The sequence below is a fragment of the Meriones unguiculatus genome, chromosome 2 (genome assembly GCF_030254825.1).
Source record: "Meriones unguiculatus strain TT.TT164.6M chromosome 2, Bangor_MerUng_6.1, whole genome shotgun sequence".
In the NCBI taxonomy this organism is placed as follows: domain Eukaryota; kingdom Metazoa; phylum Chordata; class Mammalia; order Rodentia; family Muridae; genus Meriones; species Meriones unguiculatus.
This window is the reverse complement of record NC_083350.1, coordinates 138,582,183-138,726,361: the sequence shown is the minus strand read 5'-3', so window position 1 is coordinate 138,726,361 and position 144,179 is coordinate 138,582,183. Positions and strand designations below refer to the sequence as shown.

The window sequence follows — 144,179 nt, the reverse complement described above, 5'->3', positions numbered from 1 at the left end:
ATCCTGTTTGGTGTCATAGAGTGGCTTCTTTGCTCTATTTTCGAGAGTTTGGAGAATTGAAATATATGCACCATGCCATAGGTTGATATTCAGAATTCCATTGAGCTTTTGCCTTAAATTCTGTAGAGTATGATTTTAAGTTTACACATTTGTTAGAGATGGTGAGTGTCCTGGAGGTACCTTTGCAAATTGGGAATGATGGTGCTTCAGCATGTGTATCCATTGGAATACAACAATTTTTTAGAGATTATGACATAAAACCTGTTACAGATATAATTTATAATCCTATAGGTCAAACGACTATGAAAAGATCTAACAATAATTTTTAAAAGGTAGTCATAAAACAGAAGGGGAATATAATATCTCCCCAAAATAGACAAAATAATGATTTGTTGATTTTAAATTTTCTAAATGAGACAAGTAGCACACCTGATGACATACACTGGATTTCAGAAAGGACTGCTGAATTAGATCAGCATATAAAGGTCCTAACTCCAAAATGGAAGACAGGAGATGTGTTGTATTTGGGAGGAGAATATGCTCTTGTCTCAACAGGAAACAAAAAACTTATGTATTCCATCCAAACTGTTGGAAATAAGATTTGATAGGGGTATACCTCCTGAGCATCTTGGCTGCAGACATATGGACAGAAATCAAGCAGACCAAACAGGACAGGCAATATAATTTGCTGATCCCTCTACATGGGAACAGCTTTGAGGCTGACTGAGACACGAAAATATCTTCAGCCAGGACTTCAACTGTGCATGGCCAATACATCTTTGGCTACAAAATCCTCAGGACTTATGCCATTCTTTTACTTTTTTATTGTTTTAATTAATTAATCATTTTAATTAGTTACAGTTTATTCACTTTGTATCCCAACTGAAGCCCTCTCCCTCATCCCCTCCCAAACTTATCCCTTCCCTCTTCTCCACCCATGCCCCTCCCCCAGTCCACTGATAGGGGAGGTCCTCCTCCCCTTCCATCTGATCCTAATCTAGCAGGTCTTATCAGGACTGGCTGCATCTTCTGTGGCCTGGTAAGGCTGAACCCTGCTCAGGGAAACGTGATCAAAGAGCCAGCCCCTGAGTTCATGTCAGAGACATCCCCTGTTCCCATTACTAGGGAACCCACTTGAACACTGAGCTGCCATGGGCTACATCTGTGCAGGGGTTCTAGGTTATCTCCATGAATGGTCCTTGGTTGGAATATCAGTCTCAGAAAAGAGCCCTGTGCCCAGATTTTTTTCTCTCCTGATGGAGCAGATGTCCCCTCTCGGTCTATCTCCCCCTTCTTTCATAAGATTCCCTGCACTCTGCCCAAAGTTTGGTGATGAGTCTCAGAAATTACATAGATAAAATTTATTTTTAAAGCTTGGTTATACAGTCCAAACTAACTGATAGAAAAACATATGGTTTACCTGCTTGAACAGAGAGCTGAGAATCATCTTTAACTGAACTGTGCTCAAGGCACAGTCCATAATATATTAATTCGAAAAATACATGATAGCTTTGAAAATTAATATGTTGCAGAGTAAGAGGACCAGACACCAAAATCACAAAAGAAGTAGCCCAGATGATTCTAACTCACACATGGCCTTAATAACTGTGTCCTCAAAAATCTGCACCCAGGACAATTTCAAAGCAGTATCCCACATCATTCACAGCATCGCAGAGTGTTCCAGTCAAGACTTCAGTTTAGCTCTGAACTTCCTCAGCATTCAGAGACTGGACAGCAAAAGTTATAGCTAGCTTTCTAAAAGACTGGACAATATTCCAATTTTCTTGGGTCCCCCATAAAGAAAACCTATGTCCCAAATAAGCAGCAAGCATTGTAAAAAAAAAAAAAAAAAAAAAAAAAAAAAAAAAAAAAAAAAAACTACACCCCATTTCCTTGGGGAGGTGGATAGATTTTGGTCATTCTGTGGGTGATAGATGTTTGTTATTGTTTTAAAGGGAGTGGTATGGGAATGATAAGTAAAATAATACATAATTGAATCTACTTTGAGACCAAAAAGCACTAATAAGCCAAAAATCTTATATTGGTATAGATCTTTGTATTATATTTTGCTACAACATGCTAAGGTATTGTATCTATGTGATTCTTTAAACTGCAATATTAAGTTCTAGTCTTTTTGAAAGCTGCTATTACCAACTGCTTAGGATAATTAAGAAATGCAATTAGCAATCAGACAATCAAACTCATGGTCATGTTGGATACTAGATTAGATAATTACAAAAATAGGTTTCTAGACTGACAGATTAAAAATAACTTGAAACAAACAATTCAGATAAGATAGATAGATAGGCAGACAAATGGTCTTCAAAAACCTCAGAGGTCTACAAAATACAGCATTTGAAGATATTTTATTAATTAAGCCTTTTGACCATGAGACAGGTCTGTTACAATTATTTTTTTTAAAGCTGGTTGTTTCTCGGTTTCTCTCTTAATCCAGCTTTCACACAAATAATTGAATCTTTTTTATTTGTTTAATAATAAGCTTCGCAACATAATAACTGAGCAGTTATTACTCCATTCTTAACCCTCTAAGCTAATCTGATCTCCGCCCATGTACATGCAAGAGTTACTTGTACTTTGCTCCAGCCCCTCACCTGGACCTCTCCTGAGACGGAATCTCCTACTTCCTCCTCTCAGTCCTCTTCCCCTGGAGCCCAGGCCTGTTCTCTCCCCTGCTCAGAGACTGGCTATAAGCTGTTTTATTGGCATATCAGGGACACTGGGGGCAGTCCTTACACAGCTTGCAGCTTACCGTGAGACTGGAGTTTCACAAGACAAGGATTGCAACCAGATATTGGGGGGAGGTGCAGAAATCAGCATTTAAATTAGGCAATAACCTTATGTCTACACAGGTCTGCTCCTGGCAGCACCCCCATTCTACTTCAAAAAGCATCAAAGGTTTCATAGGTGGCAAGCTAGCCACTGGGTGAAAAAGTGCCCTTACGGCAATTACAGAATAATATTGTCTGTAACTGAAGGTTAACTGAAAGTTAAATTTTGAAGACTCAAAGAACACCGAGGATATTAACAAAGAATTGGAAAGAGCCAGGGGAGATTAAGGTTTAAAAGTTTTGTAACCTTTGCTGACAAGAAGGAATTTTCTCAAGAATTAGAATCTAGAAGGCTGCCAGGGTGCTTCCCTAGCAAGCTCAAAGCCCCAGCTTCACTCTTCGGCACTGAAACACAAGCCAACAACCCAGGAGCAGACAGTTTCAAACTCTGGGGTCAGCAACTCATCTTCCTGCTTTCACTGCTTGCCTTTTGAGTTCTTCACGTTCAGCCTATCTAAGTGTCTGGCTGTTGGTCTGGTACTGCCAGGCCCCGCATCCCACGGCCTCCTCTATCACACTTCGAGCAATTCGGCAGAGCAGCACCCAGGAAGAGGCTCTTCCCTACACTTGCAGATTTTCAAAAAATGCACCAAGTTGTGTGATCCTTATGGCAATCCTGCTACAGAACAGGCCTACAACTCCTGAAACGTTCTCTGAGTGCTGTTACTACTTCCCAAAGCGGAAAACCCCATCTGCTCTTCCCCGCCCCCCACCCCCCCCACCCCGCAGCTTTGCCTGCTCCAGAATTATGTCATGCACACGGAATCCTGCTGCTACGGTCTGTGTTTCTGTCCTCCCCGATTCATGCACTGAAACCTGATCCCCAGTGTGTTAAGAGGTGGGAACATGGGGAGGCAATTAAGTCGCAAGTGCAGAGAATTTACAGGTAGGATTAGTGTTCTGATAAAAGAGGCCCAAGGGCCTGCAAGGTGGCTCTGCAGGTGAAGGTGCCATCATCAGGCCGGGCGACTTCAGTCCTTGCTTCCCACCTGGTGAGAGGATGAAAGGGACCCTTCCAAGTTCTCCACTGACTCTAAGAGGCAGGCCATGGCGTGCACATGCGTGAGCATGCGTGAACACACATGCGTACACACACACACACACACACTCACAAGGGGTGGGAGGCTCTGTATGTTGCAGAACTGCAGATAAGAATGTAATAATTTTAGGTACTAAAAACTGGAAACTTCTTAAATAACCATCAACTTGTACAAATAGTGACCCATCCACCTAACAGCACAGTAAACAGTAAAAGGAAAAGACATGACATCTCCAGTGTAGTATGTAGAGTGGAAGAAGCCAGGTTGGAAGGCTGCATGGAAGGTAGCTGAGGACTAGTGCAGCACAATGGTGTAAGTTTAGGAGGCTGGGACGTCTGAGTTCCAGGCGTGAGCACAGCAGTGTCCGTGGAAGGCCACGTCCTCATAAGGATGACTGCTGTGTGTTCTCACAAGGTGAAAGGAGGAAACCTCTGCCATCAGGCCTCTTTTACTACATTTTAGTTAGTTAGACATGTGTCAGTATATGTCTTTTTAAAAGGCAAGGTTCCACGGTAGAGCCCAGTCTGGCCTGAAACTCACCATAGCCCTGCCTCCATCTTCCAAGTGCTACGATTATAGGGGTGAGAAGTCACATCCGGGTTTCTAGTTTTCTCTCCTTTCTCCCTTTCCTTTCTCTATTTTCTCTTCCTTTTCCTGCTCTTCTTTTTCCTTTTTTTAAACAACTAGTACAATTTTTCACCGCTAGTAAAACACAGAATTGATTTTTTTCAAGATGTGTTCCACGTGCTATATGCTTATTAAACTTAATCAGTTCTAGGAGCTTTTATAGATGCCTTCTTTTTTCCCCCCCCAAAGATTTTAAAGATTATTTTTAACTGTGTGAATGCTTGTCTGTTTTTGTGTGAGATTGCACAAATACATGTGGTGCCTGAGGAGGCCAGGAGAGGGCGTCAGACATCCTGGAGTCCAAGAGGAGGGCATGGGCTGCCCTATACCAGCCCTGGGAGCCAAACCCTGGTCCTCTGCAAAAGCAGCACTCTCTTACCTACCGAGCCACCTCTCCAGACTTTCTATATGAACAATCATCTATTAGTAGAAACAGCTTCATTTCTTCCTCAGTTGCTATGCCTTATATATCTTTTTTTTTCTTTTTTTTTCTTTTTTTTTTTTTTGCCTCACCTTTTATACTTATTTCCAAAAGTGTTTAATACAATGGTTCTTCAACCTTCCTAATGCTGCCATCCTTTAATACAGTTCCTCATGTTGTAGAGACTGTCAACCATAAAGTTATTCCATGCTACCTCATAATGTAGTTTTGCTACCGTTATGAATCCTAAGGTAAACATCTCATGTACGGGATATCTGATAGGCTAACACAGGCCAAAACCCAAATACTGAGAACACTGTAATAAGTTTGATGAAAGCGAAAGGTCTGTTGTTGTAATGGACGATTAATATTTACTATTGATATATCTTTTAGTAATGCTGCTGTTAGTCCTAAACAGCTGTATAACCAAAACACCACACAGACACTGGGATTTATTTAATTAACCTAGAACAATAGTTGTTCCATCCTAAATCTCCAAGCCCTCAGAGTTTCCTAACATTTAGATTTTACCCACATTTTACGTGCTTTTAGTGAAATATTAGGTCCAGTCCATCTCTCCACATTCCAAGATCTCTCCTCTTGCCTCCGTTCTCCCAGCCCTCGTCTGCCCTTCTCTTCTTCTCCTCTGCCTTCCATCTTCCTGTCCTCTGGCTCCTCCCTCTCTTCCTGCTTCCTTTCCCTTGCTCAGCATTGTGGCTAGTTGCTTTATTTTGGCATGTTTACACAAAGTTGAGACAGGTGATGCTTAGAATAAATATCACAATGCAACGTCTGGATTGAAACCAGAGAGTGGGGGAAAGAAATCAGCATTTGAATGAACAAGGGTAAAGTGTATACATTTCAAAAGAACATTATACCAACAGTCTGTCCTCTTGCTAATCTCAGGAAAATACTGTTTGATCATGAAGTAGAATACCAACTGCAGGATTTTTGTAGTTCCATTTAATGATATTGGGTGGACTGCTTCTGTCGCCTGATATAGTGGATACAGCCTGGAACTGTGAGCCAAATAAAAACCCTTTCCCTTAGGCTGCTTTTAGAAGGTTATTTTATCACAGCAAAAACAAAGAAACAAACGAACAACCTAAGACACTTACAAAATGAAAGTTTTGGTGTATGTGTTTTTTGTTGTTGTTGTTTTGTTTTGGTCCCAAATGTGGGATGTGGAAACACTCTTAGTTTGTCCTTCATGATCTTGGTCAACTGAAAACAAACCTTAGAGGGCAAGTGATGTTTTCCTGGATGCTGTCTCATGCAAAGGGGCATGGGTTTTTGTTGTTGTTTTTGCTTGGTTAGTTGGCTGGTTGGTTTTGGTTTTGGTTTGTTTGGTTGGTTGGTTTGGGTTTTTTGTTTGTCGGTTGGTTTTTTGTTGGTTTTTTTTTTTTTTTTTTTTGTCAGCTGGAAAAACACCCCTGTGGGTATTGTACTGGAGACTATAAATAGAAGCCCACAGACAGAGACAACACTTTCACAGTACTCCACTGTGCGACGGTCCACATCGCTTCGCTGGTCTAAACTTCACTTCTTGGAGGGAAACTCTCCAGAAAACTTGTCACGGCACTCCGTTTGATCTTGGCACTCCGCTGACTCACGGCAATTTAGTGTAGTCTTGCTGTCTCTGCTGAATCCTGCCTCTGTTGTTCATTCATGTGGTGTTTAGTGTTTGTTATTTGGCTGGACTGCTGGTATCCAGACAACGAAGAGTAGAACTCCCCAAGGAACTATGTCTAAAAAGGTTCACAACACCCTTTTCCTACTAACCTTTCTTCTCCCCTGCTTTTGGTCAGTGGGCTAAGAACACTATTTAGGTTCTTGAAATAGGTTTTTGAAAAAAATCTAAGCCTGCACACTTACTCAGTAAAAAAGATTTTGGCATATACCAGAATTTTCATCATGAATAGATGCTGAGTATGACAATTTAGGTAAGTTCCAGTGCAATTATAAGGAAGTTCAGGTTTTATCGATTTGCTGTACTATTTTCCATAGCATTTATACTGGCTTATATTTCTACCAAATCTTTTGGCAGTTCTCTTTTCTTATATCCTCATCAGCATTGTGACTTTTTGTCGTTTATAATATCTGTCTGTCTTAGTCAGCATTCTACTGCTGTGAAGAGACACCATGATCCTGGCAACTCTTACAAAAGAAAACATTTCATTGAGGCAGGCTTACAGTTTCAGAGGTTTAGTCCATTATTATGGTTGGAAGCATGGCGGCAGGCAGGCAGACATGGGGCTGGAGAGTGGCTAAGAGTTCTCCACCTGGATCTGCAGGTAGCAGGAGAGACTGGGTTTGGCCTTCTGAAACCCTGAAGCCCATCCCTAGTGGCACACTTCCTCCAACAAGGACACACCTCCTAACCCCACTCAAGTGGTGCCACTCCCTGATAACCAAACATTCAAATATTCGAGCCTATGGGGCCATTGCTATTCAAACCACCACACCATCCAAGGTGGGGTGAGGCATATCTCCCTGTGAGTTCCATTTTGCTGATAAAATGTGATATTAAACTTCTTTTCAAATGTTTGTGCCTATATACTTGTATATATATATATATAATATATATATATTATATATATATATATATTTGCATGTCTTCTGAGAATTAAGTATCCAAATCATCTTTTACACTTTTTATTTATTTACTTACTTACCGTGTGTGTGTACGATAAGGGGCCATGTGCATGGCACCACATGCATGCAGGGGTCAAAGGGAACTTAAGGGAACTGGTTCTCCCCCTCAACCATGTCGGTCCCTGGAATCTCATTCAGGTCGTGAGGCTTGCTGAGCCATCTCATTGGCTCTGAATTGTTTGACTCCCTTTTATATCCTAGATATTAATCCTTGTCACATGGACAGATTACAAACATTTTTCTCCTATTCTCAAGCTGTTCTCATCTCTCTCTTCACACTGACTGTTTCCTTTGTGACACAGAAGCATTTTAGGTTGATATGATCCTATTTGACTGTTTTCACCTTTGGGGGAGGCTTAGGGAAGTTGGTTTTTCAAGACAGGATTTCTTTGTGTATCCTTGGCTGTCTTGGAACTTCCTCTGTAGACCAGACTGGCTTAAAACTCAGAGATCCACCTGCCTCTGCCTCCCAAGTGCTGGGATTAAAGGGGTGTGCCTACACTGCCTGGCCTGTTTCACCTTTAATGTCTGTGCTTTTAGGGCCTCATCCAAAATAACTTTGTCTACACTAATGTCTTGAAGTGTTTCTTCTACTGGTCTAGTAGTTACAGGTATTCGATATAGGTTTTTGATCCAGAAGTCAACTGATTTCTCAAGGATAAAATAACAAGGCAGGATCCTCGAATATATCCAAATTATTTATAAGCAGTGGTTTCAAATAATTGCAACTATAAAGCTCCTACTTCTTATACATCTTTTTAAGGCAGATAAAAATCCACAATCAATAAGAACGACAAGCTAATAGCCATGATTCAAGTAGCCAGTCTTGCTGTCTTTGGGGGCAATGCAATATTCCAACACTTCTCATCTTTTGCCCTGCTTAAAAAGTCAATAAGAAAAAAATTTATGAACTGAAATAAGCAATAAAATTGTATCATTCTATCAAGAATTTTAAAATAAATGTGATTAGTATAAATATTTTCACATCAATTTAATGGCAATAATACAAATCTGACCTAATTCCAACTGTTTAAAAACATAAACTAAAGGATAAGAATGGGATATTATTAGCTTGCATGACTCAAGCTGGAACTGTTCCCACTTATTGGCTGTGTGATCTGGTTCAATTACTTATATTTCTAAATCTCCCTTTCTAAAATTGGAAGAGCAATGCCTATGTTGCAATTTTTTTGGTGTTAGGTGACTATGAAGCCAAAATAGAATTTCAATTACATCATTTTCCCTTTTTCTTTCTTCCCACCAACCCCCTATGCTCCCCACTCTGTCTGTCTGTCTATCTGTCTGTCTATCTATCTATCTATCTATCTATCTATCTATCTATCTAATTTTCTGCTCTGTCCCTACCCCTCATGGACTCCTTTTTAAAATTTTGTTATACAGAAACACACATGTGCATATATATATATATATATATATATATATACATATATATATTACTAAATATAATATAATTTACACTGCCTGTATTATGTTACTTGAATATATATGACTCAGGGTTGACCACTTCATATTGAATAATCAAGTGGGACTCTTCCTTAGGGGAGACTATTTTCTACTACTCTCAGCATTCCTTAGTTGCCTCTACTTCTTTGCCTAGAGATGGAAGGAACTGTGTGTCATTTCCCCCTTCCATGTTACTATGTCTGTTGGTGTTGTTCTTGTTCAGGGTTTAAGAAGCCATATTGTTGAGACTTCATGAGTGTAGCTTCCCTGACATTTCTGGGAGCTGCAATCTCACATAAGACATCCTGGTCCTCTGGCTCTTACACCCTCAACTTCTACTGTGTTCCCTGAGCCTTAGAAGTAAATCTAGCGCAGGCATCATAGCTGGGTAGGACTATTGGTTGCTTCTCTCCCTTGAAATCTTGCCTGGTCCCTGCAGAAGGATTTCATAAAACATTGTCACTTAAGACAAAAAAATAAAAAATAAAAATAAATAAATAAATAAAAATCTTCCTTTTTAATAAAGATTTTCCCCCATTTCCATATCCCTGTCCATTAAATCAGGCTGGGTGTGTCTGACAATACCTGAGCATAATAACGCAGAAAATTCTGTCTGTAGTTGTTCATGAGTTCTCAGTGGCGTTCCCCACAATCTGTTTAATTACTCCAGCCATGCTGTGTCGGCTGCTGTCCTGGGGTCACTGGATTAAACTCAACCCCATGGTACTCTGGATACAGAACATCTTCTGCTGATTGAAGTCTGTGCCCTGTGGAAATGTTTTAATGGGGTCCTTGAAGCGTGTCCTGCGAAATGCTGTCAACATGTATTCTTCCTTGTCAGGCCCCTGTTTTGCTAGGAATGCTCTGGAGTTCTTTCTCTCTGCCTGTGGTTTACCGCTGTGTCTCCTGTCTGCTCTCAGATCTGTTGTAGTTATGCTCAGCAAAGCAGAGGCAGCTGACTTGGGGAGGAACATCATCTACACTACCTCTCGAGAGATATTTCCCCATCAGGTAAATTGCTAACACAGCCACCATGTGCTGACACACAGACAGCACATCCTTGCTGCCTAATCATTTATTTAGAAAAAAAAAAAAAAAGCAAAAGGTATAGCCACATGATGATGCTGCGGAGTCAACTGTAAGCTCCCAGAAGGTTGAACTGCAAAAGAAGAAAAGACTATAATAAAAAGGACAACTTACTCAGAACTCATACTACAGTATAATTTATTTTAAATAAATTTTAAATACAGTATAATTTATTTTAAATAAATTTAAAATGATTTATTTTAAAGAAATCTTTGACTCTAGTAAAAGTAAAAGATGTCATAATTGTGTAAGAATCCACCGCTGAGCCAGGCACACTGGCAGTTTCATTTTGTAGCACCATGCAAGCCCAGGACTGAGGCTAAGGAGAACACTGTGCATTAGTTCCATATTATTGTTTATTTGTATGTTAAATGTTGATATAGAGGGCAACAATAGAAAGCCCAAGAAGTTACAAATGTACATATTCTTGACCTATCAATTATATGCACTTCCTGAAGATACACTCAAATATGGACAAATGACTCAAGGTAGATTGTTGAAACATTCTTTAAAATAGATGATTGGATAGAGCCAGGAATAGTCGGTGCACCCTTAGGAGGTTGAGGCAAGGGGATTGTAAACTTGAGGTCAGTCTGGAATACACTGCTCCGTCATAGGGAAAAATCAGTTCTGGGTTCCAGCAGCCCGAGGTGAGGTCAAGGCCTGCAGAAGGGTGGATGCAAAACTGGCAAAGGAGAAATGAGTCAAGCACAGGATCAGGAGAAGTTTTCCATCCTGACTGACTGGCAGTCTTGGTGCTTCTTTATTTATACAGAATTTAGTAGGCAGTAATAGATGCATGTTGTTCCAAAAGATAGATCATATCATTTTTGTTCCCAGACATGTGTTTTAACTTCTGCCTGGTCATAAGTTTAGACGTCATTGAGAAACCATGACAGAACAGAATTATCTTTTACAGTCAATTTCCCTCATCAATACCACAGCTCAACTCTTAACAATATTGTAGTTTCAAGGGCATATTTTGCCAAAGCATAACAACCTGTTCTCAGGCTAGTAGCTCTTGTGGTTTCAAGGGCACTAGACAAAAAGAAAACATTCAAGCCAGCTTGGGCAAACTGTCATGTCCCATGCAATGCATTATCAGCTTTTATTAATCAGAGTGCTAACTATTATTAGGCCCAAGAAAAGTCTTCAAGCCAAAGCTGCTACAGTTATTGTTTAATTTCTGCCATGATACAGCATTTATATTTTATATATTTATAGAATTTATTTCTATATCTAATTTTGCTATTTTTTTGTTTCTTGGTCATGTGACACCACAGTGGCCCTGTATGAATTAACTTTTTCTAAGGATGGGAGGTAGTAATTTTTATTCTTTTTTGTGGAATTTAATGTAATTTTATCATGTTTTCAAGTCTGGCTAACTTGGACTTAGCCCAAAGACTGAGAAGCAATTGTTTGTCTCTACACAGCAAAACTTCTATGTTAACTTCGAGTACTTCACAATACACACTGATTCAGCAGAATTTATATCAGACAACACAACTGGTTAGTACTTGAATTTTTAAAAATAATGCATATTTTGTGATTTGTAATTTTTTTAACTTTTAATTTTATTTTTTCACAATTTATTCATTATAAATAAATCCTGATTGAAGACTCCTCCCTCAACTCCCCCAATATTTTATTCCTTTATCATTTATCCACACCATTCTTTGTCCATCAGTATAGGGAAGAGGCTTTCAATTTGATCTGCTGCCACCTTCTCTAGCCTACCAATATTGTTTAAACTTTTTAAGTTCACTTTGTTCTGATTATTTTGTTCCTGAGTAAGTGCAGGGGCAGATGTGCCAAGAGCATCTTTGAATCAGACCCCCATAAGGAGGTCTCTGGCCTAATTATTTGAGTCACAACCTCCAGAGTGTAAGGAAGACCTTCAAGTAGGTCCAGATAAGGTTATCTCCCTAAAAGCGGGAGGGGTAGTGTACGGTCAGGACATTCCTGGGAAAGCTTAGAACCTGGAAGGAGGTATAAATGATTCATAAGAAAGTTTTCATCACTACAATATCCCCAGGTTGTACAATTAATAAAAGACCCCCAAGCATGTGACACGTAGAGATCAAGGCCAAAGGAATGGGAGACTGCACCACAGCCATTGCATCACCAGGCTCAGCTTTGCTGGAGCTTTGTCAAGCAGTGGTGCTGGCTTTAGGATTTTGGCTGTTCCCATTAGACATGACTGTGCCATTTGGGGGCAGCTGGGTGGTTAGATGGTTTAAATGGCTGCCACCAAGTGAGACAACCAGCGTGAGAGCCCCAGAATCCACATTGTAGAAGAATCAACTTCTGACATTTGTTCTCCATTCTCATGTGCACGCACACGCACGCACACCAACACACACACACATAAATGTTTAAAAAATCAAGTCAAATGTCACGTATTGATTACTAAATAAATTAGAGTATATCACACAACAGAAAACATCATCTGGAAAAGGAGAAAATATTCTCTTGGAGGATTTTTGAAATAAAGTCTTTATGACTTCCTGGCTGAGCGTGCTGAGTGCTGGCACTAGAAGTGTGTATCACCAAACCTGCTCAAGATAAACAATTCTTTATGGATCTGGGGACATAGCTCTGTGGTATAGTACCTACATGAGAAACATGAAGCCCTGGATTTGATACCCAACACCAATACACACCAAAAATTATTTACATATTAATATGGTGAAGAAAGCTAAGCACAGGAAGAGTGCATATGCTCTAAATATATTATATATATAACATATTAAATATATAATATATAATAATATATAACATATAATAACATATTATATAACAGATATATATATACACACACACACATATGTATATGCATATATGTTTATTCAGTGCAACGTGGTGAGGAAAGGGTTTGCTTGATTTGCTCTTCCAAGAAACAATTTGTTATCTAAGGAAGTCAGTGCAGGAACCTGGAGGCAGAACCATGGAAGAACTCTGTTTGCTGGCTCCCTCTTTGGCCTCCTCTCTGGCTCATGCCTAGCTAGCTTTCTTACACAGCCCAAGACTACCTGCCTGGAAAATAGGGCCACTCACAGTAGCCTGAATCCATATACATCAATTAAAACAGTCAAGACAATCCCTCCCAGACAAACCTGAACTCGGCAGGGTTACTCACTTGAGACCTTTTTTTTTTTTAAGGTGTTTCAGGGCTGTGTCAAGTTGATGGTTAATACAAACTAAGACAATCTGCTATATGGCATTATTTATGTGTTTATGTATAAACACATGACTGTTTACATTGAATTTTTATGCTTCCTTTACAAAGGAAGAGCAGAAGTGAGAGGAAAAACTTCTACCATGTGTGTTTTTTATAACTTTGGATTTTCAGTCACTGTTAATTTAGTACTTATGGAACAATTTAATTCAAATTTGATTGGATGTTTTTCTCTATGAAAGTGAGCCTCGTTGTGCTATGAACTGATTTTGTAGGTTTCCCTCGTTTTTATTTATTTTTATCCTTTTGTTTTGTTTTTTCAAGACAGCCTTTTTCTTTGTAACCCTGGCTGACCCAGAACTTGCTTTGTAGACCAGGCTAGCTTCAGACTTACAGAAATCCACCTGCCGCTGCCTCCTGAGTGCTGGGATTAAAGGTATGCTCCACCACTCCAAGCTATGAAACAATTTTATGAATGTATGTGTAACAACGTCTGCTTTTCAGAGGGGTCATGGTAAAGGCCATCATGTCTCAGCAGTATTAACTGCTCTTTCATATTTAACTTCAACATAAGCTTTAACACGCTACTGTAATTTAACAAGCAAAACCTTTCCAAATCACCTGATTATACACAGTTCTCTCGACATTAACGTAAGTGAAGGGAAACAGAATCTGCATTATACTGTGCGTCCAGTGCAGCGTGTATTTGCAAATGAGCTGAGGTGGATTCTCAGACACACTGTGCCACATGAATACCTTGTTGTTGGTTCAAATTTGTCACAAACCAACATGTACCACAAACAAGTCATTCGTGTTTCCATATAAAGAAATACCGTACAATGAAACAAAATAACATTTGCTCACCAATGGACTTCTGCCATTGAAGAAATGCCATGAATTGTTCCATGGAGAAAAGTTACACGCTGAATGTCACCTTAGTCTAGTGATGAAGGATTCTGGAGTAAACCTAGCATAAATTAGAACCTCTGCACGCATGGCCTTGGGGGATTTTACCATCACATAATAGATTCCTCCTTATGAGATTTGTTTATATATAAATGTGTTAAAACAGACATCTACTTAAACTTGATGAAAGAATTCTACTTCCATTTTAAATCATCTTTTTAGTAAATGTTTCTTTCTACATTCAAACAGATCTGCATGCTAAGAAAAATGCAAAAATAAGAAGAATCCAAGATCTATAGTAAAATAAAAAAGCCTCTGAGAAACAATTTGTGGGGGATAAAAATCATTTTGCTGGTCAAATACATTGCAGTAAAGTAACTCAGAAATGGTCCAGAACTCTGAGAATTTGGTGATTTCCCCGGGCTAATGCTTTATGAATCTACAAATATTTCAGAAGGAGAATAAACTATTTGCATCATACATTGAACAAATGCTAGCTTCATAGAGAAAGGCAGAGTTCATCATAGATAACTGTCTCCAAAGAAATACAGGAAGACAAATAATGAAACTGCTCTGCACAAGAAAACAGGCAGGGCTTGTGGGTCTAGGGCAATAGATAATCAGGGAAGAAATGTGGACTTGGAGAGGACAGGTGCTCTTCTGCAGTTGGAGGATACTGCAACTCTTTAGCACTAAGATCAGCTAAGGGTTTTGAGGTATAAACATAGTTAAAATTCAATTATATGTGGTTTGGACATACACATATCCCTGAGCAGCCATGGCTTTGGGCTCTGAAGGAAACAGGGTTATGTCCAGGAAGAAATGCGTGTAAAGGCAGGCAGAAGGAAAAGCTGGGTGCCTGTTCAGTGGCTGAGGAGACTTCCAGAAGCAGCAAGGTACAAACAAGAGCCAAGGTTTATGTTCGAAGCTCTCCCAAGTGACTCCAGAGAGAACATGGAAATAATAGAAGGTGTTGCTTCTCTTCATACCCCATATGGAATAAAGCACTGAGTTTGTTCGTTAAATCTCAAAGGACGGGGTGACAGGAGCATTTGTTGCTTGCACCCACTCTCATTGTCTGTGGCTTTCTACTCGTAGAGGAAATACTAAAAGCAGCAGCAAGATCATCTAGCACCCAAGACTGACAGGACAAAGACAGCACCAAAGTTTAGAGTGTTGGAATATAAGAGCTATTACAGGAAGACACCTTTTCAGAAAGATGTATATAAAAAAGGTCACTCTTGGCTTGAAGTGACCCTACACAGGATTACTAGCTAACGTTTTAAATATTACTCATCTACATTTAAAACTGAGCATGTTGCTGTGAGTAATCAAATATCAGGTTATATATGATACGCTGCTGAGGGGAAAATATTCAATCTACAACATGACAAATACAACAGAGAATAAAAACTAATTTTTTTTTCAAATGAAAATGACTCCCACCCAGCAGTCTACATAGAAGAATTAAAATTAGGTGGTGAAATGATCATATCAGCCTTAATTCTTCTCCGCTGTTAATTGAATGCTTTTGTGAATCAACAGATAATAGTCGAACCTTAGAGAACGTGAGATAAGAATGAATGCAGGAGAAATCAGCCAGGGCATACCCACAATGTCACTCTCCGTTCACAGCAGCCTGCAGATGCACGCTATGAAACTGAACTTTTAATGCCTCCTGCTGTGGAGGGAAGCTTGCAGTCTTTAGGTCTGTGCTTAGATATACAGTTACCTTTGTGCAGAGTTGAGGCTGTAAAACTAGGTGTAGCGCATAGGCCGCTGTGCAACAGGATGGGCGTGTTATAATGAAGCTCAAGCCGTTCCCCACAATGAGACACACATAGACATACATAAGCACCAGCACTGCCCCTCGCTGATCACAGGTGCACCTTAATATGATAAGAGAAATTAAATTTAGGATGTTGCTTAGAGCAAAATATGTTATAAATAGTAAAGGCAGGATGACCAGTGATCCTAAAAGTAAGCAGCCTTCAGCTGTGAAGCTCATCACCTCACAGAAAGCTGTGAGAGAAACGAAGCTTTCCTCTACAGAAAGCATCCACAAAGAAAGACCCAAAATAATTCTGTTCATGTAACCGTAACCCGTCAAAACTTCACGGGCTACGGTGACTTTATTTAGGTAGCATCTACGTTCAGCAGACCACACATTCTGTTCCCTTCTCAGAATGTCGTGAGTTCCTAGCCAGAAATTTAAAGTCAATGTAAATCTTCAGAATCGAAAGAGTTTAATGCTGAAATCAACAGTTGCCAACACCAGCAGATCTAGAAATAGGTTAAATCTTACTCCACTTTGAAATTCCAAGAGGTAAGGGAAAGGGTGTGACTCAGGGGTAGACAGCTCACCTTACATGCACAAGGCCATGGGTTCCGTCTCCAGTACTGCATAAACGAAAAACAAACAAACAAGCAAATTCCAAAACATTTATTCTTGAGGATGGAGAGATGGCTCAGCAGTTAAGAATGCTTGTTGTGGTTTTTACTCCCAGCCCAAAGCTACTGGAATAAAGATGCATGAGGCTCACAATATAATTTATAAATACCTGTGCCTTATAACTAGGCTTTTCTCTGACTTAAAACCCGTTTATTCTAATCTAAGTTCTACCACATGGATGCTTACCTGTTCTCAGGTACCAGTCATCTGTCCTCCTCACATCTTGCTGAACGAAGCTCCTCATGCCTGACTCTATCCCAGAATCCTGCCTGCTGGATGTCCCATCTCCTATTTCTTGCCTGAGCTACAGGTTATCAGATTTATTATTGACAAGGGAAGCTTCCATACAGACACAAGATATTCTCTCAACAAATGCTTACTGCTGTTGATAGATCCAAGTTTGGTTCCCAGCCAGTGGGGGCAGCTCACAACTACCCATAACTACAGCCCCAATGGATCCAAAGCACTTCTCTGGCTAACTCCAGCACGGAGCTCACACACACACATTCATGTAAGCATGCACACATTCTAGAGGACCCAGATTTGAGTCTCATCACTCACGAAGTGGCACACATCACCTGTAACTCCAGTTCCAGAAAATCCAACTACCTCTTCTGGCTTCTTGGCTCAGTAAGTATAGACATACGTGAAGGCAAAACACTCATACACATAAAATTAAGTTTAAAAAAATAAAAAAATTTAAAATGTTTACCCTTAAAATCTAGCTACTTAACATAAATAATTTTATCCATTCTTAAAATGGATCCAAAGGGATTACAGTTAGATTTATCATTTCTGAGAGTCTGATCAGCAATTACAAAAATAGAAAAATAAAATGTGGCCCACGTCAATGTGTGCTATAAACACCTTTAAAGTCTTGATCACCATAAAGTCTTGGTAAGGGTATGACACACCTTCTCTTTTTCCTTGTATTTGGTATATAGTTTGAAGTTCGTTGGTGAGAGGAGACCTTTGCTATGCTTACTGGCAGTTCTGTTTGAAAATGGATGTTATAAATTCCACAGTGTCCCCCCCCACCATGCAAACTAACAGTGGCATGCTAACCACAAGGAGACACGTGCCTAAAGCTAGTTCTAAAGCATAGAGGCAAGTAAAGGGCAAGCACCAATAACCCTAGCTCTTGGAAGACTAAGGCATGTGATAATATGTTCAAGAATAGCTTGGACTACATAGTAGCTCAGAAAAAACAAAAGCAAAAAACAGCTGAAAGCTATTGCCAATAAACAACCTGCTTAGTACCAAACAGTACTTGTTAAGAAAAGATGTTAATGAAAATACTACTCATATTCCTAAAATATAAAACTATTGAGTTTTTACACCTTAGGGTCTCCTCATCCTACTGTATAAAATCACACAGCAGAACTTTCACAGGCATAAAAGATTCTGGAGGTTAAGATAAGAAGACAGCATTTACTCCCTTGACACACACAACAGTCATTGGGTAGTGAGTAACAGTAAAGCCCTTTGACTTGACTAACAAGCTATATTTAAACTCTCAGCTATGCATGTTTCTGAGGTTCATAACAGTATGGAGACACTCCTTCAATCTAGCCCTGGAAATCCACTCTCTAAGGTGTAACAAGCATGGATGATGGCCTCAGGAGAACCTCTCACAGATATGTTTTGGAGAAGGAAAAAGTAAATGTAGCCTTGACATATTTAGCATGCTTTATTTTTTTAATACATTGGTTGAAAATACAAGTGTGTATTGTTTTAAAGGGTAGGGACAAGATCACATTTTGTTATTTGAAAACAGTAAACAAAGAAACAAACCTTATGTGACCAGAAACATGATTTGACAATTTCAAGAGAACAAAGTTGTTTGCTTACCCTCTTCTTCCCGTGTCTGCTATCCCTGGTTCCCCTTGTCCACCCACACTCCAAACAACCCCCTCTCCCTTGCCAGGAAGCCACCATCTGGCCACGGTGCAGTGGGGGGAAGTTTTCTGTTTTCATGGACTCACAAACATTGGTATCTCTTCAATCAAAATTTTAAGCATAAGATCACTGGTACACAAACCATTTTCATCTTTAGTTTGTAATGTTAACTAGACCAGTTTCACTCTCCTGGGTGACAAGGGGAAAAGAAAACTCGAATACTACAGCTATTGAAGTAAATGGAATTTTTGCTACAGGTGAACATATATTGCCATCTACTGTTGAGAAAAAATAAAGTGGTCAAGCCAAAAGTTTTTAGCCTTATTGAGGTTTTAAACATATTATACAATTAAAATGAGAAAACATAGCTCAACATAGTTTCTTCTCACTCCTGCAGATAATTAGTATTCATAAAGTAATTTAAGAACAAAACAAAATAGAAAATGTAACACATGGGGAGAGTTTGCCCCTAAAATCAGAGAAATTCTATGAATAACTATTCCTACTTTTGATTAAAAATTGAAAGCAAACCAGGTGGATTTTCCTTCTTGCTCACAATATTTGTTACTAGAAGATCTGCACAAGACTGAATTTGGTGGCACACACCTTTAGTCCCAGCACTCTAGAGAATGGGCAGGTGTGAGTTCAAGGCCACTCTTTTCTCCAGGAAGTTCCCAGTTAGGCAGAACTACACAGTGAATCCATCTCCCTCTCCCCCAAAAATGTGAGTGATATTTCCCTCTTTAAAATGGCTTAAGTTCATTTCAAAAGTTAGCTTCCGCTTGGCAGTTTCTTTTCCTTGCCTTCTCATAAACCCACTGGAAGGGCATGTGGTAAAGTGTTTTCTTTTACACTCACTTATGAATATATTTTCTTCAGAAAATTAAGGTAGCTACCACAAAGCCATTGTTAGGCCTCTCATAATACATGCTTAGGTTCAAATATAGAGGAAACCACTGTAAATTAAAACAAAACAAACAAACAAACAAACAAAAAGCTGGGGGAAAAAAAGCCAGACATGATGCTGCATACCTTTGATCCCATCACCTGGGAGGCAGAGGCCAGCCTGATCTACAGAGTTAGTTCCAGGACAGCCAGGGCCTACACAGGGAAACCCTGTCTCAGAAAACAAACAAACAAACAAACAAAGCTGCCACAAAAGCAACACATCCAAGTGAGAGAATCCAGAAGCCATATTCTACATCCCTGCTAGTCTAGGGAGGAGTTTTGAACCCTCCACAGATCAGCAGGTGTGAAGCCTGTGCTCTGAAGGCTGATATTGAGATGCAGGAAACGATTTGGTGGCCGAAATTCAGTTGGTTTTGATCATCAAAAAGCATTTTCCCCCTTAAAGAATATTTATTAACCTCTGTCAACAGGCAAACATCACTTCACTTTAAAATTCTTATTAATTATTTTTATTACTATTGTCAGTATGTATATGAGTGTATGGTGCATGAACATGTGTGTATGATGTGTGTATGAGTGTGTGTATGTATGTATGATGTGTGTGTGAGTGTGCACACACACGTGCACACACCTATCATTTCCTGGGTATCAAGGGGCAGCCATGGCTGCTGGTGGAGAGAGATACATTTTCTTCAGTAGTGTAGCCACTGGTGAGATGCCCTGGCTCCTGTAAACAGCCATAATGGAACTCCAGGGTCACACACACATAAAATAATTAGCTTCTTTTTAAAACACATGCATGTACCACCCCCAGTACTCAGTATGTAACTGGCTTTCACAGTTGGCCCCACACACCACAAAGCTTAAAGGTCTCTTTCCTTTGTCCTCACACATATTCGTACGGGGGCTTGCTTTGAACAATCCGTACATCACATGACACATTTATGTCTGTCTTCTAGGAGAGAGCTGACATCAGAAACGGAGTGATGTGTGAGCTCTGATAGGTCAAACACTCCAGTGGATGACCTCATACCGACCGACGGGTATGCAGACAAAACGAAATGGACTGAAGTGAGTTTTACCAGGCCACAGAGGAAGACAATGCAGCCACTCCTGATGAGCCCTGCTAGACTAGGATTAGATGGAAGGGGAGGAAGACCTCCCCTATCAGTGGACTGGGGGAGGGGCATGGAGGGAGAAGGGGGAGGGAGAGTAGGATTGGGAGGAGATGGGGGAGGGGCTACAGCTGGGATACAAAATGAATAAACTGTAATTAATAAAAATGAATTTTAAAAAATTACAAAAAAGAGAAGATGAAATTATGGGGGTTGGGTGTGGATCTGGAAGGTACTGTAAGGAACGGTGGGGGGATATGCTCAAACTACATTGTATACATGCAAGAAATCCTCAAAGAGTGAATTTTAAAATATTAGTACATTAAATTTTATCATCCTAACTGTTTTGAGCCCACAGCTCAGTAGTATTAAGTACATTCACCTTGTTATGATCTAATTTCTTGTAATAAGGGAAGAACTTCTTGATGAAAATAAAAATCTCAATTAATCAATTAAAATATGATATGTAGTACACATAGTTGATGTGTCCTAAACATCAACTATGTACCAGGTTTTCACACGCATCAGTAATACAGTTAAAAAGAAAGCATCTTCAGGATACAGTGCAGAGCAGAGCGCTTGTGTAGCATGTGCAAGGCCTGAGTCCAATCCCCAGTGCTGTGAAGGAGAAAAGCATCTCATCCCTCAAGGAGCATCACGGCCTAGCGGAGGCAAGAGGGCGGCAAAACCAGTTAGACGTTCTGTGGTAGAAGGAAAGTTGCTGTGTAAAATAAAAGGTGGCAAATTGGTTTCTGCTTCGAGGGACACAGCAAGACCCTAGGAAGGCGTGGTGGCAGGAAACTGAACAGCTCATGATCAGCCAAGAAAGGATGATTTCTGAGACCCTCAGGTCAGTGACTGATGTTGCATGCTCAGTGGGCACCAGCAAGGGAGTCTGCTAAGAAGTACCATGCAGAGCTGTCTCCCACCCCGCCCCCGCCACACGTATGTCTGCTGTCACATGGGGAAGATAGCAAACAAAATAGAAGGGAGCTAGTGCAGGCCATCCTAGAAGAGCTGGCACAGAAAGGAGGCAGAGAGGATGTGGAACGCAGTAAAATGGGAGGACACCACGAAAGCGTGACATGGACAGGATGGACCACAAGCCTGCTCGGATTACAGGCAGAAGGCAAAAACAGAGTTTAAACTCTACCTGGTCTCTAGAAGAGCAAGTTGGGCCAAGGAAGAGAGGATACAAAGGGGCATGAGAAAATAAAGTTGTTTGATTTTGTATTGGTTCTTCAAGTTTCATACGATGTGGTTTTGATCATATTCACCACTTCCTCTAACTTTTCCTAGACACCCCCCCCCATCTTTCCCAACCCACCCAACTCTGTGTCCTCCTCTACCCTTTTCCAGTCCAATTTGTGGTGTCCAAATAGTCTCAGACTTGTGGTCTTCCACAAGAGAGTGATCAAGGGGCTCCATGCTTGAAGAAAACTGTCTCCTTCTCCTCAACGCTAATAAGGACTTCCCAGCTAAGGGTGAAATTAAGTGCCAGACTCGCTTCTCCATGCTGAGATTTAGTCTGGCTTGCGCCTGCACAGGCTGGCTCAAACATGATGAACTCATATCTGCATCTGCCCTGGATGAAACTACCTTTAAAAAGCTCATTCATCAGGATGTTTCTGATCCTTCTACAATTTGACTGTTTAAGGTTGTGTGTCATCTTCACTTTTCTAATAAACCTATCCTTTACCATTAAAAAAAAAAAAAGCTTTATTTTGGAACACTTAACAGAGTCATAGGAAGTTGCAATGATAACACAGATCAATTCCATGTATTCTTCACCTAGTTTTCTTATGTAACTATAGCCCAATGTCAAAACCAGGGATTAATGTAGATATATTGTGTGTGTGCCAGCATGCATGCATGTATGTGTGTGTGTTTCCTTGTAGTGTTATCATGTGTAGACTTGTATAGCCAACAGTGAAATCAAGACACAAGACTATTTCATCTACCTCTTCACAGTTAATTCTTACCTTCTTTCCCTCCACCAAATTCACCCCTGGCAACCATTGATCTGCCCTACTCATCTCAACAACGTTCTCACTTCAAAGACATCACATCAATAGAATCACATGGAAATTCAGCCTTGGGTAACTCACTTTTTTCATATTTGATCACGTAGATCAACTAGAATCAAGATGCCAAAGATGTATCTAGGTTATTATATGTACTGTGTCAACTTCAGTCCTCTTTATTCCATATTTCAAGGTATGAATATGACATAGCTTGATTTACCAATGACCAACTAAGGGATATCTTGGTTGTCTCCAGTTTGGAGCTGTTAAAAAAAATAAAGCTGCCTCGGACAGTTGTGTATAAGTTCTATATGAATGTACACTTTCACTATTCTGAAACAATGTTCAGAAGGGACAGCTGGGCCATCAAGGAAGTAAATGTTTACACCCCCCATACACACAATATTGAAAGGATAATATTTCCAGTTAACAATCATTTATCCCATATCTTAAAGGTAAGACACAGAAGCTGGGTGTGGTGGCACATACCTATAATCCCAGAATTTAGAAAACTGAGCTATGAGGATTGTAAATTTGAGACCAGTTTAGCCCACATAATAAGTTCCGGGCCAGCCTTAGTTGCCTAGTGAAATTATCTCAGAAAAAAAAACTAAGCAAAGGAGAAAGTTATGGAGGAAATGCTATTAGAGAGGGAAAGAGAGAGGAAAAAGGAGGGAAGAAGAGGAGGAAAAAGTGGAAAAGGAAAAGAAAGAAAAGAAGAGAGAATGATGGCCATTATGGGCTTTGGAGATAACTAGACTTGGAGTTGAATTTGGAATTATCATAATCAGCTGTTAGATTTCAATTAGCCCTGCTATAGCTTTGTCACTTTTTCCCCCCTAAAGTAAAAAACTATTGTAAATTCTGAATGGCTACAAAATAGTACCTAGTATCAGCATGGTCATTTCCTAATTTAGTGTATGTGAAACCAGTAAAATGTCTATGTATTAGATGTACAGTTCTGCTAATTATTTCATGAATAGGAAATGAAGCTAAATAGAACTGAGAGTGTAGGAGAAGATGACACACTTAATACTTAATTAAGAAAAGCAGGGGGAGCCAGGTGTGGTAGCGCCCGCCTGTAATCCCAGTGCTCGGGAGACATGCCTCTGTGGATATCTGTGAGTTTGAGGTCAGTCTGGTCTACAAAGCAAGTCCAGGACAGCCAAGGCTACACAGAAAAAAAACCCTATATTCAAAAAGAAGAGGGGGAGAGAGAGAGAGAGAGAGAGAGAGAGAGAGAGAGAGAGAGAGAGAGAGAAGTGAGAAAAGAAATGAAAAAGAAAGGCAGGGGCTGAGCAAGTAATCCCACCTTAGGTCAATAGGCCTACAGGAATTTAAAACTAGCTTGTGTAACAGCAAGAATACATAGGCAAGTACTCCTACTAGAAAGTTGGAAAGTGAATTAGGAAACTGAAGGGTTAGCTAACATTTAGAACTGGACAACTGAACAAAGGACTAAAAATAAAAGTTTCAGGACTCACATAGGAAAAACAACAACCAAAACTCAAGGTGTGGTATGTAATTTCTATTTTCAGCCCAACAAGCTTCTGGTGACTGGTGTTTTCCTAAGCTACAGATATTGTGGAACATTCAGACATAGAAACGAGAGAAAGGCTAAACAGTTTCTGTATTCAGCTCAGCAAACACTGACTCATCCTCTGCATGAGGTCTAGGACTAAGCTTTACAAAGGTGTGCCATGCTGGAGTGCTGATGGCAATGGGATGAGGTCATTGAAAAGAGGGCAGCTCTAGGTGGGAGCCTAGACAGGAAGAAAAGATCAAATAGAAGCAAAGATTTTGACCCTCTGTGTCAAGTTCAAAGTTCAAGGAGATCAACAAACGATAAAGGGCAGAAATAGTCCTAAATCTGTTGGGAAGAAGCAAAAGAAACTTACTCTAAGTGCTACCATTTCATTTTCAGACCCCATTTAATCACAGGGAGAAACTAAGTTCAAGGTCCCAGGCCCTGGGGGAATTGGGAAAGTCCCAATAGCTGAACAACTTCTACAGTGAGAAAATGGTTGTCTAGACATCTCAGGGACAACTTATAAGAGATAGTTGTCTGAGTTCGGCCATCTCAGGGGCTTCTCCATCTTGCTGGCAGGGTTAACCAAGTTCATGTTCCCAGGCCCAGAAATCTACTCCTACCCAGATTGATGGAAACTCCCTTGCTCAACTCCTTATGTCAAAATATGATTGGACAATGTTAAATCCCAACCTTCTCCCCTTCATTTTATGGTTTCCTCCTTTAAAATTGCTGTGCAATGTCCATTCAGGGTCACAGTTCAGCTCCCGAGTCTGTTCTGTAGCCCTGATCCAACAGTAGCAGCTTGATAACAATGAATTTTTGTCACCAGTATTGACCTGGTGTTTGAGTTATGTTGGATTTAAATGGATCCCACAAAAATATCCTGTAAGCACAGTGATGGAGCAAGTAAAATTTGCAAAGATAAATTTCTGATTCCAAATCAGCTGGAGAGATGGGTCAACAGGTAAAGGTGCTTGCTACAGAGCCTGATGATCTGATTTCAATTCCCAAGACCCATAAATGAAAGGAGTCAACTGACCTCCATGTTTGCCCTTCCACACAAACATCATGGCACTCACTTTACCCCTAAGTAAATAAATAGATGAGTACATAAACAAATAAATGTAATAGGACAGACTTTTTGCTTGTTGTCTATGCTCTGCCACTGCTGCTTCTATGAAGCCCCAGGACTATTGAGTATTCATAAAGAAATCAAACACCTGCTATAATGATTTGAAGAATAAAAAAAAAAAAGTGAGATTATCTCTAGTAAAATTGGGATAAGGGAGGATATTGATTAATATGCTTTGGGATAAAAATAACAGGAGACTCCAACTGAAGGCATTCCCACAATAAAACAGAGTTACAGTCTTGTGAAAGAAGTTCTGAGTCTCAGAGGCAGTTAAAGAAGCAGCACATCATGGCTATAGAGAAAGTCCAGGACAACGTGCTTCCTGCCGCCCTCTTCATGCCAGCTGCTTTGGCCCAGAAAGAAGGTGTGTGTGCAGGGTTTTAATCAAGGTAAACTCAAGGCATTTATTTGGGATTCTAGAATCAGAAAATAAATAACTAATCCTGACTTTCATCCTGCACTCTTTGGTTAGTTGAATTCTGGATAACTGAGATTATTCTTCAGGTCATTCTTCATATTTCCTGCTTTGTCAAACACCTCCTCTAAGGTCATAATCAGACTCCTTCGATGGGTTTAAATGATTTTTCTTTACATTCTGTCTCTGAGGATTCAAAATGGTTCTTATAAGGAAAAGGGTTAAATGTGCGTTAAATTGCAAAACAGGGAGCACTCACATGGTCACCTAACCCAATCTTTTAAAATATTTGTGGGTCAGATAAAGTGGCTTATGAGCTTCTCTCTAGAAAGGTGTTTGAGTCTGTGAATACCCCCGGGTGTCTGCAGGACTAGACACTGAGGTCTCAGCCCAGATATTCTCTGTTTAGTGCTCTGTCTTCATGTAGGGACATTAAGTCAGCTTTCTCTGGCCCGTTCCAGGTTTGACATATCAAGTCATCCATTTTACTACTCCACTAATTTTTGATGAAATAAGAGTCGGTGTTTCAGTTGAGAATGCCTACTGAGTGTAGTAGTATACTCCTATAATCTCAGCACATGAGTCTGAGGCAAAAGAATTATGAGATCAAGGCTAGCCTGGGCAACACAGAGTTCCCAAACAGCCAGGTTCGACCATAACCCCTACCGACTAAATGTCAGTTAGAGTTACCTCTTTCGTGGAGGGTAGGGACATTGATGAGGACAGGAGAGCATAGATATAAGATAAGCATTTAGGGACAAGAATCTCCCTTCATGGTCTTGGCCATAAGAAGATACAGAAGAATTGAATTTGAGCGATTACTTTGAGCAACATGGAATGGAAGACAGTCAGAGTGAGAAAAAGAAAGGATTGCTTTTGTAACTTTAAAAAAAGATTTATTTTATGTTTTGCTTGCACCATATATCTGTGCCTGGTGTCTGAGAATGTCAGAAAAAGACACTAGATTCCATGGAACTGAGGTTATGAATGGTTGTGAGTCCTCATGTAGATGCTGGGAGTTGATCCTGGGTCCTTGTCAAAAGCAACAAATGCTCGTATCCACTGAGCCATCTCTCAAGCCCCTGAATTTTTAACTCTTGCTGATCATGACACAGTTGATAAAATTGTTGTTCAGAAATACATTATTAACAGGCACAGCTGTGATGTGAGAAGGGCCCTTTCTAAACATGAGATGCAGTCTGCTGGATCACAGAGAGATTATGGAGGTGGGTCTGGTGATGTTATAGTTCATGGAGGAAACTTTGGAGGTACTGGAGGAGATTCTGGTGGTAGTGTAACCTTGGTAGAAGAGGAGGTGGTGGACATGGTGGCAGCAGAGGTTGTTGTGGAGGTGGTGATGGGGGTCTAATAGATATGGAGGTGATGGTGGCAGCTATGGTGCTGGTCCTGGTGACAGTGTTAGAGGAGGCTATGATGGTGGTAGACCAAGATATAAAAACCAACATGGTGGAGAAGGAAAACACAATTGCTACAATGAAGAAATATATTTTGGTTGAAGTAACTATGGTGGTAGTGGGGACTATAATGACTTTGGAAATTACAGTGGACAATGGCAATCAAATAAGGACCCACGAAGCAAGCCAGTATTGATGGAGGACTCTGGCATTGATGGTGGCTATTGATCTGGTGGGGAAAGTGGTGGATACAGTCGCAGAAAGTTTTTAAAACTGAGAGACTAAAGAATTAAAAATTAGTTTTTTTGGAGGTATTGATTTAACGTTTAAAGCACTAGCCTGAACAAAGACCAGACAGGTGGAGACATGTCCAGCCACCTGTGGGGAAGAACCAGCCATACTGAATTCTTTCCTGCCCACTAAAGATACAGTTGCTATGAAACTGGCCCCTCTCCCCTAAGACAGCCAAAAAAGAGAAGCCAGACCATTAATGGTTTGGGGGCCTTCCTATAGCCAATCAATTCAAAATGCAACATCCCCTTTTGTGCTACAACCAATAGACACTTGCCAGGCAGGTCCCCTACTTTGACCACTCTGGAAAGGACCAGACTTTTTAAATTAACCACCTAACCTGAATACAACTCAACCACTATGGCGGTGAGGTTGTGTGAGCCCAAGCTATACCTTGTAATAAAAAGATCCTCATGTGTTTTGCAACAGACTCAACTCCTGGTGGTCTTTTGGGGTCTCGCAAATCTGGCACAACAAAACATCAGAAAACAGCTACGGTTCCTAGCAGGAAAGCAAGGGTTGTCAGAAAAGGTGCAGGATGCTTGGAGACAGTCAGCCCAAATGCATTAGTGGAACTGTAAAAATCAACCACAGAAGGAATGATAAAACACAGTCAGAAAAGTTACTGCAGCTTAAACAGAAAACCTTGTTCGGGTTCCATCATCGCCACAGTGTGCAAAAAGCACAGCTATTCCTGCAATTCAGTGTCAACTAGATGTGCATTGCTGAGGTCTTTCATCTTTGTCTTTTTCTTTTCATTGTGTTGGGTATATTGCCCTATGAATTGTGGTAGTGATACCGGGAATTAAGATAGATAGATAGATAGATAGATAGATAGAATTTTTTATCTTTTTTTAATTTTATTTTTCTTTGTTAAGTACACTTTACTCATTTTGTATACCCCCGTGGTTCCCTCCCTTCTCCCGTCCCAATCCCTCCCTTCCTCCACCCTCTGCATGCATGCCCCTCCCCAAGTCCACTGATAGGGGAGGACCCCTTTTCCTTCCTTCTGATCCTAGTCAATTAGGTAGCCCATGGCAGTTCAGTATCCAAGTGGGTTCCATTGTGATAGGAACAGGGACTGTCTCTGACATGAACTGATTGGCCTGCTCTTTAATTACCTCCCCCTGAGGGGGAAGCAGCATTACCAGACCACAGAAGAGGACAAGGTAGGTAGAATTTTTAACTATTCAAAAAATTAACTTAAAAATCAAAATTGTCTTAGAGAATATTCTTACCTTGGTTATAAGAGTTTTCATAGGAATCTTTCTGTAATAAACAGCCAATCAAATAAGGTGAGAGATAGTGATAGAAAAAGAGAGAAGGGGTCAGGAGAGAAGGAAAAAAATATGAAGGTGAATTCTCACTGTCATTTATTCCAAATATGGAAGAAAACGTGATGTTCCAGTCATTTCCTGGAAATGGCATTATTTTTTCCTCATGGCAGAATAAAATTCCATTCTTATACATGTATACAATGTCTGTGAGCTGCACCTGCTTTAGGACATTCATCTGTTGATGGACTTCTAGGGTATTTAAATGGAGAATTTAGTGCTTTAAACAACACAGATATGTGCCGTGTAATCTGTTTGTATAATCTTTTTCTCCAGAAATATCTTTAGAGATGGGTTTTCACCCTCCACACCTCAACATTCTGAACAATACAATAGGTTGCAGACTCAGAATGCAGCAGAACTTATTAAATAAATATCACCACTTTGCAAAACTTCATTTATTTCAGTCTGCAATAAAATTGCAATTATTGGTCTGGGATGTGGCTAAGGGGTTAAAATGCTTGCCTCAAGGGTGCAGGACTCTGCTTCATCCCCAGCACCACAAACACTGATGGGGTTCTAGCTATTGTGCAAAGCTTTTAAAGCAGTTCTCTTCATTGGAACAGAATGAAAACAATGAAATATAGCTCAATTAATTGTTCTCTAAAATGACAATGAAAAAGCATGAAAATTTTATCTTTTAGTTTTCTATAGTTACATTAAAAAGTGATGTTGAATGGGTTGGTGTTTAAGCTATCGGGTCTGCTCTTGACTTTCCTCAAGCAATTTTACCTTTCTGGGTTTCAGTTTCTCCACTTGAAAAGGGAGATTGTGGTAGTTGTCTTACCTTACAAGGATGTCATAAAACTAAGACAAGTTTTGTTGTTGTTGTTTTGTTTCTTTGTTTTGCTTTTTCAAAAAAGACAGACCTGGAAAAATAATTATTATTAAATGAAATGGAAAACCCCAATTTCAAATTATGTTTTAAAACTTTTGAGAACTTATTTTTGTTTAATGTATATGGGTGTTTTGTTTGCATGTATGACTTTGTATCATACATATGCAGTGCCTGCAGAGGCCAGAAGATTGTGTCAGTACCCATGGGATTGGATTTAAGTTGTTGTGGGCTGCCATGTGGGTGCTGGGAATTGAACCCAGGTTCCCTGGAAGAGCAGCCAGTTCTCTTGGCTTCTGAGCCATCTCTCCAGCCCATTCAACACTATTTTAGTTGCCCACCCCCAGTGTCTTTGAATATGAGAAGTTTTCCAACAGCACTGACTTAGGTGTCCAGATGTTTCTGCCAAGCTTTTTCACCCTCTTAAAGCTGTAAATCATCTGTGAACAAATGTGTTTTCCTTCTCTGATCAATATGCATCCTTGCTTGTAGGCTGGAAAGATGGTTATTATCTGGCACATGAGGTTACATGTAACTCCTTGGTGCCCTTGTATTCAACTAGTTTTGCATTTCTCTTCCAAGTTGAAAAGGAGTCCCTTGCTTCAGTTTAACAAGCTACTTGCATTAAAAGAAGATTATGTGTATGCAACTATTTTCAACAAATGATATGTGTAAGTAGTGTTTTTCATTTTAGCCACAATACACTCATGAAAAAATTATTCATATGAAAATACATTTTTCTGTCCAGCGAGATGACTCAGTGAGTAACGGCAGCTGCTACCAATCCTGAAAACCCAAGTCTGACCCCTGGAATCCCCATGGTGGAAAGGGAGAACAAGTTGTCCTCTGAATGCCAAGACAGGCAAAATAAATAAAAATTTTTAAGTACTACTTGAACCCGGTGACAGATGCCTTTAGTCCCAGCACTCAGGAGGCAGAGGCAGGCAGATCTCTGCGAGTTCGAGACCAACCCGGTCAATAGAGCATGTTCCAGGGCAGCCAGGGCTACACAGAGAAACCCTGTCTTAAAACAAACAAACAAAAAAAAAAAAAACTTGAATAAATCAGTATCTTTCTTAAGTACTAATCTTATTTTTTAAAACTGCTTTTATAGCTGTAATTATGCCTTCATGACGTAGGTGTGGTACATGTGTGTACTTGCTCATGTGTATGTGCCTGTGTGCATGTATTCATATAGAGGCCAGAGATCGACACCAGAAGCCTTCCTCCACCTTATTTTTTGTGACGTCTCTTGCTAAACACTTTTTGAGACATCTTTCACTAAAATTAACAGGTTTCACTAGACTGGCTGAGAGTGAAACACACGCAGACAGTAAATAACAAGACGTTTTATTCAGAGCAAGTCAAAAGAGATGAGCCGATATGCTGCAAGGCTGTGCTGCCCTCAGGACTTCCTTTTTGTGGGTCCAGGAGGAAGAGGAGGAGGACTTGGTTGGTAGAGGTAGGGTCTAGATGGGGTTTTGTTTTGATTGAGCCCCTGTATACTGCACATGTCCTTTCCATGTACATAAATGTACATATGTGTACTTAGCAATATGTATGCTTAATCATGCACAGGCATAGGATGATAATTACGGGATTCTCCCCCCCTAAACTTTCATCTTAAGGGCACAGTTAGTCTTACTATATGTGCATGTAAAACCAGGCCAGGCTGAGTCACACTGTTCCAGGACAGTGTGTTTGGTCACAAAAACAGAGTTAGGAGAGGGTTTCTACAGAACTGTTAAGGTTGTTAGGGCCAAGTAATTGGTTACTTTGTTTGGAGAGGGATATGTGTAGCTCCATGCAGTTGGAGGGCCCTGGGTTGCTAAATTCTCTTTGAAAACTTTCTGCCTCACCCTTAGGCTTGACAGTTCACTATAACTCACAGAATTCAGAAAAGTGTTATACTTAGAGCATCTACTTTAATTCTCTCTCTCTCTCTCTCTCTCTCTCTCTCTGTGTGTGTGTGTGTGTGTGTGTGTGTAGCATGTGTATACATGTGTCATGGCACACAAATGAAAATAAAAAACAACTTTCAGGAGTTGCTTCCTGCTACCAAACGCAGCTCATCAGGCTCAGGAATGGGTACTCACCGAGTTGTCTCGGCAGAGCAGTAATCACAGCTTCATTAGAACAGAAGGATTTATGTCAGAACCAGACACACAGGGTGAGGTAGGAAAAGATCTCACGGCGAAGTTTCTGCTGCTCAGTTCATATCCTCCCAGCACAGCACAGAGTTCACCAAACAGCTAAGTTCATCCAGGCTTCAGTGTGTCCAGTTTTTCTTAGTGGTTCCTTATGGCTGCGATTGGTCAAATCACTAACCATGTGACTCCATCTCTAACCTCCCTCCTCTCTAGAAAGGCTGAGTTGAATCATAGGGTAGAAATCATGGCCAGGTTTTCTGACAGTCTGCATTCTGAGGCGTTTCATTAGCATAAGATATTAGGTATATTTCAAAGGCCCAGCATGAAGAAGGCATTCCTGACACTCCAGAAGTTCAAAGGATACAGGCTATTCTCTGAAACTGAGAAACAAAGAGCAACCAATTCATTATTTATTGAGTACATTTTATTTCAAAGTGTGTACTAATACTTTCAAATCATTGGTGCTAACACAAAAGTCTAAGTTGCTGGGCCTGGCATTACAGCTCAGTGCCAGAGCAGGTCAGTCCTCAGCACCACCGAAAAACACAGGAAAACCAAACCCTTAAATTGTGGTCTTCCTTTGCGACTCTGTTAATTTTAAGTCACTATTTACAGGGAGCCCATTTTTCCCTTAAAATACTCTGCCCTGCTGAGGAAAGTTGTCCCTGCATTTAATCCCAACTCAGAGGATCTCTATTAGTTTAAAGCTAGCCTGAGATGCCTGTCAAACCAGGGAAAAGTAATGCAATCCTATATCAGTTAAAACTTTAAAACCTTCTGAATGAGGATTGAGCATATTCCCTAGGGTCTTCCTTGTTTAGCTTCTTAGGAGTATAAATTTTAGTATGTTTATCCTATATTATATGGCTAATATCTACTTCTTAGTGAGTATATACCTTGTGTGTCTTTCTGCTTCTGGGTTACCTCACTCAAGATGATCTTTTCTAGTTCCATCCATTTGCCTGCAAATTTCATGATTTCCTTGTTTTTAATTGCTGAGTAGTATTCCAATGTGCAAATGTACCACAATTTCTGCATCCATTCCTCAGTTGAGGGACATCTGGGTTGTTTCCAGATTCTGGCTACTACAAATAAAGCTGCTACAAACATGGCTGAACAAATGTCCTTGTTGTATACTTGAGCATATTTTGGATATATGCCTAGGAGTGGTATAGCTAGATCTTGAGGTAGCACTATTCCTAATTTTCTGAGAAAGGGCCAGATTGATTTCCAAAGTGGTTGTACAAGTTTACATTCTCACCAGCAATGGAGAAGGGTTCCCCTTTCTCCACATCATCTCTAGCATGTGTTGTCACTTGAGGTTTTTCTTTTATCTTAGCCATTCTGATGGGTATAAGATGCTCAATCCTCATTCAGAAGGACAAACACAATAGACATAGGAAGCAGGAGAAGACAGGAAAACAGGACAGGAGCCTACCACAGATGGTCTCAATAAGACTTTACTAATCAAGCTATCAAATCAGAGGCTGAGACTCATAGCCAAACTTTGGGCAGAGTGCAGGGAATCTTATGATAGAAGGGGGAGATAGAAAGACGTGGAGGAGACAGGAACTCCAAAAGGAGACCAACAGAGCCAAAAAAAAAAAAAACCTGAGCTCTGGGGGCCCTGAAGAGAATGATACCCCAACCAAGGACAATGCATGGAGAGGAACTAAAACCCCGGCTCAGATGTAGCCCATAGACTCAGTCTCCAAGTGGGGTCCCTAGCAAGAGGAGATGGGGCTTTCTTGGGCCTGAACTCAGTGGCAGGCTCTCTGATCACCTCGCCCTGGGGGAGGGGGTGCAGCCTTACCAGGCCACAGAGGAAGACAATGCAACCAGTCCTGATGAGACCTGATAGGCTAGGATCAGATAGAAGGGGAGGAGGACTTCCTCTATCAGTGGACTAGGGGAGGGGCATAGGGGAGAAGAGGGAGGGAGGGTAGGATTGGGAGGAGACGAGGGAGAGGGTCACAGCTGGGATACAAATTGAATAAATTATAATAAATGATAATAATTAAAAAAAAACTTAAAAACCTTCCTCACCATTTTTACTATCTCTGTTTCTCCATCCACTCCTCTGTCTCCTATGGAGACTACTGCAGATGGTAATGCTTGAAAACTTTGGCCTAAGCCTTGTGTATTTTTGCTATTTTTGTTTCTGTTAGACAGCACTACCTCAAGAGAATTAAAGAGAAAAAATGATCTTCACCTTTTGTCCTTACCTCAATTCAGAAAATTTCTGGGGATGGGAAGATATGGCAAAGCCAAATAATCCAATTAAAAGATGGGGTCAAGAGAATTCTCAGTAGAGGATTCTCAAATAGCTGAGGAACATTTAAAGAAATGTTCAATAGTCTCAGCCATCAGAGACATTCAAACCAAAACTACATTTAGATTCTCCCTGACAGCTGTCAGAATGGCTAAGACAATCATGACAACTCATGATGGTGAGGAAGTGGAGCAAGGGGAACACTCCTCCGTTGCTGGGGAGACTTGTACAACCTTGTGCAAAATTGTACAACCACTACAGAAATCAGAATGGTGGTTCCTCGGGAACTTGGGGAATCAACCTACTTCAAGGCCTAGCTATACTGTAAGACCTAGAGTCTCACTGTTCAGGATCGCACCCTTCCCAGGAACTCTCAGACCACAACTCGATGCAAAAAGCAAGAGGTTTTATTGCTATCACGATAGAGTCACCCCTCCAAAGATAGGAGACGATCCCGAACATGCAAAGCACGGGGTTTTTATACCTGAAAATCGGATCACTTTGCTCTATAGTTTACAGCTGGTTGTAGAGTTTACAGCTGGTTGTTTCTCAGAACAGTTCACCCCACCCTTCAAGAGCTCTCTGCACCTGGCTTCAATTCAAAGAATCACAGTTGTTTTTTCTCATTTCCAGGTGGTCTCTCAATACCACCCTTGGCCATATACCCGAAGGATGCTCCATCCTACCACACAGAAACTTGCTTAACTATGGTTATAGCTGCTTTATTCATAATAGCCAGAAACTGGGGGAAGGGGGACCTAAATGTCCCTCAATGAAAGAATAAATAAAGAAAATGTGGTGACTTACACAGTGGATTAATACTCAGCTGTTTTAAAAAGCGATTATCATGAAATTTGTAGGCAAATGGATGCGACTGGAAGGAAATCATCCTGTGTGAGGTAACCCAGACCCAGAAAGAAAAATGTGGTATGTATTCATTTACAAGTGGGCATTAGTTAAGTATATGACAACTAAGCTGCAGTGCACAGACGCTGAGTGGCTAAGTAACAAGGAGGGCTCTAGGGAGAATACACGGGCTCACAGAGACTGAAGTGGCCTGTCGGGCGGCCTGCACGGGTCTGCGCCAGGTCCTCTGCATACGTGTTGTGACTGATAGCTTGGCTTCTTGTGGGACTCCTATCTGCGGGAGCAGGTGTGTCTCGCTCTTGCCTGTTCTTGGGACTGTTTTCCTCTCGTTGGCCAGCTTGGATATGAGGGCTTTCGCCTTGTCCTATTAGATTGTGTTCTGTCTTGTCACATTGTTGTCTCTTGGAGGTCTGCTCTTTTCTGAAGGGAAATGGAGGGGAAGTGGGTTGAGGGGACAGGGGAGCTTGCGGGGAGCTAAGAGGAGTGGAGGGAGGGCAGACTTTGGTGGGGATGTATTGTATGAGAGAAGAACCTTTTCAATCATATATATATATATATATATATATATATATAAAGAGATATTACAGTTTTAGAGTTCATGGTTTACTCTGATGGAGCTTGGTTGTTGTTTTTGTTTTATTCGTACTGTGCGATAATTATCATCATCAGTAGTTTGACTGTATTTGAAATTACCTAGGAGACCAGACACACCCGGGTAGCCATGTGAGCACCTTTCAAGAGAAGTTTAAGTGAGGTGGCAAGCCTCACTATGAACACGTGCGGCACTATGCCATGGGCTGCTAGCTTGGACTTAATAAAAAGGAAAAGGGGCTGGGAGTGTTCCGGTTGGTAGGGTACCTGCCTAGGATATACAAAGCTCTGGTTTCAATCCCCGGGACTCATAAAGCTAATTCTTAATATTTGTAGAGTAACTGAACTGCCCACCAAAGCTGTTTCAGACAGGTCTTATTATAACAGTAGCTCAGGCTGGCTTTGAACTCTTAAATTCTTTTGCCTCGGCCTCCTGAGTACTGAGATTTTAGGTATGTATCACATCTAACCACTGAAACTTTGTGTAACCTCAAAATTCAGTAACCCAGGTGCTCTCATAGTCATTTAGACATATGCAGGGTGGCAAAAAATTTGATTAGCCCAGATACACTGCCAACTAAGGATAAACAAAGCAATCCTGCCTTTCTGTGCCCTGTTAAGCAGTGTTTTCACATTATCATACTTCCCCCACACATACACACACACATTTTTCTTAGTGGTTTTGCTGTTTAAGATGACGCCCACGCAGAGCTCATGTCATCTAACGTTTATTCCTGTGCACAAGGAAGGAGTATTCTTCAGACACAAGTTGGTGTTGCGGGACGTGATGCTTGGTGCTAACGAATTATCAATGTGCATTAAAGAAGGTGTCTTAAAACAAAAATGCTTGCGTGTAATGTATTGATCCATTGACAAAAATGTGGACGGAGGCTCCCAGGAGCCTGAGGCTGTATTACTTCTAGGAACAATGGTTCATTACATGCTATTCATTGTTGACAGAATATATTGCACAAGAACTACAAACAACAAGAGTCAACTGTTTATAAAATAGTGAAAGATATTGGGCTTCCCATCATAAAACACACACACACACACACACACACACACACACGGAAAGTTGGGGAAGGAGGCAGATACAGGAAATAAGCCAAGGATGCAGCCAGGTATACACGAAGGTTGTTGCTCTGAATCAGAAAATCATGGTAAAATTAATGCTAAATAAGATAGCCTGGAATTCAGCATAATGAACAGAGAGCTGGTGTAGAATTTGAAAGGCAAGATTACTGAAAGGAGGAGAAGACGAAAACAAAGATGACAACAAGTCATTTAGAACCCTCCAAGCAGCCGTTTACATTCTAGCGTTTACATTCTAGAACAACAGTAACATTTGAGCATTATTTTCATCTATAATAGAGCAATAGGTAATGGGATGGCTAGTCTCAGTTGCCAAACTGACTATTATGTATCAAATTAACTCAAGCACCTGAGAGGGATTCTTTCTTAATTAAATCATTTGAAGTTGGAAGACCCTCTTTTAATCTAGACCTTTTGAGGTGGGATGGCCAACCTTTATTCTGGGCCACACTTGCTGGCAGCCTATATGAAGCCATGGAAGAGAGTAAGCTTACTCTTACTGTCCCTGGCAAGTCCGTTCCTTCAATGGCACTGGAGCCAACTTCTTCAGGATGCCAGTGCATACTGAAGACCAGCTGAGATGTCCAGCCTCGTGGACTCAGCAACTACTGGTAATTGCACCTTCCCTTGGTAGATAAGCATTGTTGGACCACAGCCTGTAAGCCATTCTAATAAACCCCTTTTCATAGAGATAGATGATAGATAGACAGACAGACAGATAGGTTCATTCTATCAGTTCTATTCTTTTAGAGAACCCTGACTGACACAGGTAACATGTGCCATAATTATCTAGTATCTACAGTTTTCATATAAACTGTTGAATGAATTCAATAGTCCTTTCTTATTCCAATATTATGTAGTAATCTTGCCAAAATGTTTGTAATTTTTCTTTGGAATTCTTGCTATTTTGTCTTTTTTTTTTTTTTTTCCAGAGCTGAGGACAGAACCCAGGGCTTTGCGCTTGCTAGGCAAGCGCTCTACCACTGAGCTAAATCCCCAACCCCTGGAATTCTTGTAATTAAAGTGAAGTTTTCAAACCTAGATACAGGACAACAAAATTTAAATTATTGCCCATGGTGGTCCATTCCTACACCCCAGTACTCTAAAGACTGAAGCAAGATCACAAGGCAAAATAAGTCTAGGCACATACTAAAACTATCTCAAACAACAACAACTTAAAATGTTTTAATTAAACCACTATCATCTTTCTTTCTTCTCTCTCTCTCTCTTTCCTTTTTCCATTGAAAGCCTTTCTTAGTCTATGGCTATCCTCTGAAGGCTCAACAACAGCACGAATTTTCTAAATGTGGAAACTCAGAAGTACCACTAGATGGAGCAAGAACAAAAGACATCTTTAACTGCAGTCCAGGAACTCTGCCCCGTTGGTGACTGACGTTAAAAGGACTTAGCAGACAAAGAGGATGAGGAGCTCAAGCCCAGCCTCAGGATTGGGAACATAGTTCAGTTGGGAGTGTTTGCTGAGCAAGTAGAAAGTCCAGCACAACAGGCCATGACATCCACAGCCTTGAATTCCTCCAGGGACAGATGAACTCTCTTGCTGGGTCCTGCTCCAAAACAGGAGAGCTAGACTTGAAGACAGCTACACTTATATAGTGTTGAGAAAAATGCTTTGTCTTATATAGTATTGAGAAAATGCTTACATTTGTGTAAATGTAAACCGTTGCTAATACCCTAAAAACCTCTGTACTTACCTGCCCTTGAGATGTCAACCCACTAAGGAGTTAAGTTTGTTCAGTAATCCCCTATGTCCCTGACCCCTGACCTTGGTTCGCTATCTGATGCTGTTTTATTTTGATGCTTGCGCCCTGCCGCAATCCAATTTCTAAAACAGCAGATGGGAAACCTTGCTAAGGTCACTGCCAGTCAGGTTCCCGTTCCATACCAAGCAGACAGTGACTGCCACGACACCCTCTCCTCTACAAAATGAAAAGAAGTTGTGGGGCTCGTGGCCTGGCTAGCACCTCACAAGGGTACAGAGGAGTGAAGGCACCGCCCTGGCATGAAATGTTCGGAAAGGAAGCTACTTTGGGGGAATTGCTTGAGCAATTCTGGCCCCAGCCCTGGGGGTCGCAGGTTCTGGAGGACCCCTGGGCAGCAGGGCCTCTCCCCAGCGGGGGTGGGCTGTGGGAACCGGGTTCCGGGTGCTCTTCCCACAGCTCAGGGAAGCACCGAAGGCGGGAACCAGCTCCGTTCCTGTCCCTGCGGCGCTCGCCCGGCCTCGCCCTAGCCCCGGGCGCCCCGCGGCTGACAGAGCCCAGCTCTTCGCGGCGGCAGCGGGGTCCGGAGACCCCAGGCCGGCCGCGGCCTCCAGGCGGGTGTGGGGCTGGACGGCCTGGCGCCGCAGGGCTCCGGGCCACGGCGCCGGCGCTGACGTTTTTTGTGTGGCAGTTCGGGAGCGCGCGGTGAGCCTCCGTGGGCCTGGACTTTCCCGCCCGCTGGAAGTCAGCGAGGAAAACAGCGAGCGCGGGAGCCGGAAAGGACGTGACCCACGGGAGTCACATCTCAGGGTTAGACGCCGGGCCACGCCGGGCGCGCCCTTAAATACCCGAGTCGGCGCGCGCTGATTGGCTGGCGCCCGCGGCTAGTGCGCTTGCGCACTCCTTCAGGCTCCCTTTATCCCTCTTCCGCCTCACACGGTCTCCCGCCAAAAACAAAACAGTGTATTTTCCTGCTGTGTGCACGGCCATTCACGCGCGAACATCTCTGAGACTTAGCTTCTAAAAGGGAAGTTCCAAAAAACTTGATGTTTTTTTTTTTATGTTTTGTTCCTCCTCCCAATTATTTATTTAAGCGATTAATTAAGTTTTAAGGGCCTGATCCCAGGCCTCTTCCTCCTCCCCTCCCAATCCCACCCTCATTTCTCCATCTGCCTGATGCCCTCACTCCTCAGAGAAGGGGCCTCCCCTCCCCAAGGGGTACCAACCCACCCTGGCACAAGTCACAGCAGAACTAAGCTGATCCCTTCCCGCTGAGGCCAGACAAGGAAGCCCAACTAGGGGAAAGGGATCCAAAGGCAGGTAGGAGAGATGGCCCCTACTTCCATTGTTTAGAGGACCCATATGATGACCTAGCTGCACATCTGCTACATATGTGTAGGGGGTCTAGGTCCAGCCCAGGCATTCTCTTTGGTTGGTGGTTCAGTGTCTGTGAGCCTGGTTTACTTAGTGAGAAAAAAAAAAAAAAAAAAAAAAACCAAGGGTAGACGGCACAAGTCTGTAATCTCAGTATTTCGGAGGCTGTGGCAGGAGCCATCCTCTTTTTTTTTTGTTGTTTTGTTTTGTTTTGCTTTGTTTTATCAGGCCAAATTACTCTCTTCTTGTACATTCTTTTCATACCTCTGTTCTTTTTCCCTACAGTTCTTTACAGGTCGGGGAGGGCTTCTGATCAATTGGGGGCCTATTTTTCTACTGGGAGAGGACCACAGAAGGCATGGAAGGGGAAAGAGATGGAAAGCAAAAACTCACAGCCCCTTCTAAGATCACCACTGGTGATGGAGAAAGACAGCCCAAAAGACACAACTGCGTAAATCGGTGCAGAGGCTCACAGCTGTAGGATTCAAAGCCATCGTGGGGTCTGGACGGCATTTGTGAAACCCGTCTCAGAAGACAAAAACAGGGAACCGGTGAGGGTTCAGTGGTAAAGGTGCTTCATACCAAGCCCAGCAAGCTGAGTTCCATCTCTGAAACCCACGCGGCAGAAGGAAAGACTAGAGTCCTACTAATAAGTAAATAAATAAGTTAAAGAAAAAGAAACGAGCCGGGTGTTGGTGGCTTATGCTTTTTATCCCAGCACTCGGGAGGCAATCAGGCAAGTTGGTGGGAGTTCGAGGCCAGCCTGATCTACAACGCGAGTCCAGGACAGCCAACGCAGCACAGAGAAACCCTGTCTCGAAAAACAAACAAAACCAAACAAAAGATGAACAAACGAGGAAAACCCTGCATAAACCAGGGATCAGCCAAAATCCAATACAATGTTCTGGATAGTGCAAAGGCGTCATTTTGACTCTATAGAGTAGGTGTCACTTCAACTAGACAACATACTACTGACTCCCTCAAGGCTTGGGTCCTGGAACCCAAGGGGAATGGAGAAAGGACAGAGACACATCCAGGCATACAGAAGAGCTGGGTGGGTAGAGGTGTGCTCACTCTGAGGGAAAGGCAGCCACCAGCAGGCCAGTCAGGACCTCAGCATGCTCTCTGTAACTGCCTGCCTCTGCAAATTTGTTCTATAAACAAATTTTTTGTCTTTTTATGTGCCTTTAAGTATGTTGGTCACAATGACCTTGAGCAGTCTCTCCTTATCAGTGAGGAACTGTAGTTTTAAAACATTTTGCTTAGGTCAGACAGCTGGTACATAGTCTAACCTAAACGGGGGTCCAGGTGATCTGCAGTTCCTCTCTCAAGCACAAACCTTGACCCAAATGTAGCCCAAGGACTACAGAAAATTGCCCACACAGACAAAACCTAGAAGGAATGTCCTCTTGGCCACCACAAACAAGGTCAGGAAGTGCAGAAGGGAGAACTCACATCAGAAGACACTGTCTCCTCAAGGGCTGCTTGCAGTGCTCTCGCTATCGGCTAAAACCAATATATAAAGAGTAACAGGAAAAGTGTTCATTCTTGAAATAAACCCTCTCCTTTCCAGATCCCTGGGACACCCATGGATGTGCTTGCTACAGCACTTAAATACATTGGAAAGGCACTCCTACAGTCAACCTATGTAGCACTGGCTGGCTTGGAACTCACTAAACAGACCAGACTAGACTGACTTTGAATTTGCTGCAATCCTCCTGCCTCTGCTTCCCTTGAAATTACACAGGCTGGGTGAGTAAGCCACTACACCCAGCTTCTAATAAATCTAAATTCTAGCCATTCTTTAAGCCTAGCCCCAGAGCCAAACCTCCTCGGGTCTTCCCTAAGCATGGACTTGTATTGAACCCTCTGATCATTTTATGTTTAAGTACACTGAAGCTACTAACACTCAAAATTTAGTGTTGAATGCTGTTTCTTACTAGACTGGTAGGATTTGTTTCGTTTTTTACTTCTTCTATGTGTTGTATGGAGAAGGAAAAGCAAAGTTGAAGGAATGTGTATTATTGACAGGGACACAGCAATAGAAAGATGGCAAAGCCATTTCCCCATATGGGCCAGGCTCATTCTGTGAGGGCAAAACAGGAACAACATACCTTGCAAATTAATGGGAGACCTAATATATTTTGGAACTATATGCCTTGCAGGTTAAGGGCTCTGTTTGCAGTTAAGACAGATAAAAGTAAGTTCCTATTTGTCTTATGTTAAGTCCTTGAAAATTAAGGTTTCTATTTGTAAGTAAGAATAAGTTCTTGTGTTTAGATCGTAAGTAAACTGCTTGCAACCCCATTCACATGTTGTATTATCTTTACCCTAGTTCCTTCCCTTTCATTTTATCTCTCTAACAATGTATAGCAGCCAGCTCTCTGACCTCTGAAAGCATCCTGTCACTCCTATAAAACTTCAAGAGGCCAGTAGGGGCTGCTCCCTCAAATCCCAATTTAGGGTGAGGCAGCTGGCTGGCCAGTTCAGGGTGCACCTCAAAACACAGCTTGCTTTAATTGGGTAATAGCGGACTTGGTCTTTTCTTCTCCTCAGTCTCAGTCTCAGTCTCAATTCTTCTTCTGGCCCAAGTAGACATCTCCTGGATTTTCACACTCAGAGGCTACTCACCTACAGAGACCTCCTACATGGAGTCTCAATAACCCTTATCTCTATGCCATACCTAGTACACGTGCTGAGCTTCTGAGTTGTCTGCTGAGGTGCCATTCCATCCGAGTGAGCACACCTCTACTGACCTAGCTTTTCTGTAACCCTGTCTGTCTATCCTTTCTCCATTCCCTGGCTGACACTAGTCAGGGTTCCAGGACCCAAGCTTTGAGGGAATACACTGTCCAGGTTAGCCCTGAACATCTGGGCTCTAAAGATCCTCCTGAATAGTAGACAGACTCACTGTAACAATGCTCACTGCACTGACTGAACACATCACATTTCTACCATTGTCCCATTGAGATCCAGGTCATCTCAGAGCCTAATTTCCGGGGCTTCATGTCTACCTAACTAGGCACCAAGTCTTTCTTGTCAGTCTCTGAAAGTTCTTCCTTTTAATTCCCATTGTCTATAGTCCTGAGTACAAACATGTGGCTACTTTACATCTGAACTAATAACGTTCTAACAGACCACTGACTCTCTAGAACCTTCCCAGTCCAATTTTATACTCCAAATTAACCCTTCAGTCATCTTAATAAAAAGTCTCTGGTCTCCTGCAGTTAAATATTTGTTGCTCTCCTCTGCTGTGAGAGCACATAACTATAAAGACTGGGGTGGGGTGAGAGAGTGCAGAGGTTGCTCCATCTTTTGTTCTTGCTGAGGTCATCTCAGATTTAAGAAGAAGTTGATCTTCTTAATGAAGAATGCCTTGGAAATTACTCAGTTCTGTTCTAGGAACCCAAGGTCAAGATGCCCTAGCTAACTTATCTTAGCTTCTGCTAAATCTGCCTCCAGCCAGCAGCTTATCTTAGCTTGTTAAATTGCTTGCTTGCACCTACCCCCTACAGCTTCTGAGGGAGATGCCAGGACATGTTTTTTGGTGTTTGTTTGTTTTCGTTTTTTTTTTTTTGCTTTCAAAAACCCCACGCTCCGGGCACTTAGGACCCGAATCCTCAGTGTAATCCCAGAAATCTAGAATAAAGACTTTCAATTGGCCATAAATTGTGTCTGAGTGGTCGTCTTTGGCTCCCTATAACAGTACTTTCCATTCTTAGGCTTAATTTACCTTTCTGGTCACACCCCTCAATCCACTACAACCTAGGATATATGCTTTGTTCATTGTCTAATGTTCATGCAACCCCACATTGTCAGAATAGCTCATTCTCTGTCCTCCTGTTCTAATATCATGCTGTGCTTGATAGACGCCAGTTATGGAGTCATTTCTCCTTCCTACAGCAACCTTCTTCCTTAAACCTCAATAGCCTTAAAATCTTATTCATTTGACAAAGAGTATTTTAAGCTAGGTCAGTGGCGTAGACTTGTGTTGTCAACATCAGGAGGTGGAGGCAAGAAAGAAGTTACTGAAGTTCAAGAGCAGTTTGGGTTACAGGATGCTAGTCCAGCAAGGACTCCCATACCAAGATAGTCATCAAAAATAAATAAATAAATAAATAAAGCACTGTACATTGCTCCCTTTCCAAGGGAAAAGTCAGGAATAATGCTTCCTCTAAACACATTTGATGTGTTTTTATGGACAAGTAACACTTGTTAGATCTCAGGAAATCCCTAAGTCTAGAAATGAGCTCAAGTTAGACTAGAGGACGACTTTCTGACCATGGCACACCCGTGATCCCAGCACTCAGGGAGGCAGAGGCAGGTTGATAATGTGAGTTCGAGTCCAATCTCATCGACAAAGTGAGTCCAAGATAGCTAAGGCTACACAAAGTAACCCTGTCTCCAGGAAAAAAGAAAGAAAGGAAGGAAGGAAGGAAGGAAGGAAGGAAGGAAGGAAGGAAGGAAGGAGAAAGAAAGAAAGAAAGAAAGAAAGAAAGAAAGAAAGAAAGAAAGAAAGAAAGAAAGAAAGAAAAAGACTTTGTTGTTGTTGTTTGAGACAGGGTTTCTCTTGTGTAGCCTTGGCTGTTTTCTGCAGTTTCTGTGCTGTAAATTATCTCATACAACACGGGATTACATTGTTTCCTGCCCTGTCATAATCATTCAAGAGAGCCAGGCCCAAAGTTACAAGCCTGTATTCCCAGCTACCTGGATTACAAGTCTAAGTACAACCTAGGCAATTTAGCAGGAGATTCTGTCTGAAAACATAAAGTAAAAAAGAGAGCTGGAAATATAGCTCAGTGGCAGAGCACTTAGTATGAGTGAAACTCAGTCCCCACAGCTACCAAAACATTTTTAAAAAGAAAGTGGCCACCCCAATAACAGAAATATTTTTTTGTTGTTGTTGTTGTTCTCCCAGAATCAGAATATCCAAAGTGTTTTGCTGTGCACACTCAACACATTTTACTTCTCATTTTGTCTGCATTTCAGAAGCATCTTTGGTGTACTATATTGGGCCCAACTTCTTCGAATTCTGCAGCCGTGATCCACATGTCTTGGAAGGCAGACAAGGATGCAAGAATAGACCCTCCCATCCACACTGATATTTTCCGCTCCGGGGGAGATGTAACTTGCACAGGGGTATTGGCAGGTGCCAGCTTTGCCACATCCTTAATGAGTCGCTTATCCAAACCAGGAAACGAGGTTGATCCTCCGGAGAGGAGGATATTGGAGAAGAAGGAATTCCTGAGATCTGTGTCACACTTCATTATGCTGCTGAAGCACATCTTGTCGATGCCAGGTTCGTCAACATTCACAAGCCATGGAGAGAAGAGGGCCTCCGGGCAGCGAAACACTGGCTCATGGAGTTTGAAAGTCTTCCCATCAGGAAGGGTGTAGGTTTTCTCTAGGCTCGGTTCCTTGGCCATTTCCTCCTCATAGTCCATGGCCACATAACAGGCGTTCTCCTTAATTTCCGCAACGATCTTTCTGTCCCCGGTTCTCAGCAGCGCGACACCATCATCCTTCAACAGCATCATCAGGTAGGTGGTGAGGTCAAATCCTGCCACATTTAGCTGCTTTACACCGTGGGGCAGGCAGTAACCTTCAAAGATGGGCACGCACTGAGTGATCCCCGCTCCTGAATTCAGCACCAGGCCAGTAGTAAAGCCAGCAGCAAAGAGAGCCAGCACGGCCTGGACAGATATATAGAAGGCAGGGACTCCCAGATTTTCAAAAAACACTTCGGAGATGTGTTGCCGGTCTGTCATTGGGTTCAGCGCAGGCTCTGTAACCAAGACCGGGCCATCACTGGCCTTCAGGTTCAGGTTATAGTCATAGATATGTTTCCACATGATCTCCATGTCTCCCCAGGAAGAGATGAGACCCCGGTCTACTGGATAGCTGCAGGGAGAACAAGAAAATACATAAGCCTTGTGCTTGCTGTTAGTGGTGGCTTTTAGATTTGGCTTAAAAATATTATTATTTTATAGTTCTTGTTTTGAATCTCACGGTGTTGGCCTGGTGGATAGCTTCGAACTCAGTTATAGACAGGCCTCGGGAGCCCACACCTTTAATCCCAGGGCTCGGGAGGCAGAGGCAGATGGATCTCTGGGTTCGAGGTTAGCCTGGTCTACAGAACAAGGGACAGGGAAGCAAGGGTTACACAGAGATACCCTGTATCAAAAACAAACAATCATACACACACACGTACGTACATATGTACATATTTCAGTATGTGGACAAGCTGGCCTGAAATTCAGATTCCCTTGCCTCTGCCAGAATTAAAGGTGCAGGGCACCAATCTTAGAAGTAAGCCTTTAATACTTACCCTTTCTCCTGTTTTTGTTTTGTTTTCATCTATTGCTCTCTGGTCAGTGACAAGAACTGTCAGTGAACAGCTACCATTTTCTGCAATCATTTTGTTTGGCCATTTTTTCCTCCTCTTTTGGGGATAGGTGACTTCAAAAAGTTGAAAATTCCCACATTCTGGTATAGTTGTAAACAGTTAAAGAGACCACGCCAAATGACAAAAGCTATACCTTAAGTCGCATTCTTACGTGGGCATGTGGAGCTGGACAGGCCACCTGTGTACGTTTTGAATATATTTGCATATAGAGAACAGAGGTTTGTTGTTGGTTTTTTTTGTTTTTGTTTTTTGTTTTTTGTTTTTTTTTGAGGGGTGGCTGGCTGAGGCCCTCGGGTTTCTCTCCCTGGTCTTTTAAGAGGCTTTAGCTCCGGACGCTCCGCCCTCTTCCTCATCTACCCGCCTCCAGCATCCCTAGGTACCTGATGGACAGGAAGCTCCTGCGGTCGTGTGCCTTTTCGCCTACACACAGGCCCAGCTCGCCGCAGTCCACCGAAGTGCTGTGGCCCTTGGTCCGGCCCAGAATGTTCGGGTAGACGAACTGGGGCTCCCGGGTCCCAGCCAGGCCCGCCTTGATCATCCCCGAGCCGTTGTCGATCACCACTGCTGGCTGGTAGCGGTTCATGCTGCCGCTGCTGCTGAATCTGCGGCCCCGGCCTCGGGACCGCTCCTCCCGCTCCTCCCGGGCCGTGCGGGGCCGGGGGCCGGGGAACGCCGCGTCACAGAGGACCCGGCCATCTGCTGGCCCGTATGACGGACACGCCGCGTCTCCTGCTGCCGCCTCTCCCTGCGCTGAGCCTCACCGCTGCCCCTGGAAGCTCGCAACCTTAATACAGAAAACCGCGTCTCCCCACGCAAAACGTACAAACCTAACACTTTACAAAGGGTCTCTCTCAAACACTCTGAAAAGCTGTTTAAGAAGGAAGAGAGAGAGAGAGAGAGAGAGAGAGAGAGAGAGAGAGAAGGAAGGAAGGAAGGAAGGAAGGAAGGAGAGGAAGGAAGGGAAGGAAGGAAGGAAGGAAGGAAGGAAGGAAGGAAGGAAGGAAGGAAGGAAGGAAAGAGAGAGAGAGAAAGAAGGAAGGAAGGAAGGAAGGAAGAAAAGAAAGAAAGAAAGAAAGAAAGAAAGAAAGAAAGAAAGAAAGAAAGAGACAAACCCCGAGTGTCCCAAAGCCTTCGGACTCGCGTGGGGAAGTGAGAGGCCCTGGGAACGCTGCTGCAGGAAAGCCTGCTTCTGAAATGCTCAACTTTGAGGGCTGCTGGGGTGTGAAACGAGCTTACGTACTGTGCGGTAAAAAAATGTAAGGTCTTTCCTGAATTTCTAACAGCGTCCACCAAGGGACACAACCTTTTCGGTTCTGTTAGACACGTTTTTGCATGCTAGCCCAGGCTGGCCTCGAACTCCAGGCCATTCCCCTCCGCGGCCTCGGTTCTGGGATGCTCGGCTCCTCTTCCTTCCTCCCCGGCCTTGCTTCCTCGTTCCCTCCCCTACTTACCCTCGTCTGCCACTTGGTAAAAGAAATTCCTTAGATAATTATGAAGTTCAGCTCAAAATAAAAGTATACTGAGCGGCAATAAAGTATATATATATTTTTGATGAGAGCTTTGGTGTCTGATTTCGCGCATCCCTGGGGGGCTTCGAAACAGGTACACGAATACCTTTGGTAGGTATTGTGAAGCAGAAAGGGAAAAAGTAATTCACAAGCCGGTCCTCCCACCAGAAGCCGGCCGAGGCGCGATTCTGCGCCTTTTCCCGGTGCTGCGACTCCGCTGCCCGAGGAAGGCCTAACCTGCCCCGACTGAGAAACGATGGGAAAGAAACAGGAGCGTCCGGCGTCCGGCCCTGGCGGCGTCCGTGGCGGGAAGCTTGCAAACTCGTTCAGACTTTTGGAGTAGTTTCCGCACGGTTCACTTAACCGGGCGTCTCTTTTCACTCCCTTTCCCGACGAAAACGGATCGTGAGGAACTAGGGACGCGCAGAGGAGGACACCACATATCAAGGAGCTTCGAGGCACTGCCTGCAACCGGGTTTCCGTAGTGTAGTGGTTATCACGTTCGCCTAACACGCGAAAGGTCCCCGGTTCGAAACCGGGCGGAAACAGGTTGTTACCTTTTTCTTTAAACCTTAAAAGTAAATAGCTTGAGTTTACTTTTCAGAAGAAAGGCAGGACCTTGAGGAGAAATCTTAAGTGGGGACTTTGCCAGCCAAAGAAGTACTCACACTCAAAACAAACGGAAACGATTTTTTTTTTTTTTAAATTCAACTTCTTTCCCTACAGCCAGAAGGGAAACCGTAAAGGGCTGAGGAGACAGGTAGCTTCTGATCCTGAAAGGCTTGCCTTGCCTTCGCGTTAGCTCTGTCGCCTCTGGGGCATTTCCGCACGGTGTCAGTTTTCCCCCACGGGAACCCACTCTCCCTTCCACGCCAGGCTGTTTTATCCATAATCTATGGGCCAACTTCATTAACTATTTCAGAATTAACACACCGTCGAAAAGGGTTCGACACACCAAAAGGTGAGATTAAAAACGAATGTACACTCGGAAACATAAACGTTTTTCTTATAAACACGACTGTGGCTTCGTTCGCGAATTCTTCACGGCGGTGTTACACCGCAGAGAGTCCTGTGGAGAAAAAGTGTCAAAGGCTTTGAGACTGTTTAAATGAAGTCACAGGTAACCCCCGTTCAGGTCTAGAAACACAACTTTTAACCACAACAAACATTTAAGTTGTGTTTTTTAAGATTTATGACGTCCGCAGGTTCTAGGAAAGAATCTGACCAAACATATCAAATTTTCTGGCATTTTGGCATAGTGTAGCGATGACTGCACGCGTCTCTCTTTACTGCATAAAATCTGAACCCAAGGTAAACAACTGCGCTTAAAACTTCTCGTTCGGACGCAGGGAAACCTTTTCCGGTACAAAGCCCACCTTCCTCTCGTGTTGCGCATGCCCACTGTGCTCCGCTGGTTTGCTTTGCTTATGTGCGACTCAGCCGTCTGTCGCCAGGGTGAGGGCATCCTGGAAGACCTGCTACGGTGGGCTGGCTCACACAGAACTCGGGGGGTCCCAAGAGCTTTCGGGTATGCAAGAGAGGAAGCAGTCATTGGCCTCGACTTAAGCATATCCCTCCCATCCGCCACGGCCGAGAGCCAGGGTGCACAACGCAGTCCTCTCCACTGGAGGGGCGCTGACGAGGAGAGGATGGCAGGCGAGGAAAAGGACTACAACTCCCAGCATGCAGCGCGCAGCGCGGTTCCCGGAGAGCTGTGCTGTGCACTCGAGCCGGGTCTCGGACGGCTGCGGGCTGACAAGGTGAGCGGCTGGCGCAGGACGTGGACGAGCGCTGAGGTGTGCTGCGGAGGCTCGGGCATGCCGGGAAGTCTGAGAGCCAGCTCGCCGGCCCTGCTGGGCCTCTGGCGTCCTGTCGCCGGCGTCCGCCCCGGTCCGCACGTCCGGACGTGACGCTGCCGCGGAGCAAGAAGAGGGGGCGGAGCGTCGCGGTGACGTCCTCCCAAGATGGCGGAGAGAGAGTGAAGAAACTGTTTCTCTTGGGCGGCTACCGGTGAGTGCCGCCCTCTGCCTGGCCTGTCGTCCTCGCGTCCCGGGATCCGGGGTTCTGGCGTGGCCTGGCGCCTCGGAGAGCGAGCGCGCTTCGCGGCCAAGGACGGTGTCCGCGGGGGCTGTAAGGTCAGCCCCCCGCTGTGGGAACCCGCAGGAGTGCGAGCTGGGTGGGCAGGGCGGCGGAGGCCGAGGCGGACTGCCCGGGGCTGTCACCCTCCGCCACTGCCAGGCCCACAGCGGGCAGGCGAGGGGTGTGTCCTCCGGGGAGTGACGGAACCTTTGACAGCACGGTGTCTGGTCGGGGGCGTTCCCGCCCGCTTGCACTTGCCTGGCGCTGGGCACCGCACGGTCTAAGCATACAGGTTTCAGGGATCCAAGAGCAATTCAAACAACTCGTACCGTGTCCTTAACCCCTCTGTCTCAGAGTCATTTCTTAGTTTATTTGTTTGAGCACCTTCAGGTAAATATGCCTCCCAGAGCTTGAAAGTTTGAAGGGTCAACTGTAAAAACTTATAATTTTAAGGCCCTTTTCATAACTCATGAAATTGGTTTTGTTCACCGTCATTTATTGCATTAATGTTCTAGTGCAGTAAAACAAAGAAAGACGTGTGTTTGATGAGGCTTTGCGGGGTGGGAGCAAATTAAGAGCTCTGTTCTTCGTGTTTAGTCTTCTGTCCCTTCTCCACCCTCCCTTACCTCTGCTTGGGTGAATGTTTGATGAAAGCTTATGGTTATTGATTCACTGTTTCTTTTCGTCTTTCAGATCAAGGGTACAATTCCATTCTGATATCAAAATGCAGTATTCACACCACTGTGAGCACCTTTTAGAGAGGCTGAATAAACAACGGGAAGCAGGATTTCTTTGTGACTGTACCATAGTGATTGGAGAATTCCAGTTCAAGGCGCATAGGAATGTGCTGGCCTCCTTTAGTGAGTACTTTGGTGCGATCTACAGAAGCACTTCTGAGAACAATGTCTTTCTTGATCAGAGTCAGGTGAAGGCTGACGGATTTCAGAAACTGTTGGAGTTTATATATACAGGAACTTTAAATCTCGACAGGTAAAGTACACGTTTTTATTCAGTTATAAGAGTTAGCTTAACATCCAGGGTTTTATGCAAAACTTAAGCTCATACTGTTCAATTTTTATTGAATACTATAAAAAGTTCTAAGAAAAAAAAGTCAGTTTTTAGAGCTAAAATGGATTCCTTTTTTTTCCCATTTACTTGACACACTCATTCTCAATGTTGATACACACAATATGTGTTATATTTATTTATGTTTATGTGCATATATATATATATATATATATATATATAATGTAGCTCCAGCAGATCTGTTTAGAATGAAAAGATGTTTGATAGGCACAAAAAAACACATTTAAATTAAGAATTCTATATGAAATACAATCAACTCAGCTGAGTGTAGTGGCCCACACCTATACCCCACCACTACCAGCACCCATGGAGGCAGAGCCAGGTGAGTTTGAGGCCAGCCTGACTGTGACTTTTGGTCTTTGTGTTCCTCAAGACTCCTCGCACACTCACTCTCTGTCCCTTGCTTCTTATAAGGTATTTGGAGTAGAGTGTTGAAAGAACCACCTCCGGGCTCAAGTCCTCTTGCCTTTCATTTCTAACATTACATAGCAGCAGGTAGGACTTCCTGCTCATGGGTCTGGAAAGTAACTTCTTGGAAATATGAATAACCATGACTCTGTCACTGTTGCTAACCTACCCAAAGTTTAAATCAGAGGCATTATTGTGCTTCTCCTAAGGGTCCTAACTGCTGGCCTCTGGAGATGCCTTCATTGATCAAGTGCCTGCTGTGTAAGCCTGAGCACCTGATTTTGGATCCCCAGCATCTATATAAAGGCATTTTTGTTATACCAGTGCTGCCAAGGTGGTTTCCTGGAGCTCATTAGCCAGCCAGGCAGCCTAACAGAATCTGTGAGCTTCAAATTCAGTGAGAGGTCCAGGCTCATATAATAAGGTGTGAAGAGTCACAGAGGAAAACATCCAGAGTCACCTGCACCTTCCACACACAAATACACATGCAGCACGTGTCCATTTGCACAGGAACACACACACATACTATGTCAAAAGACGCTTATTGCTGCCCCTCTGTGTAATAGCCCTGGCTGTCCTGGACTCACTTTGAACACAGGCTGGCCTCAAACTCACAGAGATCTGCCTGCCTCTGCCTCCTCAGTGCGCCACAGAGAAAAATTAGAATGAAAAAAAACAAATATGAAATTCTGCCACCTACTGATAAGCATTATTAATATTGTCTTACATATTCTTTTCCAGACCTCTTAACAGATGTTTGCATGTTCACAATTAAGATCCTTCCCTTGTATCTTGTAGCATATTAGGGAACTATACTTCTTACACAAGCTAGAATCAAAATACCTCTTGATTTTTCTGTAAAGGAAGTATTCATGTTTTGGAATTGTACTGGAATAATGAGCAAAGATAAATTAATCACCTACAGTTATTTAAATTTGGTAAATAATCGAACGGTTTGATTGAATGCTTCTGGTTGAAGAATGTAGAATGTGTAAATAGTAACTACAGAATAGTGGAGTTTTGGTAGACTTTTCAGTTTTTAATATTTTCTTTTTTAGTTTTTTTTTTTTTTTAAAGGATCTCATTCTATAGCTTAGAATGACCAGAGATTCACTCTGTTGCTGAGGATGGCCTCAAATACAGTCCCCAGAGTGCTAAGATTGTAGACACCAGTCACCTGGCATCTGTCTGGTTTCTCTTTCTTGTGGAAACAAACAAACAAAAAAAAACTTAAATTTGTACATACTGGGAGCCCCTTTATTTGTGTCTCCATGCAGAGAGAGGTTAGCACATTCTAAAACCTGTCCCTTCCAGCTGTCATCTATGGGCCAGCTATGTTGACATAGCAGAGAGTGCATTACAGTTGCAGATTCTCTGGCACCATCATAGGTGGCTGAATTTCAGTCCTCATTAACCAGACCCCTCCATGATTCATATTCACAGTAAGTTTGAGAAGCATAGTTAAAAGTACCTCATAGGGCAGAAGGAAGAATTGGGAAACAGTTTTTATTGAACTCTCCCTGTTGCCAGTCCAGAAAAGTTGATTGGCATCTAAAGAAGCCTCAGAGGAAATGGGAGAAAGCACCATATTGCCAACAACATTAAAAAAAAAAAAGTAGCAAGATGTGGTGCCTTTAATCCCAGCACAGGAGGCAGAGGCAGGTGAACCCTGTAAGTTTGAGGCCAACCTGGTCTACATAGTTTCAGGTTAGTCAAAACTACATAGTGAGACCCTGTCTCAAAAGAAATAAAACAAATTGTGTGTGCGTATGCATGCATGTGCACGCCCACGTGCACAGATGCACATATGTGTACCACAGGTACATGTGGATGTCAGAGAACAATGTGGGGAACTCACCTTTCTCTTTACCTTGTTGAGGCAGGGCCTTGTTTTGGTGTTCTCTTGGCTTGGCTAGCTGACCTGTGTCTGCCTCCCACCTTGCTGTAGAGTGTTGAGATCCCAGAAGGTGGCTTCCTTGGGTCTTAGGTTTGTTTGCTCAGCTAATCCTGAGCCAGCTTCCTGACCACCCAACAATCATTTTTAAATTCAAGTGTCTTTTATATAACATTTTGTTACTTCATAATGGCCTATCAACATCTATAAATAGGCATTCTTTTTAACTTTTCAGTACCTATAAAATTGAAGATTTTGCTCAACCATTCTTACTGAATTACATTTTATAAATTTGTTACTTAGTTTAAATTTTTCCAGCATTCTGCTTCATTAGATCTTTAAGACACAGTCAAGTACATGTATAGCTGTTTCAGGTTTTCTTTTGATTAGAATATTGTCATTTAGCCTTGTTTCCTTACAGTTGGAATGTTAAAGAAATTCATCAGGCCGCTGACTATCTCAAAGTAGAAGAGGTAGTAACTAAATGTAAAATAAAGATGGAAGATTTTGCTTTTATTGCTAGTCCCTCTTCTACAGAAATATCTAGTATTACTGGAAACATCGAATTGAATCAACAGACCTGTCTCCTTACTCTGCGAGATTATAACACTCGGGAGAAATCAGAAGTCTCCACAGACTTAGTTCAGGCAAATCCGAAACAACGGGCATTGACAAAGAAATCATCTCAAAGCAAAAAGAAGAAAAAGGCTTTCAATTCCCAGAAACCAGGACAGAATAAAGCAGTGCATTACTCGAGTGATGGTTTAGAGAGTGCATCTGTTGAGTTATTCCTAGACACAAGTAAGCTGTCCTCACCTGTAGTTGAACAAGTCGTCCGAGGAAGTGATAATTCAGAACTCGAGTTGACCTCAGTTGTGGAAAATACTTTTCCAGCACAAGATAGTGTGCAAACTGTTACAGTCAAACGGAAACGTGGAAAATCACAGTCGCATTGTGCTCTGAAAGAACACTCCATGTCTAATATAGCCAGTATAAAGAGCCCGTATGAGCTAGAGAACGCTGGGGAAGAGCTGGATCCACGGTACTCCAAGGCCAAGCCAATGTGTAACACATGTGGAAAGGTGTTCTCCGAAGCCAGCAGCCTGAGAAGGCACATGAGAATACATAAAGGAGTCAAACCTTATGTCTGCCACTTGTGCGGAAAGGCATTTACCCAGTGCAACCAGCTGAAAACACACGTAAGAACTCACACAGGTAAGACTGGTTGGTAGGAAGGTACATTGTTTGATTTTCTTGCTGGGATGGTTTTGTGGTGGTGTTGTTTTGTGTGCTGGTTGGTACTGGGAATTGAACCCAGGGCCTCAGCTCAGTGTAATTGTACTGCTAAGTTGTGTCTTCAGCCTGCAGAGGTGACGTTAGCATACAACACTGATTGCTTACCAAAAAAAAAAGTTGCCATATTTTTTTTCTTCTGTAAAAGGTTTTAGTATTAGACTCCTAAAATTTTATTTGTAATTGTAACAAAGTATTTAATGGCTCTTTGTTATAATTGACATTTTAAGTTTTAGTGCATCAGGTTCTTACACCATTTTCTCATAGTAAACATAAGCTTGGTCCAAGCTTGGTCCAATCCCCACCCCCTTCTGGAGATTGAACCTAGGCCCTTGAGCATGCTGTGCAAGTATTCTACCACTAAGCTATAGCCCTCCTTCCTCCATATGGCTTTTTTATTCTGAGACAGTGTTTTATTAAGTTGCTCAAGATGGCCTTGAATTTGCAATCCCCCTGCTTCTGCTTCCAGAGTAGTTAGCATTATAGAGCTGTGTCATTAGGGCTAGATTGGTTCTAGTATGTTTTTTTAAACATAGTATTTAACAGAGACAAATACTAAAACTCAGACAAATTTTCACATATTACCAATACTTCTCAGTACATGCTCTGAGACTTCACTGGTTTTTGAGCATCATTCTTTCTCACCTTTTCTGTTTACCCCTGATTGTGTGACTTTCTGCTGGCAAAGTATGAGCATCCATTGGCACCTTAGCTTTGTATGTTCTACATTTTCCTTGCTGATCATCTTTCAGTGTTGTGATTACTTTCTTTGCTACTACTGTTCTCAGTAGTCCAGAAAGACATCCCATTTGCTTTTGTTAAAGAAGTTACCATTTTCTGAAAAACAAAACAAACGAAAAAACAGTACTGTTGCTACTCTTAAGCCTTAAGAGTTTATGGCTTTAGCAAGTAAAATGGGATGTTTTTTCCTAATACAATATGATTGTTCCTAATATCTTCCTAATACACATGTTACTGTTCTTTTAGGGGAAAGACCATACAAATGTGAACTGTGTGATAAAGGATTTGCTCAGAAATGCCAGCTGGTCTTCCATAGTCGGATGCATCATGGTGAGGAAAAACCCTATAAATGTGATGTGTGCAATTTACAGTTTGCAACATCTAGCAATCTCAAGATTCATGCAAGGTAAAAAAAAAAAAAATGAGTTGTTTGACCTTTAAGTTAGTATATTATTACAGTCTAATGGGTACTGCATTTCCTATGAGTTCACAGAGCAAGCACGGTCAGCCTTAATTATGTTGTGCTGACCATGGAGCGAGAGGATTTGATGTATGTTTGTGTATACCTACACTATGAATGGCACGCCTGTGGAGGCCAGAGGACAATCTGGGGGAGTTGGTTTTCTCCTTCCACAGTGTGGGAACCCAGTGATCAAACTAGGTGGCAGGAGGCACTTTTACTGAGTCAACTCACTGGCTCCATATTTTCTTCTGATTAAGTTTTTCTCAGTGAAATAAGAAGCAACTGTCAGCTGGGTATGAAGGTGCTAGTTGTTTGAGGAAAAACTTTTGACAAGGAAGATGGACTAGGAAAATAATTGGTTTTATTTGGGGTTCAGTGATAACTATTGTGCTGGTTGATTTTGTCAACTTGACATAAACCTAGAAAGAGGGAATCTTAGTTGAGAAGAGGCCTCCTTTTCTATAGGCAAGTCTGTAGGTCATTGTCTTCATTAATGAGTGGTGTGAACGGTCCTGGCTCACTGTGGTTGGTGCTCCCCTGGGCAGCTAGCAAGTCAGGAAGCAGCAGTCCTCCATGGCTTCTGCTTCAGTTCTTCAAGTTCTTGTCCTGACTCCCCTCAGGTGATGAGGACCTATTAGGTGAAATCAGCTCTGTCCTCCCCAGGTTGCTTTGTGGTTATGATCTTTATCACAGCAGTAGAGACCCTAAGACAACTATATAGTGATGACAAAAATATTTTTTATTTTGTTTTGTTTTCTGTTTTTTTTAAGACAGGGTTTCTCTGTGTAGCCTTGGCTGTCCTGGACTCATTTTGTAGACTGGTCTTGAACTCGTAGAGATTTGCCTGCTTCTGCCTCCCAGAGTACTGAAATTAAAGGTGTGTGTCAGCACACCTGGCTAAGTAAGTAGTCTTAATCTGTTGAGATACAGTAAAATGTGTATGAAATTTATATAAGAAATACTTTGTGTATACATTAACCTTCAGATTGCTTTACTTACTGTTGTGTTACTTTATATTTGCTAACAGGAAGCACAGTGGAGAAAAGCCATATGTTTGTGATAGATGTGGGCAGAGATTTGCCCAAGCCAGCACACTGACCTATCATGTCCGTAGGCATACTGGAGAAAAGCCCTATGTGTGCGACACCTGTGGGAAGGCATTCGCTGTCTCCAGTTCTCTTATAACTCATTCTCGGAAACATACAGGTAAGAGTTTTAATACAGAGAGACTGCTTTGGTAGTAAAGTTATAGATAAAAGAAATGGGAATTGGGACTTTACAAAAGATAGATTATAGACTTTTTAGATATCTACATTGGTGTTTTACATGATTTTCACATAACAATTAGATTAAAAACTTAACATTTTCTAGAATAATGCAAGGTAGGTGAAAATTTTTTATTATTAGCTTATTCTCATTAAAGTAAGATAATTCCGGAAATATATAATTTGAATTGAGGCATGTTTTTATGAATACAGAAAACATTGCTAGCCTTTTTTGAAAATTTGTCTTCTTTGAGTAAGGGTGTGAAAGGGAAGTTAAGTGGGATATGGGTTAGGCAGGGAACCTGATTTGTGACTTGAACCCTCTTTTGCATACACATTCCAAGATCTGCAACTCAGACAGATGTGTCATATGCAAATTATTATTTTTGAAACAAAGCATACTGGTTAGAGTCTCTTGTAAGGTGGGCTGTTGGCTATAATCTTCCTTAGATGTTTTTATTCTCCTTGAATAATATAGTAGATAGTAAGATTTGAAATGTGGCTTGAATTTAACATGTTCTCAAACATAAGAATCAAATTGTTTACCCTGGTCATCTCTTCTAGCAGAGAAGAGATATTTGCAGAAACAGTGTTTTAGTGTGTGAAAAGTATCAAGCTAGCTAGATAGAACAAAATAATAGTTCATTACTTTCAATTACTGAAAATGCCTCTAAGATACAATGTAGAAAGGCTTCCATATAGATGATAATTTTAAAAACTTTAGATCACTTGTAATTGATAAATATTATATTGGTATAGTACACCACTTCGCTATTTTTTATTTTCCATCTAGGTGAAAAACCATACATATGTGGTATTTGTGGGAAAAGTTTTATTTCCTCAGGAGAGCTCAACAAACACTTTCGATCCCATACAGGTCTGTGTTTAGGGAGAACGCATCATTTTTTGTTCTCTCTTAATTCCTTTGTATGTAAACCTTCGCTTTGAAACCATTGTGGAGTATCTAGTTTATGGTATCTAGTCAGAACTTAGCAGTAACAAGTTTTTAATGTGTAAATATCAGCTTTTTGTTTGTTCATTTCTTTTTTTTTTTTTTTTTAGTTGTTTAATGTATAATTTAAATTTGGTTAAGAATTGTGTAGATTTTCCAAGAAATATGGCAGATATCCATCATTTCCAAATAAATACAGTTGCATTAAATTAAGTAGATACATCAAACAAGGAACCATAAGAATTATAAAGTAGCATTCTTTTGTGCAAGTTTTAGGAATGGATTTTATTATCAACATGTTTATTATAACATTTAATATGTAATATAAAGAAAATGTTTAATATTAAAAACTAAAAGGAAAATGCTGCTTTTTAAATATAATGTTCACTTCTCTTCAAAATCCGTCTTCATAATTTTTATCCAGAGTAATATGAATGATAAGAGGGGCTTGGTAAACTCCTGTATCCTGCCACCTCCTGTGTCCTCATGTTCCTTCATTTTTGGGGTAATGCATTAAATATATTTAGTCATCACCTGACCCCACAGTGCTGGGAGCAAACAAAGTTTTCCCGAAGCTAGGCGTGCAGTCTAGCTGAGCTGTGTCCCCAGCCTTAACAGTATTTATCTGAAAATCGTTAAGGTAGAAAATTGTTAGTGTTTCTTAGAGGACTTCCTCGTTTGTGAGGAATCTGAGAATTAACATCAGAATTCTGCTTTTTTCCTAGCTCTAAAGCAGGTTTTAGCATATGAATGACATCCAGTATGCACTTGGCAATCAAAGAGTAGATTATTTTTGAGAACTTCAGATAATGAAAGTGCTTAATTTACCCCAAAATTGGGTTATATTTTCTAAAGTAAAAGCATACCTATGTGTATAGGGTTTCTCATCTCACAGTTGTAATTGATTAAAATAATTTTGGCTTTATTTTCATCAACATTTCATAGTTTTGTATCAGCTAGCAATTTTTTAAATACTCAGTTTTTAAATTTCTCACCCTGTTTTTCAGGAGAACGACCATTTATCTGTGAATTATGTGGAAATTCTTATACAGATATTAAAAATTTAAAGAAGCATAAAACAAAGGTCCATTCTGGTAAGTGCATGTGCGTGAACACTTGCTGCTTTATTGGTGCTTGTCTTCAGCATGTTGACATAAACATTTCAACAGTGTAAACTAGATGGATATTTAAAAGTAGACATAGGCAGCTATGGCAGTACATGCTTATAATCTCAGTACTCTGGAAGCTGACGCAGAAAGAGCTCGAATTCAAGGCCAGCCTGGCTGGACATCTAGCTGCAGGCCAGCCTGAGCCAAATAGTGAAACCCTGTCTCCAAAAACAAGCCAGAATAATACCCAACAAAATACTATAGGCTTGTGTGCTCAAGCCTGATAATCTAAATTTTATTCCAAGATCCCACAGGTAGCAGGAAAGAATAATTCCCTGATAGTTGTCCTCTAACAAACGTATACACACAGACATATACACACACAAAATGAATAAATAAGCAAATTAAATTAATTAAATGAAGTAATTTTAGAAAACAAAACAGTAATAAAAACTTAAATATATACATATAAAGGAGCTAATTTTAATTTACAGAAAATTCCTCTTCCACTTTTTAAAAAATATTGAACTTTGTAAGAAAATAAAATAATTTAAAGATAATTGGGAGCTGAAGTGATGGATCAGCATTTAAGAGTACAGGCTGTTCTTTCAGAGGACCTGGGTAGAGTCCCAGCACCCACCTGTCAGTTCACAACTGTCTGTAACTCTAGTTCCAGCGGATCTAGTTCCAGTGTGTCCGGGGTCTACTGGCCGGACACACATGCAGGCAAAATACTCATACAGATAAAGTAATAATAATAATAATAATAATAATAATAATAAAATATTTCCTTCCTTAAAAATCTGACTTGCCACAAAGCATGGTAGCACGTGCCACACACTTGTAATTCTATAACTTAGGAAACAGAGGAAAGAAAATTGTGCTTCGAGGTGAGCTACATAGGCAGGCCCTGACTCAAAACCAAAACCAATCAAAACCAAAAACCATGACCTGTGAGGGTTTTTAAAAATGAAAGAATTTATAAGCAAGCTATATCATTATTTTCCATAATGCAGTCTAGGTGATTCAGTGTGACTACAATAGTTAGGAAGAAAAGAGCTATCTTGAAGATGGAAATAGGACCCTTGCAGCTCAAAAATGTTTTGTCAGTAATAGGAAGCCAGATTGCAAGTATTTAGCCTATTGCTTAAAACAGATCCTTGATGTACTGTACTTATCATGACATTCTGCCAAGATGAAAAGTATCACGCGTGTGAAGATAATAAGCAGATGAGAAAATGCTTACTTAGCATGCATGAGGCCCTAGGTACAATATTTAGCACCCAATATATAATATATACCTATTATATATATTTTATTTCAAAGATTAAGGTAGAAACATCTGAAACCTGCAGTGAGTCTACTCAGCAGTCCATTTAATACCTGTGGGTACAATTGTAGGGCTTACGTAGTTGAACAGCATATAGCCCTGGCTCTCTAAGAGCTTATAACTCGGATGTACCATCAGAGATCTGAGTTCTAGGACATTGTAAATACAAAAGTGCTAAAGAAGAGATTCTCCTGAAGTGTTAGAATGGGCTTAAGGTAACCTACAGTCTCAGTGCTCCCGATGCGGAATGGTTATAAGTTCAAAGCCAACTTGCACTACATAATGACAGTATCTCAAATAGGGAGGGCTGTCAGGAAAGAGCAGACTCATTTTTACAGAAATTGAAGAGAGAAACATTGAGAGCATGAAGCTGGGCAGGACAGGCTCATTGCAAGCAGAGGACATTCTGATGAGTCACTAAGACAAGACAGCACAGGTTATTTCTTGGCCTGTTAAATTGCAGAATACAGAGAATTGCAGCTTAATGTAAGCAGATTATATACTGTCAGCTATCTGATGAGGTTGCAGAAATGTCAGCATTTTGGGGTGGCAGCAACATGTTAGAGCCAGTAGTAAAGTGAAGGCAACGGTGCATCTTTAGTCAGTGTGGTTATTTCCCTGGCTGAGCAGTGTCTCACCCCTGGAGGTATATGACAAGAGGTGCACTGCAGACTTGAGACCAACAGAGTACTGTGGACCCCTCATTAAAACAGTCAGTGGCCAGGCCTAGTGGGGCACGCCTCTAATCCCAGCACTTGGGAGGCAGGTAGATCACCGTGAGTTTGAGGCCAGCCTGATCTACAAAGTGAGTCCAGGACAGCCAAGGCTACACAGAGAAACCCTGCCTCAGGGGGGAAAAAAGTCAGTGTACAAAGATTTTTTTTGTTGCCTTTCTGCACTGAGAAGGAATTATAGAAGTTTAAGTTAGCATTTACCCTCAAGGAATTTATGGCCTAGTTAAGGATTCGAGGCATGACTGAGTAGAGTGTTAAACTAAGAGAGAGGAATGGGTGGTACAGGGAGGAATGTGAAGTTTGGTAATATGTAATAGGGTAGATGAGAATAAGTTCACCCGGGTTTAGAATGATTAAACATGTTTATGTAATGGTATTTGTGCTTGACCCTGTTCTTGAAGCCCAGACATCCCCAGCGTAGTATCAGTGCACATTGGTGTGAGAGAAACAGCGTGCACATGAATGTGGAGGCTGAGTGTAATTTCTAGGACCTATAAGTTGACCTCAGACAGTTGTTTGGTTTTTTTGCCTTGTTAAAGGCAATGTTCTTTCTGGCTTCCATTTCAGGTACAGATAAAGCCCCAGATTGCAGTACAGATGACCATGCTGTAAGTGAACACGATTCCCTACAGAGAAGTCCTTTGTCAGAAACGCTAGATGTGAAGCCTTCTGATATGACTCTACCCTTAGCACTCCCACTTGGAACTGAGGACCACCATATGCTCCTGCCTGTCACAGACAGTCAGTCTCCTCCGTCAGATACACTGCTGAGGTCAACTGTGAATGGATATTCAGAACCACAGTTGATTTTTTTACAACAGTTATATTGACTTTGAGGACATGAAATTGCTAAGACATCCCTGGCAGTAAACATTAACATCTCTGGTAAGGTGCATATTCAGATTAGTCCCCATTCATTTGACCATTGTTCCTTACTCACGGAAGTAAAGGCACCTGATACTGCATCTGTCAGTGCTTGTTTGGATTGTTTGCTATTTTGTAAACAGTCAGCCTCTCAAGGAGCGACTTCCACTGTGCTAGCACTGTTTTGGGTAGGTAAGTTTTACACACTGTTAAAGCTGCCTTAATTCCATTTTTGTTTTGCATTTTAGACTTATTTGTTCTTAAGGTAGAATCTGACCTGTGGAGTTTTTTGTTGTTCTCTCCTCACCATTTAAGCAAAATCTACAGTAATAACAACTTCAAAGCATTTCTGTTTGTAAACCCTGTGGACCAGTATGTAAACGTTGGGGGGATTAAATTTCATATTTATGTCTATGAAAATGTAGATATTAAGGAAGAATTGTGCTATTTATTAATATATTCCTTTAGAGGTAACTTTTCTAGTGAAGCCAAAAGAAGTATTTCTCTTAAAACCCAGAAAAATGTATGTAAATTTTTGTTCATTTAGAATGAATTCAGTATTCTGAAGGAAACCAGTAGTCAGATCAATTTTTGTTTTGAGTTAAGACTATATTTTTTTAAATAGATATTTGGTGTTTTTAAGTGGTCAAAAGACAGTTTTGGGATTTGATTCATTTTATATTTTATTAGATTTGTAGATTATTGGAAGTGACTATATAACAGGTTTTGAAAATTTTTGATAAGCCTATCTTGTATCAGTTATGCACTTTTTAAAATAAATATTTTAAAAAGAATTTTTAGATATAAAATACATACTAGAAATCACTTGGCTTCTAAATTTGATATATTACATAGAAAAATCAAGAAACTTGAGTAGCATGCCTGAGGCAACACACATACACACAAAGAGAATTAATAGCCTAACTTCAGTTGTAAGCTACACTTTTGGATTATCAGTTTGTTTACCATTTTATATTTGAGTTTTCTATAAGAATGGGTTTTTAAATTTTATAAATTAAACTGCAACTTTGACTGTTGGCTGTAGCTTTATAGTTGTCCTGTCCATCCCAGATGGGTGTGGAGAGCTCAGTGTCGCCCGTCCTTTGTGCTTGCTGCTCCTCTTCCCATCTCACTGTTCCTGCACTGTCATTTATTTTACTTTGCATTTTAAGTTATCAGCTTCAGAGAGTCAGTTTCCATAGCACTGATGAAAATTGTGCTGAGTATTTCTATTTTCTGCCATGAATTAGTTATGTCTTACTTGTTTTCATGATTTAAACTACACTGAAATAAATTTGATGTGTTTACTGATACTGAATTCTTCAATCATTTTTCATGTTTGGGTCCAAGTCATAGAAATGAGAAGACATAATAAAATCAGTTAATTCTTACAGACTGGAGATATCTTCACCATTTCTTAGAGTACACAGCATTTTCCCAATAAATTACCACCATTAAAACTGACTTAACTGGAGAGAGTATTAATACCACCTTTGTATAATGAACTTATTTTCTAAGTTAGCTAAAAAAAATCAGTGTGTATGTTAAATGAACAGACTGAGTTTGAATAAACAGACTGAGTTTGAACAAAATGTTTAGCTAATCTATTCTGGTTTAAGATCAATAAAAACATACTGGAATGTAACAAATCTAAGGAAAATTACGACTCAACCCTTTTAACAACTTTGCCATAGTGGAGAAGTTGTGTTTAATTCACACCTTCATTAATCCAAGCATATAATGAACATTTTTTAAGTGTTGTAGTTAACTGGGTATGGTAGCACATACTTGTAATCACAGCATTCTGGAAAGTTAAGGCAAAAAATTCCAAGAACTGTTATAATGATGTCTTAGCTATATGAGGTAAAAAAGAATTGTCCAGTTTCCTTAAATGTAAAGATAGTCTTTTTTTTTTTTTTTTTTTTTTTTTTTTTTTTGTCATTTATTTATCTTTTTGAATTTTGAGGCAGTCTCATTGCATAGCCCAGACTGGCTTAGGACTCCTGTGTAACCTAGAGTGGCTTTACACTCAAGGTCTTCCTCCCTCATTATCCAGACATCCAACACCTGACTTGGTAATTGGCATTTGAAAGCTCCCAACTTGTTATTTTCAGTGTTTTTCATGTAAGTGCAATATGGAATAGGTAAGGTTATTTTTTAAATTTGTGTAATCTGCATATCTAAAATTATTTTAAGTTGATAGGGGTTTAGTGGTCATTTGCTGTTCCAGAATTATATGTGAAGAACACTTACAGAGTGTCCTTATCATTCTTCTAATAATCTTTTAATACTACACTGTTACTTATTTTAATGTGTACATACTTTAGAGGTATCTGGTAATCAGTCTCACACAAGAAGTCATTGAGTTAAGTTCTTTAACTATTTTCCTATGATGCATTGTTTTCAGAAAGATTCTTAATTGTTTATTACAAAAGGACAAAGTCTTTCTTTAAAATGCTGAATATCTTAGAATATATTTTCTAATTTTGTTTTGTATTTGTATCTTATTTTAGTGTAACCTTTTAAACTTTTTAAAAAAGGAATTGTAGATTATATATTAAATCAATTTTACTGTTAAATATTATTCATGTTCAATTCCTTAGGATCATTTCAGTAGACAGTTTTAGAAAGCTTTTTCAAGAAGGTTCTGTGTTCATTGCAAAAGTAGTTTATCATTTCTGTATGTTTTAATCCTACAAAAATGGCAAATATCAGAGTAGTTAAAGAAGGTAGTTAATTATATACACTAATTTTTAAAATATGCCAGGCCAATAGTTATATAGTGCCTTTACTCCTATCAGAGTGGAGTTTAAAGTTAATGACATACATGCCCACTTCAGTTTTATCTACTGAGTCAGATGGTGATGGGGTGGGAGGGGTTGCAGAATGGGCAGAGGTTTATAGAAAAGCCCTACAGTTAATTTCGGCATGTACCAAACATTGAGAACTGTCATCCTAATCCTAAGCATTTCTTGGTGCTATGCCTTTGAGAAGCACTTAAAATGAAGTTCTTGAATATAATTTTTTTATCTTTTACCTGGAGATTTTTAGTCTATTTTTTGGCTAGAAATACCATTAAATAAAAAGATTGTCTGCATTTTCACTCACTGTTTTGAATAACAATTAAATTGAGTTACTGGAATTTTGATTTCTTTGTTTTTTTTAGTCTTGAGACAAGGTTTTACTATGTATCACTGTATTGGGATTGAATTTATTAAATAGCCAGATTAGCCTGGAATTCACAGTAATCTTCCTGCCTCAACTCCTCTGTCCTGGGATTATAGCTACGCACCACACTCTATGTTAATGTCTTGAGACCATGGTGTAATCTGTTCTTTTGCCCTCTTCAACCCTGACTTATTGATGAAAGCTTTGTTGTATTTAACGATTTATCATATAAACATAGTAACCTTCCAAAAAATGTACATAAATAACTCCATTCAGTTTATAGTTAAGCAAGAAAGCCAAGATTAGTAGCAGTAAACTGAGCTGAAATGTTGAGCAGTGTAGTCCAGGAAGTTAAGAAAAGAAAGTTCACCTGGATAGGCAAATAAAATGAATGATGGAATTCACACATAGCTGACTGAAAAGCTGGGCAGAATGCAGAAAGTATCTACCGAGAAGGAAGTAACAAGCCAGGTGCAGGCCTATATCCCAGACTCAGGGAGGCAGAGAGAAAGAGAGAGAAGTAACAGACAGAAATGTCTAACCCTGCATCCATACTGACTTACTTGAAATAGTACTTGGGCAGGGTGACTTAGCTAGGCCACATTTTATAGCCCGGGATGTCACATGGTACCATAGTTGACTTAAGGACATAGATTAGACATCCATGTTTGTAACATGATTTCATACTAGTAGACTCAGCTGACCTACCAGAGAATCAATCCTTAGGCAAACAGCTGGTCAGATTCTCAAGAAGCTGAGCTGGAAAATGCAGCCATGTTAAGTAAGATATGTAAATAAAGAGGTCCTTCAGAATTGGCTTGAAGTCAGTGAATAAAGTCAAGAGTACTGGAGAAAGCTGTTTTAAGCAACAAATCGTGTCTCAAACAACAGGACACCGTAAAACAGTTTCATAGAACAGTATGAAAATGAGAGTATGGAGGCTAAACAAGGTCAGCATCGTTGAGGTTTTCTTTTTTTCTCTTCTTTTTTTCCCCATACACTCTATTATGATCATGCTCTTCCTGTCCCCAACTCCTCCCAGATCCTCCACACCTCCCTACCTGTACCCAATTCCACGCCCTTTCTTTCTCCCTCTCTTTAAAAAAAACAAACAAAAAACTCTCACACATACAAACTGAAACCAAAATACACAGAAAAAGACCACTAAGAAAATAACCCAAACAAAGCATTTTGAGACAGTCTACAAAAGTCCCATTGAGTTCTTTTTGTGTTGACTGTCTACTACTGGGCATGAGGCCTATCCTTCAGTCTGGCTAACATACCCAGTGATACTCTTGGAGAAACTATTTTCCCTTTATAAGTGGATGTCGGTAGCAGATACCTTCTTGGTTAGGGGTAGAAGCCCATGTCTACTTCCCTCTTTCAGCACCTGGACCATGTCTGACTTTAACTTATGTGGCTTTGTGTGTGCTACCTAGTCTCTGGGTTCTTATGTCCATCAGTCCTATTGTATCTGGAGGACATTTCTTTAAGAGTCATCTATCCCTTCTGGCTCTTAGAATCTTTCCACCTCTTCTTCCACATAGCTGCCTGAGTCTTGAGAAGAGGGTTTGGTGAAGACAGCCTGTATAGGACTGTGTGCTCCAAAGTCTGTCTTCGTATTGTCTAGTTGTGGGTCTCTTTGTTACTTCCCAACTATTGCGAGAAGAAGCTTCTCTGAGATGGCTGTGTGATATACGATACAGTGATAATTGGGGCGGGGGTTGCAGAATTAGGAGTAATCTCGTTATTATGTTTCTTTAGCAGAACCATAATATTTGGCTTACTTTCCCTAGGTCCATGGCCTATCTAGTCTCAAGTTCTTGGCCACCAAGTAGTTGTTCCCAACTTTTCCAATGCTGAGACCCTTTAATACAGTTGCACAACCATAAAATTATTTTCATAACTGTAATTTTGCTACTGTTGTGAATTATCTGTGTTTTTCGGTGATCTTAAGTGAACCCTGTGAAAGGGTCTTTCGACCCCCAAATGGCTCACTACCTGCAAGTTGAGAACACCTGCCTTAAATCCAGTCAGAGAGTGGTTGGTTACTCCCCACCATGTTTGTGCCACCATCATACCTTGTAGGCAGATCACTGGTATAGATCAAAGGGTTTGTGACTGGGTGTGGTTGCCTTTCTCCTCAAGTAGTGTACCATGTAGTACCTTGAACACTAGTCAATAGGGAGAAAGCCTTTAGCTAGATACCAGCTAGGCTTCTTTGTGTTCCATGAGATAGACGTGTTGTCTCCAGCAACAGGGCCTACCATCAGTTTGTGGCGAGCAATCAATAGTCTTGGCAATAGCTTGAATTATTCTGGGTGTTTCCATAGGGCCCTTTGGCCAACAACTGAATTATATGTAGTCCATTCCCAGCACTGAAGTTTCACTTGGTGGTGCATTGTTTTCCCCCATTGGGTGACTGCATTTAGATTTATTTCATATATGTATCTATTTTAGGAAGTTTCTAGAGTAGGGTTCCCAAATGGCTCTTAGTGTTGGTTGTTCCTCCCCATACTCCCTTACTCCTCTCTTCCTCACCCATTCCCATCTAGCCTTTCCACTCCAGTTGTGTTCCCCCCACCTCTTAATAATATATGCAATTCCTTTTTCCTTGGGAGTTCCTCACCCCCACCCCACTCGTCCCTTACTAGGTATCTAACCTCTGGTTCTGTGGGTTGTAGCATATGTATCAAAGGCTTTAAAGCAAACATCCACATGTGTGTCAGGGTCCTCTAGAAAAACAAGTGATGGAGTGATTAATATATAAGGGATTTATTTGAGTGGCTTATAAGCTGTGGTTTGCCTAGCTCAATAATGGTTATCTCAGAATTCTGAAAAATTAGGCTCTAACCAGCAAAGGAATGAAATTGCCAGCAAGAATGAAGGCAGGCAGAAAAAAAGCAAAGGCTTCCTTCTTCCACATCCTTTATATAACCAGGAGGTATGACCCAGAGTTAAGGGGGTCTTCTGACTTCAAATGATCCAGTCAGGAAAAACCCTTTATGGATGTGCCCAGCTGCTTGAGCTTTAGTTAATTCTACATATAATCAAGTTGACAAGCAAGAAAAGCAATTGTAACATATCAGATAAAACATACCATATTTGTCTTTTGAAAGTCTGAGTTATCTCAGGAATTTTTTTTCTAGCTCCATATATTTACCTAAGAATTTCCTAATTTTGTTTAACAGCTGAATAATAGTCTGTTGGATAAATATACCATATTTTCAAAGTGTTTATACAAGTTTACATTCCCACCAGCAATGGAGGAGGGTTCCCCTTTCTCCACATCATCTCCAGCATGTGTTCTCACTTGAGTTTTTAGTCTTAGCAACTCTGATGGTGTAAGGTGAAATCTCAGGGTCGTTTTAATTTGCATTTCCCTGATAGCTAAGGATGTTGAGCATTTATTTAAGTGTTTCTCTGCCATTCGATATTCCTCTATTGAGAATTCTCTGTTTAGCTCTGTTCCCCATTTTAATTGAATTACTTGATGTGTTGCTGTTTAACTTCTGCTCAGACAATTAGGAATAGTACTACCTCAAGATCCAGCTATACCACTCCTGGGCATATATCCAAAATATGCTCAGGTATACAACAAGGACATGCTCAACTATGTTCATAGCAGCTTTGTTTGTAATAGCCAGAACCTGGAAACAACCAGATGTCCCTCAGTTGAGGAATGGATACAGAAATTGTGGTACATTTACACAATGGAATACTACTCAGCAATCAAAAACAAGGAAATCATGAAATTTGCAGGCAAATGGTGAGAACTAGAGAAGATCATCCTGAGTGAAGTATCCCAGAAGCAGAAAGACACACATGATATATACTCACTAATAAGTTGATATTAAATATATATATAGGATAAACATACTAAAATCTGTACAGCTAAAGAAGCTAAGCAAGAAGGAGGACCCTGGGTAAGGTGATCAATCTTCATTTAGAATGGCAAATGGGATGGACATCGGAAGAGGGAGAGGACAAGGAACAGGACAGCAGCCTACCACAGAGAGCCTCTGAAAGACTGTACCCAGCAGGGTATCAAAGCAGATGCTGAGACTCAGAGCCAAACTTTGAGCAGAGTTCAGGGAATCTTATGAAAGGAAGGGGAGATAGAAAGACCTGGAGGAGACAGGAGTTCCACAGGGAGAGGAACAGAACCAAAAAATCTGGGCATGGGAGTCTTCCCTGAGACTAATACTCCAAACAAGGACGATACATGGAGATAGCCTAGAACCCCTGCTCAGATGTAGCCCATGGCAACTCAGTCTCCAAGTGGGTTCCCTAGTAATGGGAACAGGGACTGTCTCTGACATGAACTCAGTGGCTGACTCTTTGATCACCTCCCCCTGAGTGGGGAGCAGCCTTGCCAGGCCACAGAGGAAGACAATGCAGCCAGTTCTGAGGAGACCTGATAGGCTAGGGTTAGAGGGAAGGGGAGGAAGACCTCCCCTATCAGTGGTGAAGTAGAGGAGGGGCATAGGAGAAGAAGAGGGAGGGTGAGATTGGGAGGGAATTAGAGAGGGGCTACAGCTGGGAAACAAAGTGAATAAACTATAATTAATAAAAAATAAATAATTTTTTTAAAATATACCATATTTTCTTTGTCCATTCATCCACTGATGAACATCTAGGCTCTTTCTAATTTTGCCTGTTATGAATAGAGCTGAAATGAACATGGTTGAGCAGATATCTCTGTAGTAAGATGTAGTCCTTTAGCTATATGCCAGATCTTGGCATAAACCTAGAGTAGTATAGCCAGATCTTGAGGTGTATCCCCTGCTTTCTGAGGAACCACCACATTGATTTCTTAGGAGCTGTAAAAGTTTGCATTTCCATCAGCAATGAGAAGTGTTCCCCTATCCCACATCCTCACTAGGATGAGCTGTCATTTGTTTTATTGATCTTGCATATTCTGACTGGTATAAGATGAAGTCTCTCAACGTAGTTTCAATTTGCATTTCCCTGATGACTAAGGATGTTGAGAATTTCTTTAAGCATTTCTCAGTCATTGCTATTTCATCTTTATTATCAGATATTTTAAAAGTATGTCACTGATTTTTTTTTTTTTTGCTTTCAGAGTTGAAGCGTTATTAGTATAATATGATCCATGATTATAATCAGTTATATTTAAGCAGGATATTAAAAGGCAATTACTAAAAGGGAAGTGGAAGTCATATAATTGTGAATTTATACAATTAAGATGTACAGAGTTAGTGGAGTTCTCCTACAGAACTTATACATCTCCTCAAGTCCTTCTTTAAGGGTAAGTCTAGAGAAAAATAGCTTCTTAGCTTACTGTCATCTTTTGGAAGAATGCTTTCTACCTTTTATTTCTCAGATGGTGTCTAAATTATGAAGGGGCCTAAATGACATAATGGCATCAGAATAAATGGGTCTCTGCATTCTGCTGGCCTCTGAGTAGTAAAAGTGTGTCATCAAATTTTCCTACCCTTGTCAGAACCAGTAGTTGTCTACAGAACTACCTTCACTTCAGTCACGCATGGACATGTCTCCATGGAGACACAGGTGGTAGCAGCCCACTCTAGGGCCAAATGCAGGATGATCACATACGTTCCAGTGAAGTCTCAGGCAAGCTTACTTGCTGTCCCTTCTGCCATCTTCTTCATCTCCCTTGGAAGAATAAATGAACTTCTGGCCCTGCTGTAGCACATAGGAGTAGACTGAGACCACAGAAAGCAAACTGTATTGCTAAGGGATATTTGAATGTCTAATCCTGGAAGGCTGTCTCTTTCCAGATTCCTGTAGATTCTTACCCAGCATATGGTGGAACAATTCTTCAAGGCCATGGAAAATGGACTACAGCTACACTGAATAACATGAGTGAATTGCATTAATATTGGATGGATAAGAGCAAGGCACAGAAAGGCTATGTAATAGTCATTGTCTGTGCAAAGAAGCTTTATTTTCTTGTTTTTGTGAAATTGTTAACATTTGTAAGTAATGCCTAAAAGTCTACATGGAATACTTTTTGAGATTCTGAGCTTTGAAATCTCTTAAAATCCACAGAGAATTTTCCAGCTGCATCATTTCTGCCATAACTTTGGTTAAATGTCTGTAGTGACCTTTCCTTATTGTTTTACTGTCTTTGTTTTTTTGTGTTTGTTTTTCATTATAAAAAGAATTACTATAGTTCCGTGGTTTCTTCATGGTTGATATTTTAGTCTCTATATTAAGAATCATTTTTTTTTCTCAACAGTGGGCAAGTACACAAAGTTTTACAAATTTGATAAAAATAACTTGCTCTAATTTATAAAAGAAAAAGTAGACTACTCTAAAAATGATAAGAGAAACCTGTTTTCAAGTTTGTTTCTTATAGATGCTTGCCAACAGGAACAAGGGCATAGCCTGCAGAGGATGATTCTTTGTAAGGGTCTCCGTAAGTCGGTGTCCAATAATAATGCCGCTTAAGGCCATTGGAGACCTCTGCAAGGTAAACACGCTGATCCACCAAATACGGCTCCACATCTGTATTATTTGGCCATAGCCGGCCATTCCTTATCAAATCTGAATATGCCTAGAAGTTTTAGAAAAAATGTGTAATTAGGAATATACTTATTCAGTTTACAGTGGTTATACAAATAATACTAAATTTAGCTATAATTTTGTAGGTTAAAATGAAATATTTTTAATGACATTGCTGAATTTTAGTATTATTCCAGTTAGTATAAGTTAATTTTATTTAATTATACATAATAAAAGTATAACATTATAAAACTGATTTCTAAGTTTTAACCTATAAGGCATATAGGTTTTCCATATATAAGTTTGTTTTTTTGTTGTTGTTGTTGTTTTTGTGAATCTCTGAGTTCATTCCATATAACACCAGTGCTGTGACTCATGGTCAGATTTTTCAAGTACTCTTAAGAGTGGAGAGCCCTGTGTGTTGGCATATGCCGGTATTTCTCAGCACTGCAGAGGCTGAGGCAAGAGGACATACTCAGGTTCAAGACTAGGTGGACTATACTCCTGCCTCCATCAAATCTGATCAGTAGGACTTACATCTCAAAATAAAGAAATAAAAATAAGTAGTTCCATCTGGAATTCAGTTGATGAATCCTCTGAAGTCAATATGAAACTTTAGTTTAAGTTTTTCCATACGATTAGATTGTGAGCTTTTTATTTTTTATTTTTTTTTAGAATTTTCTTTGTTATATCCATATGGCTATCCCTCTGGCTTCTTAGCGGGTGGGTTAAGGGCATAATATACATTGTAAGCTGCTTGATCAATAAAGTTACCATTGTAGAAGAAAAAAAAGCAGAAATTTTGACATGAAAAGATTTCCAAGTTTTGGCTTGCTGGCTGTTGTAGTTCTCCAGTGTTCTCAGTTCCAGAGTCTGCATACAGCTATGTGGAATCCTAAAGGACCTGGATGTTTCTCTGAAAACTATGGGTAATTTTTAGGGCACTATATATTTTATTTTTAGTCCTTTCACAAACCTTATGCTTTTTTTCTCCTCTCTTTTTCAAATGAAAGCTTTTTGTCACTATGCTTTCTGTCTGTAAAGTAGTATGATTCTCAGCAGCTCATGGAACTTTCTCTAGAATTGACCACATACTTGGCACAAAGCAGGTCTCAACAGATACAATAAAAATTGAAATAACACCGTGCATCCTATCTGATCACCAGAGATTAAAGCTAAATATTAACAGCAGAAATTGAACAACGTGCTACGAATGAAAAGTAGGTCAAGACAGAAGTCAAAAAGGAAATTAAAAAATTTTTGTAATTGAATGAAAATGAAAACATAACATACCCAAAACTAGGAGACACAATGAAAACAGTTCTAAGAGGCAAGTTCATAACACTAAATGCCTACATCAAAAAATTGGAGAGACCTCCTGTTTATAATTTAATGGCACACACACAAAAAAAGAAATAACATTCAGAAGGACTAAATGGCAGGAAATACTCAAACTGCCAATAAAATAAAAACAACAACCAACACAGAGACTCAGTGAAACAGAGTTGGCTTTTTAAGAACATAAGATTGACAAATCCTTATCCAAATTAATAAAATTAGAGATGAAAAGGGAATAACAGACACTGAGGAAATCCAGAGAATCATAAAAACATACTTTAAAAATCTGTGCTGCACCAAATTGGAAAATTTAAAAGAAGATAAATTCTTGATATATACCACCTACCAAAATTAAATCAAGATCAGATAGGTAATTTAATCAGATCTATAGCCTATAGTAAAATATAAGCAGCAATTAAAGGCCTTCCTAAGCGGGACCTAGACAGATGGCTCAGCAGTTAAGAAAACTGGTTACTCTTCTAGAGGTCCTGAGTTCAATTCCCAACATCCACATGGCAGGTTACAACCATCTATAACTGTAGTCCTTTAGTGTCCAATGCCCTCTTCTGGTATATGTACATGCAGACAAAAACAACCATATACATAAAATACACCTTTAAAAAATCAGTTTAATACAAAGTCTTCTAACCCAAAAATGCCTAGGACCAGATGGGTTTAGCACAGAATTCTACCAGAATTTCAAAGAAGAATAAAAGTCAACACCCAAACCATTCCATAAATTAGAAGGACCATAGCTTAATTCTTTTAATGAGGACACAGTTACCCTAATACCTAAACCACATAAAGACTCAGCACAGACAGCTACAGATCAATGCCCTTTATTGATAGATGAAAAAATTCTCAGTAAAATACTTGGAAATTAAATTCAAGAACACATCAAAAGGATCATCCACCATGATCAAGTAGGCTTCATCCCAGAGATATGGGGATATTTTAAGACACATTAAGAACTTTTCTACAGCAAATCAATTGTTGTTTGTTTGTTTTTTTAATTTGGAGGAATTGAAAAAAAAATGGGTGATGCAGTGATCCTTAATACTTGTGTATGGCTTCTAATATCTTTCCTAACAGCTACATTTTAGGGTTCAAGTTAAAATCACCCAAAGTATAGTGTGACACCATTCTTTGAAACCATTTATAGAAGGAACTTACAGGTATCTGAGAAGAGCCCAACAAAGGCCTGAATTGAAAGCACTTACCACACACGTAGCCTCATCGAATTTGTTTCCCCAAATGTAGATCCTAGTTAATACGGGATTTGTTTTCATTGATCGTGCAAGTGCAACGAGCCCTTCTCCCTCTATCTTGTTGCTGACTACAGATAATCTGCAGGAAAAAAGATAATGGCAATCTGAAGTCCCGTAACAAATATATAAGTGAGCATCAGTGTTTATTAAATCTATTTTATTACAGTGTTTAAAGGAACCTGTATTCTTTTTTTTAATATAGATTTATTTATTTGTACAGTACTCTGCCTGCATGCCAGAAGAGGGCAGCAGATCTCACTATAGATGGTTATGAGCCACCATGTGGTTGCTGGGAACTGAACTCAGGACCTTTGGAAGAACAGCCAGTGCTTTTAACCTCTGAGTCATCTCTCCAATCCCAGAATATATCTAGAAAAGGTACCTACATTTTGAAATGATGCCTTTTTTGCTCTTTCCTTATATTTTATTTTAAGATTTATTTATGAAACCAGGCAATAGTGGTACATAACTTTAATCCCAGCATTTGGGAGGCAGAGGCAGGAGTCTCTCTGAGTTTGAGGCCAGACTGTTTTCCAGGACATTCAGAATTATACAGAGAAACTCAAAAAGATTTACTTATATATTTGGGTGCTTTGTCTGCATGTATAGATGTACTCTAGAAAAGGGCATTGGATCCCATTGTAGATGGTATAAGCCACCAATTGAGTGCTGCGAATTGAACTCACAACCTCTGGAAGAGTAGCCAATGCTCATAACCACTGAACCATCTCTCCAACCCCTATTTGGTAAATGTTTGAGTAGATTACAAACATAAGTAATCATGTTAAGTAGTTATCAATTTTAGAGTTTGGAATAAATAAGGGTCTGGAAAGATGGCTCAGCAGCTAAGAAAATGTCTTTGCAGAGGACCCGGTTCTGTTCCCAGCACCCACTCAGGTAGCTCACAACCATCTCTAACTCCAGTACCAGGAGATCTGATTCCCTCTTCTGGTTTCTGTGAGCATGCATTCAGTGCATGTACAAACAAGCAAGCAAACACATATCCATAAATAAAATGAGAAATAAAGATTTTTGTCATGAATTTGAGTACACAATTACCCTATTAGATTTACCCCAATTTTTTAAAAAATACTACTTAGAACTTTTTGCTTTGGTTAAATAATAAAAACCATACTAACGCTTTAAGACTCCTGTTGTGGGAAGTTAGAGTTTCACTGAGGTAGTTTGCGCCTGTGTTTTCTATTCTGTTAAAAGAAAGATCTATTACTTCCAGAGTACTGTTGTGTTTCAGAACATCAGCCAAATACACCATTCCATCACGAGTTATTTTATTGCTGGGGAAGGAAGCACATTTAGCAATATTTTTAAAACACAAGATATTATTCTGACATTCAAAAGGTATTTCAAAACATATAGTAAGCTTTCAATTTTCATTTGCACAACATCCAAGAATGAAAATTCACCATGAAATAGTTCTCCCATCTGGCTAGCAGTAATTTTATTGCAGATATAGTACAGTATAAGCTAACCTAATAAATCCTATACCTTATGATAAAACTTGATCAACGAGTTATAATTTCCAGTTACCAAAAAGAATATCTAACAAATGTGTCTTACGTACTGTGAACTTTTTTGTAAACTGTCCTTAAGAGTTAATCTCAGCATTGTCACTTACCAGCTGACATCAAGGTAGCGTAGGCTACGGTTCAGATACAGTGCATTGCATAGTTGTTGTATACCAAAGTTTTTCATACCGTGTTTACATAAATGTAGTTCAATAAGGACATGATTTTGTTTCAACATTTGGCCTATGTGGACTGTAGACTCTTCCTAAAAATAGATAAAATCTTGTTACTGCTTCTGAAGTATGACATGTCCATTTTTCGATATTAGGAAAATGAAGTTAGGTGAATATTTTGTTTGTTTCTTGGTACAGGGCCTCATTATGTAGACCAGACTGGTCTCCACTTTGTCTCTGTTGCCCCAGCCTCCAGCAGGCTAGTGTCACCGAGTATGTGGCACCACATATGGCCTTAAATTACCTTGTTAGAAATATTATATTAAGACTCCTAGATTAGGGCTGGAGATATGGCTCACTCAGTAGTGAGTGCTTGAGTTCAAATTCCCATTGTCCATATAGAAGCCAGTCATAGCCACATATTCCTGGAACCTCATTGTTGCTGGAAAAGACAGGCAGATCCTGGGAGCTCATGTCCACTTAGCTTAACACCAACAGTGAACTTTATGTTCGGTGAAAATCCTTGTCTGAATGCAATAATGCAGAAAATAATTAAGAAGAGCTCTGATTTCCTGCTCTGGCCTCTGCATGTACCTTCATAGGCACACACACTCATCACATACACATGCAAACACTTCAGACACACAGGGACCCCACAAACAACAAAAAAAACTGTCGTCCATATATCATATGGCATCTTAAAAAAAAAAAAACAAAAACACTGTTACTACCCAAAATCATGTCATTGTGTGTGTGTATGTGTGCGTGTGCATATGTAGCACAAGGAAATAGGCCAGGTCTCACCATGTAGCCTATACTAGTAAATTAGTGACTGTACCGCTTGCTATGTGTAGTTCCAAATGAATATTTATCTTCTTAGAAAGCAGATACAAAGTGAATTAAAAAGAAGGTGCTTTTATACTTCTTGAGTTCTTTCTATATTCTGGATAAAGAACTCAAGAAGTTAAAAAGCAACAAATCAAGTAATCCAATTAAAAAATGGGATAAAGAGCTAAACAGCATTCTCAATTGAGGAATATTGGATTACAGAGAAACACTTAAAGAAATGCTCAACGTCCTTAGTCATCAGGGAAATGCAAATCAAAATACCCTGAGATTTCACCTTACACCCATCAGAATGGCTAAGATCTAAAACTCAAGTGACTATACATGCTGAAGAGGATGTGGAGAAAGGGGAACCCTCCTCCACTGCTGGTGGGAATGTAAGCTTGTACAACCGTTTTGGAAATCAGTCTGGTGCTTTCTCAGACATTTAGGAATAGCATTCCCTCAAGATCCAGCTATACCACTCCTAGGCATATATCCAAAATTCGCTCAAGTATACAACAAGGACATTTGCTCAACCATGTTCATAGCAGCTTTATTTGTAATAGCCAGAACCTGGAAACAACCCAGATGTCCCTGTATCTGAATGGATACAGAAACTGTGGTACATTTACACAATGGAATACTACTCAGCAATTAAAAACAAGGAAATCATGAAATGTGCATGCAAATGGTGAGAACTAGAAAAGATCATACTGAGTGAGGTATGCCAGAAGCACAAAGACACACATGGTATATACTCACTAATAAATGGATATTAGACATATAATACAGGATAAACATACTAAAATCTGTACAGTTAAAGAAGCTAAGCAAGAAGGAGAACCCTGGGTAAGATGCTCAATCCTCATTCAGAAAGGCAAATGGGACAGACATTGGAAGAGGGAGAAAACAGGAAGCAGTACAGGAGCCTACCACAGAGGGCCTCTGAAAGACTCTACCCAGCAGGACATCAAAGCAGATGCTGAGACTCATAACCAAACTTTGGGCAGAATACAAGAAATCTTATGGAAGTAGGAGGAGACAGAAAGACCCAGAGAGGACAGGAGATCCACAAAGCAGAGCAAAAGAACCAAAAAATCTGGGCCTAGGGGTCTTTTCTGAGACTGATGCTCCAACCAAAGACCATTCATGGATATAACCCCTACTCAGATGTAGCCCATGGCAGCTCAGTATCCAAATGGGCTTCCTAGCAAGGGGAACAAGGACTGTCTCTGACATGATCTCAGTGGCTGGCTCTTTGATTGCCTCCCCCTGGGGGGAGAGCAGCGTTGCCAGGCCACAGAGGAAGACAATGCAGCCAATCCTGATGAGACCCGCTAGGCTAGGGTCAGATGGAAGGGAAGGAGGACCTCCCCTATCAGTGGACTTAGAGAGGAGCAGAGAGGAGATGAGAGATGGTGAGATTGGCAGGGAATCAGAGAGGGGCTATAGCTGGGATACAAATTAAATAAACTGTAATTAATATAAAAAAATAAAAAAGGTGGATAATTTGGTTTACAATGACAATAATAGGTTATTTTAAAAAAAAACCAGCAGAGCTATTTGTTACATCTTGTTTGTCTAAACCTCTGCTCCCTCAGTGTGTCCTGTGTTAGTCACTGATTATCCTGATAGCTTAAGACACAGACATTTCTCACTCTGGAGGCTATTTTGTAACCCTCAGCTCTGCTTTATCTGACTCCCTCCCTTTTATAGTGATTTCTAGTTCGCAAATATGTTCTGCTTCTTGTTTTTAAATTTTACAGTCTAGCTGCTTCTAGGCGGAAGGTGTGCATGCACACATACATTTTCCCTTCATGATAATTTGAATACCACATAGTCTTAAATTTTTATCAAAATGAAGGCTTAAGTAGGCCACAGCAATTTTGTAAGAAGTCCCTGTAACACACTTTGTGAACAAATCACAGAGTTTTGCTCATCTTTAAAAAAAAATTTAGACTCCTGTATTTTATGTGTATATATGTCCCTAGAACTGGAGTTACACGTGATTATGAGCAGCCATGTGGGTGCTGGAACAAAATCTGCGTCCTCCGGGCAAGCAGCCAGTGCTCTTAACCACAGGGTCATCTCTCCGGCCACATTTAATCTTGTTTTTAATGTATGTTTACTTGAGGATCCTGGATAATTTGATGGACATATCAGATTACTTTACATAAAAATATGATCAAAATGTCAAGTTTTGGTTAAGTGTAGGTATGGTTCAAAAGAAGAGTTCTATACAGGAAAAAATGCATTTCCAAATATGAAAAATAGCACTTCAAAATGTGGTTAATTCTCAGTTATAGGAAGGAGGAACAGTGGGGCAGATTATTTTACGGTATGGACAGTACTTTGAACTTGAAGAAAATTCCAGGTTTATTTGAACAGTGAACCTGTAAATTCATTGTTTGAACTAGATGCGCTGGCTTTCTTCTCTGTCTTTCCTCCTCTTGTATAGGCCTGTAATAGAATGAACTCTTAATCTTAATGTTTTTTTTTTACATTTTGCTGGAGATGGGTGTGTATATGCACGCGCATCTCCACAATTTACATATGGAGATCCAAGGACAGCATACAGAAACTGGTTCTATGCTTCTGTCATGTGGTCCCAGAAATTGAACTCTGGTCATCAGGCTTGGCAGTAGAAGCTTTATTGCCCACTGAGCCATCTTGCCAACTCACCAACTCAGGTTCTAATTTCTTTTTCTTTTTTTTTTCTTTTTTTTTTTTTAGTACTTCTCTAGTCTTTACATTTGGATGCTTTGTCTCTATACCAAAGACTGTCCTTGCTATTATCCCATGTGAATTTTTTTTAATTATACTTTATTTACTTTGTATCCCTCCTCTAGTTCCCTCCCTCCTCCCCTCCCAACCCTTTCCTTCCTCCCCTTTCTCCACACACTCCCCTCCCCAAGTCCACTGGTAGGGGAGGGTTTCTTTTTCTTCCTTCTGATCCTAGTCTGTTAGGTCTCATCAGGAGTGGCTGCATTATCTTCCTCTGTGGCCTGGTAAGGCTGCTCCCCCCTCAGGGGGAGGTGATCAAAGAGCAGGCCAATCAGTTCATTTCAGAAGCAGTCCCTGTTCCCATTACTATGGATGCAGGGAATCTTATGAAAGAAGTGGGAAATAATAGTAAGAGCTGGAGAGGACAGGAGGTCCACAAGGAGAGCAACAGAACCAAAAACTTTGAGCACAGGGGTCTTTCCTGAGACTCATTCTCCAACCAAGTACCATGCATGGAGATAACCTAGAACCCCTGCACGGATGTAGCCCATGGCAGTTCAGTGTCCAAGTGGGTTCCATAGTAAAGGTTCTAATTTCTTTAAGGAGAAGAATCCCACACAAAAGCTGTGAAAAAAGCAACCACATTTTTATCTGCCCCCAACAAAAACTTTAATCTGTAGATGGCATCAAGTTCAAACTTGCCAAACTGCTATGTATGCGAAGATGTAATGTTCAGCCATACCAATATGGCAAATGATAAAACAGCTGACATTGGGCTTATATCATGGTTTGTGAAACTTTTAGCATTCAGACTTTCGATGAATAGGTTTACACAGAACCTGAGTTTCACAAACTTGCTGCATATGTAACAACAGCTAAATGCATGCAAATCGCCAATAAGAAACCTAATTATAATTTTTAATACTTTTTTTGTTGTTGTTTTGTTTTGAGACAGGGTTTCTCAGTGTAGCCTTGGCTGTCCTGGACTTGATTGGTAGATAAGGCTGGCCTTGAACTCACAGAGATCCACTGCCTCTGCTTCCAAATCTGGGATTACAGGCTTGTGCCACCATGCCCAGCCCTTTAATACTTTTCACTTACAAGTTACATATAATTAGGACATTTCTAAGAATGCAGTGCATCCACGCACTATAAACTCCCGTAGGACCTTCATCTTATCATGGACATTGATCACTTTGAATACAGACCTGTTCTCCATACAGTATAGGCCGGTTCAGGTTTATTCCCTTGATTTTTCTGTTTTGAGTTAGTACTGTAGCAAATGCTATCACACTTTGCAGTCCCTACAAACAGATAAATCCATTAAGGAAGTTGACAGTGTATCAACCTCCTTACATTACAATTACAATTTCAAGGTAAGTAACTGGGTTCTCACAAAAACATCTTTTTTTCTTGATTTTTTTTTATTTTTTATTATTAGTTACATTTTATTAACTCTGTATCCCAGCTGTATCCTGCTCCCTCATTCCCTCCCAACCCCTCCCTCCTTCCCTCCCTCATCTCCTCCCTGCCCCTTTCTAAGTCCAGTGATTGGAGAGAACCTCCTCCCCTTTCATCTGACCCTGTTTTATCAAACTCAGGGCTGAAATCAACCAATTAGAAACAAATAAAACCATTCAAAAACATCTCTTAAAAGTTAAAAAATCTCTTCCCTGTGGTGAACTGTTACTCACTTGAAGGCGCACTCACTCTCTAGCAGGCCTAATCAGAAAGCACAGGGGTTCCCCCTGTTCTCTACTCTCAGATTTGGGCCTGCCAGGGCAAATGCAAGTGTAGGAGATCTGTCAGCTCAGTAGTGCTACAGCCGCAGAACTGAGAGGCTGGTATAGCAGCCCTCTGGGAGTCCAGCCACAGCCACAGAACTGGGAGGCTGGTACAGATGCCTGCTGGCAGGCCCTGAGGAGCCTGTATAGCTGCTTGCGGACCTGGAACCCAGGAGGCTGGTACAGCTGGCAGTCTGCCACTGAGGATCTGGGAAGTCATCCTTCTCTGTCTCAGATACCGAGCAGGGAGTTCTGTGCTAGGAGCAGTGGGCACTGTGGGCCACCTCTGCCAAGGAGGGAGGCCCAACATGGGGAAGTGCAGGGGAATTGAATATTCATCACTCTCAGTCCCCAGAGAAGTCCTCAGGTGACCTGGAATCAAATGGTCTCCACTCACAGGTTGTCCCCTCTCACCCAGGAATCCTCAGTGTTGATGTTCTGGTTTCAGCTGCCCCTCTACTCAAGTTTGGAGTTTCAGATCGGGTGCATGCTGGTCGCCTGCATCTTGGATCCCTCAGCTCAAGCCTTTTTATGATTTACATTTATATCAGATTCCTCCTCCACCCCATGATCTGTCCATAGAACCTTGCCATGAACTTGAAGGCATCTAACTCTGTTCACACACTCACCTGCTTTGTGACTTGATACAGCTTAATAGGAAAGAGGTTTAGTATTATTTTAGTATTTAATTAATACTATCCTGTTAATTTGGGTTTTATTTTTTGCAGTACTGAGGTTTAAACCTACGCTCTTAAGTATGCTAGGCATGGAATCACATTCAGCTATATCGCCAACCCTTTTTAAGTTTTCTTTTATTTCAAGACAAGTTCTTGCTAAGTGGTCCAAACTGGTCTTGAATTCATTCTGTAACCTTCAGGCTTCCTGACTCCTAATGATTACCTCCTCAGGTTTCAAGCATTTGTCTCATCAAATAAAATTACCTCCTTCCCAACATCAGAGTAATTGGGTTTTTTTGCTTTTTTTGTTTGTTTTAAGCACTTTTCTCAGTTGATTCACATTTCCCCAAATAAATACAAAGCAGAGGCAGAGCCTATCTGGGAGTTACCATTGCAGGCTTTAAGTATCTTGCAAGTGATTAGTGTGTATAAGCAACAGACATTGACTACCTGCTTCCCAGAGCTGTCGTAGCCACATCTTCCCCTTTAAAAATATCCTTCCAAACCATTGCAGATTTTGTATCCTACTGATTTGGTGTTAATCTGAGGTTATACTACAGATTTAAAGGTCTCAAGACTTGAAAGCATGATTATGTAAGTGAGATTTATTATTTGAGGACATGCAAAAACTGCAGTGGATAAAGGCTCCAAGCAGCCTTTAGAATTATGACAACTTTCATGGTACAACATACTCTTTGCAAAATATTTTCTATCAGAAGGAATTTATATTAGTACTGATGAAGTGGTGGTTGTTTAATGCAAATGAGCATGCTCTTTCTCCGTAAAGTCATATATGGGTTCAGATCAATGATGCAAAGAGATTAGAAATATCTTTGTTATGCTAATTACTCTAATATTAGGTTTCTTGTAATATGATTTTTGAAACTTCTTGTTTTATGTGTACAAGTGTCTTGCCTACATTTATGTCTATGGGTCACATGTATGTAGTGTCCATGAGGCCAGAAGATGGTGCCAGATGCCCTAGAACTGGAGTTACAGGTGGTTGTGATCTGCCACATGGGTGCAGAGAGCCAGGGTCCTCTGTAAGAGCAGTAAATGCTTTTAAATGCCCGTCTCTACAGTCCCTATAATCTGATTTTGTTAACAGTCTATATTATTATGTGAACAGAAAATCCATTTCCAAAAGTGCCAGAAGAACCATTGATAAATTGTCCTGTCAGAGTAGCAGCATATGCTTGTACTTCCAGCACTTGGGAAACAGAGGCAGGAGAATTGTGAGTTTAAGCTAGTTTAGGATATGTGGCAAGACATTTTGCTCAAAAATGAACAACAAACCTCACCATCTGCCTGGCTTCTTGAACAGTCCTCTTGCGCTGCATTCCTAGGGGATACCTACTGCCTAAGTGATTTTTCTCAACCAAATTACTCACCAGGTCACAGTCACCCACATCCAGTTTCTCCAGGGATGTGTTAATTTGCAGCATTGAAGCAAAAATCATGCCACCTTTATTTTCAATCTTATTTCCAGTCATTCTCAAGTATTTGAGAGTTTTGTTTTTCTGGAAAAGAAAAAGAATCAAAACTTAGTTGCCTAAACTTGAATACCCCAAATCCTCTCTCAGTTAAACAAGTCAGGAAATTGAATTACTATTTGAAAACTCATTTTTACAGAGAAAGAGTGTCCTGTAAAAGCAGTACCAAATGACTCATGATAGCCAAATCTATTAATAGAAAGAATGACCAAGAAACAAATACCTGGGAAATAAAGGAGATTTTAGTATGCTCCCATTGGAAATTCTGTAAATGTGTTTCATAAGACAAACATATTGTTGAGGTGAAATTCACATGGCAAGAGATGACCAAACTATTCAGTGGCTTTTACTTCACTCAGCTAATTCCAAAACATTTTTCATTCCCTAAATCCTTGTATTCAGCTGTCATCCCCTATTTCTATAATACATGTGTGGATGAGCGGGCATGTGCACACCAAATGCACGAGTGAAGCCAGAGCCTCACTTGTGCTGGTCAGGTGTTCTGTCACTGAGCTATTTACCCAACTCTGACTTAATTTTTTTAAGTCATTTTTATGTGTATGGCCATTTGCCCACATGTATGTACCATGTACATGCCTAGTGTCCATGAAGATCAATAGAAAGTGTTGGATGTCCTAGAACTAGAGTTAAATCCAGTTAGGATCTGCTGGGAACTGAACCCAGGTCCTCTGCAAGAACCGCAAATGCAGGAAAAGTAAACATAACATTAAAACAAAGAAATCTTAAAAGCAAAAAGCCAACTGTTGTCTGAAAGCAGCAATACCTTATTAGCAGAGGCATATGATCAAACACAATCTATGAAGCAACTGGCCACTCAAAGTAAGGAGTAGCCATACTTGCATCCGAAACAGTAGTCCTCAAGCCAAACTTAGAAGACGGAAGACCACTACATAATAAAGGGAGCACGGTCTTCTCCACAGCCTATAGAGCTGCATGGGGGAAATAAATCACATTTTCTGTTGTTGTTGTTGTTTTTATTTAAATAGGTACTTGTATCTAGAACTCGGTGAAATAAAACTAGAATTCATGGCAAGATCAAGCACAGTAACTGTACAAACGCATGGACGGAAAGATCATGGAGGTCATGAATAACAGTGGGTCACTGAAGAACCCAGGTGCTTAGAATTCCTAGAACCCAATGAAAAACTGAACTCTCAGAACCTTTAAGGCCACAGCAGAGGTGCTTGTTGAAGAAGCCTGTGGCTGTGGGTACTCCCACTTAAGCCTACAAGATGGCTCAGCGTGGAAAGCCTAACTAAGCTGGATTCTGTGCTCACTAGTTTTGTGTCTGTTTAACACACACTAGAGTCACTTGGGAAGAGGGAACCTCAGCTGAGAAAAAGCACCAGCCAGACTGGCCCCTGGGCAAGTGTAAGTGAAAGTGCCCCTGGTGCACTTTCCTAACCATTTGATTGATGTGGGAGGGCACTGACCTTTGTGGGTAGCATTGACCTGGGCTGGTGGGTCTATGGTGTTACAAGAGAAGCAAACAGAGCAAGCCAGTAAGCTGTACCCCTTCATGTCCTCTGCATCAGTTCCTGCCTTGAGTTCCCTCCCTGACTTCCTTGGATGATAGACTACGCACTGTAAGATGAATTAAAGTCTTTCCTCTTCACATTGACTTTGGGCGTGGCATTTTATTCCAGCAATAGAAACGCTAAGACAGGACCCACATGCTGTAAAAAGAGGACTGACTCTCCAAGTTGTCTCCTGACCTCTGCATGCACCATAGCACATACATGTGTACAAACATACACCCAAACAATGTTTTGTTTTTTCAACCAGAGGACTCAACTAGATAAGTATGTACCAGAAGGTCTTAGAGAAATAAGAACAAGGGCTGAGAGGTGGCTTAGTGGGTGAAGTTCCAATTCTAATCACACAGGCACACTGGTGCATCTGGAATCCCCACTGTGGGGGAAGCAGGGGTGAGATAGGCAGTGCCCAGGGACTCACTGGTTAGCTAGTGTAACTAAAGTGAGCTCCAGGGTCAGAGTCTCTGTCTCGAAAAATAAGGTGGCAAGTGACGGGAAGACATCCAACATCAACTTTTGGGACTTCATTCCCAAGGACATACACATGTACACAACACACACACTCACAAACAAAATCCAAAAGTGATGAAATGGACACTAAAAAGATAATCCATAGACTCAGTGAAATAAAAAGTTGATTCTCGGAAAAGATGAACAAGAGTAACAAACCCTTAGCCAAAGTAACCAAAAGAAAGAGACTTCTCAACAAAGTTGGAGATGGAAAGGTATATTATAACAGAAGATGAAATCTAAGGTTCTGTGTGAAAAAAATATTCCAGCAAATTGGGAAATCTGGAAGAAATATGTTCATAGGTACAAATGAAACACCAAAACTAAGTCAAGAGACCATGAAGAAAAATAAGGTAAGAAAATGGTAAAATTGTTATGTCTGACATGATTTTACACCATGTATGGAAAGTCCTGGGTAGTCCAATCCTGAAATAGCTGTTCAAACTGGTAAGTTCAGGGAGAGCACCAGGTGAGAGTTATCCAGCCAGGACTCTTAGCAGCTGGGGTTTGGAGCCTGAAGTGACCACTTCCATTAACCAGGGGAACCTCCAGTGGAGGTGAGATATCCTCTCAAAACAGACAAAATCCAGGCTTTAAAATACAGATGATTTGAACAAAGGTTCCTCCAAAGGAAGAACAACCAACCATGGAAAGATTGAGTCCATTATTCATTAGGGATGCCTCCTTACACCACTCAGATGATGAGGACCAAGATGGCAGTAACAGTTCTGTGGAGGATGGCAGGACCTAGGACACTCACATTGTTGACAGAATTGTAAAAAGGTGTAACTACTTGGGACAACAATTTGACGGTCCCTCAAAATTATTATGACACTGGAGGAATAGCTCAGCAATTAAAACACTGGCTGCTGTTCCAGAGGACCTAAGTTTGATTATCCAAATAGTAGACAACCATCCATAACTTCAATACCAGGGAATCTGACACCCTCTTTTGGCCTCCCAGTGTACCAGGCAAGCATGTGGTGCACAGCCATGCAAGCAAATAAAACACTCATACACGTAAAAAAAAAAAAAATTAACGTATGTTACAACATCATTGATGAATCTTGAAAATATTAATCCATGAATTATGACTAGTGGCTGCAAAGGCTGGAGAGTAGAAAGGAGGCTGTACTAACAAGTATAAGGATTTTCTCTGGCTAGAAATAAAGGCTGGGAGATAGCTTGGCAGGTAAGAGCACTGCTCTGCAAACATGAGCATGAGTTCAAATCCCCAGCACCCAAGTAAAAAGCCAAGCATGGCCGCATATGCCTGTAACACCAGCAATGAGGTGCAAAGACAGATAGATCCTGAATGTTCATGGCTAGCCAGCCTAATCTAAATGGCAGGCTTACAAGTTACCAAGAAAACTTGTCTTATGGCAATAATGCTGAGGGTGGTAAAAGAAGATACTGAACTGTTGGGGTTTGGTCATGGGATCTTTGTCAGAATTGCTTCGGTTTTCTTTGCAATTCTTTTTAAATGACCTTGCTCGCCACAATGAAGACATTTGAGAGTTTGAATTTTCTCAAAACCTTTAGAGATGCACAAAATATGGCAGTTAAAGGCATTTTATTAATAAAAGAATCTTTTGATACTGAGACATGTCAGTTCCTGGTAGAACCCCCAGCCTACCTCAAAGAAGATAAAGGACATCGAAGAACCTCCATATGGAGTTTACTTCAAATGTGGCAAGCTAGCCACTCGACTGGAAACTGTCTTTGCTTCAGCTGCAGACAGCATGCTATCCAAGCTGTGAGCAAGCAGGACTCAAAGAGGTTGATTGCCAAAACTTGCCAAGATAGTCCTTGGACAGCCAAGGATAGTAGGCAGTCCTCAATTTCTGCTTCGCACAAAGGTCTCAGATACTGGGCCAGAAGGCTGAAGATGATGCCCCAATGTTCCAGAGAAAATCTGGGTGACTGTCCAGGCAGCCAGCTATCTGCCATTTCTATATTTTTGGAAGCTGCTTACTCTGCACTTCCTACACACTTAGGTGATATTTATTCCTCCTTAAGTCTCTGATGGGGTTGAAGACTAGATAGTTATAGTCTCACAATTAAGCTTAATATGTTTTGGATTTAAGAAAATGTTTAGTTTGTTAAATGCAAACTGACAGAAAAATATTTAGGTACACAACTCTGAACTCACCAAGACAGGATTGATAGTAGAGTGTTTTCTCTGTTGCCAAACACAAATGGACTGGACATTGTTATTATTACATGATAGTTTTCATAACTGTTCTTATTGTATGTAGTTTATAATTGTAAGAGAAAGAGCTTTTTAATTTAGACCAAAGGGGGACATGCTGTAGGTTGAAATGGTGCTCTGTGTATGCTGAATTCTGGGCCCTGAGATCTGGCTCCAGTCATGACAAGTGCATTGTCACATATTCTGATCAATGTTGTATAAACTTTGCTCCCCAATTATATCTGATTGGTTAATTTTTAAAAAGCTGGACAACCAATAGCTGGGCAGAAGAGAGGTAGGTAAAGTTTCTGTCCCCAGACCTGAGGTCTCAGATGGGGACCACGAGGGAGGGAATAAAAAAGAAAGAAAAGATAGAGGAGGATGTCACCATGAGGAATTGACCAGATGGACCAACAGTCCAAGGAGGACCAATGTGGATAGTAACTTGGGGCATGTTGCTGGGAAATAACAAGATTAGCATAGAGGATTAGTATAAATGTTTATCTGCCTGGTTATTGAGCGTAAAGCTTATTAGGAAATATAATAAGTCTCTGTGTCATTTATTTGGGAGCTAGAGTGGGTGATTTAAAAAAGGCCCACAAGATATAAGTTATCTACAACACTGGACTTCCTGTTCTGGCCTCCACATGGAAGCATATGGGCACATACACTCACACATCATGCCTGTAAGTACCCACACACACATACACACAGATAAAAATATTCTAACAATAATGGTGGTGGTGATGATTTTAGAATAAACATATTCTACAAATAACAATGATTTATTTACACACCTCTGTAAATAAAATAAATTTACTGATAGATAGGGCCTCATTATGTAACCCTAGCTGCCCTGGAACTCTGTAAACCATACCAACCTCAAACTCACAGAAATCTGCCTGTGTCTGTCTCCTAAATGGTAAAATTAAAGGCATGGACCACCACTCCCAGCCTCTGTAAATACACTTTGAAACTTTCCTTTGAACTGAAAACTTTGGGAGAGTATATTTTACATATGTGAATTATATTGCAATTAAGTTTGTTAACGTTTTTAAGGAAGAAAATGTTCAGGAGATAGAGTTTATCATAGCAGAAGAACAACATAGCTGGACACACTGCAACAACAGTCAAGAAGCAGAGAGAGATGAATGCTGGTGCTCATCAGGGTTTCTCTGTGTAGCCTTGGCTGTCCTGGACTCACTTTGTAGACCAGACTACCCTCGGACTCACAGAGATCCACCTGCCTCTGTCTCCCCCAGTGCTAGGATTAGAGGCGTGCACCACCATGCCTGATGCCCTTTTCCATTTTCTTTTATTCAATCTAAATCCCATCTCCCATGGAAGGGTGCCACCTACATTTACAATATGTTCTCCCACAGCTTGGTTAAGCCTCTGGAAATGCCCTCACAAACACACGAAGAGGTGTGTCTCCTATGTGATCCCAAGTCCAGGCAAGTTGACAGTGAACATTAGACATTATAATAAATCAACTCTTTGTCAACTTGATATCTAAACATATCGTTTATAAACTACATCCCACTGGTCCTGCATAAGCGACTTGCACAGAGCTCATTCCCAAGATCCCCCTTAAGTCTTAGCAGTTCCAATTTCATTCCGAAGCTGAATTTTTAAAAAGGTACTCTTTTAACTGTGGGCCCCTGTAAAACGAGAGAAAAAGTTACACTCTTCCCATATACAACGATGCCACACACGTTCGCATTCCAACAGAGATAAATGAGAGAACAACATGGAAGGACCTGACCACAGCAAGATCAAACCTGAGGCTGCATATCCAGCACCGGGGCTCCACTGCGTCCGGGTCACTCTGCCCTTCCAGCTCTGTTCCCTGTGGCACTTAGGACCTCTTTGACGGGCTGGCTCCTCTTGCTACCTACAGCTTTCCTTGATAAACATCCCATGTTTCTGGTATCTCCAATATCATGGCTTTCCATTACCACTTAGGCTTCACCCCATACCTTTATGTTAGGGGTTGGTCTGATGCTTGTATTTTGACGCTAATTACTGCTCTATCGTTGTTGTGTAAACCTGCCTAAGACATTATTCCTGATTGGTTATTTAAAAGGCTTAAAACCTGGGCAGGGCAGAATGAGGTAGGCGTGGCTAAGTTTCCTGGGCTTTGGGGACAGGAGAATGATGGGAAAGAGACAGATGGTAAGTGAGAAGGAGGAAGGACTCCGCTATAGGTTAGAAGGGAGAAGTAACCACGTGGGCCCGGGAGGAAGTACTCCAATAATGGCATGGAAAGGCCCAGATGAAAAATACAAGCAAGTATTTCTAAAATTATGGGTAGAAGGGAGCCCAGATAAGACTGGATAAGGCAGATGGCATCAGATGGGGGCTGGGAGATGGATGGTGAGGCTATTGAGATATCATAGATGGAAAATGATGACTGCCCAGCCCAAGGTGTTATAAGGCATTTATAAAATCCTTCAGGTGTCTGTGTCTTATCGATTATGATAGTGGGTTAGGTGATGCCACTGTAACAATTATACAGCTAATAATAATAAGCATTATTTAGGTCAGCACCATTTCGTTTACAACACCACCTTCATGCACAGCTCAGAAGCCCCGTGCGAGGGTCTGACCCTGCTGCACCTTGTGCGGCCTCAGCGTTATTCTCGAGTCTCCACACACTTGCCGCTTGCATACCTGTAAAACCTGCACTTCACGGACGGTGCCCCTGAGCTTGGCTGCAGCTCAGGACGTTAACTGGCCTCCGTGGAACTCAGCAACCTCTGCATGCCTACATAGTCAATGGTGGCATGAAAACTTCCTTAGGTGCTCATTTTCTGACAGGGTACCCTGAAGGCTGTAGCTTTTGGGTTTTTTTGGTTTTTGGTTTTTTTGTTTGTTTGTTTGTTTTTGTTTTTTTTTGTTTTTTTTTTTTCAGGAAACTTACTGGAGCTCTCCACCTCACAGTCTTGCATTCAAGGCAATGTTTCTACTGTCTGCAAAGCCTGAGGCTTCACTTCATGAGGTAACATTGACAGTTACGGATGGTCTGTGAGCAGACGCCGCCAATGCTCTATCCACACCTACCTCCTTTCCCAGTGTCTCTTTCGTATACCCCAGCTCTCCTCCACTCCAGACCTGACGAACGGCACTGACTGAGCAGTCATCATGTTGCAGCTTGCATCTGTGTTGTCTTGAAATTGCCTCCACCAAACAATGTAGTCCACTCATTACCTTTGAATTCAGTCTCACTCGAGATTTCAGCGCACGTAAGACAACTAAATTCTTTGCCAGGCTACGACCCAAGTGCTCTCCAAGCCAGTTCCTGGTAGAGTCTGTCCCACCCAAAACCTTACCAGCCCTGTCTCCCCATCCTCATTTCTTTTCTTTTTTAGATTTTATTTATTTTTATTTTATGGTTTTGCCTGTGTGTATGTCAGATCCTCTGGAACTAGAGTTACAGACAGTTGTGAGCTGCTGTTTGGTTGCTGGGAAGCAAACCCTGGCCCTTTGCAAGAACAAGCGTTCCTTCCAGCACACACACAATCACATTTTCCCACAAATGCCTCAATAAAAGTTGAACTAATATAAGCCCATATTAATTTTGGTTGTTTCTAAACTACAAGAAGTTGAAATCCACAAATGAAATACTTCTTTGAGATATATAAATACTTACATGTAGCGCATTAGCAATAATTTCTCCACCTTCTGGTCCAATATCATTAAACATAAGGTTTAAGTAAGTGATAATCGGTTGTTTCTACAGCAAGGAAATAAAGAAGCTATTGTATTTGTATTACTAGAAATCAATCAATCTATACAAAGAATTTATCCAAGGTCGTTAAACAAGGTTTAAGTAAGTGATACTTGGTTGCTTCTATAATTAGAAGAGAAAGAAGTTACTGGAATTCAATCAATCTATATATACAATTTATTTAGCTAAAAGTATTTATCTCCATATAAAATCTGACAGAATTCCAACAAAGGCAATCACCATTTAAGAAGAAACAGAGTCCGTTTTCTCTTTCAAATACTGCAACTGTAATATTATTGAAAGAAAAAGACAATTCAGTTTCATCAACAATTGTATGTATGGACATCTTTGAGGATTTAACCATGGCATACAGGTTTTCAAAAAGACACCTCAGGAGCTCCTGATATCAGCTCTCCTGAGACCAAATACAAGTAGGTTTCCATGTATTTAAAGAGTTGGGGTTACAGCCTGGATTGAGGACCCTTGTGTTTTCCACACTTAGTGTTCTCCTGTGTGCCATTATCTACTTAGTCTCCTCTCTCAGCAGAACAATGGATAAAGGTATTTGGTGGTACTGTAATACCTGAAGCAGTTTTGCAGCATAGTAGGCACCAACATCGCTTATGAGGTTATACCTCACATCCACACCTGAAACATACAGTTGAAAAGAAACTGATATTATTCTTTATTTAAAAAAAAATACTTAAAATCAGGAAAATGAAAATCAGGCAGTGTTTACTCTTAGTCAAACATACCATTGATCCGTGACTGGTTCCTTAAAAGTTTGGAAAGAATCCAAAAATCTTCACCTGTTATTCTTTGTACTGGGACTAAGCGATTGTTACCACCAATGTGTAATGTGATTCCTTCCTCTTGTCTGTCAAAATAAAGACAAAGAAAGTGAGGAGGACAATGTTAACACAAAGTCTGAAACCTTTCACGTGTGAATAGTAATGTCAGAGACCTTGCAGTCTGGTTTAAGATAGCTAATTTCTCCACTATTTAATTTCTCTCATACATCCCACTATCCTACTATAATTTGTCCTGATAAAACATCTGGACAAAAACAAAGTTAACAGCTGGGCTCTGGTGGTGTTCGCTTTTAATCCCAGCACTCAGAAGGCAAAGGTCAGCAGATCTCTGTGAGTTTGAGGCCAGCCTGGTCTACAAAGTGAGTTCTAAGACAGCCAGAGCTATACACAGAAACCATGTCTCAAACAAACAAACAAATGGATGAATGAATGAACAAAAGAAAAAGAGAAAGAGAGAGAAAAGGAAGGAAGGAAGGAAAGGAGAATAAAAAGGAAAGAAATTTAAGGGTGAAATGTTGGCTTTAGGTTTTGATTTTAAGTTCTCTGCCCTTGATAAGAAGACACAGTGGAAGGAGCTTTAAGCAGCTAGTTACATCATATCTACAGTTAAGAGCATACAGAAACAAACAATTGCTCAAATGCTTGCATGTATTCAGCTTGATTTTTCCAGTCTTATCCAGTTCGGGACCCCTGTCTAAGAAATGACCCTGCCCACAGTGGGCTGGGTCTACCCACACCGATTAACTCAAGAAGATCCTCTACAGCTATGGGCGAAAGCTAACCAAATATAGAAAAGTCTTCTCCCCAAAGTGATTCTAGGTTGTTGTGTCAGGATGATGGAGCTAACGTCAAACCCACTTTAGACATAAGAACACTGAATACTTTGAGGAGACCTAACTATTGTGATAAAACAACACAGCCAAATCAACATGGAGAGGAAACGGATCATTTCATTTTACAACTTTTGGTTATACTCCACTACTGAGGGAAGTCATGGCAGGAACTCAAGGCAGGGACCTGGAGCAGAAACTGAAACAGAAGCCATAGAGGAACTCTGCTTGCTGGCTGGCTCTCCCTGGTTTCCTCAGTCTGCTTTCTTATACCACCGAGGCCCACATGTCTAGAGTGGCTACTCCACCCTGTTGGCTGGGCCCTTCTATATTCATCACTAATCAATAAAATGTCCCCACTGACCTACACAACAGGCCATATGATAAGGGCATTTTCCCAACTGTGGTGTCTTTTTCCAGGTAAATTTAATGTGTCAAGTTGACAAAACAAAACAGAAACAAGAGCAGCAACCAGAACAAAGGATATGCCTGAATTCGCTCAGCTCACAGCAACTAAGATATAACTGCAGGAGCCCTGGCTTGAGGGCTCCTGGTCTGATGTTCACCCCAGTGTCAGATGCCATACCTAAGACAGTGCGACATGTCTACCTGTTAGCTATCTCCATTTATCAAGCCATTTTCAACTGGGGATAAAACTGCTGAATGGTCCAGGGCTTCGCAGAAATGAGAATCAGTGAGTACTTACGCTACAGCAGAGTACTTCTCTTCCTTACCCGTTTTTAATATCTTCATCCACTTTTGCGAGCATGTTCATTATGAAAGGATTGCAGTCCCGTGAGTTTTCTGAACAAAGGTCCCTGTACAGTATCTGGAGGCTCTCCATAAAGTACTTGGAAACATCAATGCATCCATTATCACATGTCAATTATCCCCAAAGCTTCAACAACAACCAAGCTTCTTTTAAATAAATTAATATGGATATACAGTGAGGGTGGGGAAGGAAAGGGAACTAAAGATGGAGAGGACGGAGCCAAACAGGTTGTAAATGTCTCCTGCTAGGGTGGGCAGACTGATCAGCACCCTATCTGAAAGGGGGCAACTAACCTGTGCCATGTGTTGGGTCTGGTAGCTGAGGAAAAGGTGTCCAGAGAAATTATGCTGGGCAAAATCAAGCATTCAAGGGAAGTGTGCAAAATCAAACTAAATCTAAAGACTGCATGTGCCTCTTTAGGTTCCAATGACTGGGTTTCTGGAAATAGCTTCAAGTGAAGACAATTCTGTTCAGCAATCCAGTTCAAGAAGGACCTGAAAAATCACACACTTGGATTAGTGTTAGTATAATGTTCTTTTGGAATGTATACAATTTACCCTTGCTCATTCAAATGCTGATTTCTCTCCCTCACTACCAGGTTTCAATCCGGACATTGCATTGTGATGCTTATTGTAAGCATCACCTGTCTCAAGTTTGTGTAAACATGCTACCATTTGCTCTCTATATTGTCAATTAAAACAACCAGCCAGAATCCTGAGCAATGGAGAGGATAGGGTAGGACATCCTGGTCCAGAGTGGGAGGAAGAGGAAGGAAGCAGGTGGGAGGAGAAGAGCAGAAAATCTACAGGAGAGGGCTTAGAACCACTCCTGGAGAAATGAAACAGACCTAAGATATCACTAAGAGCAAGTATAATGGGTGAATCTGAATGGTAGGAAACTCTATGGGCTTGGAGATTTAGGATGTAGTAACTATTGGCACTGTGTTCTAGGTTAGTTAAATTAATCCCAGTCTCTGTGTGGTGATTTGGGTATTTAGCTTGTTTAGGACTAACCACTGCTTAACTAAAAGATGTATCAATAGTAAATATCATTACACCGCAACAGATTAAATACCTTGACACCATTCCAATTTGATAGCATTTTCATAGCAGATTGAGGCCTGGCTCATTAAAGCACTTTTCCTGTCCCAACCTTCCATTTCTTCCATTTTCTCTTTCTTCCATCCTTCCTTCCTTCCTTCCTTCCTTCCTTCCTTCCTTCCTTCCTTTCTTTCTTCCTCTCTTTCTTTCTTTCTTTGTGGTTTCTTGAGACAATGTTTCTCTGTGTAGCCTTGGCTGTCCTAGAACTCACTATGCAGACCAGGCTGGCCTTGAATTCACAGTCCACCTGCCTCTGCCTCCCAAGTCCTGGCATTAAACTCCACACCATCCAGCCCATTTCTTCTTTTGAGAGCTAATTTCCTCCTTTAGTTCCTTTGTGTGTGATGGGGAATTCAGGTGTTGGTGCATGTGGAAGCCAGAGATTGGCATCCAGTGTCTTCTTCTACTGTCTTCCACCCTATTCAAAATGGGTCTATGGGTCTCTGAACCAGTAGCTCACTATTTAGGCTAGGCTGGCTCACCAGAGAGCCCTTGGGATCCACCAGTCTCCACCCCGATGTGCTAGGGTTTCAGGCATGCACTACCATATCTGGCTGTTATCTGAGAGCTAAGAATCCAAACTCAGACCCTCACACTTACGCTGTGAGAACTTTACCCAGCCAGCTATCACCCCACCCCCATCTATGTGTCGCCTTTAATAATGATACATAGGAGCTGAGATCTCTGTTCTCTTTTACGTAAGCGGCTTCCCTCATACACCTCCTGCTTTTCATGGTCACCTTTCTTTTCTTCTTCTAAACACAGGGTATCACTGTGTAGCCCACAATGGCCTTGAACCCATGGTCCTCCTTCCTCGTCTTCCTGAGTGCTAGAATCACAGGTGTGTGCCACCACACCTGGCTTCAGTATTACTTCAAAAATATCTCTTGGGAAGTCCTGGTCTCCCGGAATGGAAGCTATGGTCTTACATTTGTAAGAAGCACATGCTGCTGACTGTCTGTTTCTGCCACTTTCTGTGTCTATTTCAAAATACACTCTGCAATCTTGAACTTTAACTAGCCTGGATTCTTAGATACTGGCATCTTCCTTAAATCTCTACATCTCAGAAGTATCCATTGCTGCTGAGTGGCCATTTGCACCAGAAGAGTTTGCCACCCAACGCTGCAGAACAAGACTGACGATCTTTAAATTTAAAATGAAATAAATTAACTTTTTAAATAAATTTTTAAATATTTATTTTACTTTATTGGTGCGCGTGTGTGTGTATGTATGACAGAATTAGAATCTTTGGTCTAGTTTTATACCTTTCAGTTATTGTTATATTGTAGGTAGTTCTCTCATGGCATTACTCTCTAAAAAATACATCAGGATGGTGCCCCATAGGCATACATACTAGATCCTGTCACCTCTTTTAGAAAAACTTTTGGCTATTTAAATAATGTAGCATGAAAATTTCCAAAATAAGCAAAGATGCACCCTCCCCAACACCGCCAAAAGAATGAGTTCCTTTGGTCAACTACTTTTCAGAAGGGCTGAAATAAATGAAGTTACACAAAGGCCTAACTAGGTCACTTCTTGGGATATTTAAAGCATTTAGGTGCACGTTGAGTTGCTGGGCTTGGAGGGTCAGGAGGCCCCACTTCTGAGATGTTTATGGCACGTGTGGAATACACCATCCACCAAGGGCAGTGTCAGCATCCTAGAAACACAGACACTCCCGTGGTTTCTCAACAGAAGCTGGAGCTGGGGCTCCCCGCCCCCTCCCCCACCCTCCACTGGGCTACTTTCCTGCCTCAGACTATTAAATTCCTGGGATAGAATAGGTGTCTGTCCTTCTCCTTTTCGAAGGCAGGCAGGGATTGGGTCTCTAAGCTGCGCTTTCTTCAAAGGCCCAGTGACCCGAGGAGGCAGCAGTCACATCCATGCTCCTTATTCTCACCCTAGTCTTATGTTCAACTTGCTAAGTTCATGGACGCAGTCATACTCAGAGTGCATGCGGAAGAATGATAAACACGAACAAAACCGTCACTATGAAACCCCTTCTTCTAGCTGGGAGTTGTGGCACGGCCCTGTAATCCCAGCACTAGGTGAGTTCGAGGCCAGCCTGGTCTACAAAGCAAGTCCAGGATAGCCAAGGCTCCACAAAGAAAACCCTGCCTCGAAAAAACGAAAGAAAGGAAGGAAAAAGAAAGGAATGAAAAGGAAAGGAAAAAAAAAAGAAGAAACCCCTTCTTCTATATGCTAATTTTAAAATGAAAAAAAAAATAGAGGTTAAAAGGAACACAAATGTAGGTGGTCTAGAAGTGGGAACTCAGAAATGTCTAGGAGCCTCTTGCTTCTCTGGGATGGTTTACTGGGGCTTCCACAAACTCAGGGGTGCAGAAGAGCCCCAGCACGCCTTCCCCAGATCCTAGAGCAAAGCCGCAGGAGAGCTGCCATACCCTCCTCACAAAGCCAACGGCGGTCAAGGGCGCCCCCATACCTGGGCTTCTGCACGTAGGATCCAACGCCCGTCGCTTGGCCTAGAGCCGCAGGGTCGGGTGACCCTTACTCAGGCGCGCTTTGCCGGCGGGACTGCTGAAAAGTAAGGCTGCCGCTGGGCTTTCCCTTAACGACGGCTCCTGTTCCGTCCTCACACGGCCGGGCCACAACCCAAGTCTAGCAACCCAAGTCGCTCCCATGGCAACCACAGGAGCGTCCTTCTGGAGGAAGGGGGAAGAGGTGGGACCACGGTTGAGAGGGCGGGGCATCTTCTAACTGAGAGGCCTGAGCTGGGAGGCCCTGACCGTTCACTTTAAGCCTCCCACTCTGGGATACAGACAGAGAAGGAGTAGCTTCGAGGATTAGGAGCCTCGTCTCCTGCGCTAGGGACCAGGACTACAAACCCTGCTGACCCAGCCTTTCTCCCCATACGGGAAAGGGTAAGCTTGGAATATCACGGTAGAACCTCTTAAGTGTGAAGGGGTGTAGTAGCCAAAGGGTTTTGTGAAGGAGTGAGCCCTCTGGCAGAGAAGGCGATTTCCGGACTAGTCTGAGATAGCAGAAATGCCCGGGTACGTAGAACATGGAGACGGGCAAGGTCATATTCATGTGGAGTCTTAGCATCTTCTTTGTGGTAAGGCTGTGAAGGAGCAGGGCAAAATGCTAGCGACCCCTCAGATGCTGGCTGTAGACCCACTAATGGAGGGTGAATTTGAAGGACCTGGCCTGGAAGCAGGGTCTGAAACACTCACAGAAGTCTGGAAGAGGCAATAATAAAACGTGAATTTAAAAATACCTGAGTCCTCCTCATTCCGTCCCTGTGACTCCACTATCAGGGAAGCTCAGGCAAGGCAGAATCTGGGTAGGCACAGGAACTGAATTTTAAGGTCCCTTCTGCACATGTAACGTAATGGAGCGTGGAAGTGTGTGCACTCATCCCTTGGGTTTCCAGGGAAGTGGAGGAGCAGCCTAGGTTCTCCTCTGCCCTTTTCTCTCCCAGATGCTTTTGAATTAAGAAGGGAGAAGAAAGGTTAAAGATGCTGTGTGGGGCGGAGGAGGGGGAGAGGGTGTGAGGGTGTGCTCTGCCAAGGGAGCAAGCAGCACAGGGCCCCTCTTGATCCAGCCTATGCCTTTCTCAAAGGCCTCTTGGCGCTATCTAATGCAGAACTATAGGGGGAACTGACCCTGCGCTTGAGTGTACGCCAGATGTGACCCACATGTTACTTTTAAACGTTGGTTTCTTTGCCTGGTTCTCCTGTCCTAGACATGGTTGGTTCAGTTAGCCTTTTGTTTGCCTATGGAAGCCTGGCTTCGCTGCCTACCAGCCTCACCAGCCGTGAAAGGGCTTTCCCCATTGCTCTCTACTTAACAGAGAAAAACTGGTTGATGATTCACTAAGGTTTTTTCCCCCCCTTAGCCTGTTTTTGCAGATTACAACTCTGGTGACTTTATGAAAATATATGAAACAGAATTTTCCTCAATGTTTTCTGTGGGTGATGGCAAGAGCTATAATCTTTTGCAGCCTCTAGAAGTTGTTTGTTTGTTTCCAAGGCAGGGTTTCTCTGTGTAGCCCTGGCTGTCCTGGTGTCTCCAGTTTGTAGACCAGGCTGGCCTTAAACTCAACAGAGATCCGCCTGCCTCTGCCTCCCTGAGTGCTGGGATTACAGCCATGTGCCACCATGTCGGGCCCTTCTAGAACTTTTGAAACTAAATCAAAATAAGCATCTTAAAAAGTTAATTTGTTTTTGATTTTCTGTTGTTGTTTCTGAGACAGGGATCAAGCTATGTAGCTCTGACTGTCCTGAAACTCACTATGTAGACCAGGTTGGCCTTGAACTCACAAAGATCCACTTATCTCTGCTTCTGCAGTGCTAGAATCAAAGGGGTGCAACCACTATACCCAGCTTTGAAAAAAAAATTGAATTATGCATCTTGGGGGGGGCTAGAAAAAGGTATGTACACAAGACAAAAGAAGGTATGGGGTCCTTCTGGAGCTGGAATTGAGGGCAATTGACTTCAGATTTGGGTGCTGAGACCTGGGTTCCTCTGCAACATCAGCAGGTGCTTTTAAAGGCAGGACCATGTCTTTAGCCCCTAAACAAGGAGTTTTTTTTTTTTAACTGAAATTACCCAATCTGTGTCTTAATGCACATGCAAAAACGTACTAGAAAGAGGTGCTTATACTTCAACTCTCACCCTGATATAAAAATTTTAAGAAAAAAAAAATTAAATTTTATGTTGCAGAATAATTTCAGTCACTAAACCATGTGTTGTTTGTTTTTGCTTTCTCCCCCCCCCCCCCCCATTATTTAGTCTGGTTGTTACGGAGATCTGATTTTTCCCTTTTCACGACGGGTATTTCAGATTAACCATGTATGAACTTTCCATGAAAACGATGTCAATGGAAGCACAGAAACAAATGGAAGCACAGAAACAAGTGGAAGCACAGAAACAAGTGGAAGCACAGAAACAAATGGAAGCACAGAAACAAACGGAAGCACAGAAACAAACGGAAGCACAGAAACAAACGGAAGCACAGAAACAAACGGAAGCACAGAAACAAACGGAAGCACAGAAGCGACGTTCACCCAAGGTGCCTCAGAGAAAAGCGCCCGAACATTATCAGGTCACTGACAGAAAATTTTTTATTGACAGTTCCAACCAGAGTTTGACCAACATCCCGTCAGAGATTATTTCATTAAAAGAAATAGAAGAACTGCATCTGGAGAACAACCAGATTGTAGAAATCCCCCAGGATATTCAGTATTTAAAGAATATCAAGGTCCTTTACCTGCACAACAACAACCTGCAGAGTTTGTGCCCGGAGCTGAGGGAGCTGAGCAAGCTGGAGTTTCTGGACCTGAGTGACAACCCGCTGCTCAGCTCGTCCCTGCGGGTCATCAGCTGCCTCCGCACTCTTCGGGAGCTGCGGCTCTACCGCACTGGCCTGAAAGAGGTTCCCACGGTGATCTGCAAAGCCCTGCACCACCTGGAGCTCTTCGGACTGTCCGGGAACTACCTGGAGGCGCTGCCCAAGGAGATCGTGAACCAGGCGAAGCTCAGGGAGATCTACCTGAAACAGAACCAGTTCGTGTCTTTCCCTCAAGACCTCTGCGTCCTCTCCAACCTGGAGGTCATCGACCTGGACGATAACAAGCTGAAGGCCATCCCGGAAGAAATCAGTCAGCTGGAGAAGCTGCAGAAGTTCTACTTGGCGTCCAACAACCTGCCCCTTCTACCCGACACTCTGAGCCAGTGCAGCCAGCTGACGGTGCTGGATCTGACCCAAAACTCTCTGCACTCCCTCCCGTCCACCCTGGAGAAGCTGACTTTGCTCACCGAGGTCGGTCTGAGCGGGAACCGGCTGGAAAAGATGCCGCGCCTCCTCTGCCGGTGGACATCGCTGATCCTGTTATACATGTCCAATATCGGCCTGCGTAGGCTGCGGCGCAACTTCAAGCGCCTGGTCAACCTGCGCTTTCTGGATCTCAGTCAGAACTGCATGGAACACTTTCCCCTGCAGGTCTGCACTCTCAAGAACCTGGAGATCCTGGCGTTGGATGACAACAAACTGGAACAGGTACTGTGTCCCTCCTCCGTCGTCAGTGGGAACACGGGCAGAGAAGCCACAGGGTGCTCACAGAATGGGGTATATAATGTAAGCTACCCAAAGCTGGGTGTGCCAGTGTAGACAACCCAAATTGGGATGCTTGCCTAACAGAGAAAGAAAAACAAGCCAAAACAACAACAATCCACCCACCCCCACTCCCCCCACCCCCGCCTTCCGACAGAACAGCATATTCATGGTTGAGCCATACAAACTTACAAATACAGAGGCCAGTGCCATGGCCCCCTGGGTAAAAGTGTGGCTGCTATAGGGTGCTGCACAGGCCTTCCAATCAGTTAGAGAAGAGACTGGCATGAACTGTGCTTGCTAACAGAAGAAACCCCAGTTCACCCTGCCAACCAAACTGTGCCAGAGTGCAGTCCTGTACGCCTAGTGTACAGAGAGGATTGTGCTGAGCATGAAGTCTTCATGAGCGATTCCTCAGAGTTTTCAGTTGTTCTGATTACTTTTTTTTGCGCTTTTGTCCCCCTGCTCCCAACTCTCCGCTTTGTCTGACCCTGTAACTCAAAGTCAGGGTATCCCCTGTGTGTGCGGTATGTGGCTTTCAACCAGCTCCCTGCATCTCCTACCCGGAGACTCCTCTGATTGGTCTCTGGCTCCTGAAGCATGGCCAGTAGCTCCTTCCTGTTCAGCTAAGTGTGAACACAGCTTTCAATAGGAACCTAAATGAATTTTACCTGTGTAGCAAATTACTGTTAAAAGAGAAAGCAAAAACAGAGTATTCAACCCAAAATGGTCAATTATAGCACCATAAATGATTGTTTCAAGGTGATGCTCCGTAGATTCTCTGCGTCCAGATTTTTTCAGTTGTTATAAATATATGTGTATGTGTGTATCTATGGATGGGTTCATGATATGATCTGTGTACATGGGTATATGTGCCACAGCACACATATGGGATTCAGATGACAACTTTGTGGAGTCAATTTTTGCCTTCAACCTTGCTGTGGATTCTGAAAGTGGAACTCAGGCCAACACCAGATACTTTTACCCCTGAGCCACTGCACCAGGCCCTGTGTGTCTACATTTATTTTCATTGTGTATTAACATGAATTGATGAAACGAAATACGAGGTCTTGAAAATCCTGGACAAGGCATGGAGACCTGTGAACAGTCAGGGTGCTTTGAAAATGAAAAGCTAAGCCAGGGTGTTAAGGCAACAACAGTGAGGGTAGAACTACCAGGTGGTAGTGACAGATTAGGTGGAAAAGTCTTTTCCTGTTTTTTATTTCATTGAATTCAGCTGCTTTGTATTGAAGGGGAGCCAAGCACCTCATGAAGAATTTTTAAATTGCTCAGACTTAAACACGGTTTCTCTGGTGATCAACTTGATTTGATTTATTTTTTAATGTTTTATTTTTATTAATTACCAATTTATTCACTTTGTATCCCACTTATAGCTCCCTCTCTCTTCCCCTCCCAACCCTACCCTTCCTCTCTCTTCTCCACTCATGCCCCTTCCCCAGTCCACTGATGGGGGGGGTCCTCCTCCCCTTCTTTCTGATCCTAGTCTATCAGGTCTCATCAGGACTGGCTGCATTCTCTTCCTCTGTGACCTGGTAAGGCTTCACCCCCATGAGGGGGAGGTGATCAAAGAGCCAGCCACTGAGTTCATATCAGAGACAGTCCCTGTTCCCCTTACTAGGGAACCCACTTGGACACTGAACTGCCATGGGCTACATCTGTGCAGGGGTTCTAAGTTATCTCCATGAATGGTCCTTGGTTGGGGTATCAGTCTCAGATCCCTGGATTTGATTTTTTTTTTTAAGTCAATAAATAAGCTGGGCTATACTCCCAGTTCTTGGGAAATCAGAAGTTTGAGGTCACTCTCAGCTACATAGCAAGTTCCAGGCTACATGAGCTCCTGTCTCAAAAGAACAGAAACAAACAAACAACCCCATGCAAAATTTTAAAAAATGGAGATATTTGTGGCAGCTTTAGAAAAATAAACCATCTTACATTTAAAAAAAATTTTTGAGAGATTCCAGTTCTGCAAAACTTTTACAGAAATTTAGTTTATTCTTATGGTCTGCTTTCTTTTTTTTCCAATCATGAATGGTCACCATTTCCCTAGTGATGAGCTATAGAAAGGCATGGGGATAGGGGTCCTGAGCAGCTCTGCAGTGTAACCGAAGTAGAAAGGAGGACAGCACAGATGAGACAGACACAGGGAAATGAGGAAGGTGTTCCCACTTAGGAGTGAAGTCAGATAAAGGAGTATGCAAGTTAAGAAATTGTTGAGGCCTTCCAAGATGGCAGTGACCAGTGTCTGCCATATCTGAGGGGCAGAAGATCAGACACTGTGAAACCGGTGAGTAAACAGGTGACTGAATCCAAAATACTGATGGTCAGATTCAGGTTCCCCATGCCATCCCCCTGGTCCTGAAGTCACTAACAGTGAGCCTCCTGCTCTTTCCACATACTCAAGCAAGTGCAAGCCACCTCAGATCCCTCCTGCTCCCTGAGGGCAGCATCTCGATTCCCAGAACAGCATCCCAACCCCTGTGGAGACCAAGTGGACAATAAAATCATGGAATCCTGAATCCAAGATGGTAGAGCCCAAACAAATCTGAGTCTCAGGAGCACACGTCTGTTAGGCCAGTAAGTCACAGCTGCCACCTGAGGCACCTGTGCCCCACAACCGCCTTCTGAGATACCTTTGCCCACACATCTGTTCTTTAAGACATCAGCACCAGTGTCCCTGCCCTTTGAGATACCCATGCCCATGTTTTGTCTTCCCAAACACCCACTCTAGCGTGACTGCATGCAAAATGCCAGCACCCATCCATGTTTCCCTGGACTTCTCTTGCCATCCTGAGGACTACTCCAGACTGCAGAGACTGGAAATTCAGTCTTTGGTACAACTCTTTGAGTTGAGGGGACCAGCTGGTCCTCACCTGATCATAAAGGCTCAAGAAACCCAGCAGGTTTCAGGAACAAACAGCCAAGGCTACGGACAACAAGATGGCTAAATGCCAGCATAAGAACACAATCAACAAAAACCAGGACATCATGGCTCTACCAGAAACCCTAAAAAACAATGGATAGTCTAATGCAGCTGAAACAGAGGAATATGACCTTAAATCTATGTTTATGCAGTTATTAGGCATATAAAGAAGAAATTAATAAATCCCTCAGAAATACAGGAAAATACAACCAACAAGTAGAGGCCATCGACAACAAACAGGAAACCACAATCAAACAGGAGAAGGAAATGAATAAAACTGTTCAGGACCTGAAAACGGAATTAGAATCAATAAAGAAAACACAAACTGAGAAAGCGCTGGAGAGAAGAGAAATAAGAGAAGAGATCAGGAATCACAGAGGTAAGCATCTCCAACAGAATACAAGAGATGGAGGAAAGAATCTCAGATGTTGAAGGTACAATCAAAGAAACTGATACATCTCTCAAAGAAAATATTAAAATGAAAAAATTTATGACACAAAACATCCAAGAAATCAAGGCACCATGAAAAGATGAAATGTAAGAATAGGAATAGACAAAAAAAGAAGATTCCAAGCTCCAAGGACCAGAAAATATTTTCAAGAACATCATAGAAGAAAATTTCCCCAACCTAAAGAAAGAGATACCCTTAAACATACAAGAGACTTACAGAACACCAAATAGACTAGACCAGAAAAGAAATTCCTCATGTCACATAACAATCAAAACATTAAATCTGTAGAACAAAGAAAAAATATTAAAAGCTGAAAGGGAAAAAGGCCAAGTAACATATAAAGGTAGACCTATCAGAATCATACCTGACTTTTCAACAGAGACTGTGAAAGCCAGAAGGGCCTGGGCAGATGTCATGTAGACAGTAAGAGACCACAGATGCCAACCCAGACTACTATATCCAGCAAAACTTTCAGTCATTATAGATGGAGAAAACAAGATATTCCATGACAAAACCAAATTTAAACAATTTATGTGCACCAACCCAGCCCTACAGAAGATACAAAAAACAAACAAACAAAACTTCAACCCAAGGAGGCTAACTACACCCAAGAAAATACAGGATACAGATAACTTCACAAAAGCAAAACAAGAAGAAAATAAGCACACAAACACTTATCATCACCAACTCCACAATAAGAGGAACTAACAGTCACCTATCACTATTATCTGTCAACATCAATGGACTCAACTCTCCAGTAAAAAGACACAGGCTAACAGAATAGTTGCCGACACAGGATCCAATATTCTGATGCATACAAGAAAGACACCTCAGCAAAAAAGATAGACACTGCCCCAGAGTAAAGGGCTGGAAAAAGGTTTTCCAAGAAAAAGAGCACAAGAAGCAAGCTGGAGTAGCCATCCTAATATCTAAAGAGATAAGGACATTCTCATCAAAGAAAAAATCCACCAAGAGGACATCACAATTCTGAACATCTATGCCCCAAATACAAGGGCACCTGACTTGGTAAAAGAAACATTTTTGAAGTTTAAATCACATATTGATCCCAACACATTCATAGTGGGAGACTTCAACACTCCACTCTCACCAATGAACAGAGCCTCAAGACAGAAGCTAAATAGGGAAATAATGAAGCTAACAGAGGTCATGAATCAAATCGACCTAATAGATGTCTACAGAACTTTTCACCTAAACACAAAGGAATATACTTTTTTTCTCACCACCACACAGAACCTTCTCCAAAACTGATCACATAGTTGGTCACAAAGCAAATTGAATTAACCCATTGTTCTTGATCAGATCACCATGGTTTGAAGCTAGACTCCAGCAACAACAGAAACAACAAAAAGCCTACACACTCACGGAAACTGAATAACACCCTGTTCAGTGATCACTGGGTGAGGGAAGAAATAAACACACAAATTAAACTTCCTAAAATTAATGAAAATGAAGGTACAACTTACCCAAACTTAAGTGGCTACCATGAAAGCAGTGCTATAAGGAAAGTTTATAGTACTAAGTGCCTTCATAAAGTTATTGGAAAGAGTGCATCCTGGCAGCTTAACAGATCACCTGAAAGCTTTAGAAAAGAAGAAGAAGAAGAAGAAGAAGAAGAAGAAGAAGAAGAAGAAGAAGAAGAAGAAGAAGAAGAAGCAGCAAATGCACCCAAGAGGAGTAGACAGCACGAAATAATCAAACTCAGGGCTGAAATCAATAAATTAGAAACAGAGAGCAATACAAAGAATCAACAAAACCAAGTGCTAGTTCTTTGAGAAAATCAACAAGACAGACAAACCCTTAGCCCAACTAACTAGAAGGCAGACGGAGAGTATCCAAATTAACAAAATCAGAAATGAAAAGGGGGACATAACAGCAAACACTGAGGAAATCCAAAGAATCATTAGGTCTTACTTCAAAAATCTATCTTCCATGAAATTAGAAAATGTAAAGGAAATTGGCAATTTTCTTAATATATTTCATCTATCAAAGTTAAATCAAGAGCAGGTAAACAATTTAAACAGCCGTATAACCCCCAAGGAAAGAGAAGCCATCATCAAAGATCTCAAAAAAAAAAAAGGGCCAGATGGTTTTAGCACAGAATTCTTCTATCAAAGAAGAGGTAACACCAATACTCCTCAAACTATTCCACAAAATAAGAAACAGAAGTAACATTACCAAACTTATTCTATGAAGCCACAGTCACTCTGATATCTAAACCATACAAAGACTAAACAACAACAACAAAAATTCAGACCAATCTCCCTTATGAACATTGATGCAAAAACACTCAATATGATACTTGCAAACTGAATTCAAGAACCCATCAAACACATCATCCACCATGATCAAGTAGGCTTCATCCCAGGGATTCAGGGATGGTTCAACATACAAAAATCCATCAATGGAATCTACCATATAAACAAACTGAAAGAAAAAAAAATCATATCAACATCTCATTAGATACAGAAAAAGTCTTTGACAAAAGCCTACACCCTTCAGGATAAAAGTCTTGGAGAGATCAGGGATATAAGACCCAAACCTAAACATAATAAAGGATATATACAACAAGCTGATAGCCAACATCAAACTAAATGGAGAGAAACTCAAAGCATTCCCACTAGCATTAGGGACAAGGTTGCCCACACTCTCTATATCTCTTCAATATAGTACTATAAGTCTTAGCTAGAGCAATAAAACAACTAAAGGAAATAAAAGGAATACAAATCAGAAAGGAAGAAGTTAAAGTATTGCTATGCACAGATAATATGATAGTATACATAAGCAACCCCAAAAATTCCACCGGAAAACTTCTGCAGTTGATGAGCTTTTTCAAAGTGGCTAGATAAAGATTAAAAAAAAAAATCAGCTCTCCTGTATACAAATGACAGGCTGAGAAAGAAATTGGGGAAACCACACCCTTCACAATAGCCACAAATAATATGAAGTAGGAGGACCTTTAACCAATCACGTCAAAGGCCAGTATGACAAAAACTTCAAGTCTCTGAAGAAAGAAATTGAAAAAGATACCAGAAGATGAGAAGATCTCCCACACTCATGGATTGGTAGGATTAACATAGTAAAAAAAAAAAAAAGTATTACCAAAAGCAGTCTACAGATTCAATGCAATCCCCATCAAAATGCCAACACAATTGAAACTTCATATGAAAAAAAAAATCCAGAATAGCTAAAACAATCCTTTACAATAATGGAACTTCTGGAGGTATCTCATACCTGACCTAAAGCTATACCACAGAGCAATAGTGATAAAAACTGCATGGTACTGGCATAAAAATAGACTGGTTGATCAATGGAATTGAAGACCCAGAAATAAACCCACACACCTATTGCACATCTGATTTTTGACAAAGGGGCCAAAACCATACAATGGAAAAAAAAGACAACATCTTCAATAAATGGTGCTGTTCTAACTAGGTATCTACATGGAGAAAATACAAATAAATCCGTATTTCTCGCCCTACACAAAACCCAAGTCCACCAAATCTTCTAGAAGAGAAAGTGGGGAAGAGCCTTGAACTCATTGGCACAGGAGCCAGTTTCCTGAACAGAACACCAACAGCTCAGATCTAAAATCTACAATTAATAAATGGGGCTTCATGAAACTAAAAAGCTTCTGTAAAGCAAAAGATACTGTCAACACTACAAAATGACAGCCTACAGACTGGGAAAAGATCTTCACCAATCCTACATCTAACACAGGGCTAATGTCCAGATATAAAGAACTCAAGAAATTAAACACCAACCAACTCAATAATCCAATTTACAAAATGAGATACGGAGCTAAACAGAGACTTCTCAACAGAGGAATCTCGAATGGTGGAGAGGCACATAAAGAATAGCTTAACTTTCTTAGTCATCAGGGAAATGCAAATCAAAATGACTCTGAGATTCCATCTTATACTTGTCAGAATGGCAAAGAGCAAAAACTCAAGTGAGAACACATGCTGGCGAGGATGTGGAGAAAAGAGCACATTCCTCTATTGCTGGTGGGTGTGCAACTTGTTCAACCTCTCTGGAAATCAATCTGGAGCTTTCTCAGACAATTAGGAATAGTGCTACCTCAAGACCCAGCTATTCCACTCTTGGGCATACACCCAAAAGATGTTCCACCAAACAACAAGGACATTTGCTCAACCATGTTCATAGCCACTTTATTATGAATAGCCAGAAACTGGAAACAACATAGATGTCCCTCAACCAAAGAATGGATACAGAAATTGTGGTACATTTCCACAATGGAATACTGCTCAGCCATTAAAAACAAGGAAATTTTTGGTTCTGTTGCTCAACTTGTGGAGATTCTATCCTCTCCAGATCTTACTGTTTCCCACTTCTTTCATAAGATTTCCTGCACTCTGCCCAAAGGTTGCCCATAAGTCTCAGCATCTGCATTGTTAGTCTGCAGGGCAGAGCCTTTCAGAGGTCCTCTGTGTCAGACTCCTGACTTGTTCCCTCTTTTCTCCTTCTTCTGATGTCCATCCTCTTTGCTTTTCTGGATAGGAAACCAAAAAATCTGAGCATAGGGGTCTTTCCTGAGACTGATACTCAAACCAAGGACTATGCATGGAGATAACCTAAGACCCCTGCACAGACGCAGCCCATGGCAGTTCAGTATCCAAGTGTGTTCCATTGTAATAGGAACAGGGACTGTCTCTGACATGAACTGATTGGCCTGCTCTTTAATTACCTCCCCTTGAGGGGGAAGCAGCAATACCAGGCCACAGAAGATGACAATGCAGCCACTCCTGATGAGACCTAATTGACTAGGATCAGAAGGAAGAAAAAGAAGACCTCCCCTATTAGTGGACTTGGGGAGGAGCATGCATGCAGATGGTGGAGGAAGGGAGGGATTGGGACGGGAGGAGGGAGGGAATCACAGGGGGGGATACAAAGTGAATAAAGTGTAATTAATAAAGAATTTAAAAAAAAAACAAGGACATTATGAAATTTGCAGGCAAATGGATGGAACTAGAAAAGATCATCCTGAGTGAGGTAACCCAGACCCAGAAAGACACACATGGTATGTACTCACTTATAAGTGGATTTTAGTCATACAATACAAGATAGAAATATTACAATGCATAGACCCCAAGAAGATAAGTAACAAGGAGGACTCAGGGGAGGACATGTAAATCTCACTCAGAAGGGGAAATAGAACAGACAGAGGTAGTGGTTGAAGAGTGGGAACAAGGTAGAAGAGGGAGTGCAGTGAGAAATAAGGGTGGAGATCAAACCTGGGGAGAGTCTGGGCAGGAGCACAGAAGACCTGCAGAGAAAAGAGAAATGGCAGGCGGGAGCATCTCTGCGACAAGCTGCAGACCTAAATCAGAACAGGCCCACAGGAGGATATGAGGGGGACTCTAGCTAAGACTCCTAGTAGTTGGGACCATGGAAACTGAAGATCACACCCTTTATCTCGACAAGACTCCTAGTGGATGGAGGAGATCACCAACCCAACCACTAAAACCTCAATCCAAAATTTACCCTACCTACCAGACCTGCAGGGACAAAGACAGACAGACAGAGTAGAGGTTGAGGGAACATCCAACCAATGCCTGGCCCAACCCTAAGACCCAATCCATCAAGAAAGCCAACCCCATCACAGTTAAGGATACTCCGATATGCTTGCAGACAGGAGCCTACCAGAGTTGTCCTCTTAGAGGATCTGCCCAGCAACAGCTCGAAACAGATGCTGAGACTCATAGCCAAACATTGGGTGAAGCATAGGGAATCTACTGGATAAAAGGGGGAGAGGATAAATGGACCTAGAGATGACAAAAGCTCCACAAGAAGACCATCAGAGCCAATAAACCAGAGCCCAGAGGGGGCTATAGAGTCTGAAACACCAACCAAGGACAATGTATGGTCTAGACTTAGGTTTATTTATAAATAGCCTGTGGGAAGCTTAGATTTCATGTGGGTCCACTAGTTAGGGGAATGGGGGATATCTCTGATGTGGACTATGTTGCCTGTTTTTTTATCACTTCCCCCTGATGGGACTTTCCTACCAGGCCACAGGGGAGGAAGATGAGCTCAGTCCTCATGTGACTAGACGAGCTGGGGTGTCTGGATAGGGGGCTCCCCTTTTCTGAGGAATAGAGGAGAGGGGATGCAGGAGGGAGGGTGGGACTGGGAAGAGAGGAGGAAGGAGCCTATGACTGAGATGTAAATTGAGTTAATTAATAAAAAAAGAAATTATTGAGTACGCATCTAGAATTTTCTTTCTAACAATAAAGGAAAGCATATTTGTTGCCCAGTGAGTAGGGTGTTTATATAAGTTAGAGTAAGATTTTTCCATGAAATCCTGGAGGACCAGAATGAGAAAAGTAGTAAAACTGACAATGATGCGAACCGTGGCTTAATAAGAATTTCCACTTAAAGTGATGCTCTTTTCTATCCTGGAAGTGGTGAGGAAAAGAGGGCTGTATAGCTAGCTAGGAGCACATTCAGCCACTGTATCAGAAGGCTAGAACACGGGATCTTCTTAAGGCTTTCTTTTAAAGTCTGGTAGTTTGCAAAATAATAACCACTTAACTCCCAAATAAGGCAGAAAAGCCTTGGTGTTCAAAAGAAGGCAAAACATAACAAGATGGATCCCAGTATCTACAGGAAATATCCTAATTAGAAACACTGACATGTGTTTGTTTCCAACTGAGTTCAACAGCAGTTTCAAAATTGTCAGGTGAAAGACCTTGGGACCAAAGAAGCAGATGTCGCTAAATGTGTCAACTCCAAGAAATAAATGTATTACAAATATTATTGTACAATATTCCATGTAATTATAGTGCCTTTTCTTCCAACAGTATCAAGAATTTGACATTCCCTAGGGAGCTCATTTACAATGAAGCAACATAAATTGACCCAACTTGTAAAAAACAGGGGGGAGGCAGTGTTACCGGTGGCCAAGGTCTGACCCTATGTTTTCAGGTTCTTGGACTTCTTGTCCAAAGAATTGAAAATGAGAGCCCACACCAATTTATAAAAGAAGCAAAGTGATCTCGCTGTAACAAAGTGATGAAACAGAATATAGACAACAGCAGTGAGGGTGCTCATGGCCCCATTCATTGCTCTGGGGGGGGGGGGTCCAGGTTTTCTGAGCTTGCTAGGTGCATTGTTTGGAGAGGGATGTGTGTACAAAATGTCTGAAGGTGAAAAAGCAGAAGAGATGTGCTTTACCCCAAACCAAATACATGTGGAACCCCAGACTGCTGGTCTGCAAACACGTGGTAAATTAACTAGTACTTATGTAAATGATATAGTAAGATATAGATGCTGTCCATTGCTAAGCACCTCTATTTTTTGTTTAGCAACTTGTTTCAAAGCCAAAAACTCAACTTTTTTTTTTTTTTTTTTTTTTTTAATTCTTGTCCTAAAGCCAGGTAAATTCAGTGCTGGGTGTTTATATACAACTTTTTGACAGTGATGTCACTATTGGTAAACTACCACCTTCAGACCACCCAGGGAGCTTATTTCTGAGTGTTTAAAAACAAGCTCAACCTTAACTTTAGCCTTTTGGAATACTTCCAGTTACCATCGTCTCTGGGCTCACTTTCAAAACTGAAGACACTTGGGCTCACAGGAAATTACTTCCAGACCTTCCCAGAGGAAATCTTTTCCCTACCATCTCTGGAGAAATTACACTTTGGACAAGACCAGGGATGCAAACTTTCCAGACTGCCAGAAAACATCAATATACTGCAGGTAAGCCCTTCCCAGTGAACAGTGGAGAAGCCATGCTACCCCCGCCCCACTGACAGCCTAACACAGAGAGAGCAAGGTCTCCTTCATTGTGTAAAGGATGAATCTGCAATAGATTTTCGGTCCCAGGGTGTTTCACATTTTGAGGCTCTCGCTGTTACTGAGCAAAGCCCCCACGTCTACTGTGCTTGTTATTCAATGTCTTAAAAAAAAAAAAGATATCATTTATTTATTCTCTGACAGTTTCATACATATATACAATGCATCTTCATCCTATCCACCCCAACTTCCTTGCTTATTCCCCCAAGATAACCTTCAATACATCTGTCTCTGTCTCAGGGTCACTATTGCTGTGATGAAACACCGTGACCAAAAGCAACTTGGGGAGGAAAGGCTCTGTTTCACTCGCACTTCCACATTGCAGTTCATCGTCAAAAGCTGTGAAGGCGGGAACTCAGGCAGGGCAGGAACCTGCAGGCAGAAGCTGATGCAGAGGCCATGGAAGGGTGCCAATTACTGGCCTTGCTTCTCATGGCTTGCTCAGCCTGCTTTCTAATAGAACCCAGGACCACCAGCCCAGAGATGGCACCATCCACCATAGGCTGGGCCCCTCCCCCAAGGTCACGAATTAAGAAAATGCCCCTACAGCTGAAAGCTATGGAGGCATTTTCTTAATTATTGTGCTCTCCTTTTAGACATCTCCAGTTTGTGTCAGCACCCCTCCAACCTTCCTGTCCATTTCTTTTCTTTAAAATAACGCCACTGTGTCCATTACTGCTGCTGGCTAGAATGTTGTCTGACCTTCGTGGGGTTTAATCTTGGGCAGGTCTTGTAAGACAGACAACCACAGCTTCTGTGAATTCATAAGTTATGTCATGTCCAGAAGACAGCACTTCACAGCACTCCCCCTCCCCCCATCTTCTACCTTTCTTTCTATCTCCTCTTCCATTACAGTCCCAAGTTTGATGGGATTGATATCGATGTCCTATTTAGGACACTTAAATCACTTTTCAGCCATTTGACCAGCTGTGAGTCTCTACATTAACTGTTGTCCACTACAGAAAAAAGCTTCTCTGGCCAAAGTTGAGGGCAGAACTAATCTATGGGGATAAATCTAAGCATTATAAAGGCAATTGACAACAAGAGCATTTAGAAAAAAAACAGTAATAGTTTCTTCACTAGCACCTATGACCTCTATAGCCACAGGCTTTTGACTAGGTTTATAGTACCAGGTATACATTCCCTCCTGTGAAATAGACCTCAGAGTCTAGCAGAAAGCTCTTGGTTACCCCCATAAGTTTCATGTCACCATTGACTTGTTGGCTCTTCAATATGTCTTTCTACTGTATTTCAGTATGTTTTGTAGAAATTGACTCATACCATTTTCTATTTAACTTATATTTCTCATAAGTAACCCCTTGATAATGACATTGTTTAGATGTTAAAGTGTCGTGACCATGATTGGGAGTCACTAATACAGTGACTCCCAGTATTCTACTTTTCATGCATAAATGGACACTAAATCCAATGGCTTTACTCAAAAGCAATTATATTTCCTGATATTAAATTCTGTAAATAAATTCTATAAATTTCTTTTGTCATTGGGACCAATACACCTCACTAAGAGTAAAACCATCCAAGGAAGGATTGGTTTATTTCGGCTCACATTGGAGGGATTTCAGTCTATTGCAGTGGGAAAAGCATCATGGCAGGAGTGGCTTTGTCAATGGCAGCAGGAAGGTGTGGCAGAGGTTCCTTAATCCTGGCAGAAAGGAAGCCAAGAGAGCTAGACAAAAGCTAGGTGCAGGTGTGACTTCCAAAGGCTTGTGTGTACGGGCTTGATTCTACCAGTCAGGCCCACTCTCAAAGGCTTGATCAGCTTAAAGAAGCACCACGAATTGGGAAATAGGCAATGAAAACATGAGCCTTGAGGGAAATTTCAGATCCAAACAACAAGCATGTTTCTTCCCTTGTCCCAGCTCTCAGGAATGGACGGGGACACACACACACACACACACACACACACACACACACACACACACGGGTAAGTCTGGTTATTGAAATTCAATTATCAGCATAAGTGTCCTCACCATACACTATCATGTTATGGCAGAATCTTAAAGAACTATACATAGAAAACAACAATCTGGAAAAGCTGCCAGAATCCTTGGGGTCAATGCCAAACCTGGAAGTTCTTGATTGCCGCCATAATCGTCTTAAGGAGCTCCCAAATGCCATTTGCCATGCTCGAGGTAAGGTACTTCCTAGATCCACACACCAGCAGAATGAGGCCCATATTTCCCATGAATGGCTCCCTTGTCCTATGAAAGACGAGTTTCAGAGTTCTATACCATCACATACTTACAAGCTCACGAGCAACACGGGGGAAGCCAGGTGCATCAATACTTGTGTAGCTGAGAGTCCTGCCAAGGTAGTTTATACTCTGAAGGAAACAGAGAAGCAAAGAGCAGTTGCTAAGAAAATTAGTATGCAGCTGGGCATGGTGGCACATGCCTATAATCCCAGCACTCAGGGAAGCAGAGGCAGGTGGGTCTCTGTGAGTTCGAGGCCAGCCCAGTCTACAAAGTGAGTCCTGGACTGCCAAGGCTACACAAAGAAACCTTATCTTGAAAAACAAACAGAACAAGAAGGAAGGAAGGAAGGAAGGAAGGAGGGAGGGAGGGAGGGAGGGAGGGAGGGAGGGAGGGAGGGAAGGAAGGAAGGAAGGAAGGAAGGAAGGAAGGAAGGAAGGAAGGAAGGAAGGAAGGAAGGAAGGAACTAAGAAAGAAACAAGGAAAGAAGATTAGTATAGGGCCACCATCAGCAGAAACTGAGCGCATATGATTTGACTGCATTTGGAGTTGGGGTGCGCTGATGTAAATGTTTATGTAGGTTACTAAATCATTTGAATGAAAGGTAAATTACTGACCCAGAATGATGAACAAGTCAACAAAGGGGATTTTTAAATTACATGATCGACTTAGAAAAGATAATCACTTTTGATGCCTAAGCACTAAAGTATTGTCTGACTGCAGCTTTCCTTAGCTGTTTATCAATTCAGCCTCCTGTTTAGCAAGAATGGACTGGGCCCTCCTAGGTTGTGGAAGAGCAGACACAGATATGTTTGATAAGATGGAAGAAGCAGCCATGGCTTCTGTGCCTGCCGGATGCTCTATCCACTTACCAGTAGGTCTCACCTGGGTAAGTTTAGGTACTGAGATTCTAAGCTAAATTAACCAATTAAAATGAAAATCTTTCCAGGTTTGAGGGAGCTGTTGCTGGAGGACAACTTGCTTATCCGCCTGCCATCTGACCTTGATCACCTGATGAATCTTAAGGTCCTAACACTGACAAAAAATCCCATGCAAAGCCCTCCAATGGAAGTGTGTGACCGAGGCAATGAAGCCATATGGAAGTACCTGAAGGAAAACAGAATTAAAAAACAAATGGCCACAAAGGTAGACTCAGCACAAATCCCCCTTTTAAAAATGTACTCTTAGACAATTTCTATATGTATATGATGCATCTTGATAACGCTCACCCCAATCCCCTCCCCTTCCTCAGACCTCCTCCAGCCTTCTCCCCTCTCCCCTTCACCCTTATGCCCCCTTTTTTCTTTTATTCTTCTCTCCTACATTATATCCCAACTGCAGTTTCTCCTCCCTCCACTCCTCCCAGTCCCCCTCAACCTCCCCTCTCCCTCAGATCCACTCCTTCCAATTTCCCTTAGAAAAAAAAAAAAAAAAAAAAAAAGAACAGGCCTCCTAGGAATATCCAACATGGCCTAATAAGATACAAAAAGACTAGGCACAAGCCCTCAGCATCAAGGCTGGGCAAAGCAACCCAGCAGGAGGGAAAGGGTCCCCAGCACAGACAGGGGAATCAGAGATGTCCCACTTCCACTGTTGGGAGTCCCCAAGAACACCAGGCTACACAAACATGAGGTCTATGCAGAGAACCTAGCTCGGACCCATCCAGGGTCTGGTTTTGTCACTTTCGTCTCTGAGTCCCTATGAGTCCTGCTCAGTTGGTTCTATGAGCTATGTTCTCATGGTGTCCTCCACCCCTCTGGCTCTTACAGTCTTTCCTCCCGCTCTTCTAAGGGTTCCCCTGTCTCTACCTAGCTTTCTGGCTGTGGGTGGGTCTTTGCATCTGCTCCCACCAGTTGCTGGATGGCACCCCTCTGATGACAATTAACTTAGGCACTGATCTATGAGTATGGCAGAATATCATTAAGATTTTTTTTTTCAGTCCTGTTTGGTTTTATCCTGGGTCTCTAGGTGGTCCTAGCCTCTTATTCCTGGCCACCCAGGCACTGTTAGGTGGTGGAATCCCTTTCCTGGTGTGGGCCTCAAGTTGGGTTAGTCATTAGTTGGCCATTCCCACAAGTTGTGCCATTACCCCAGCACATCTTGCAGGCAGGAGAGATTGTAAGTTGAAGGTTTTGTGTTTGGGTTGATATTCCATACTCAGTGTTAGGAGCCTTGCCTGGTTACAGAGGATGGCCAGTTCAGGCTACATATTTACATTACTAGGAGACTATGCTTGGGTCAGTCTCATAGATTCCAAGACGTTTGTATTATACTAGGTTTCAGTCATCACTCACAGTACTCACTCCTTCTGTCCCTCTCACTACTGACCTGATCCCTCCTGTTCACATCCCCACAAGCTCCCCATCCATCTGAAAAATCTATTCTATTTCTCCTTCCCAGGGAGATCCATGAGTCCCCACTTGAGCTCACCTTGCTACTTAGCCTCTCTGGATCTGTGGGTTGTAACATGATTATCCTTTACTTTATAGCTAATGTCCATTTATAAGTGAGTATATATCATGTTTGTCTTTCTACGTCTGCAATACCTCACTCAGGATGATCTTTTCTAGTTCCATCATTTGCCTGAAAATTTCATGATGTCCTTCTTTTTAATAGCTGAGTGGTATTCCATTGTGTAAATATACCACAATTTCTTTATCCATTCTTCTATTGAGGGGCATATAGGTTGTTTCTAGTTTCTGGCTATTATAATATTAGCTGCAATGAACATGGCTGAGCAAGTGTCTTTGTGTTAAGACTGAGCATCATTTGGGTATATGCCCAAGAATGGTATAGCTGGGCCTTAAAGTAGACTGAATCCTAATTTTGTAAGGAACTTCCATATTTATATCCATAGTGGCTTATACTAATTTACATTCCCACCAGCAATGGAGGAGTGCTCCTCTTGCTCCACATCCCCACCAGCATGAGCTGTTCCTTGTGTTTTTGATCTTAGCCATTCTGATAGTGTAAGACAGAGTCTCAAGGTAGTTTTGATTTGCATTTCCCTGATGGATAAGAATGTTGAACATTTCTGTAAGTGCTTCTCAGCCACTTGAGATTCCTCTGTCAAGAATTCTCTCATATGTACCTCATTTTTAATTGGATTTTTGGTTTGTCAATGCTTAGTTTCTTGAGCTCTTTATATATATTGGATATTAGCCCTCTGTCAGACATAGAGTTGGTGAAGATCTTTTCCCATTGAGTATGCTGCCTTTTGCCCTAAGGTATCTGTGTCCTTTGCTTTACAGAAACCTTTCAGTTTCATGAGTTCCCATTTGTTAATCACTGATCTTAGTGCCTGCACTACTGATGTTTTGTTCAGAAAGTTGTCTCCTGTGCCAGTGAGTTCAAGTATATTCCTCACGTTCTCTCCTATCAGTTCAGAGTATCTGGTTTTCTGTTGAGGTCTTTAATCCACTTGGACTTGAGCTTTGTGCAGGGTGGTAGATGTGGGTCAATTTGCATTCTTCTACATGCTGATGTCTAGTTAGACTAGTGCCTTTTGTTGATGATTCTTTCTTTTTTCCCATTGTGCATTTCTGGCTTTTCTATCAAAAATCTGATGTTTGTGGGTGGGTAGATTTACTTATGGGTCTTTGATTTAATTTCAATGATCAACCTACTGTGTGGTTTCTATTACTATAACTCTGTAGTACAACTTGAGGTCAGGGATGGTGATGCCTCCCAAAGTTCTTTCATTGTTCAGGACTTTTTAGCTATCCTGGGTGTCTTAGCTGGGGTTTTATTGCTATAAAGAGACTCCATGACTAAGGCGATGCTTTTTAAAATTTGTTTTGTTTGTTTTCTTCATTTTTTTATTTTTTATCTTATGTACATTGGTGTTTTCCCCTGGATGCATGTCTAGATGAGGGTGTCAGATCTTGGAGTTACAGACAGTTGTGAGCAGCCATGTGGGTGCTGGGAACTGAACCTGGGTCCTCTGGAAGAGCAGTCAGTGCTCTTAACTGCTGAGCAATCGCTCCAGCCCGAGGTAACTCTTATAAAGAAAAACATTTAATTGGGGCTGGCTTACAGTTTCAAAGGTTCAATCCATTATCATCATGGCAGAAAGCATGGCAGTGCATGGGCAGACACAGTGCTGCAGGAGCCAAGCGTTCTACATCTTGATCCACAGGCAGCAAGAGGCTGTGTTTCACACTGGGTGGAGCTTGAGCATAGGAGACTCCAAAGCCCTCCCCCACAGTGACACATTTCCTCCAACAAGGCCATACCTCTTCCTGGGTCAGGCATTCAAATACATGAGTCTATGGGGGCCATTCCTATTCAAACCACCACACTGGATTTTTTGTTTTTTTCATTTTTTGTTGAGTATTGTACTTTCGAGGTCTGTAAAGAATTCTGTTAGAATTTTGATGGGGATTGAACTGAATCTATAGATTGTTTTGGGTGGAATGGCCTTTTTTACTATGTTAGTCCTATAGATCCATGAACATGGGAGATCTTTTCATCATCTGATACCTTCTTTGATTTCCTTTTTCAAAGACTTGAAGTTTTTATCATATAAGTATTTCACTTGCTTGGCTAGAGTTACCCAGAAATATTTTATATTATGTGTGGCTACTGAGCAGGGTGTTGTTTCCCTGATTTCTTTCTCGGTCTGTTTTTCATTTGTGTGTAGGAGGGCTACTAATTTTTTGAATTAATTTTATACCCAGACACTTCACTGATGAGGCTTATCAGCTGTAGGAGTACTCTGGTAGGTTTGTTTTTTTTTTTTAATTTTTATTTATTCGTTTTACATCCCGGTCATAGTTTCCTCCCTCTTCTCCTCCTGGTTCCACCCTTTCCTCCTGTTTTTTTCTATCCCCATTCTTCTACTCCTCAGAGAAGAGAGATCCCCCCTGCCCCCCACACACACACCCCAGCTCATCAAGTTGCATCAGGACTGAGCACATCCTCTTCCCCGTAGCCTGAAAAGGTAGCCCCACTAGGGGAAAGTAATCAAAAAGCAGGCAACAGAGTCCATGTCAGAGTCAGCCCTCATTCCCCTTACTAGGGCACCCATATGAGGACTGAGCTGCCCATCGACTTTGTAGAAAGCCTGGGTCCAGTCCTTGGCTGGTGTTTCATTCTCCACAGGCCTGGTAGATTTTATATATATATATATATATATATATATATATATATATATATATATATATAATTGCTTATGTATACTATCATATCATCTGCAAATAGTGATAGTTGGATTTCTTCCTTTCCAAATTGTATCTCCTTGATCTCCTTTGGTCATCTTATTGCTCCTGGTAAAACTTCAGTTACTATATTGAATAGATAGAGAGAGAGAGAGAGTGATAGCCTTGTCTTGTTCTGGATTTTAGGGGAATTGCTTTGAGTTTCTCCACTTAATTTGATCTGTAGCCTCTTAGAGTCTGAGGACATCTGCGCAGGCCCTCTGGCTTTTGGAGTCTGTTGAGAAGTTGAGTGTAATTCTAACAGGTCTGTCTTTATATGTTACTTGGCCCTTTTCCCTTGCAACTTTTAATATACTTTTTTTTTTTTGCCCTGTATGTTTAGTGTTTTGATTATTATATGGTGAGGGGACTTTCTTTTCTGGCCCACTCCATTTGGTGCTTTGTACCTATGTAGACATGTTCTCCTTTCAGTTATGAGCATTAAATTCTATGACCTGGAACTCAATACTTAGCCAAGGATATCCTTCAACTTCTGATCCTCTTACCTGTATCTTCAAACTGCTATGCTTTTAGGCCACCAAACCAGTTTAAGCGGTATTAGGAATCAAACACAGGACTCCATGTATACTTGGGCCAGCCCTCTACCAGCCAGAATCCTGCTACCTGATTGCCTTGAGACAAAGTCGCTCTGCCAACTTGAAGGACACCATTTCATTTAGGTTGGCTGGCCAGTGGGCTCTCAGGATTTGCCCAGTGTGCCATTCAGAGTTGGAGGTACAGGCATATTAAATATAGGGTATTGGGGATTTGAACTCAGGCCCTCACACTCACACAGCAGTGCTTTCATCCACTGCATGCCCTCAACCCTTCAACATGTTTTGAGGAGTAAGCCACAGCCAGACCATAGTAATCATGACTCCAACTAACACCGACTTGGGGGTCTATCTTGTTTTCAGATTCAGGCGTGGTGGCGTGGAATCATGGTGCGGAAAGGATTTGGGTCCTTTGAAGAGCTACTAAAAGCCCGAAAAAAGGGAAAAGGCTCCCCAAAAGATAAGAAAGGAAAGAAGGCTGGAAAAGGAAAACCTGCAAAGGGGAATAAAAAATAATTGTGTAAATGAATGTGACCAGACAATGGCCACAGTAAAATTATCCATAGAATTGAGCTTCTTTGTAAAAATAAAAAGTCTTAATTTTACTGAAATGTTTATGGACAGAATGATATGGCATCTGGGAACTGCTTCCATATAGCTTGTTATAGAGACAAGGAGACGTGAGTTCAATTGAAGCGGCTGTGAATTGATGACCACAGAAGCACATGGGGGTGCCTGCATTATTTTGCAAAGTCACAGACTTACAAGGAGTTCCATGGAAATATGCTGACATGCCCAAGCACCTTCCCCCTGTGCTGACGTCATACATAATGCTAGCATGAAAACAAAACTAGGAAACTGCATTGTTGCCATCAACAGCACTTGACTCAGGTTTGATCAGCCGTGTGTGCATCATGGAATTCACTGCAATTGTGTCACACAGCTTTGAACAAACACCACTGCAGTCAAGACACAGGCTGCTCTTCACATTCTTCTGTAGTCACACTTTCCATTATGTGCCAAATCCTAACTTACCCTCCATTTTCCATCAAACAATATGTACCTGCAATTTTCTTAAAATTTTTATTATATTTATTTCCTTTGTGTGTGTGTGTGTATGTATATGCCACATCTCACACATAGAGGTCGTGTGTGTATGTCTGCCTGCCACAGCTCACATATGGAGGTCACAGGATAACTTTTGGGTCACCAGCTCTCTCTCTACCCTGTGGGTCTTGGGAACACACTCAGGCTTCAGAACAAGCACCCCTTATTTCGCCAGCCCTGAGCCTGACTTTCAAAGCCAGCATAGGTTAGTGAAGTCCATCCAACCTGTTGCACAGATCAGCAGTTTATTCCTCTAGCATGCACATGAGTGTGCTCCACAGTCACACATTCAGAGGTCATAACAGGACACTGGGTGCCATCCTCTATGGCCCTCTGACTGATTGCCTTGAGGCAGTCTCTCACTTAACTGGAAGCCTTTCATTTCAGTGGGTCTGGCCAGCTTACGCCCTTTGTTGCTGGGCATATGGCCTAGTCTTGCAATCTGCTTAAGCGTTCACTTGTCATTAAAGGTGCTTTGTTATGAATAAAGCTTCAGTGAATATTCACACATTGGACTTTGCATAAACATAGATGCTTATGAATTCACAAGAATATACTCAAGAGGGAGGAACCAGCAGAGCGCCGCCTTCTACTTCTCTCAAAACTGCCTCATCCTGATGGCCTTGCTTTTGGAACAGTACTGATTCTAAATGTAAGTTTATCACATTTATTATTTATTTATTATGGGGGGGGGGATGCGTGCCGTGGTACCTGTGTGGAGGCCAGGGGAAAGCTTGCTGCAGTCAGTTTCCTTCTTCATCATGCGGCAGCAAGCACTCTTTACTCTGAGCCATCACACAGATTTTACATTATATATCTCTAAGCAACAGTTGCACTTCTAATTATTCATATAGTGTCATGTAGGGAAGGGAAGAAAACCCAAGTTCACTTGCATGTATCAGAATACAAATTTATAGCAAACATCCTTGCCATGCAGTGACTTACCTGCTAGGAAATAAAAATGTTTCAAATTTGCATAGTGGAACACAAAAGCTTAAAGTAACAAACAAAAAAGCAAGAAATTGCCAGAGGAAATGTTTATTGAAATTTGTTTGTTCTGGCCATAGACGGTTTCATTTTGTTTTAGAAATATATGATTTTGGTACTGTCTTTTAAACTGTTGGCTACTTGAAAAAAAAACAAAAAACACTCACATATGCTTGTAGTCATTGTTATTGTGGATAGTTTATGTCTAAGACAAAAATGTAACAGGATACATTTTCTATGTTACAATAAGAGTTAGCATAGCCCGTGCCGGGGACACAGCTCAGAGCATAAAGCACTTACCGTGCAAGCATAAGGAGAGTGTGGATCCCTAGAGCCCACAGAAAGTCCAGGCAGGGGTAGCAGCGCTTGGAAGCAAAGACAAGGAGTCCCTGGGGAAACTACTGATCAGACAAGCTGGGACCATCAAGCCCTGGCTTCAGTGAGAGAGCAGCCTCAGCCCATGAGACAGAGAGCAGTAGAAAACAATAGCTGCCGTCATCTCTGGGCCTCCATGTGCAGCAAGCGTGCGCCTGCACACACACCCCAACATGCATGTGAACACTCATACCCACACCACACACACACATGCAAAAAAAAAAAAAAAAAGATAATTTGGTAAAGTGCCTTTCACAGAATTATACACATAGAAATCTGTGTGCGCACACATATACACCTTTGTGGAACACACGTAACATAGAGAAACAAGGCAGAAGACCTCAGAGCAATAAAGAAATGAGATGCAATCCCAAAATATGAACATCTGTGGTGGGCTTCCTCAACAGGTGGATTCATTATGCATCTAAAATAGATGATAATTCTGCTCTAAATGTCATCTTTGTTTTGTAAGACAAAGGCTAAAGATACACATTATTGTTATCATTTTGTGTGTGTGTGTGTGTGTGCATGTACTGGTATACGTGTATGCATGTATGTGTGCGTGTGTGTTCAAATGAGTGTGCTTATACAGGTGTGTAAGCCAGAGAGCAACGTCTTGCACTGTTCCTCTGGTGCACCACCCAGCTGTTGTTTTAAGGCATGGTCTCTTCCTAGGCCTGGAACTCGGCTAGGGAGTTCGGACAGCCTGGCTGGCTGGGGAGCCTCAGGGATCTGCCCGTCTCTACCTCCCCAGCATTGTGACTATACACACACCATCACTCCTCGCTTTTTTACATGAGCTACTTGGATCAAACTCAGGTTTTCATGCTTGCATGGCAAGCACCTTCTAGACTGAGCTATTTCCCCTGCTCCATATTTGTTTGGTATATACCAGTGGTTCTCTGATGTTTGAAATTTTAAAAGTCCCAGTCATTTGATTTTGCCAATAAAGACTCAGGAGTCAGATGCTGAGGTGAAAGCCTTCTAGCTCAGAGAGGCAGAGGAAGCACCCAGCTGAGACTTCCTGCTCAGCTCACGTCCCAGCTAGAAAAAGCCTTTCCTACTCAGCTCATGTCCCACATGGAAAAAGGCAAAAGCCAAAAGCTAAAAGTTCCTCCTCCTTCTCCTCCTCCTCCTCCTCCTCCTCCTCCTCCTCCTCCTCCTCCTCCTCCTCCTCCTCCTCCTCCTCCTCCTTCTGTCCCATGATGTCTTAAATACCCTTCTCTCAATGTCTCTTCTTTCTGTTTACTCCCTGTCAGCTGGTTTCTTGCTCTGCCTCTTGACCTAGGGTTGACTTTATTTAGCTCTTGGATTAAAGGTGTGTGCCAGGACTGAGCCAAAACCACAAATACTTGCTTACAGTAAATAGAAAGCTCTTGGGTTAAAAGTGTGTGTTAGGGCTGAGCCACACCAAACAAGAAACAGGTTTTTACAGTTCACAGTCTCAGAGTTCACAATGGGATCAAATATCCTGCAGCAGTTTTCAACCTTCCTAATGCTGCAACCCTCTAGTACAGGTTTCTCATGTTGTGGTGATGCCCAACCATAAATTTATTTTGTTGTTACTTTATGACTGTAATTTTGCTACTGTTATGCATCAAAATGGGAATATCTCATATGCACAATATCTGATATGCAACCCCTGTGAAAGGGTCATTTGACCCCCAAGAGGTCATAACCCACAAGTTGAGAATCACTATTATATACATATAATTACAAATATCTTACAACCTAAATGCTACTAAACAAATTTTAAAAATGCTACTAAACAACCACAGGCTGAGCTCAGCTGATGGCAACATTCGTTCACATTCTTTTCCTTCTTTGGAGAATTGGTCACTGCTTAGGGAGCAGCCCACTGAAGCCCACCATGCTCAAAGTGAAGGTCCCTTCTGTGGTCCTGAATGTAGCATTCTAGTTCTTCCTCCTGTGAGGCTGGGATGACCCATCTTCTCATCTCTATCTCAGTGATCAAAGGAAGCTGGGTCACAGCACACAGTAAACACCTAAACCACCGCGCACAATCCCGGGAACTTGATGGCCGAAGGCTGATGTCTAGTTCAGTTAAGTTTTTAAGGAAGCAGAGACTTCGGCAGAAGACGTCCCATCCCGCATCACAGATGCTGTCATTGTAGCTCAGGTCAAGCATCTGCAGCTTGGCTAAATGGCCTGTCTGTATGACTGAGGCTGGAAAACAAAATTACTCTAAGTCATAAGGATACTGTCTCCCTTGGCTGTTCCCCCTTTCCAGTAACACACCACTGCTGAGAGAATTAACAATTGCTAAAGACTTACTCTAGCCAGTTGTTTTATTTGGGGCATCAGAAAGTATTCCAGGAAGAAAATTTACCTCTTTGCATCCCAAAAATATAGCTCAAAAATAGATTTCTGCCCTCTTTTTCTAAGCCTCAACTGGAATAATTTTATTTTTATATCAGTTTAAGTTCTTTGCTCTAATGGAGTCCCAGCTCTCCCAGACTCTTCCTAATTAATGCCCAGAACGATGGCTTCCTAGCTTTGATTAAGAACCGTTGGTACACAGCCATCTTGCTGCTTAATGCTGATCAGTTACTCATAGCTTCCTAATTCTGTCATTATTGACCCAGCAATTATTTGACTGAGTACTTTCATTTCGGAGGTGCTGGGAACTGAGCCTAGGGTCTCATACCACTGAGCTCTATCACCATCCCTAACAGTAAATTCAATGTACAAAACATCCTGGATAATTTCAAGTTCACCTGAGAGACTCCTAATACACAAGATCATTTCCTCTCTGAAGAGCTTTTATCATATTGTGGCCCAAGAGAAGCTGGTGGCTTCTGTGGGAGGAAGGAGGCAAGTTACCCAAGGCAAAGGGCACCCACCTTCTTCAGCTGAACTGAGAAAAAGGCATAAGTGACACAGCATCTCAGACTAAAGGACCTTTGGAGTCTGTTTATCCAATCTACGGGTTGATGGTTTGTCCTTGTTGATTCTGTCCTCCGCCCTATCCTCTTTCAGTTCATTGTGTAGCTGATCTTACAGAAGAAGAAAGCCCTTCTTAGGAACCCAGCCTATCTTCTAGGGACTTTGACCTATCACTCCCCTCTTTGGTCAGTTCTCAAGAAATACTCGTGGCTCCAGAAATCAGGCAGCTGGTAGCAGAGTAGTGGTGGGGGTTATTAAGCGAGGCAGGAGGCCCCATGCTCCCATCACTCCCAGATGGAAAGTGTGCAATGCTATTGTAATTTGATATTGGGCTAAGGTACATTGCGTAGACTCTGACAGCTTAAATTATTTTTTCTTATTTAATTGTATTTCTGTACTTCTAAATTGCCCTGGGAAAAGTGTCAGGTTTCTGCTACAATATCCCTTTAAGCTTTTCATGTCACGGTTTTGGTTTTGGTTTTGGTTTGACACGGAAAGAATGAGCTTCTACTGAAAGCCTTCAGCACACTAATATCTATAATAATCGATACTCGTATTTCAATTTTGACGATTTTGCTTTTTTCTCTATTTCCAATTCAAGACAGGGTTTCTCTGTGTAGCCCTGGCTGTCCTGGAACTCATTCTGTAGACTAGTCTGGCCTCTAACTGCCTGCCTCTGCCTCCCAAGTGCTAGGCTTAACGGCATGTGCCGCCACTGCTCACCGTGTTTTCTTCTTTATTTTAGGTAATTTTTATGTACTTACTTTAAAAGACACATTTTCACTTGTATATGCGTGTGTGTATGTGTCTATGCTGGGTTATGCACACCTAACTGCAGGTGCTCGTGGAAGCTGTGAGTCCCCTAGCGTGGGGCTGGGTCCTCTGCAAGGGCATTATGTGTTTTCAGTTGCTGAGACATCTCTCCGGCTCACTGTAACTAATTTTTATGTTATTAACTTTGAGATGCTGGGGACTGAGCCCAGGGCCTAAGCATGCTGGGCGAGCACCCTACCACTGAGATACAGCCTCAGACTCTCACCCCTTTCTTACTTAAATCAAAGCATTTGGGGGCCAATTTATGGGAAAAGTGAGCAGTGCAAGTACCATGTAGTTAGTGCACAGTCAGTTGCGAGCAAACTGTAGGTGACGGGCTCTCCGTGAATGGCTGGAGTGGAAGCTTCCCGGCAGGAACCTTCCTCCCTCATGATCCTCTTCAGAAACACCCTCCCCCAGCCATGTGGCTTCAGAATTACACTATTTGGTTTAACCAGCTCTCTCCTAAGCTGCCGCTGAGGAAAAGGAAGCTGCCTCATCGCCAGGTCCACCACCTGATCCATGCTTTGTGCCAACACTACCGTGGAAGGGGCTAATACAGACCCAGAAGAACCAAGTCCTCTGTCACTAGGGAGCAGCTGCTCAGCCTCAGCACCCGGAGTGACCGTGACAGCTCTAGCGTTGGTAGAAGCAGCTCCAGCCTCCCACCAACACACTTATTCCAGGAAAGGTTGAGCATCTCCAGGGCAGGAAGGTAAACAGACGCTTCTGCTAAAATTGAAATGAGAAGAGCATCAGCAACTCAGATCCCACGAAGGACCATAAGCCCCTCATCTGTGGAAAGAGGACCAGGACAATATATGACTGTACCCAGGGCTGAAAAGGTTATGCTTCGGACACTACTGGCATGAACACATTTTGGATAGAGTACTTACATGCTAATTAATTCTCAGTTGGCTCCTAAATTAAAATTAATTATAACTCATTCCCAAGCACAATAAAGCCATTTTTAATTGTTCTGCTTTCTTTATACAGAATAATATGTGCTCAAAAGGAAATCTTGTTCACCCATGGCATGAGGTCTGCAATAAACGGAAGTCAAAATTTCTGTTGTTCTTTTCTCTTTTAAAGATTTATTTATTTCATGTGTACCTGCATGTACACAGAAGAGAGCATAAGGTGCTAGTATAGATGGTTGTGAGCCACCATGTGGTTGCTGGGAATATGAACTCAGGGCCTCTAGGAAAGCAGACAGTGCTCTTAACCACTGAGCCTCTCTCCAGCCCTTTTAAGTCTATGATATATATATATATCGTTTCTCAAGACAGGGTTTCTCTGTGTAGCCTTGGCTCTCCGGGACGCACTCTGTAAACCAGGCTGGCCTCAAACTCACAGAGATCCATCCACATGTGCTTCACTAGGAGACTATTCCACACACGTGTCACAGTGCATTGCTGGAGTAGTTAGTACACCTGTGCAACTCTCCTGAGAGAGAACTTGGGAGACTGCTCTTGGCCTCCTTGGGGCTTTGCCTCACAGACCTTTTCCTTCCCTGATCTTATTTTATGTCCTTTCCCTGCGATAAGTCTTTGTTGTGAGTACAACCACATGCCGAGACTTGACTTTTCCTCGGAATCAGTGAAGCTGGAAATGGTTCTGAGGACCCTGGTACTGAATGCACACAGTGCTGGTTTACCTAAGTGTGATGTTTGGGGAAGTTCTGCAATGTCCCTCACCTCTAAGCACCTCCTTCACGTGCCAGCCATGACGGGAAGAAATTCTAGATCTGGGAGACTGTTAGTATAGGCCAGGATAGATGCATGACCTCAGGATTCCTAAGACAGCGTAAGTCCCGTGGGGAATGAATGCTGAGTGGGCAGCTAGACTCGGACACTAGTAACTCTCTCACTTTCCAACGAGACCCTCAGCATCCTCAAGTCATGTTCCCTCTCCGCAAAATGACAAGTCACCGGAAAAGGGCTTCTAGAGTTGCCTTCATAGCATTTAAAGGGAAGTGCCACTCAGAGATTAGGGTGCAGCTCAGCTGGTAGAGTGCTTGTGTAATACGCCACAGGGTCCTGGCTTCTACCCTCAGCACCACACAAACTGAGCACGCTGGTGCATGTCTGTAATGTCAGCACTGGGAGTTCAAAGTCACTGTCAGTTAACTAGCAAGTTCAAGGCCAGCCTGGGTTAAATATGAGATCCTGTCTCAAATAAGTAATAAAAGTAAAATAAATGCCAATGCGTTTCATAGGACCGTATATTTCCTGGGGGGCAGGGGGAAAAATAACCCAAACAAACAGAAGCCCCATGGTCTTTAGTGACTTTTCTGCACCTTAATCTTGGAATGAAATTTGTGGGTGGGGGAGGGGTTCTCTGAGTCACTGCCCAGTGCCTGCCAGGAGCCTGGAAGCTTTCTTACCAAGGGCTGCGAAAGTCTCAGTTTCCAAAGAACAGCTGTTGATAAGCAGGGACTTCAGGGCTGGTATGAATCGAAGCCTGCTGAGGAGGTTTGCAGAGGAGCCGCCTACCTTTCTGTTGGATGACAAATCCAGTTCTTGAAGGTTTGAGAGTAAAGGAATAATCCGAGCTGTTGAAATATCAACCGTGGCACATCTGAGGCACTATTTCACAGAGTCGCAGAATGTCTGGCTCCCACACGCATCCTGACCTGGCTTCTACTGAACTCATCTGCATGACCTACCCTCCCTGGTACCCGAACACAGATGCGCCACCACCATATCAGCCTTTCGCCAGAGACTTTCCCCGGCTTCTTTATTCCCAAGCCTCTCCATGGACCGTAAGGTAAAAGCAAAGGTTTAGGAGACAGAGAACTGAGTCCTAACCTGGGAACTGTGTAATTAGCTGGGCTTGGTGCTCCAAGCCTGTAATCCCAGTCACTTGGGAAATGAGGAAAGGGCTGATCGTCCAAGACCTATCTGATCAACATAGTGAGACTTGTCTTGAAATAAGGAAAAAAAAAAAAAAGGAATGGGTACAGAGCCTAATGATAGAGTATTTGCTACCATGAGTAGGCCCTAGGTTCAAACTCTAGGATCACAAATACCATGACAAAAACAACCCCTGTATGATTTTTTTTGCAGTAGCTGGCTACTCTAAACCTTAGTTTTCTTAATCACAAGATGGTTGGCTGCTTCCCTGTAGTATCCTTTAGTGCAGGCACATATTAATATCTGACATCATTCTTTCCTCAGAACCTAAGTACCAGTAAGGCAAGTGAGACAAACAATCAGAGCATGTGCTTGTCTTAACAGCCCTGTCCTGGGATCCTAAGGGGCCTGCTGAGCCCGAAGGCAGCAGGGAATGAAGGAGTTGGCCTGGTCTAGCTGCCTTGAGAAGCATACATCATAGGTTTTTCAGACTGGCGTCCATGGCTTCCGGGGCGCTTGTGTGCCTTCCAGTTCCTGAGCAATGGAGGCATACCCTCAGGTGGTAGAACTTTCAGGCCACCTCCTGATTCACTATGCTTCCCTAGAATTCAGCAAAGCATATAGAAACTTCACAGGACAATTGATCTTAGACATTAATCCCATGTACCTTATGTAGCTCGCAAATGTCATTGTATCCTGGCAACTACCATTGTTTTCATTTTGGCAATTGCCAATATATTTCTGATAAAGGCATAAAAAGCCTGGTTGCTTGGAACGAACTTGTCACAGCCTCACTCTTGCTGTGAGCCCTCCAACCTGTGCCTGTCACAGATTCATTCCTCCCGGGCCGTACCAGGTCATCTTGGCCCAGTAATCAACTACAGCTAGCCCTGGCCCACTCTCTTCCTACTATTTGCCTACTCGTAGGCTTCTCCCTAGCACGTCTCACCATCTGAAGCATTATCCCAGGAGACCAGTGGAGCTGGCTTATCTCTGTGGAGCCCTCCTAGGCCACCCAGCCAAAGTAACCCCTCAGTCACTGTCATAAATGAGAGTATCCCTCACTCGGTTACAGGTGGCAGAGTTGTCTGGGGAAGCTTAGGAAGTGTGGCCTTCCAAAAGAGGTGATATCTGAGAGTTTAAGGACTCATTTTCAGTTTGCTCTCTCTGCTTTGTGCTTGAGGTTCAAGATGTGCACTCTCAGCTTCCTGTTCCTTCTGCTGTACCTACCCCTTGTTGCCATAGCTCTGCTCCACTATCATGGGCTCCTATACCCCTGAAACCATGAGCCCCCCAAACCCTTCCTTCTGTAGGCTGCCTTGGTCATGGGGTTTCATCACAGCAACAGAAAAGTAACTGATAACTATCCCTCGCCTTTCCCATAGCATCTATGACTGCACACTATGTTCTTGCTGACCCTTTGTTTTATTCCTGCTCTACAAGACTGCCGCTCTGTCTGAATTTCCTGTAGGCCATGGCACAGTGCCTCACAACTGGGAAATTAGTCAGCAGTTACTGGCTAAATGATCAGTAATTCTGTTCTGATCAAGTCATTTGCATCGATAAGTGAACGATCGATTATTGACATCCTAAGGTAGAAAACAGTGCACGTTGTGGGGAGCCCATGAAATCCTGAGGGAAGCTGCACTGTTGGATGAGGGCATCCATGTCAAGGACTCTGAGGCCTCAGTCCATGGTAACAGCAAGGCCTTCCCCAGGACTAAGTATGGATGTTGACAGTGTGTGCAGAAAGTATCAGCCACAGCCTCCTCCTCCTGAAGAACATAGCCTGAGACTGTTTCACTATGGAGACTTCCTACTGAGACTAGCCAGCCTTCCTCATTCAGCGGTATATGGTAATCCCTTCCTCACTCATCGGTATATAATAATCCCTCCTCCTCATTCAAATGTATATGCCACAGTAAGCCCTTCCTTATTTTTCAGCTGTATGCAATAAAACTCCCTCCTCATTCCACGGTATATAATAAACGCACTGAGTTTCCAGGCTGCCAGTGTGTCCTCATCAAAGCTCATGGCCCACCTGATCACAGCTTTTCTGCACCTGTGTCTGTCATTTCTTTGTTCTGCCTCACCCCTGTCAGGTCAAGTCCAAAGCCATCCATGTCACAGAAGTATCTCCCTTCCATTTTTTTATTTTAATCAAAAGCAACAGAACAATGCTACTTGCTACAGTTCTTACACGGTCATTAGCTTCCCCAGGATATTCTGTTGCAGCATGGTCCTGCATTTGTATTTAATTGTTAATTGCTTGTCCACAGAGATCTTTTTTACTGTTCTACAAGCAAATGCTCATGTGCACCAAGTGAGGATGTGCAACCTTGCCTCCACAATTATCCCTGATTGGCCAATAAAAATGCCCACACCTGCGCTGGGAGAAAGAGAGGTAGGCAGAACTAAGGTTCAAGGGCTTAGTTAGATACAGAAGGATCATGGGGGAGAGAGAAGAGAGAGAAGGAAAGGAGGAGGAGAGGAGAGGAAAGAGAAAGGAGCAGGTCGCCATGAGTTAGCATGAAAGAGCAGCACATGTGGAGGAGGAGCTTGCTCTGGGGATTGGCTTGAGGAAGAAAAGCATCCCAGATGAAAAGAATGTGCAAGTACTTGTGGGAATGATAGATGGGAAGTATCCCAGGGAGGAGTGATTGGAACAGGTGACTTGGGATGTGTGGCTGGGAAATAACAAGGTAGAATAGGTGGGTTTATATCTGACCAGCCCCACTGATTAAGGTCACTAAAAATCTAGTAGGTGTCTGCATCTTGTATTTTTATAGTAACATGTTAAGGAACAACCACCGCATTAATAATCATATGAATCAATATTAAACATTAATAATAGTTGCACGGCAACCCTCCCCCACGCCCTAGACGAGGAAGGCATATTCCTGTGCTATGTGGGCAGCTGGCAGTGAAGCGCCTCTAGCACAGTGAGAGGAACACTGTGAGATGTGGGTGTGCCACAAAGGACGGGTGGCCAGCTAACTAGGAGTTCCCTCCACCTGTGAGTAAAGGCCTGGGAACAGTGCACAGCGCTCTGTGGAGAGTGAAAGGGGGACTTTTCTCCTTTAAGGTCTTCATGAAGCTCTGGAACTCTGCCTTTTTTTTCCAGAATGAGGGACAAGAGCCTGAGGAATAATTCAGCAGACCCAAAAGTTGGTTGTTAGATCGGAATTTTTATTTTGCTGTTTTCCTTCCCCACATTGTCTTTAAAGTCTGTGCTATTCTTATCTGCCACCCATTTGCATACTGAGCATGCCCTTACTTAGGGAATGTCCTGGTACCTACATTTGAGCGATGGGGAAACTCAGGACCAGCCCCCCTCCTACCTTGGAAGTTGCCCTTGTCTGAACAGAGAAAGAACAAAGGTCCAAAGACCACAGCATGCCTGGCATGTCTGAGGATAGTGAGGCCTGAGTGGATTTTCATGAGATGAGGGGTGGAGAGGAAAGGTAGAGAGATGGATTGGCAGGAAGATATTTGAGCTTTTGTAACAGTTGAGGCATGAGATGTTAGGTCCCCAAGCTACGGTAGCAGGGATCTGTATGGTAAGCTATGCCAAATATGTTGAAGGTTCATTATGACCATAGATGGGGAGAGGAAGAGTAATTTCTGATCTTCTTGCTATGAAAAATCGCATTTCTTTTTTTAAATTTATTCATTTTTTGTTTATTACAATTTATTCACTTTGAATCCCAGCTGTAGCCCCTCCCAATTGCACCCTCCCTCCCTCATCTCCTCCCACACCCCTCCCCAAGTCCACTGATAGGGGAGGTACTCCTTCCCTTCTTTCTGATCCTACTCTATCAGGTCTCATCAGGACTGGCTGCATTGTCTTCCTCTGTGGCCTGGCAAGGCTGCTCCCCCATCAGGGAGAGGTGATCAAAGATCTAGCCACTGAGTTTATATCAGAGACAGACCCTGTTCCCATTATTATGGAACCCACTTGGATACTGAACTGCAATGGGCTACATCTGTACAGGGGTTCTAGGTTATCTCCATTTGTGGTCCTTGGTTGGAGTATCAGTCTCAGAAAAGACCCCCGAGCCCAGATTTCTTGGTTCTGTTGCTCTCCTTGTGGAGCGACTGTCCCCTCCAGGTCTTTCTGTCTCCCCCTCCTTTCATAGGATTCCCTGCACTCTACCTAAAGCTTGGTTATGAGTCTCAGCATGTTTTGATACCCTGCTGGGTAGAGTCTTTCAGAGGACCTCTGTGATAGGTTCCTATCCTGTTCCCTATTTTCCCCTTCTTCCAATGTCCATCCCGTTTGTCTTTCTGAGTGAGGACTGATCATCTTACCCAGGGCCCTCCTTCTTGCTTAGCTTCTTTAGGAGAAATTGCATGTATATATTAAAGGTAATAACTACAGAAGGGTGTTGGTGGCAGGAAAATAACTGTCATCATTAAAGTTGCAATATCTATCTATTATGTGGTTCCTTTTCAGTAACTGCCTTTCTCTCTGAGTGTCTTGACTTTGTTGTTTAAAAGCCTCATTTCAGTCTTCTCTCCACATACTCGTATGTAATCAAGGTTGTAACACTAAGATACTTGTTTCTAAAAAGCAAGAGAAGTTCAAATTTTTTCTCCTTCGAGTACAAAAGCTTGGATTCCTTAACATTTACTGGGTGCTCTCTGCACACACAACACTCTGATGACTTGACCAGTGAATTTAAGCACACAATGTCGAGTTTCTGACTCTCCAGGCATCCCACGGGTTCTGCCCCACAGGGCACACTTACTCAGTGATGACACATCTTCTGCTGTGAGCGAGCACTGGTGAAGGTCTAGGACTTCTAGCTGCTTCAGTAAGGCCAGCCGAGCAGGCACGTCCTCAAAGCCTCCACCCAGGTCCTTGTTGCAGGAGAGATCCAGTGTCTCCAGCACATCCAACGATGCAAAAGCATCATCTACAAAGCAGGGCCCAACCCCAGCCCTGAAATTCATACTGTGAGGCAGTAGGAAGGAATGTGGGAAGGGAGAGGAGGGAGCAAGAGAGGAGGTTAGGTGAACATGCTGTCCTGCCAAAGCCAGAGGGCGGTAAATGCAGAGTCCCTACCAACTAGGCCTCAGTAGACCCAACAATGACGTCACAAGCTTTTCCCCTCTCTCTCTAAGACACTGGTTGGCTGCCACTACTTCTTGTCTATGAGGACATGCGACTATGCTGCCAACCACACTTGAGCACTGACCTTAGATTACTCAGGCTGCCAGTAAGAAGGATGTTACAGGCTCTGAGGGTCGCAGGGAGAAACAGCGTCATTCCCTATAATAGGGCTACTCTTCCCTGAGAGTAAGTCTTCACCGTAGATGTCATGGAAGCCTTTATTATTACTTTACCAATATCAATACCTTCCTAGTACTGAGCACAAAATGATGCTGATGTCTTCAACGGCAACAGGAAGCCTACCCAGGGTCCATACCCTAGATGTGCCAGCCTTTTCAGAGCGAGTCCTTTTAGAAGCTTGTCTGCTCTGTGGTATTGATCCTAGAGCCTTACACAGGCTAAGCAAGTGGGAGTTCCACCTCCAAGATACCCCATCCTCTCCCCACCCCAACAGGGTTTCTCTGTATAGCCTTGGTTGTCCTCATCTTACTTTGTAGACCAGGCTGGCCTCAAACTCGTAGGGACCCATCTGCCTCTACCTCCTCAGTGCTGGGATTACAGGCATGGACCACACCTAGATCCTTCTTTTCACTTATTAAATTTTCATTTATTTATTATTTTATTACATTAAGTTGCCTGTGTTGGCCTTGAACTTGTGACTTTCCTTCCTCGGCCTTTAGGATTTCAGGTCTACACTGCCAAACTGACTAAAGAGGGTTTTGTTTTGTGTTTTTCTGTTTTTTTTTTTCCTAATAATGAAAACGTATAGTTACTGTGAAAGAGTTTAAAGGTAAATAAGCATTTAAATTCCCAACTCTGAAGCAAATAAATAAATAAACAAACACACAAAACAAAGAATATTTAAGTTTGTACATTCTAACTGGTTTTAAATAATGTATATGCTATATGTTTATACTATACATTTAAAAATATTTCTGAATGTATGGGAGTGAGTACATGTGGGGAGATCAGAGAACAGCTTTCGGGAGTTGGTTCTCTGCTTACACCATGAGCCCTGGCAGGATGGGGGTCATCAGGCTGGGGTACTTTTACCCCCTGAGCTATCTCACCGACCCTGATATCTGATGCGCTTTATACTTTACACGCACAATCTTCAAGGTAACCATTGTTAACTCACCCAGTATTCTGACGCTCTCTCTGGTTAATCCACAGGCATGCAACCTCAATACCTTCAGGCCTGAGGTACCTTTTAGCCCCTGCGCTATGATGTCTAGACTGCTGCCAATGTTTCTGTTAATGGAAAGGTCAAACACTTCAAGGCTCTGCAGCTTTGGCAGCAGGTGACCTGAAACGGAATAAGTACAAACAGAAAGAGCTACCATTGGGAAGTCAGAGGTCAGCGGGAGGACTACTGCGGTTCCCTGTGCCTTGGGGACAGAGAGCATGGGGGGGGAGTCCCCAGCTTCTAATCACAGGCATCCTCTACTTACCCACAAACATTCCATCCTGTGATGTGAGGGCACAGTCCATAAGTTCAAGAGTTCGAATCTTGCTCCCCTTTTGGAATGTATGGAGAACTTGAGGCAGCTTCCCTCCCACTTTGCTGTTCCAGGACAAACTCAGTTCTTCAAGTTCAGGAATCATTTCAAGAGCATCTCCTAGTACAAAATATCCCCAGTGGATGTTGGCTCATAAAGGCAGAGACGTCATTCACAATCAGAATAGCCCGTGTTTAGGGAGTGTGGAAGCTAGGGCAGATATTGTGTTAGCTGAAGAAACAAAGAGAAGGAAGGGACACAGTTCCTGCCCCTAACAATAGAATGAAAGCCTCCATGAGCAGGCAACAGCATTCCAGCTCTTTGTAAGCTCAGGAAGCCATGACTCTCTGCTGGGCTGTTCTGTGGTGGTCATTATCTGCTGCAGCCTCCACCTGCTCTCCCTGGCATCAGATTGGACACAAGGTAGATGGAAGAGAAGCAGACAGGAAATTGACCACCACACTGGTAATGCTCATTTTGACACCAAGACACTGCTGACCTGGCCGCCAGTGAAGAAGTAGTGATGGATGGCCAGGCACTAACAGGTCCTGAGGGAGGAGCTCAGCCTGATACCATTTCACAGGAAGCAGGGAGAGTGGGGAGGGGGGTGAGGGAGACATGGACGGACAGCTGAGGTGGGACAGCAACCAACAAGACGTGTGGGAATTCTTGAGATCCTCCCAAGGGACAAACAGAGAGTGGACATTTGACCTTCATTTGATAAACACAAATCTTTGAAGATATGGGAAGGACTAAAATAATTCATTAAATTAGAAAAGAATACATAAGCTAGCGAACATTTCCAGTTAAAGCATTTGGATAAATAGTATGAATTTTCACAAAATTTATCTTTTTGTTTCAGCGTATAATTTAACGCAATTGAGGCCTTAGTTACAATTAAATAAATTTTTAGTTAAGAAAAAAGACTCATTTTGATCAATTCCTTAAGGTGGACTAGAAAAATAAAGCAGGTAGGTATTATGTTGAAATTTAAAAGCAGATTGACTGTTATCTACTCCAATTCTTCTGTTTTACAGATGAGGTCAGAGTGAGCTAAGAGCCACGCAGACAGGTCGTCTTTATCTCTGTCCTTACCCACAGAGCTCAACACAAGCTGGGCTCCAAGGCACAGAGCCTTTCAGCAGTCATTCAAGGCCTTATCGTAACACTGTTTCCCAGCATGCTCTTGACCATCCATACATGCAGACACAACACTGATTGTTCGCGTTTGAGGGGTCAGGTTGAAAAGGTGCTTCAAGGGAAGCCATGTTTTACATTTTTAAGTTTGTATATATACAAGCATGACGTGTGCACACACAGGAAGCTGTTGTGCGTTCCTCAGGTGCCTCTGTCCTCATGTTCGTTTGTTTGTTTTTGAAAAGGGGTCTCTCACTGGCCTGAGCTTGCTGAGCAGGCTGGCTAGAGGGCCCAGGGATCTTGCTGTCTCCTCCTCATGACACTGGGATTCTCAGCTTGTGCTGTCATGTTCAGGTTACATGGGTTCTGGGCTTTAAACTCGGGTTCTCATGTTGGCATACCAAGAGAAGTCACGTTTTAGGGGAGTAGTCGCCATACCCAGTATTTGAAGGTCCTCAGTGGTGAGTCTGCAGCTACTCAGCCTCAGGACTTTTAAGTTGCTGACAAGATGCATTTGCTGAGTGAGCGAATGGAGGGTTCCGCTGACGAAATCATTCCAGGAAACGTCCAGTTCTTCCAAGTCTGAGAGGAAAGGCAGAAAAACAGCTGAAGAGAGAAGAAAACGCAGATCCGAGTGTGTGCTCTGTGATTGGTAGTAAACAGAGCTCAGCACCTGCGTGCCCAGGATGTAGTTTTGAATTATATGAAAACACAGGGGGCAGGCATGTTGACATTTAGCAAAGCAGGGGTGTCTTGGCTGCAAGTGAGGAATCTGCCTCATTTATGTTTCCTATTCCTTGGGATATTTTCTATTTCTGCCCCAAGAGTGCACTCTGTAAACACAGTGATACCCTCACAGGGTTCTACGGAACTCTCTGTGTAACTGTTGGACCCTGTGGTAGAAACTGTTCCTGCTGCTGCTGCAGCTGCTGCTGTTTTGTGCACACTGCTCTTCCTATGTTGCCAGGCCTCTGTCTGACAGGCACCCGCCTTGATCCAGAGGACCCTCAGACTGAAAGCTGGAAAACGCTCCAGGGCCAGGTCAACAGAGACCGGGAGTATCTGTACCTTTTCTTTCTTATCTTGACCACCCACCCATCACTACCTTATACGTGTTGATTATTATTTATTTTGAGACAGGATCTCACTATGCAGCCCCGGCTGGCCTGAAATTTGCTTTGCATTCACAGAGATCCACCTGCCTCTGCCTCCGGAAGGTGGGGATTAAAGGCATGGGCCATCACCACCACGCCCAGCACTATCTTGCGCGTAAAAGGAGAGTGATGTGGAGGTTTTTGTGGGTACAGCCTTCACTGAGTCTCTGTCACAGCTTGTTAAAAAGCAGTTTCCCTCTGTGTAAAAATTCTCAAAGAGCATCTTTATCTTGAGTGGACGATGGCAAGTAGAGATGGCCGAGTGGGGGAGGGAGGCCATGCTTGAAGGAAGCAGCACATTGGGGTGCTGTGGTCAGAGAGTCTGAAGTTGCCAGTTCTGAATCCACAGCTCCAGCAAGTGCCTCTTTCTTCTAAGAGCAGCAAAAGCACTTCCCCCATTGCATCCTCTCACCATGACCAAGCTTCAGGATAAACCCACCGACTACATAAGGAAAAGACAACAACAGAAATCCAGGGAAAGAAACACCTTGCTCTCCATGGAACACTGAATTAGCTGCCGACTGCTTTCATTACGACTTCTGTTTGAATTGATGGAAGCATGGCTACCACATTCAGAGCACAGGTCAGTGGCAAAACCAGCTTCCAGCAGAGTCCGCTGAGGGCTGGCCGGGCTACAGGACCTGAGGCTCAACGAGCCTGGTTCTATAGGTTTGACAGTATTTCCAGCAGCTCAACTGCTTCTGATCCCTTAGGCTTTCTTTGGCTTAGAGTTCCCCAGCTACGAGCCACATCCTAGGGCTGGTGAGATGACTCGGTGGGTTTGCCTTGCCCACTCAACGTGCAGACCTGAGTCTGATCCAGAGGCCCTGTGCCATATAGACAGAACTGACTTTCTCAACTCTCTTCTGACCAATACACATGAGATATGACGTGCACATACACATATTCACACACACAACGTTAATTAAGTAATTAATGTAACTTAAAAACAGTTTTTAAAGAGCCCTGTGACGTAACGGTGTACATTTTAATTCAAATTAATTTTGATTGGTGAAAATACTGCTATGGCCTAAATATCTGTGTTTCTTCTCCTCCGCCTGCAAGCTTTGAAAGCTAATCCTAGCGTAATAGTATTAAGAGACAGGATCTTGAGCGGGAGAGATGGCTCAACAGTTAAGAGCTCTGGCTGCTCTTCCTGGAGGACTCAGGTTCAATTCCCAGTACCCATACGCTGGCTCACAACCATCTGCAACTCCAGTTCCAGGGGATCCAATGCCATCATCTGGAATTGATGGCATCAGGCACACAATGCATATACACACATGCACATAAAAACTTGTAATTGTTGTGGATGTAAACATATTTTTGTTTTGATCCCAGGTGTAGGATATGGGACTGATTCAGACTGTCCACAGCAGCAGCGAACTAGTTGCCTCATGGGGGCTCTGAGAGGGGCTCTTTGCCAGCTGAAGATAGTTTAATTCTGAAGACTCTGAGAGGGAATAGATGCCAGGGCCCAGAGAGTGTTGGGGGCTCCAAGAAAGAACAAAGCTGCTGCTGCCTCCCTCTGCTGCTTCTGCTTGCTGCTGATGCAGTTTGACAAGAAGTTGGACTTTCCACAAGGAACCATATGACCCTAACCAACAGGAAGTAGCCCAAGAGAACGCTGCCCCCTGTCCTCATTAACCTCCTTTCTCTCTTACCCGGGATTGGGATGTTGGAAGGGATTGGGTTGGAGAAAGGAGAAAGAGGTATAAGAAACATAAATAAAAGAGTTAAAAAAAAAAAAAAAAACTAGCGCCAACAAATAATAAAATAAAATAAATTTTAAAGAGAAAGACAAGCTCTTTATCAGGTAATTAATTAATGAAGTCGGAGCCCTCATGAACATAATCAGTGTCTGCAGTGGTTTGAATGAGATATCGGTAAGTCTCTTAACTAAGCTATGTTCCGGGCCCTTGATTGACGTAAGTTTGCTTGTCTGCTTTTTAAATAAACAGTGGCACTGCCACTTTCTGAGGGTGTCTAGAGCCACTGGGGAGACCTGGAGTACCGCATGGGTCACTGTGTAGGTTCGGACCATTCCTCTTCTGATAAAGGCCTTGCATTCTCTATACACAGGTAGAGTCCTACAGACCTGTTTCCTGCGCCTCTGCTGCTGTTAATCTGCAGCTGTTCAAGTCCACAGCCTCTCTGCACAGGTTCTTCGGGAACCGGTCATTGTCTTCCATATTGGATTTCAGTTTCTAAATCAAGAGGCATCACTATATAAGAACAGATACTTTTCTCTTAACAACAGTTAAAAATAAAATACTAGCCAGGCGTGGTGGCTTGTGCCTGTCATTCCAGCACTCAGGAAGGCAGAGGCAGACCATCTCTGTGAGTTCCAGGACAGCCTGGTCTACAAAGCCAGTCCAGGAAAGTAAAACCAAACATATACATTTGTATAAATATATATGTATACTCTCTGTGATAAGGTGTGGAGACAGATAATAGCCCTGAGCTCCCTTATGAAACCTCCAAAGGTGGGAGAGGAGGACCAGGGACGTTCACTGTTCTGACAGTACCCTCCAGCCCGAGGCAGTCAGTGGATTTCCTCTCCTGCTCAGCCCTGGGATTCTGAGCTACAGAACTGAGTTATGCACTGAGCAGCTTGGTCTAGCATTTCAAAGATGTCCTGTTTGAAGAACATTCATCCCTCTGGCCAGTGAAATGCAGGTAACTCCCAAAATTCAATCAGTGAAGAATGTCGGGAACAGATATCATTATCAAGAAATTCCAGATGGCCAAGTGAGGAAAAATGTGAAGGTCTCTGAACACAGTCTCTGAACACAGACCACTCAACTGGGAAACATGAAATGGAGAGAGAGAGAGTAGTCCCTGAGAGAGCTGTAGCATTTTCTCTACTCCTACCAGGGGTTGCCTTCAAAAAGCCACGTGTGTCCTTCTAACAGGGATGATTTATGTACATCACCAAGTTCCTCTGGAACAACACCACACTAATAGATCTAGTATGCACACACACTCACACACACACACACACACACACACCAGCAAAAGCCAGTGACTTTACTAGACACTGATCACATATCAGTTCTTCGTGTATTTGCATGTACTAGCATTTAAGTCACACAACATACTTCTGTCATAACAAAAGAATGTGCATGTATGATGGTGGCCTTAACATGGTTTTGTTAAGTGAAGATGCACAATTTTAAAGATATATACATAGCGTACTGAAAAAAAAAAAAAGCCACATAGCTAAGGAAGAATGCATTTGGTGTTAGTGAGAACTAATGTGATTGTAAGTTTAGACTAAAGGACTCGAAGTAACCAAACTCCACTTAGCTATGTGTCTATGACCTGAGGTTCTGATAAAAACAAAACAAAACAAAAACAAAACAAACCACACACACACACCATAAAGGCCACATGCTGCTATTGAGTTGGATAGTGTTGCCATATCCCACCAGTAGGGGGCAGCACAACACATCATTTCACATCTTCCTTATGGCCCGTTAAGTTTTATCATGGCTCATTGGAGCCACGGTATTCGGGGGAGGGCTGCTAGAACGGGGAGATGTAGGAAAAATACAAACACCATGCTTAGCCAAGTTAGATTTTAGATACGCAGGGAATTGTTTTTAGTATGCCTCAGGCCTGCATGTAATCTATCAGACAGTTTTAGTTTTGAGTCGGGCAGAGCACACGGAGGGACCTCTGTATCTACCACACCAGCAGATGCAGAACGTCTTTTCCAAACTCAATCCCGGTAATCACAATCAGATTGTCTCAGAGTCCTGGGGACCTGGAAGACTAACATTTAACAGCAGAAGCAGAGCCGGCATTTGAACTCAGAACGGTTTGCTCCAACGCCCTGATGCTTTATGATACTCTTGCAGAGGACCAGGTTCCGTTCCCAGCACCCTCGTGGTGGCTCACAACCATGCGTAACGTGTTCCGGGGGATGTGATGACCTTTTACAGCCTCTATGGGTACCACAAACACTACACACACATACACGCAAGTAAAAGACGCACAAAACTAACCTTAAAAAATTTTTTAAATAGATGTTTGCTGACTGAGCTTGAGTATATGCATTCACAGCAAAATGAAAACCCCTGAAAAGAACCTTGAAGAAAGTATTAATTAGATCAGGGTGTAGCGGTGGCTACCTGTAGCTCCAGCTGCTCAGGAGACTGAAGCAGGGGGATCACTTGAACACAAAAATTTGAGGTAAAGTCTGGGCGCCACTGTAAGACCCTGTCTCAAAAAAAAAAAAAAATCAGTCTGTGAAAAGAGTGTAGGAGCTGGAAGACAGGGCTGGGAAAGACGTCTGAGAATAGCTATCAGTCAGGCGCTCACAGCAGCTGTTGATACATACACTGGGACACAATAAAAACGGGACACCCCCCTCCCCGTCCCCCAGGCACCAGGAGATGGAGGAGGGGCTCTGCCATGTACTGCTGAACTGTTGGCTATTAATAGATGCAGGGCGAGGGGGAGTTATTGCTTTCTTTCCACTGTGTATCCACGGGCCTCGCCTGGCATTAGTGTATCCTTCTGATCCGATGCAAACACAGATGGCTCTGGCCAAGCTAAATGGGCCACAAAACCAAATCAAAAGTCACCCATCTGGGACAGAGACTGAAAGGGAGGGGGAGTTTTCATAAGGATATGAAGGCAATAAAGAAAGGGTGGGAGCTAGAGTAATTAGAATGCATTGTATATTTGTATAAAATCTCCAAGTAATAAAATTTACTTTTTAAAAGGAAAAAAACTCTCTCTTTCTATAGTTTTCCAAGACAGGGTTTGTCTGTGTGACAAGCCTTGGCTGTCCTGAAATTCACTCTGTAGACCAGGCTGGCCTCAGACTCACTGAGATCCACCTGCCTCTGACTCCCGAGTGCTGAGATTAAAGGCGTGAGCCACCATACCCAGCTCATTTGTGTCTTAATGAAATTAAGTTAGGGGTCTTCTGTGGTCCTTCTGAGGTGTTATATCATCCTTTATACTATAAAAGTAAAAATGCAAACTAAAGCATTTACGTCAAGTAATAAATACAGACCACAGAGACCAACATGAAAGTCGTTTTAACCCACAAGATCTCTAGCAAAGTAAATTCTTCTAAAAAGAAAGAAGGAAAGAAAGAGAGAGAGAGAGAGAAAGAAATATCGAGAGTGGGAGAGGTGGCTCAGTGGTTAAAGCACTGGCTGCCCTTGCAGAGGACCAGTCTGTCCTGTGGGCACTAGCTATGCTCAGGGTACACATACATACATGCAGCCGGCATGCCCACACACAGGAAAAATACATAAAAATAATGAAAAACAGCAGCCAAACAGCCCGTGTCCAAGCTGGACACTTTCTGAGGCCTGTCGCTGGGCCAGGGTTCAGTTTTAAGGTCATGTTTCTCTTTTCTACTTTCAGCCTTTGGAGGACCTGACTTTTGAGCCTCTGAAGAGTTTGTTGGCAAATAAACTCTGGGTTTAGCTTCTCCGGCCGATGAGCTTTTCTTCCTCATTTCCCTCACGGTCAAGTTGAATGTGGCCTTTCTCAGCAGGACGGCTTCCTGATGCTTTCTGTTTTCAAGAATTTCTGAGAAGCAACAGACCGTCAAGCCCGTAAAACATATTTTCCTTCTCTCAACCTTCTCTGTTTTCATTGTCGTTAATAATTAATACACCAATAGGAATGGTGTATGACCCAGGATCCGGGAACCAATAGATGGCTATCAGATACAAACCCAAAGCGGATTTGAGTGTAGAATTGTGCCCCACTTTACTGCGCGACACATAGATCATTAAACACTCTGGCGAGGGAATAAAGTGTGTCCATACATTTTAAATGACTGATCTTATCACAGTTTCCTTGTTTAAAAGAAAAAATGGTGCAGAAGGATTTCCCCATATCTCTTAATAGGCCGGCCGTTTGCAAAGCTGTCCCCAGAGGTGACCTAACCTCTTCTCTTTGTATAAGGTCCCCTTTGTCATTTTCACGCTTTCTCCATTCTTGTTCTGCACCGTCGCCACTTTAAAAACTCGCTGGCACACTAATGAATGAATTCATTACTTGAACATAAAATATATGTATACATACCATTAGACAACAGCTGCTCTAGACAAAAGAAGTTCAATGATGAACAGGACACAGCTTTTCTCGTTAGTGAACTCTAAACCTTCACATCAGTGATTACCTGGGGCCAGACTATCAGGGAGGGGAGACACAGGAGGAAAAGAACCCCAGGGGAATT

The 144,179-nt window shown here is 42.1% G+C and overlaps 5 protein-coding genes and 1 non-coding gene across 8 annotated transcripts; 3 read left to right on the top strand and 3 right to left on the bottom strand.

Moving 5' to 3' along the window:
- Positions 1-43,195: 43,195 nt before the first annotated feature.
- Positions 43,196-46,638, bottom strand: Actrt3 (actin related protein T3). The gene is made up of 2 exons (XM_021631999.2): positions 46,432-46,638; positions 43,196-45,546 (listed from the first exon to the last, which is right to left on the bottom strand). Exons 1-2 carry the CDS (start codon positions 46,632-46,634, stop codon positions 44,631-44,633), a joined length of 1,119 nt encoding a protein of 372 aa, XP_021487674.1. The 5' UTR covers positions 46,635-46,638; the 3' UTR covers positions 43,196-44,630.
- A 1,396-nt stretch (positions 46,639-48,034) lies between these two features.
- On the top strand, positions 48,035-48,107 carry Trnav-aac (transfer RNA valine (anticodon AAC)). Its single transcript has one exon. It is a non-coding gene; the product is annotated as a tRNA-Val (tRNA).
- A 1,331-nt stretch (positions 48,108-49,438) lies between these two features.
- On the top strand, positions 49,439-63,090 carry Mynn (myoneurin). Of its 3 annotated transcripts, none has more exons than XM_021631991.2 (8): positions 49,439-49,569; positions 50,332-50,628; positions 53,448-54,241; positions 55,307-55,466; positions 56,551-56,729; positions 57,582-57,665; positions 58,748-58,834; positions 61,481-63,090. In XM_021631991.2, exons 2-8 carry the CDS (start codon positions 50,363-50,365, stop codon positions 61,741-61,743), a joined length of 1,833 nt encoding a protein of 610 aa, XP_021487666.1. In that variant the 5' UTR covers positions 49,439-49,569; positions 50,332-50,362; the 3' UTR covers positions 61,744-63,090. The 3 variants fall into 3 exon arrangements, with proteins under 3 accessions (XP_021487666.1, XP_021487667.1, XP_060234160.1); XM_060378177.1 differs by lacking the exon at positions 49,439-49,569 and adding an exon at positions 49,573-49,694; XM_021631992.2 differs by lacking the exon at positions 57,582-57,665.
- A 7,478-nt stretch (positions 63,091-70,568) lies between these two features.
- Lrrc34 (leucine rich repeat containing 34) lies at positions 70,569-97,346 on the bottom strand. Its single transcript, XM_021631954.2, has 12 exons — positions 97,193-97,346; positions 93,943-94,143; positions 93,612-93,727; positions 91,991-92,112; positions 91,819-91,883; positions 91,158-91,241; positions 83,147-83,275; positions 80,503-80,598; positions 75,680-75,834; positions 75,183-75,338; positions 73,996-74,122; positions 70,569-71,489 (listed from the first exon to the last, which is right to left on the bottom strand). Exons 2-12 carry the CDS (start codon positions 94,012-94,014, stop codon positions 71,286-71,288), a joined length of 1,326 nt encoding a protein of 441 aa, XP_021487629.2. The 5' UTR covers positions 94,015-94,143; positions 97,193-97,346; the 3' UTR covers positions 70,569-71,285.
- Positions 97,347-97,516: 170 nt separating this feature from the next.
- On the top strand, positions 97,517-120,654 carry Lrriq4 (leucine rich repeats and IQ motif containing 4). Its single transcript, XM_060378176.1, has 6 exons — positions 97,517-97,631; positions 99,505-100,771; positions 111,784-111,957; positions 114,068-114,206; positions 115,216-115,412; positions 120,382-120,654. The coding sequence occupies exons 2-6, from the start codon at positions 99,563-99,565 to the stop codon at positions 120,532-120,534; spliced, it is 1,872 nt and encodes a 623-aa protein (XP_060234159.1). The 5' UTR covers positions 97,517-97,631; positions 99,505-99,562; the 3' UTR covers positions 120,535-120,654.
- A 3,654-nt stretch (positions 120,655-124,308) lies between these two features.
- On the bottom strand, positions 124,309-143,591 carry Lrrc31 (leucine rich repeat containing 31). The gene is made up of 9 exons (XM_021631994.2): positions 143,241-143,591; positions 140,067-140,175; positions 137,253-137,420; positions 135,630-135,797; positions 135,317-135,484; positions 133,814-133,981; positions 128,594-128,761; positions 126,772-126,939; positions 124,309-124,674 (listed from the first exon to the last, which is right to left on the bottom strand). The coding sequence occupies exons 1-9, from the start codon at positions 143,589-143,591 to the stop codon at positions 124,331-124,333; spliced, it is 1,812 nt and encodes a 603-aa protein (XP_021487669.1). The 3' UTR covers positions 124,309-124,330.
- Between the last annotated feature and the right edge of the window lie 588 nt (positions 143,592-144,179).

Coding starts and splice junctions, on each gene's coding strand:
- Lrrc31 (XM_021631994.2), bottom strand. CDS start 143,591: ATGAAAACAGAGAAGGTTGAGAGAAGGAAAATATGTTTTACGGGCTTG. Junction 135,485..135,629: donor ACAGGATGGAATGTTTGTGG/GTAAGTAGAGGA, acceptor ATTCCGTTTCAG/GTCACCTGCTGCCAAAGCTG. Junction 133,982..135,316: donor AGAGAGCGTCAGAATACTGG/GTGAGTTAACAA, acceptor CCTGCTTTGTAG/ATGATGCTTTTGCATCGTTG.
- Actrt3 (XM_021631999.2), bottom strand. CDS start 46,634: ATGAACCGCTACCAGCCAGCAGTGGTGATCGACAACGGCTCGGGGATG. Junction 45,547..46,431: donor AGGAGCTTCCTGTCCATCAG/GTACCTAGGGAT, acceptor TTCTCCCTGCAG/CTATCCAGTAGACCGGGGTC.
- Mynn (XM_021631991.2), top strand. CDS start 50,363: ATGCAGTATTCACACCACTGTGAGCACCTTTTAGAGAGGCTGAATAAA. Junction 56,730..57,581: donor TCATTCTCGGAAACATACAG/GTAAGAGTTTTA, acceptor TTTTCCATCTAG/GTGAAAAACCATACATATGT. Junction 57,666..58,747: donor ACACTTTCGATCCCATACAG/GTCTGTGTTTAG, acceptor CCTGTTTTTCAG/GAGAACGACCATTTATCTGT.
- Lrriq4 (XM_060378176.1), top strand. CDS start 99,563: ATGTATGAACTTTCCATGAAAACGATGTCAATGGAAGCACAGAAACAA. Junction 111,958..114,067: donor AAAACATCAATATACTGCAG/GTAAGCCCTTCC, acceptor ATGTTATGGCAG/AATCTTAAAGAACTATACAT. Junction 114,207..115,215: donor TGCCATTTGCCATGCTCGAG/GTAAGGTACTTC, acceptor AAATCTTTCCAG/GTTTGAGGGAGCTGTTGCTG.
- Lrrc34 (XM_021631954.2), bottom strand. CDS start 94,014: ATGCTTGATTTTGCCCAGCATAATTTCTCTGGACACCTTTTCCTCAGC. Junction 93,728..93,942: donor AGACCCAACACATGGCACAG/GTTAGTTGCCCC, acceptor GATGTTTCCAAG/TACTTTATGGAGAGCCTCCA. Junction 75,339..75,679: donor CGCTACCTTGATGTCAGCTG/GTAAGTGACAAT, acceptor TTCCTTCCCCAG/CAATAAAATAACTCGTGATG.